The sequence below is a fragment of the Musa acuminata genome, chromosome BXJ3-2 (assembly GCF_036884655.1).
Source record: "Musa acuminata AAA Group cultivar baxijiao chromosome BXJ3-2, Cavendish_Baxijiao_AAA, whole genome shotgun sequence".
In the NCBI taxonomy this organism is placed as follows: domain Eukaryota; kingdom Viridiplantae; phylum Streptophyta; class Magnoliopsida; order Zingiberales; family Musaceae; genus Musa; species Musa acuminata.
This window is the reverse complement of record NC_088350.1, coordinates 26,970,893-27,092,788: the sequence shown is the minus strand read 5'-3', so window position 1 is coordinate 27,092,788 and position 121,896 is coordinate 26,970,893. Positions and strand designations below refer to the sequence as shown.

Genomic DNA, 121,896 nt, shown 5'->3' with positions numbered 1-121,896 from the left:
TTCCAGCTAAGAAGAGCCTCTTTTATGATCAATCTGAATCATACAAGCACAAATTAAGCTGTGCAATTAAGAAGAATCAAGTTTGATCACATGAAAAAACACTTGATGAGCTTTAGTTGGGTCTTGTCAAACATTGTCAAGAGAGGATATCAAACAATCAACCTATGTTCTTTAAGGTCTTGTCAGAGTCAGAATAATTAGAGGCTCTTAGTTGGGTCTTCAGACTGTAGGGATTTGTGGTTCTCCAGGGTCAGAGAGAGAGGCATTCAGGTACAGGGTAGTGATTACATCAGCCTATGGTAGCTCTGGACTTGAGATCCGGATCACAGACAACCCCTCACAAGCTCCATTGACCACTCCAAAGAGCTCGAGAGCATCTGCAGCATGATGAACGTCAGCAGAGAAAGGAGCTCAAGATGAGCTACCTTGCTTACCATGAACACCATGCTGCGTTCATGGACTACAGAGTGGTGACTCAACGCCCTACACGAAGAGCGCCGCGCAAGACGCGACATGTGATCGCCTCTTTGGCTTTGCTTGCCACAACGATGCACCATGACCTGTTCTGCTGTCTCAATCTAGCTAAACATTGGGCTCGTGTGTCACTGCCAAGGTCGTCTCTCAAATCTGCAACCAGGAAATCAAGCACGGAGCACTGATATCAAAGACCAAACACCTCTCTCTCTCTCTCTCTCTTTCTGAAGGCGTGCTGCAGAAGCCTTGTTTTCGAAGTTCTATGAGCTCAAAATCCCAAGGCACACGGAACACCTTGATCAGCATCTAATACTTGGCATCAAATCGATCATATTCCTGCTGCGGTGCAAGTAAAAGCTCTGAGGTCTCTCGGCCTCCTCCTCAGACAATAATCACAATGATCCTTTCCAACCACTCTTCACAGCTTTTTCCTCAGAGAAGGGACGATGTTTATTTATAGGGAGGACCGGGCAAGTGGAACGGTGGAGTAGGTTTCGAATTCCGAGGTCAGGAGACGAAGCGAGAGAGAGAGAGGGACGTCTTCTCTCCCTAGTTCAACACTGTTACGTATAGCAGTACTATGTTGCACAGCTGCAGACTGCAGGGTGGCGGAATCGACGTTTACTTTTTCCTGGGTTTTGATGGCCGTCGATGGATAGACGGAAATGTATGGGTTGTGGCAATGTTCTCAAGGAGCTGCAGACCAGTTTTAATCCAAGAGGAGAGAGAGAGAGAACCTGTGGGTCAGCTCTGAAATCCAACTGTAGAGGTTTGGGTCACCTGCAGCTTGATTTATGGGCTTCACTCCTCGTCTCTCTACCACCCCTTCCCTTACTGCTATTTATCTTCCATTTCCAGACTCCACCCCCAAGTACTCTCTCTCTCTCTCTCTCTAAGGTAATCATTTCACCTATCATCACCACCCTCTCTCTCTTTCTTTCGGGTCTCTTCTCTGTTCCCATCCGCAGACTGAAATCCGAGACTTGAGGGGGGGAGAAAGAAGGAAGAACGAGGAAGCTTTTCCTTTGAGGGGAATGTCGTCTGGCTCGAGGCGTCCATAACATGAGATCAATAGATCTTGTATCTTCTTTCCTCTTCTTTTACATCTGGGAGATCTCGGACCAGGCTTCATTCCCCCCAATCACAGCTTCCATCTTCATGGGTAATCTTGACATCCATGCACAGGTCTGCCTTCTTCACCTTCTTGTTCTTGATTGCGGTTTCCTTTGTGCTGTTCTTATTGCTATCTTGGTTTTCTTGATTTCTGATCGTCAAGGAAAGAGAAAAAGGATTGGTGTAATGATGGTGGATCTTGACCAGCTCTTTCATTCTGTCTTCTAGGAAGAAGAAAAAAGAGTTTCATCATTACCTTATCATTGCATTCAGAAAGAATGGATCTTTCTTTCTTTCTTCCTTCCTTTTTCCCTCTTCCTGATGTCAGATCTTATCGATCTTGTTAAATATAACCCTTGTTTGTTCTTCTCATCCGGTTTCTACTTCACCAACCGATGGTTTTATCTTCCAAGTTAGCAGATGGTTATCAACTAGACAACAATCCATATATATGTTGAAATGTACATCTTCCATCCAATTCTTCTCCGTCTCTTTTTGGTGCTTCTTGTGCTTCAAGTAAAACCATACGAACACTTATCAGGTCGTAGTCGATCAAAATCTTTCCCATCTTGATAAGTGTTCTCGAGTCCTTTTGCTTTACAAAGGTTTCATCGCAATATACAATAAGAACACTGTTGACTCTTCTGATGGGTTGTCAAGGTGGAAAACCAGGAGGTATTACCCATCAGTTTGTCGTGAATTTTTTGGGTGCCATCTCACACTGTATAGTTCGTTTTCCGAGATCCACATAAACTTATCAGATCTCTGTGATGTAAAGCACTTGTCATCTCATATGATCTGATAGCTGTAAGCCTGCACTCGAGGATTCTGGAAGCCTGCGTGAGAGCTGGCTTGCAGCATGATCAAGAACGAAGGAACACCTCTCTTATCATTCACTTGTGCAAGTTTCCTCGCAGCGATATTGTGGAGATCCAATCACACACTGGTGTTTAGTTCCAAACAACACAAAGATGCAGAGAAGAGAGACACATACGAAAGCTGGGGGAATAGAATACGTGTGGCATTGACACATACGATATTGTGGAGATCCAATCACACACTTGAACGGCTGTTCAGCTTGATGGAGGCTTAGGGTTCATGAGGTATGTATGGGTCGATGGGTCTCTTAGGGTTTTGCTTGGGAGGAAAACGAGGAACACAACAACAGTGGAAATTATGACTGCGTCAACCTCACGCCTCGAAACCATAAAGACCAACGTCATGCATTGGTTCACATCTCTGACTCCCATCCATCACCTGACAGCCTTTCTCTTAGGGAGAGTCTTTCAAAGTGTAATATTATGTTAAGAGTGTGTCTCCCAAATTTAACAGCCGATGCGCTGTAAACCTCAATCATATACAATTTAACCCTCTAAACCTTTAACACTGACCCCTAAAGAACACCTTATAAACTAATCCTTAGACTCTAATCCTAAAACCTTACCACATTTACACCCTACACGTTAAAAGAACAGTGTCTCAAGCCTGTACATGTACAGTCTATTTGTATAGTAATAGATCAACCTCAATAGTAGCTTGAAGAGTTTCCAATAGTTAATATGATAAAGTATATTTTAAGGAATGATATGAACAATCTGCACATTAGTATTGGTTTATATTAGGGTTGATAAGTATTTTTGGATTATTGAACATGACAAGAAATCCTAAGAATGGAAAGGTTTCCTTTTGTGCAAAAAATACATATTAAAATTAAAATTTGTATATTTTATGAATACATATATATGAAGAAAAAGCTTTGAGTATTCCTTTAATTTCTCTCTAATGAATTTAGATATATTAAGAATAAAAGATGAAAGAAATTGTTCGGGATCTATATGTGTGGATATACAAAAGGGCTTATACTTGAATTGTGGTTAGTTGAATAGAAGAATTTAATTTTTATATAAATAATATAATTAATTTAAATTAACTATTAGGTTTATTATATGGTTTGTTGATTTTTAAGTATCTATACTTTGACTTCCAAGTCTTCTCTCCTCCAACAACAGAAGACTTCTCTTGTGCTGCTTAAGACAACTGTTGCTCAAATTTTGACTTCATTATGCACAGGAGTATAGCAGAATCAATCAGTTTGTATCTGTATCAAGATTAGCTGCACAACATGTAGTACCAGCACGGACTCATTCATCTTCCTCCGAGGAAGCAGAATCAATCTTCTTTCTGTCACCAAATCCCGGTGGAAGCTTTGCTCCCTCACCTGAGGGCACATACTTATGGATGTAGTCCCCGCGGGTGACATAGTAATCTCCACCTTTTCTTATGAGCTTGAAGTCCCTGAGGTGCAACATCCCATGGTTTCGTTCTGAGCATGGAAATGAAGACAGGCTGTAGAGAGACCTCACTCAACAACGGATGAGAAGAGAAAACTTACAGGTCAAGCAGATCACATCGGTCGTGCGCTTCATAAACATCCTTCCAGGATTTGGAACCCCTCGGGGCATAAAATACAGCATTGCCGCTTCCCCATCTTTTCTTAAAGAGTCTGTACCACGATGCATCATCCTCAGATGCCAGTCTCACTGCATAAACGTCCTTCCAGGATTTGGAACCCGTCGGGGCATAAGATGCAGCACAGTCGCTTCCCCATCTTTTCTTAAATAGATCGGACCACAGTTCATCATCGGATGCCAATCTCCTCCACTCTCTGCACACTACAGTTTCCATCGCCATGAAGAGTGTTAAAGAAAATTAACCAGATGGATGAGATTAGCAATTAGAAATTAGGTAGAAAAAGTGCATGAAAGAGAACAAAGATGCGGCTTGTGCACTGAGTGCGCTCCAGAAATCATTATTATGAGAAGGATAACTTCCTATCAATTCCGAGGACATGAATATGATCGCAACAAGATACGTAGATCTATTGAGGAATTCATTCCGTATGGAGAAAGTTTCGATGAAGAAGAAGAAGAAGAACGAAAAGAAAGAATCAAGCAAGAACCACGAACAGGAAGGGAGCCGAGGACGGACCGTGGGCAGCTGCGGCGAGGGAGGTGCAGTCCAACAAGCGAAAGATCTCGAGGCACAGATTCTTCGACAACCTCTCCATCCCTAAAGATCTCTCGGTGCCACCACCACCAAGTTCTGTGAGGATTCCAGAGAGACGAGGAGAAGACGACGATGATGGCTCCAGCAAAAGTCAATGGGACGTTTACCCACTTCATCTTATGGGGCATTCCCACGCGTCATCCACCTCTTGGATGGAGCGCTATGGGGTCCAAATGGCCACGAGACACGTAAAAAGATACCTAAATTGGAAATGCTATAAAAGATACCTAAAAAGATACCTAAATTGGAGATACCTCGGGACAAGAGTTTTGCACTGTTGAATGCTATAAAAAATACCTTACTTCAAAATATTTTTTGCGTGAATTTTCTAAATTATAAAAAAATTAATATTTTTATTAATTTTTTTAAATCGTAAATTTTGAGTGTAATTGGCACTCTTAAAATGTTGAGAATGAAATATTTAAATAAAACATTACTTGATTTTTTAGAGGATATGTTGGTCTTTATGAATCTTATTTAAATATATGTGCCTCAATTTTTGAGTTATGTTGTGAAAAACCTTAATAGTTTACTTTTATGGTTGATGACATGATGTCGTCGTCGAAGAAGATACCCTCATTTGTAATCCAAGAGGAGATAATGTTGCCAAAGCGATAATAAGGTTATCGTCCCCTGAGAGGAAATGGGTTGTCGACACTCAATGATACTGTCAACAAAGATGAAAAGATATCGTCGTCTTTTGCTCCTAAAGAGGATTAGAGGATTTCATCGTCGTTGGAGTAGAGCATAAGAGTTCATCACCATTATTTGTCATATGAGAGAAGCACATAATCATTGACAAATGCTGGTTGTCATCGTCTATATTAGGTTATACTCATTCAGTATAACTATCGTATCTCGAGCTCATTTTTTTTTTTCCTTTACAAATACATGCTGATATGCTTGCAAAGAATCACAACTATTTATGTTTTACAAATAGTAATCACTTTAATTAAAATAAATTTTAAAGATTCATAAATATTTATGTTTTACAAAAAAGTTTCAAGTCTTAATGGCTAAACTGAAAATGTATAAAACTCAAGATCCTCGATGAACTCTACTAAGTAATAGGCAATGCTCCTCCCTACGTCGAAATCTGTAATGTGTTCATATGACTACTCATGAAAAACATGAATAATAAATAATTAAGAAAGTGATTATTAGTACGTCGACACCTGTTCTAAAGTTTTTGGCATATTATCCACTCTTCTATCATGTGAAAACTTCGTTCGAATTTTTGATATATCATTTTATTCTCTAACATATCATTCAATCATTTAGCATATCGACTTTGTTATGACATCCAATCTTCTGACGTCATATTTGATCATTTAAACACAATATTTGAACCTCTAGCACAAAGTCAGTTCCTTAGCATATCGATTATTCCTCCGGTTCGATATCCATGATAATATTTCGATGTGATGTTCGACTCTCTAGTTACTATTTGATTTTCTAAATCTATTATTAAAATATTTTTTATGTCTATTGTCTAAAAAATATATTAGTTTATCAAACTTATTAATTGATTTTATAATCAAAATGTAAAATTAAAAAAGATGAATCCATAAGGTGACTTTGATCGGTACAACATATTGACAATAAACAAGTTGACACTGTTAGGAACGAGTCGATGCTAAGAGGGGGGAGGTTAATTAGTGTAGTGGATAAAATCATCGGTTTTAAAAAATTTTCATTCAATTAAAGTCTATTTCGGAAATATAACTTGAAATTGAAAGCATACGGAAGCATACTTAAGAAGTAAGTAAAGTAGTTTGCAATATATAAATGACAACAATAAAAATGCAAACAAGAGAAATACACGCCAATTTTATAGTTGTTCGATCGTCCAACCAACATCCACTCCCAATACTTCCTCCAATAAGATCATCGGCTTTAACTATTTATCTTTCTTGAAGGGCAAAGATCAATTACCCCGTTACAGAACTTTTACAAGTGGTTCACGCTCCTTTTACAAACTTTCACACTTAGAAACGATGGAGGTGAACTCTCAACTTTTGCAAGCTATTTCACTATAGTTTCGAATCAGTTCTTATCACTTCTCTTACTTTATCGACTGAGAAGTAAGGGGTATTTATAGCCCTCAATTAGATTCAAAATTAGAGCAAAAAAAACTCTCATCCTGGGTTTTTTGGGTCCTAGCGGTACCATCGCCTGTGCTGGGCGGTACCATCGCCTGACAGTCTCGGAGGCTGAGTCTGGGCAGTACCACCGCCTGACATAGTCTCAGAGACTGTGCCATGACGATGCCACCTATTGGATCACTGTTCGGACCTTTCACTTGGCCCAACATAGCCCGGCCCAACTGACCCCTAATTAGGTTGGCCCAATTCTTTCCGAATTATGTGCTAACTACGAAATTTAAGGCATACAATAAGCTAAATAAGTTCAATAAGCCTATGTTTCTTTCGGCAAGCTTCCGACGATTTCTCGGCAATGTTCCAACAGACTCCTAGTAAACTTTTGGACTTCACGACGATCTTCTTGATGAGTTCCGATGAGCTTCTTTAGTAAGCTCCTGAACTTCTCGGTCAATTCCAGTAGAACTTCCAACAAACGTCCGAACTTCCGACGAACTCTCGAACTCCCAACGAAATCTCGTTCTTGACTCCGGAACTTCATTTTGCTTTATGCCTTGATTGCTATCATAGTTAATCCTGCACAATTAAAATCTACTTCAATCTTAGACAATTATTACAAAGCTTGAATCATGTTGTCAGGCATGTCATTGGTTCATCGACGCTTCGTCCGATTCTTAGACGCATCGTCTTCTCTTATGGTCTATTGCCCAATCGGCTAGTTGACCTCCGCAACTCTGATTTTCTTAGTGTAATTTTCGTTCTTCTTGGCCCAATGCCCGAACCCATGGCGTGAAGCCTTCTACCGATACGTCGATCGATCCTTTGGCTCGACATCTAATCTTCTGACATGTTTCTCTTTGGCCCAACATGATTCTTCCTACTTTAATTGTCTCTCCCTGATCGAAGCTTCCTACGTTACTCAAAAATACAGATCAAATCATAAATATTATCAATTAGTTTTATCATTAAAATCTGAGATTCAACCGATACTGTTCGGTGGGGCAAATTTGGTACATCACCTTTTAGAGATCATTGTTTTTAAAATTTGAGAAGGAAGGTTCATGTTTAGAAAATACTAAAATTAGGGTATTTTTTAAGAGATTCGCCCATTTGCTTTGTTACTTCTGCAATTTGCTTAGATATGTTTATATTGCCATTAGTATATGGCTTCTAATGCCATCCTACCCCTTCTTATTAGCAGCTGCAACAGAGTTAATGCCGTACGTATCTCCTGAAGAGCATCATGTCTGAGATTGTCGTCCTTCACGTGACCGACAAGAGACCAGAAGGAGGGCTAATTACATATATTACTCATGTATTTTGAGTAATACATGAGTACGGCATGTATTATCGATTTGCAGTGAAACATCTTATTTTATTTATCATAATATTATCAATTTTATTAATAAAAATATAAAGATGAAAGATAGAAAGATAATTTTAATATTCTGATTGACGGTGACATGAGAGACAACATTGATGATGGTGGACTATGTCATCATTGGGAGCCATAAGTGATTGTTATGGATGGGGAGAGTGACACTGAGAGGTAAGAGCTGTTCTATATTTATGTTGACGTCAACATACTTGTCGAGCGATCCTTTCATACACTTCACATCTATGTCAGCACTAGTGTAGATGTCGAATGACCCTTTCGTCACTCTACATCTACATCGACATCGATGTAGTTGTCGAGTAGCAAAAGGACCGCTTGACATTTGAATTGATGATCGTTTTATCGCTTAGTAATTACGTCGACATAGATGCAACGTGATGAAAGGGCTGTTCAGCAAGTGCATCGATGCTAACGCAAATGCGAAGCAACAAAAGAACAGCTCTAGTAGCTTTTGTGGATAAGGAAAGCAATGGTGAGAGGTAAGGGTAACTTTGTTTCTGCGTTGGCATCGATGTAAATGAAATGCAACCCTAAACTCTTGTTGTCACTCTCTTTGTCTACAATAGCCACCCGAGCGACTCTTTCGTAGCTCTACATCTGCATCAACATCGACATTGTTGACGAGCTGTGAAAGGCCCGTCGACGCAAATGCAAAGCGATGAAAGGATTACTCGACAACTTCATCGACGTCGACATATATGTAAAGCAATCCTTAACTCTCATTGTAGCTCTCCCTATAGGCAACAACCACCTATGGCTCCTCGTGATACAACTATCAATGTCGTCCGATACTATCAATCGAAATATTAAAATTATTTTTTTTATTTTTATTTTTATATTTTCATCGATAAAATCGATTATATTAAGATAAATAAAACTATATATTTCAGTTTCATCATTATTGAGATTTTAATATAAATGCTTGTACTAGTTACTAAGATTTTGAGCTGTGTGACTTAGGAAAGAGATGAGATGAACACTATTATAATCCATTTATTCCGAGAAGGCGTGTCCGCTGGAGAAAAATAGAACAAAGAACACACAGTTTTCATCACCAGTAGAAAAATCCCGTCTGCTGTTCCGATTCATCCGTTTCGTATCCATAATCATCGAGCAGTTTGGAACCCTCGTGTTCGAATCTGGTGATCCTTGATGCCAATCTTAGGACCTCGTCGTCTGCCTGAAACCCGAGGCAATCCCTCACGATCAGTCTCTCTAGCTTTCTGCAGCCGCTTATGATCACCACCAGCTCATCCTTGGTCAAGTAGGATTTGCTGAGCTCCAAGTACTTCAGGTGCGGCAGACGATCCACGATGGCCTTGGCGTCTTCCTTGTCGATCAGACCGCGCACCTTGAGCCGGGAGAATTTGGTACAGTAGCGGCCGATCTCGGCGATCACTCGCAGGAACGAGGAGGGTTTGGTCTCCATCTCGAGCTGCTCCAGATCTCTCCAACTTCCGACGAGATCCGGGATGCGGAGGTCATCCTCTACCATCAAGTTATCAGGCAAAGCAAGAGACTTTAACCGTGGGCATCTGAGAATTTGGAGGAAGGGGAAGAGGATGTTCATTGAACACGGCGGACATGGGTGACGACGAGGGCAGAAGGAGAAAGAGGGACCATACTTGCACTCACTTGATGGAGACGTAGACCAGGTCTTGGATGGATGCGCCGAAGGACAAGGGAAAGATGAGCTTCTCCGCGGATCCGCGACTGCGGTCGACCACGAGCCGCATGAAGTGGGAGAAGGAGAGGGTCTTGAGGCGGTAGAGGGACGTGAAGCTCCGGCTGAAGGGGCTCCAGGGCATGAAGTCGAGGGAGCGGAAGTCGAGGAGCCTCCAGCAGGAGGGATCCAGGGAGGCGCGCCACCAGCACTTGCAGACGAAGGGCACCGAGAGGGTGAGGTCGTCGAGGGCGAGCCGGCGGAAGATATTGACCAGGCAGTCCACCTGCATCTCCTCCCACCTTCTGCCGGCTTCCATGTTGAGCCCTGAGCTCTGGGTTTGGCCACTCGCAGCGGCGTGGGATGGTGGCCAGGGATTGACATTGCCGACGAGACGTCCTCTTCCAAATGGTCCCCACCATCTGTCGAATTTCGATCCAAGTGAAATAATGTTATCAAACTGGAAACTGTGAGGACCACGCGGAGACAGCGTAGCGACCAACCCCGAGTTCCTGTCTTGGGACAAGAAACTTGAAATAAAATCGAATGCATTTGGAAGTACGTGTGAAACATGAGATTCTTTTCCATCCACCGGTCGGTGTGCAAATAAAATAATCGAACTGCCCCATCACTGAATTATACGGATAAGAGAGAGATTATTTGCCCCTAACCTTTCTCTATTCGACCGTCTGAATTCTATTTGAATATTTTTCCCATTTTTCGAACTAATTATATTTTAATTTTCAAATAAATAAAAACATTTCGTTCATATATTTATTGCGAGTGTTGTTCCAAAACAATGAGTCAAACACGGTCAAACACCATTTCCAAACACCCACTTACTGCCTTCTGATGTGATAATATCATCATCGTGACATCTTCACACGAATTATCAATAAAAGAATATAACATCAACTATTCTTGCCTTTGTAAACTTGTGAATGCTTGATTGATGCCTCACGGCATTTCATCAAGCACCGGTAGGTGTACTCTTAAGAAACTCGAGCCTCTGCTAACTATATACAATTGCGCCCAAAGAAACCAAGAAAACAAAATAAAAGCCTTGATCTAACGCCCCCAGTTAAATCTCGGAGATACCACAGTGCATGTTCGCTAGTTCGCATCCCCGTCAATAATAGACCCACATCGGAAGATCTCACCTGCTCCTTCGGCGGTCCAATTACCATTGGCATAGTCATGTTGATGACACAGGATCCCACTCAAAAGAACTACTGGCCACCGACACCGACCACCTAAACCATGCCAACGTCAAAAGGTCGCAAAGAGTATGCATGCTTGCGAAGAACGTGCTACCACTGAAATCTAAAAGGGACATCAGATGCCTTTTAGAATGTATGAATAACTTAACATGATACAATTCTTTCCTTCGAATCCCTTTCATGCAAAGCTTTTCTTAAAATATCATCACTACGACATCTTCCATGTGGTTCTAATAAAAAGACATCCAACCAGACTCAAGTAGGTGACAACCGATCCAATTGTCTCCAACCCCACAACTCATCTGGTTCAGAATATAACGCAAGTTTCCTACAGCAAAGATAGACCACAAATGTCTGTAATTCTACCTAAGTGAAAACACAACGCGTGGCACAGTAATATACATGGAAAGGAAAAAGGACTGTACAAGAACAATGAACTAAGCTTGCTCACCAATCATAATATATAGCTAGTCTATTGCTTATGTAGAACCTCTTTATTCTAAAGAACAACCAGACAGACCAATAATGAAAAGATATCAACTGCTATATTGTTGCTTATGTTGATGGAGATAATGTATGTCGACAACAGGGTAGAATCAGTAAAAGACTAGAAGATTTAAAGATCAAACCAACTAAATTGCTTAGCAACCATATAGCAAGATTATCAAATCTCCCTTCGGTAAATACTCGAAAAAAACCTGAATTATAATAAAACTAAGTTTAAATACTATGGCCATAAAGGATGAATATTAAATATAAAATAATAGAACCACAATCATGCTGTCAATGTGCAAAAGAAGAAGCTTAGCTCATCACTATTTAGACAGTTCAATTACAAAAGATGAAAGTAACACAGACTTAAAATGCATCAGTGAAAATCAAGGTGTAAGTCAATAGAAAATGATCATCAGATTTGAAGTTTAGTATTTTCGTGTTGAACCCTATCATGCATGTTTTAACTCGTTTCCTTCTAATCAAACCATCTAAAACAATTTCTCCCTTTGAGCAGTCAAAAGTAATTGTAATATGCCATGTTTCAATCGCACAGTTTGCTGTCCATACTACTGTTGTACCAATTGATAAGGTTATTGTAAACATGACAAGTCATAATCTTCACTCTATGGCGATATCAGTAACTACAAATAAGAGTAATCAGAGATCTTTTTACTACCAATGATGTTCAGTTATGCCTCCCTCTACCTCTTCTCATACTGTTAACCTTAATCAACTCATCTCGTTTAAAAGAGATTCTATGATCTTTTTCTGGGCCTGTTCATCCCATCTCAAACAATTTTCCTCATCTTATTTCTTTGCTCATGAATATAAACATTTTTTTCCCTATCTTTCAAATAGCTGTTACGCCACTCACAATTCACATAATTGTCGAAAATAAAACTGAAGAAATGCAAGCAGTTATCCCTACAGTAATGTTTCTCTACTTTCACAGGTACACGAGTACCTCCTGACCTTTGACCCTAAACGTAACTGTTACCACAAGAAAAAAAATTAAAAACAGAAGCAATCTCCATCCAAGTTCAACATTTGAACATAACAAAGAACACAAAATCTCTCCAAACCGCACCCCCCCCCCCTCTTTATCCCACATTAATTCCAGCCAAAAATTAGTGCCAGTCTGTCAATCACATAGGATTCTGAAATTCCATCCTCATCATCATTTGAGATCTCCATCATCTCTATCTCTTAAAGTGTGTTAGAAGCTTTCTTAATTCTTTCAACAGTAATTGAGGGTTACATGTCTCTGACGGTGTAAAGAAAACCAAAGGTTCTTCTTGTTTTACTTCATAACATGTTTTGCGTCTCCTAATGAGATAGACCATATAGGAGTTTGTTGTGTACCCACACAAGGAATTTTGATCATCATATGAGATGAGTTCCCAATATTAATCAAGAAAAGTAATTGTTAGGTCATCATCCATTCAGAAACATTACAGATCACCATAAAGTATAAGCGCCAAAGAAAAAACTCTCGGATGGAAAGTTAGAAGAGAACATGCAGCATTATGAAACCACACTCTGTACACAAGATTTATCAATATTAAGAAAACATTATATATGGTTGTTTAATCCTAACTAGTCATCAGAAAAGAGAAAAAATAACAATATATAACATGTGCCTAGATTAAAGGGTTTTGCTTGACAGCTGATGGGGTAAATCTATAGGTTTTTGCTCAGTCTCCAACACACCATATGACAAGAGAGCATATAGCACGTCTAAATATGATACTATGTATGTTTATACAACATAGCCCTTATCATTATATTATTTTAGAACATAGTATTAGCAAAACAAGTTATTTAAAATGAGATTGGAAAACTAGAAATAAGTAATCTCATCATTAGCTAATAACTAATAACTGACTTTGCTCAAAGTTACGTTACTTACTATGTGCACTGCTTTCTTTAGTTTTCATTTCTTATTAAGTAGTTTCAACATATTATAGTGTTAACTAAAACTAGTAGTACAATGCATTTTCTGATTGTGTAATTGTATCAGAGTTGCTAAGAGGGAAGGGATGTGGGAAAGAATGCATGAGCAAGAGGTAAAATATATTAAAGAAAAAGAACGGCCAACGTGGGAAGAGGAAACTTAAATATCAGAGAAATGTGGTAATTAGCTAAAAATGTTAAAAATCCTTATATAAAATGGTGAAGTTGCTGATGTGCCTCCTAACAGGTAGATTTTGCAGCCAAAGAATCTAGAGAAGAAACTATGTTCTGTTGCTAACAATTCCATGATAATAATTGTCAATACAGTAGTAAGATAAAATTGAAAAAACAATGCCATAATGTAAGATGATTCTTCGTCTCTCATGGAACCTAACAAAATGATGATGTAAAAAACCCACAAAAGCTCCAGGTTAGCAGTCTCAATACCATCTTCCAGAATTCAAGAACAATGTGAATCTGGTTACCTTCCAACTAGATAAGTAGCAACACTGGAAAGGAATAAAATATATGCACTAACTAGGACATCATCCAGATGCGAAAAATGTACCTAGAAATCCTCTAACACAATCGAAAAGCCTCCAACCAATTCTAATAAAAACTAAGAAAAAAAAAGCTTCCAAAAAGTACAAGAATTTTGCCCAGTCTATAGAATTCATTTATTCAAAAGGAAATCCAACTTCATGGTATTGTCATAAACGATGCAAAGCTATTCATGCACCATACATGATAGCCTTGCCATCTGTCTATTCCCTAGTTATGAACAAAAGATTTGGTTTAGAAATTTTTTTTGGACTTCATCAGAAACAAACACCAACAGAACTAACTCAGAGAAGGCAAATTCAGACAAAGAACCCACAACAGCATAATACAAAAGAAAATTATTAGAAGGATCCTAATACACAGATGCAAAGCCCGAACAATTAATTTTCAAATAGTATCCTTACCACAAACAAATGGCACAGGATTATCTTGATGAGCTCCCGACTCACAGACGATGAATCCAAAATATGATAACTTACACATCCTAATACACCAAACAGTAACCTATGAAATCAATTGTTTCTATAAGCTTATTGCAACAAATCGTTCTTGACCCTCCGGTCATTCCACCTTACATGTTAAGGTCAAAAATTGGTATATCAATAACATAGACTCATTAATCATTTATGAATAGAAAACGAAAGGATCAAAGTAAGGGAAGAGCTCGAACCCTAGATTGGCACGTATCTCTTCATAATCTGCTTCCCCGCGACAGCAGCTCCAACCATCAATCCTCCGATAGCGCCGGCAACCGCCGCCGACCGCGGCCCGTTGGCGGCCTTGAACAGGGCCCCGGTACCGAGCCCGGCGACGACGCTGTTGACCCAGTCGTCCTTATCCCTCGCGGCGACCATCCCGCTCTCAAGCCCGGCGTACAAGAGGCCGATGACGCCGAAGCGGTTGCCGATCCGGCGGCCGTCCTGGCCGCAGGAGTTGAGGATGCGGTTGATGCGGATCTTCGTGGTATCCCCGGGCTCCGCAGATCGGAGGGCATGGCGGATGCCGAGGGAGGCGCCGGAAGCAGACCCGGCGAGGTATCCGATGCCGGTGTAGTAGGTGAGGTTCTCGCCCCAGGAGCGGCGCTCGGCGAGGGATTCTTCCTGGAAGAGAAACTCCGGGGACGTGGGGAGGTCGTAGAGGGTGCGGTGGGGGATCTGAAGATCGTGGTAGGGGTTGTAAAGCCGCCGTCCGCTCGAATCCTGTCTGCGATCGGCGTCATCTCCCCCATAGGTCCTCGGATCGGCCATCTGAGCCCGTTCTATTTCTAGGGTTTCGGTGGATTTCTAGGTAGAGTAGGAGCTTCTCGTGACGTCGCCGGGGGACAAAGGCAACGGAACGGCGGCGAGAAGGGAGGGCTTTGGCTCTTCTATTTGGAGTCGGCTTTATTGGAATTTTACGGAAAGCACCCTGTTGAATTTGGACTTTAGTCCTCGGAAATATCTGCCTTTGTTCCGTCAACCCTTCTGGAATCCTCCCACGTGAGTGTTTGTATTATTAGATTAATATTTTAACTATATATCATAAAAAAATTTACTATTTCAAGCTCTTAAACTTTAATGAGTTTAGCATATTATCACCATGTAATGTTTTATGTATATACTAGAGAAACTAAAATAAAAATTTATATTTAAAATATTAATTTTGTGGTGATATGTCAATTTCACCTATTAAAAAATCATCCAATATATTTTTAAATTACATTTAATATATTTTTATAATTAAAATATCATTTACCGAATTTTTTTTTAAAATATTATTTAATATATTTTTTACACCTAAAAATCTATATATGATTTGTTTGATCTACTTATCAAAAATTGATAATTCGAACCTCATTCAATATATTTTATCGAACTCATTTATGATCTAAAATCAAGAAATTGAAATCTAATCCGAGATTATTTGAAGACATTGATTAGTTTAACCAATAAAAAATTCAACCTTCATAGCTTATATCCTTTATAAAAAGAAGAAAAAAACGTGAATGTAAGAATACGGGCATACAAAAACTACGACTCTTCCCCCTTCGTCTTGGCCACACGAATGTCCTACGTCGCATCTGATAAATAAGCTTGTTTGCTCGTGTCATCGCAATCCAAAGTGTCCAACTTCTTCGACGAGGAGATTTATATGGAGAACACAACAGGTTCAAAGACTTCCCTACGACGGCATCTCTCTCCCTGTCGCTGGTAATTGCTTTTGCTTCTCAAAATCCTGAGGGTTCCATCTTCTAAATCAAAAAAGTTGCTTCTCAAGTTCCAAAATTATGCTGGGAAGAATATTCGTACATATGCGCTGCTTGATGCGTCGGAAACTTCTCTATCTTTCTTGCATATTACTTGCTTGCGGAAATGCCGATGTTAATGTTTGAACAAACGGATTCTTCCAGTGTATGCAATGTCATGTCGACAATAGTTCTATATTTGTTTGTTACTATTGCCTGGTAAGATGTAGATCAAAGCAGATCATTTATCTTCTTAAAAGGACCATCCTGGAACTGATTCTGGTTGTAGCTCACGGAGGGCATCTGTAGGAAACTACACCGAGGCTGGCTGATGTAACTATGGGTTTCGGTAAGTCCTAGGAATCTTCACATCTGATGCCAATATGTGATTATTATTGTTGGAAAAAGATTAGCATATTAAATTGAGTTGGTGAAAAAACTGGATGATGGAAAAACATAAGACTTGACCAACGTTGACCGAAGTCAACCAGTCAACTTCCTCCTCTTCTTCTCTGCCGTTGCTGCCACAAGCCAATTGGCAGGTGACTTGGTCAACTACCCTAAATGATTCACCCAAATCCGACTCAATTTGAGTCAGTTCTCACAATTATAGGATTTGACACTGTTTCTGTTTCAATCTTAGAGGCAGGTAAGCACTCTTGTGCACCCATAGGAAGATTTATTTGGTTAGAATTTAGCTGCGAAATAAGTTGATAGTTGACCTTGCAATAGCTTGAAATACTCTACTAAGTTGTCAGCTTCATTTATGTTAGCATCCTCAGAGAGAGGAGGATAGCGAGCTTACATGACTAACATTACAAAGTGAAAACTTAATTCTGTGTTATCATGGACACTATCACTTTGAACACTGTTTTCACATTCCAACTAATTCAGAGGTTAAAACGTTTAAACCTTTTCACGAGGCACTTTGTATTAGTTTTTCATCAATATCACTAATGTAATTATGCTGTTGATCTGTATTCTTCGGTGTCCTATATGATTTATGCCATTCAGAAGGAAGCAAAATACAGTAACATTCTTCATGGCCATCATAGATATTTCAGTTCAAACTCAATGTTTCAATATTCTAAGAGAATTACAACCACAAGAACGTATCATGTGTGCCAACTATTTGGACTGAGCTTTTCCCACCATTGAGTTCGGTTGCTGGCAAAATAACTAGTCAAATTAAGAACCATCTATGTTTTTTCTTATTATTTCTAATATAGTCTTCCTTTACCATTCTACAATTTTTGATCCAGAATTATAGATAGAATCTACACAAGTTTATTGTGTTTTTGTCTTCTTTACAACTTGAAAGCATTACATGATAATGTTGGTACTCTCACTGGTCTCTTATTGCCTCTGGTACAGCAACCTTTCCGATATGTCATAATGGAGAGGGATTCGTCAGGCAAATACAAATCTGATCTCCTGATGAACCAATAACAACATTTCACGAGTGCTGTAATGAGAATCATCAGCATGAATGGTGAGATGGCTGAGATATCAGATTTCATTCTTTCTACTTGGTAAGTACTTACGGTGGAGGAAGTTCCATATGTTTTGTTAATTTTCTGTAGTGTGCCTTGCAGCTTGAATTTGAGAAAAAGGACACCATGATAAGATTTCATAATCCCATATATCAACCTTAGGAATTTATCAAAAATCAAACTTTTATGTGATATGGGCTCGTAGAATGTGTTATGCTTAGTATATGTTTTCAAAAGAACAATTTGCCAAGAACCAAGTCAACCCCTTTAATGTTTGACTTATAGATTGTGGGTATTTGGTTGATTTCATATCAGATCAGAGACTGCCAGATTGATAGATGGATTGCCAGATTCGAAACACAATATCATAGTTAGACTTGTTAGTCATCATCAAATTGCCTGCCACATCGAGTGAATAGGTAGAGATAAATATCTTAAATTAAATGGCTGATTTATTTGCATGTTTTATTGCTACAGTGAAGCTGCCAACTTGTTCCTTTACTTTACCAAGTGCTTTGCACGTTATACTGCAATAACCTTTCCAGCATGCAACTAAAAAAAAATCTGCACCTCAAGTGCTGAGTATATTATTCCATCAGAAAAAGAAAAAAAAATAAGGTCATTGTGCAGCCTGACCAACTTGACCTTTATTTTCTCTGAACTATGGGCAATATAATTAATTCTATGAACTTTATTGATCCATCTCCATGCCATGTAATTAAGCATTAAGCATTTTCTCCTCTTGTTGTCCTTTAGATTGCTGCTGCTAGACCTCTTGAGACGGCTTCACGGATTCTTCATCTCGAGGAACTACAGATGAAGAAGGCTTCTTGTGGTCGATGGGCTCAAAGCACGCAAGTGTGGCTAACGTGCCCACGGCATCGACGACTCCTCCGACCCTCTCCGACACCTCTATCAGTAACGATGCTGCTGTGAAGAGAGGCATGACTTCCATTAACGAAATCGTCGTTGCTGGAACACAATGCCTCTTCTCTATAGTTGCTGCTTCTGCTGCTGCTGCTGCTGGTGACTGTGTTAATTGTTTGGGAAGTGATCGCAAGGCAACTTGGAGCTCCTCCACTGCATCATTCATCTCTCCTACTAAAACTTGAATGCTTCGCGACTCCTTCATCGACTTGACGGAGCTCGATATCTCCTTCAAAACCTTCGATGAACCCAAACTCAACCTCATGCAGACATCACGTAGATGACGCTTCATGTGCTCTGGTGCCTGTAATAAGTCGGAGTTTAGAGTCTTGGATGACATATGAAGCTTTCCTATTTGAAGTGGCAATGCGAACCTGGATCTCTGAGTTGATGCAACCATTGAGGGCTTCCATGCAGTAGGCACAGTACCGCATGGCGGCTCCAACTTTGAGGTATTGGCTCCATGGATGCTTGAAGCCAAATTTGCCATGCCCAGGTTCCCATCTTGCAAGATTGGCCTGTGAATCTTCAGATGCTTTGGAATTCAGGACGTTCTTATATCCCTGTGACCTTTGAGAGTACGACACCTCTCCTTCAACCTTCTTATCCTTCATGAAGTAGTCTTCCACTAAACCTGTGCGATTGGAAAAGAAGCAATTAATTCTCCACGTCTTACTAAGCTGTCATGATCTTTTTGAGAGAGGACGTACCCTCTAATGAATCAGCGAGCTTATCCATGTTACGGGAAACCAGGAGGTGAAGCTCTTGGCCAGCCCACACGGGACGAACAAGAACGCAAACAACGAGACATATGGCGATACCGATGGCGATGGTGCAGATACGCACCTGTGCCAATCGGAGCAGTTCATCCACACGATATCCAGATACAGCCACCAAGCTGAAGGTGAGGATAAATATGGTGATTCCGTAGTCGAACCGTGCTTTTATGTTGGGTATGAATCGAGAGAACGTAGCAGCCGAAGCTGAATGCAACAAAGAATCAATCCATGAGCAAAAAGATTACGAAAAATGATTCAAAATAAGAAGAATTCCATGTATAATCCTCAAAATGTCATACCTAGGAGAAAGACGGAAGAACTCAGAATAATAGGCTCCATTTTTTCTCCGGATTTACTTGCAATCCAATGGATGCCCACCGCAAGAGTGCCGGCTGTCGATGTTGCTACAGCTCTGTTAATTCCTTTGTACAAGCAGCCACCTGCACATGAATGATGGATAGGGTTCATAAAATTGTTGTATATGCGTATAGTTTCAAGGTCATCATAGGTTTATAGTTTACTCACCAACGGTGAATTCAAAGACCACCACCACTGTCATCACTGCCCACAGAGCGCATCCTCCAACGCCGTCGTACAATGGCCTGGTGTAGTAGAAGAGTGAGACCAACGTTAGTGCGATCCCGACTTTGACACCATGGATGACCTTGCGAGGATCATCAGCTCCGATCTTCCCAGCTTTCTTCCCGAAGCTCGTCACCTTCGATACCACCGTCATCACAAGCTGGATCAACCAAGTTCGTGCCCTGTGAATCCATTTGGATTCCAACTCCATTTCCGCCGCGGATCCTTCAGGGACACTTACCCGCCATTCCAAACCACCCTGTGCTTCTTTCTCGGTAGCCATCGTTGCTTCCCTATCCCCGAGGACCGGAGAGAAGGATGGAGCCCGGAGAGTGAGAGACTGAACCCTATTGTATTCGAATGAAGGCGCAAAGCTGGGGTGATCGAGGTTGATGAGGATGAGTTTGGAAGCAAAGAGCAAGAAATGTGTGCTTCGTTGTCTTGTCGTGGCAGGAGATTGATTGGAAGCTTATATAAGAAGCAATGGCGCCTATAAAATGATGGTAATGGGGCTACGTAAGGGAGCAAAGGATGTTGTTGGAGAGAGTGGAAGAACCAACCTCACACACACACAATTGCTTTATAACATCACTTGGGTTATCTCTTTGTAGTATACAAATCTGAGAGTGCGATGTGCAATTTTCCGTAGATTTTGTTCTACCACATAGAATCTTTGGCTTTGGCCACTATGGTATGGAGTGCCACCTTAATTTGAGACTGTGGCATGTACGAAATGAAATACTCACAGGATTCAAGAGGTTATGTAGAAATCTACATGCAGCATGTTCATGAAATTGTGTTTCCTCACTACTCATCAGAATAATTAATGTAATGCATTATCAGGATAAACCAGGCTATAAACATATATATGCAGCAGCTTATAGAAGTTTATGTGGATTAATGTTTCATATATAAAGCAGCTGCAAAAAGGATTCAAAATGCCAATCCTAGCTGTCATCCATATGGATCATCCATCCTCTGACCAAACAAAATATTCATGGTGCAGTCTAAAAGAATATGATAAGCATTTGGATCACCCCGAGGTTGGTTCAGGGAAAAGACAAACCCAAGTTGGAGTGCTGGTGGGATTTGGTTGTACGCCTCTTTGCAGCTTGCCAAATCCTGTCCTTCAAATCCAGTGTTTGACATCCCAGGTTGGTCCAGTATCCAGGAGTCGTGTCTCAAAAGAATTTTCTTCCCCAGGAGATTACAATTCAGCGCAAGACACAAAAATTACAGATTGATTGATGGTCAACAAGATCCTCTCAAGCTTTTTATGCCTTGCCAAGTGTGCTTTTGACACTTTAAAGCTTCAGAAGTTTGTATAGGATCATCAAAACCTCTTCCCGATTCATCAGGCCTCATACCAATTCATTCGTCGCAGGCATATCGTATGCCAGACTAGGTAGAATTATTCTGCACAAAAAGGTTACAGGAGAAGTGATTAAGATTACAAGACGATGATCGAACTTATGTTTGACAGCTCGAGCGATAAGCATAAATGCATCATCATGGATCTCAAAGGAAGCACTACAGTTCTGCACGCACGCATGCAGTACCTAACAAGAACCTAATCGACTGACCAACTTTGCTAGATGACAACATACCCATAGGCCAATCGGATCATTCTCGCTTACCATTCACTTGACAGACCTTTATCACGAACAGAAACTTTATCCCTAGTGATAGGATTCGACGGTCGCCGTACGAGATCATTCCATGATGACGAACAATGATATTTTTTTGTCCCCTGAAAACGACGCCCACAGGAGACATGACCGGAGGCGCAGCGCACCAACCAGGTTTTCAGGTTTCATCTTCCCCACCTTGTATCCACACTTTCTTCTCAGGGTAGAATTAGGTCAGTTCTAAGACGATAAGGTGTTACCTTAATGGTTGGTGCATGGAAAAGGGGCAAAGCTCATCTTTAGGTTTGGTAAATGTTCTCGCTTTATCTGAGAACCTAACTCGGCTATCAGCTAAGAAGGAAGACTGAGTTAATATTGGTTTCCCAAACGCTTTCTGAGAACGTGAAAGCGTCACTCGTTTCATGCTCGTAGTTGTCGACCATTACATGCATACAGCACTGCAACTTTTAAGATCGATGGGCTGCTGCATGAGCTCAGAAAGCTCTCTTTACTGATGATTAACTTAAGGGGTAGATACTATTAGGTGGCCTCTTACTAGCCACTAATGAGGTACGTCAACAGGGACGTGCCAGATGATGTGTCAAATGATTGATGAAGCAGATACTGCAGGAGGTCGGGTGTCGATTAGATTTTCTACTGTGTATAAGTCATCATGCATTTTCCAGATGAGAATTTTGCCAAGATTGAAGAATGATTCGTGGATAATAATTGGAAGTGTAGCCGAAGGGTTAGAAAAGTTGTCCAAAAATATTCTCACTGTCGAAGAAATTTATGAAGAATAATTATTAATTTTTCTTTCTTTGCTTAGATACGATGAGGTCAAACGCATATATCCGGTCAACACAAACCCAAAATTGTCGGTTCCTATTTGTTTCTTCCTCTTCCTGGATGCTCCCCCTCTCATACATCGCTGGTCAACTTCTGTCTTCTTCTCGTCCTTCTTGTGGCCAACAAGTGCTGATGGGACGCCCATGCGTTGCTTCCCCAATGAAAACATCGCATTTAGTGCACTCTACCTCGTGAAGAGTCCCTCCGATGGACGAAGAACATGCCCAACACACGGAGACCTTGCACCTGCTCGATGTGCTTCAGTGCGTGATGACAGATTGGATATGCAACGCTGAGAGGAGACGATGAAGTATTCTTTTGTGTATGCATGACATGATTCTTTCCATATAGAAGTAGGCAATTCGGATCAGTACTGAAGTGCTGCAGGTGAAGGATGAGATTAGAAAATGGATTTCTAGCGGCCATTGTAACAACATCTCAATAACTCCTTTAGCTGTCCAATGATAACGAAAGAAGCCGATCTGATAAATTTTTAGCTGTCCAACATTAGTTAGAAGCAAAACCACAACATAGAATTTCCACATCCACAGTGAAAGATGATGAATATATTACTCAAAGGTTAAGGATGATGATGTGCGTTGATGAAGCCTATGAGAAAGAAAAACAAATACTTCTGCCCTCCAGATTTCTTCAAACATGTAGCATCTACAGGTTTTGCAATCTCCAAGCTCCTAATTAAAAGTAAACGTACGTCGGCATCTTAAATCATACTCAAAAGCATCAAGTTTCTTGTTTACGTACCATTAGGACAATGCATGGCATGTGATATGATATAAGAGTACAGTGGCTGGGCTGTACACGCACCAGTTCAACCCCAAACACTGGTTTTCACATTCTTAAGTTGATCTCAAGCTCGTTAATTATCTATATTATACGTGTAGCAGGGAAAAGAAGGCACAGTATCATAGTCGAAGGATGTAATTCCTCAGCTCCCAACCCTAGGGGAATGTTCATGGGGACCCAACCTCGAGAAGCGAGATGAATGCCTGGGGAAAAGGTGCGTTCTCCCTTTGTTCGAGTAGGAAGCACGTTGAGGGTGTAATCATACATGGGACAGCGGGAATGTGTTGGTGGGTTTAGGAATCATTAGGTGAGAATGGCAGATGAACTGGTTCCCAGCTTTTGTTCCAACGTAGGCATCCTTTCACCATGATCTCATGCTCGATCTCAGGAGGAAAAGCACCTCTTCTGATATTAATAGGAATCCAACGAAGAGCCTAATGCAATATATAATACTACGATGCGAATCAAAGGCAAAAAGAGTATGCTGGTTGTCTGTGCTTTCAAGGCTGGGAGAATCTTGAGTTGGGGTGGTGAGACATGACCGCTGAGGCCTGATAGACGAGAAAGCAAAATAGAAATGGCAGATGGAAGAGCAAACAAAGAAGTGAAACTCATCGAACATTACATAGATATTGCATCTAGTACGACTCTCTTGTTCTCAAAACTTCTCTTTTGATCCATACGATCTTTGCACTAGTCCACAGATTACTATGAGTCGGGCAATGGCTCCATGCTTATGCACATATGAGTGATCTTTTCCGTTTGCCACTTCTCTTTTGGTCCATAGGATCTTTGCAGTAGTCCACAGTTCATATAAAATTGACTTACCATTCTTCTTTCCTTGCCCTTCTTTATGGCCATGCTTGTCCTGCAAAAAGAAAAAGGGGGAAGGAAAAAGGGCCTTCCTATGACCACACAACAGAAATCTACTTTAAGTTGAAGCCAACATGAAATGAAGCTTCAGATGTACTCCACAATGATGAGGATAAGAGAAGCTAAGAGTTGGAAGACAAGTGAACATAAATATGTATCATCCGTTTTCTACTTAGGCCTTAACTACTGCAAACAGCGTGATCGGATCCACCATCATGAATCAAAACACAGTCTCTTGTTAGACACTAAGAAAGCTTTTCTCTCTCTATCTTTTTGTTCTACCATGAGCCTCCTCCTCTTCCTCCTCCTCCAATGATACCATTCCAAAACGCAGGAGGGTCGCTAGCTTGCCCCTTATTCTTCTCAAACTGCTCTGCGAACATGTTTGAAGGGACAGCCGGCTTCACGTCCCCAAAGGGAAACAGCAGCTTACCGCTGGTACTTACCTGCATTCCGGGCAAGCTCCTGCTCTCTCCGGCAGTTCCATCCAAATCGAAATTAAGAGTAGGTGGCCTGAATTCCTGCAATCCGAATCCAGTAGGGTATTCCGGCATCGGCATGAAAGACCCGAGGCCTCTTGTAGTCATCCCACCCCTCAGTAGATCCATGGCAGACAGAGCACCGCTGCTGCTGTTGGCACTGCTGGTTTCCAGGTTGGGGTAGTCATTGTACTCAGGAAGGCCATGCTGTCGGAAGGCCAGACTGAGATCCTGTCTCTCGTAATACTTGGGAGCTTCAGAGCTGGCGGAGAGTGAGATCGATGGAGGGATGAGGTCAGCGGGGAACTTCTTGGAAGTTGAGGCGGTTGTTAATGCTGATGCGATGGAGGAGGTGGACTTTGTGGTGGTGGTGGTCGAGGCGGTGGCGGAGGAGTGGGAGGACCGCTTGTTCTTTCTCGAGCCACCACCCACAGGGACATTCCTTAGGGATCCACCCTCAGTCCAATACCTCCTACAGGTCTTGCAGAAGTACCTGGGCTGGGTGAGGCTGTAGTTGTTGTAGTAGCAGAACTTGGTGTTGGTGGAGTTGCACCGGGGGCAGTTGAGGGCCTGCTCCTTGTGCGACCTTGGCCTCGTACTCTCCGTCAGCTGTGCTCTGGTTCCCGTGCATGTGTTGCTTGCAGCAGTGGCGGTTGTGGCGGAGGGAGCAAAATCCACCATGGGCATCATCATCATCATCCCTACGCCCTGTAGAGCACCAACACCACCAAATCCCCATTTGTACAAACTAAATCAGAGAGGGAGTAGGAGAAAACGGACTTAAACACTCACATATATCAGATCGGAAGGGAAATGGTTGGAGGGAGGAAAAGAAGGAAGAGAAATCACACATTCTGGACAAGAACATATCACTGCTTTACTGCATACGATAAAAGAAAAGCAAGAAACCAGAGATAAAAGAAGAAGAAAAAAGGCAGAAAAGCAAAGTGGTTTGCTGCTTTCAAGAGTAAAAGGGGCGAGGTGACAGAATTAAAAGCTTAAGGACCAAGGAAAGGATGTGAGAGAATGAAAGAAGAGATCTCTTCAAGGGAATCAACGTAAGAAAAAGAAGCTGTGCATCAATCTCGAGCCTCGACCCTAAAAAAGCACAGCAGATCCACACCGATCCACCGGAGAAATTTACGATCGGTAGGTACATGGATCCAAAATAAGTTTCATCAAAGTTTGGGCAATCTTTACCTGAGGCCACTGGGTAGTATCCATGCAAAGCTCCACAGATGATCCAAGACACCAAAGAACAACAGGGAGGAGAGGAGGAAGAAGACCTAACACGAGGACTGGGACGTGGCTGCTGGTGCTCAAAAGAGAGAAATGGTGGTGGGTGATTCTTCTGTGACACATTAAACTAGCCATTTTGTCCATTGCTGCCTGGACGCGCATACAGTGCGAGTCAACCATCGCGCAAGGGAATGTGTACACGTGAAGCAAAGGAAGGACGAATCAGGAGCGTCACACGTGTGGCGTAGGGCGACCGGATCGTGGATTCGAGGGAGAGTGGACGCGTGCGACGCCATAATGGAAGACAAGCTGGTCGAGCCCCACTTTGTGCGCGCATGAAGAGAAGAGATCCAAGGTGGCGGATGAAGGCCTCGCCTTCGATCGCCATTGTGGAGGGGAGCATAGATGGATAGCGATGGGGAATAGCTTTAGGTGTTTCATCAAATTCCTTTTACATCTGAGGAGCAAAAAGACCCGTTTGTTTGACTGTACATTAATTCCTGGTACTGCATTGGAATCTTCCAAAGGTATTTGCTGGCGACTTTGAACGCAGATTGAAGGGTGTGGAGGAAAGTGGGGAAGACATTAACGTGTGCAGAGGAAGCTTTGTTTACTACCTTCGAATTTGAATGGCGTTGGAGATCGATCGACGCTGTCATGGCCTCGAGTGAAGCAGATTTAGACGTCTTTCCAAGCTCCATGACCGGCATATCATTGGTAAGGATGATACGAGCATGCACCTCTCTCTCTCTCTCTCTCTCTCTCGAGCTGCTCTAATGGCTTCCTCAATGGTCCCTGTCACAGGATTAGGAATCAGCACATGCATGCATCAGCAAAGGAGACTGCTTTCCAAGCGCTACTGAAACCTTTTTGCATGGTGCATGCATGTGTGAGACAGTGAAGAATGGAAATGTCGCCTACGATTCAAAAGGTTAATTAACATTACATATATAGCATATATAACATTCTTGAAGAGTGCAAAGCTTATCAAGCAAATATTTATTCCAAGTAGGGAGAGCTTGTTTCAACAGAAGTTGACCTCACTCTCCATCTTGTGTCACCTTCTTCTTCCCCACTACCACTTCAGCCTGCCTGAAACCCAATCCATTTCTCACCTAACATGCCTTGCACTGTTAAAGGAAAATATTGGCCTGATAAGTTCGCATATATTACACAAAGCTAAGTAGACATGGTTGGTGGAGCCAAGACATTCCTTTACTGATCTCTGTTCTCAACTCAGACATTAACCAACACATATAATATATGTCAATTAAAACCTAACTTGCTGCTTACTTTGGTCTCTACTCTTCACCTAAAAGCACATTTAAGTATGAAGAGGTGTTTGGTACTGTGGGGAAGGACTGACTTATATGTCAAATTAATTGCTATTGATCTAAAAGATAAATTTATAAATAAAAATTTATAGTTATTAATAACATTATCAAAATCTAAACATGGATTCATTTTAAGGGAAAAGGAATGTCATCCTATTAAAGGCATTTCGACAAGAAAAATAAATTACAACATCTGTGCATGCCAAGTTCAACCTCAAGTTTTAGGCGAATCAAGGATCTAAGCAGAAATCGTACACCGACGGCACCTTTCTAGGACAAAAAAGGAGCTTAATCCCCAATATGTTCTTATTGAAAAGCTTAACACATTGAAAGGAATAGATAAGAGCATCACAAGGCATTTATCATCCTCTTCATTTCTGCAGACCTCCTTGGATCAGGTTCTGCAATGGCTCTCTCGGTTAACACATGCTTTATTCGACACATCGACTTCCTTGCCTACAATTAACATTCATGCTTATCATCAGAAAGAGAGCTAAATACTGCAGTCAGGTAGCTCTAGAATCTTGTCCTTTAATTGTAAAAGCATCGAAGAAAGTCTCTATCGAACAGTAGCAGCAATATATTTATATTATTTAAAAACGGAAAAAAAAATAAAAAAAAAGCCATAGTGTATAGATAAGCTGCATGTTCTTATGGCCAGTATAGTTATTCCACATTCCACAAGATGCTGTAGTTTTGATGGTAGAGGCCATGAGTGTAATCAACATGAGAACAAAGAGACTTGCTGGCAATTTTATTGTCACCATTTTTTATCAGGAAACAAGAACATGGCAGACGAAACAAAATAAAGTCAATCTATGGATGACAACACCATCATAGTTGCAACCATTTCTGAGCCAACTCAAAAGAAACATCAGCTCGTTGAGTTGTAAAACCAAAATATGTCATGCTGTAGCTAATCTAGATAAAAGCAGGTTCAGGATTCAATGGATTATCCACCTAAATGCACTACATAGTGTCTTGTCTGTTTTGATATTTACAAAAGTCAGATCACTAGTAGTTCAACAATTGAAGATAAACAAAAAATAATAATAAAGATACAAATCCTGAAATGATAGTTAGGTAAAGGTAACATATACCTTTGGAATACGTTCTTGGTTAGGAAACCGAAGGTTTTGAGCATGAAGCATTTGGCGTTGAGTCATCAACATGTTCTTTTCCTTTAAAAGGACATACCACAGCTTCTGAAGATCATCCCAAGATTTAAGACGCAATTCAGAAGCCTTCCAACTGCGACCTGTATAAAGGTCAAAAAAATTAAGATGATAACATGTATTATATGTTATGCTACATAATTGTTACCAATAATATGCTATATAATTCTTGTAAACCGGCAATCACACAGTGTATGGTTATTCTTTAATAATACTAGATCCAACATCTCCAACACGAAAGAACCATATACCCGCAATACATGGATCAGTCAGATAGAAAATTGTGCCTGGCACCTGGTAACCTCTAAGATGAAAGTAGCGCAACCAAAACCATAAAAGAACTGAAAGGGGAAGAAGAAGAAGAAACATGTAGAGTGATTTTTAGAAGCTAAGAAAAAAAATTGTCAATGTAATGACTAAAAAGCTAATGTTCTGAACATAATAAGGTAAAGAAATATTTTTAGGATTATGAGGAGTATAACAGGTTCTTTGTCCGAAACTAGAGACTAGAAAAAAAGATAGAAGTACTTTAAAAACAAAAAAGAAGCAAAAGATGACATTGAAACTGTGTTGAAGACTGGAGACTATGGAAGGTGTTACAAAAGCAATTCCATTAGTTTCTTAGGGTTATTCGAGAGGCTGATGAAACTAAAATTCAGGCTATAACAACAGATTCTGGAGAACAAAGATAGTTATGACAAAATTAGAAAACTAGGGAATCGACATTTTGGCCCACAAACTAATGACATAGTAATTCCAGGTGTTCAGTGCAAAGTCTAGCAATGCCTGAACATTGAAACTAACGCATCAATGTCAGTTCGATGCAGAACAGTGAAAACAAAGTCCAATTGGAGAGTCATTTGTTGCCAACTAAATTACTGTGCCATGAGAGTTATTTGCTGTCTTCGTGATGTTGTGGATGTGACACTGCAAGACAATCAAGAAGGTTAAATCTGTCGAATGATTGTAGCAAAAATTCTGAGAATATTTGGGATTCAATAAACCGAATCAGATCACAAATATCTGTGCTACGCGAACAGTTAAAGCAACCATTTACAGAAACAAAAGCAAGATGAAGACTTTGGTACGACCAAATGTATCATTACTACGAGAAATAGAAGGGAGATCTTAAAGCAAAATAAGACAAGGCAATAGCAGAGAGTGATTCTAAAGATAAAAGAAGGAATCAGGATGGCACCATAAATGACGGGTTTTTCTTCATCCGTGCTTCTGTCCACCTCAAAGAACTCCTCAAGCGGATTCTGTGCCTTCCTAACCGAAGTTGAAGCAGCGGAAGAGGCGGCAGCAGCAGAAGAAGCTGCAGAAGACTCCGACCTGGCAGCGGCGCAAAGCACTCTGCCCGAAACCCTGGACCCGAACATGATGAATGCACCGGAAGCCTGCAACCCAGATATCTCAACATACGCGAAGAAGCCGAGAGAGGGATCAAGAGAGAGAGAGGCTACGAGCCTGAGCGGCGGACGGGCGGCGCCAAATCGGAAGGGTTGGGACTCATGGCGATTAGAGGGAGCCGACCGTACTTCCTGCAACTCATGGGCTTAAATTTGGGCCGGGCTTAAGGCCTATCAATTAGCTTTGGGCGTTCAAATTTCTTCTTCAATTGGTACGATCTTTTACATTAAATACTTCAATTGATATTACATTTTTCTCTCTATTTTTTTCATTATTAAAAAAATATAAAAATAATTCAAAATCTGTATTTTATTTGTTTTCATACATTTATTCTACAGTAATTATGTGCATAAAAATTAGCATCTTTATTAATGAAGTGAAGCATCACTGTGTTTTATCTGTATCAATCAGCCAATTAACAGCTTCCATAGTATCCATAAAAGCAAGCAGTCTTTTTTATTGATGCCTACTTCTACTACTATCCTCACACTGCTGAAAGATCAAAGGAGAACACAGAAAACCAGCCAAGATTCCACTCGACAAAGGCAGCATTCAGGGATCTGTACGCATCCAGAAATCAAGGATACAAGCCGGAGGAACAAACAGATGAGAAGGATCAGCATATATGAGCTGAAAGCATACTGCAGGTGATCCGAGGGAGGTTGCAGCGAGCAGACAGGCGAGCGATGATACTGAGGGTGTCGCAGAGGCAGCCATGGTCGACGCGTCCGAGAGAGGCGCAGCATTGTTCGCCGGGAGGCCCTGTGACTTGGCCAGGAACAACGAAGCGAGCGCATGCGGCGAGCTGGCCAAGATTCGCAGAGCAGGTCTGCTGAGACGGAGACGACCAAGCTACTTGAGACTTCGCAGCCACCGCCACGAGCAACAGCACCAACCAAGCTCCTGCCGGTGGCGGCTTTAAAGGAAGCGACAGGAAGGACTTGGCCCTCGCCATGGACATCAATCAAGCTCACCGTTTTCCCCATCCTCCTCCCAATGCCACCATGTATGTACAGGGAAGCTGATGAAGGAGTGTGGCTTTGCATGAACTGTAACTTCTACTGAGAAAGCATCACAGAAAGTGTGATGTATGTCATCAGTTGGAACAGAGATTAATACATCATATCAATTCCATTCTTGCACCCAATGGTCACACCATGTTGTCATCCAAACTATAATCACCAACATCTTTCATGTTTCAATCACACATCAGATCAACACAAGTTGGAGTCGATTGACCCCTTCTCCCAAACGCAAAGTAGCTCGACAAGCAATGGATGTTCTTGTGATCGAAGACGACCTGCAACTGCGAACAGCAACTGCAACTTTTCGAGCCGTTTGGCTTTCTCCTCTCAATGATTTTTCTTGCCAATTTACATATAAATATTGAAAATGCTCATCAACAATAGGATGAACAAAACACTACTACAGAAGTTGACGAAGATACACGGGATAATTATCCTCAAAATAACCAAAATACTTCATATTTAGAAGACAATAGCGTTGACTCACCACCTATATTGGTGCAACGAGTACCATCAGCCAATGTGTCTCGATCGATAAGCACCAAACGGACTCCTAGTCACTTGGATGACTATGTAGTTAGTCATAAACCTTCTCCGAGTGAAGCACTCACGGTTATTCAAGATTATACTACACAAGAGCCAAAGACTTTAAGAATGTTGGTGAACCTTTACGCTCAGCCGAGGTATTAGCACGGCTCAATCTAGTTTTAGATGTACAAGGTTGTCGCCCACGTGGATACTCAGATGGTAAGGGTGAGCGTCGAGTCAGGTCGAGTTCGAGCCTCATCCCCCGAGCACGATCTTCTCTCTTGGTGAGTGACCTGCTTCTTCGTCGTTAGACTCCTACACATAGGTCAAGGTCAGGAGGAGGATTTCCTGACTCGATCCCTCCAAAGCTTAAGTTAGCTTTTGGTAAAATGAGAGAGAGAGTTGAGTGTTCGAAGTCCTCCCCCTCCTGATTAAGGAGAGTTAGCTTTTATATATGCGAGGATGAGTTAGTCGTACAAGGTCAATTAATTGTAGCGGGCTCCTCGGACGATCAACTTTAGCTTCTATACAAGCGCCGACCAACCTGCACGGATCGGCACAACCTTGAGCTTTTCGGGACGATTGTACCGTGATGATGCCATTCGTACGGAGGGGGCGACAAGCGACTGCCCGTCACGTATGTGTTACACGCTACATCGAGGTTTCACGTCTGCATCATTGTGTCTGCTTGTCTGGATCCATGTGGACGATACCAAAATATGTCCTATAAAAGAACGATTCTAAAATTTTCACATTAGAAAACAGCAATAGAAGAAGAATTAATTACTTTTCACGACAATAAGACATGGAACCTTATGCCTCCTCCTCAACAAACCAATCCAATGGTGTTGGTTCAAAATGGGTTTTCCGAATCAAATATAAAAGAAGATGGTTGAATCTAGCGATATAAGACACGCTTACTCACACAAGTTCTCCATCCTTACGAAGAAACATTCAGTAAAGTGATTAAAGCAGCGATCATTCGGATTATTTTTTCTTTAGTCATAGTATCAAATTGGATTATTTGATGTCATAAAGATCTCAATTTATATTTACTCTTGGATTTTATTCTAGTAAAGCAAACACATCCTTATTTATTTGCAAAGAAAATATTATTATTATTTTATTCTTGTTTAGGTAGATGAAGTAATTTTGATGAGTAGTTCCATATCTCTCATTCAAAGTCTCATCCATAAATTGAATAAGAAATTTATACTTAAATACTTTGGTCCACGACACTATTTACTTAGATAATTATGTGTCGTATGGAAGGAAACTTTTTCTCTGGCAAAGTGAATACACTAAGGGCCTTTTAACCCAAACTCAAATGCTACTTTCTACTTCTCTATCCACCCCCATGGCCATCGAACCTCTCATCTTCCTTAATGATCATATTAGCGACCAATGAAATTGAATTTAATATTATCTAATCTTCAGTCGACCATATATCACTTATGTTGTTAATAAAGTATGCTAATAGTTATGCCATTAAAAGGCATAACTAAATTTTATATTTATCTTGGACCTCAAAGAATCAATTTAATGTTACTCCATTGCTATGAAACTCATATAGTTATCTCATTTATGATATTAGCATTCACTTAAAGAAGCCTCCACAACTCTTTAGTGACAATATGAGTGCCTACCATACGACACATAATCCAGACTTCTATTTACCGACCAACCATATTAAAATTGATTATCATTTTATCTTAAAAAAAGTTACTATTCAAGCTCTTATATAACAAAAAGAAAAATCCCTCTTCACTGTAAATCAGCAATGTTTTTACTAAACCATTATCCAAATAAGTTTTTTTTTGTATTTTTGGATTAAGTTTGGCGTTCATGCACTTCCACTCACCAGCTTGAGAGGGCTTGAAGAAGTCAACGCAATCTCATGAAATTAGCTTAACCATGGCAATGAGCTAAAGGAGGAAGGCAACCAAATCTATTGATGAGTTTTGGATTCAAGGTAGGGGTTCATGCACTTCTACTCACCAGCTTGAGGGGGCTTGAAGAAGTCAACGCAATCTCATGAAATTAGCTTAACCATGGCAATGAGCTCAAGGAGAAACGCAACCAAATCCATTGGTGAGTTTTGAATTATATTGCAGGACAAAAACATGAGGAAATCATCAACAATTGAAATTCTTTTCATGCAGCATAAAACAGACGTTGTCATGTCTTATCTTCGTTGTTCCCCCATCAAATGTCAACGCCATGGACTCCGGAAGTCACAGATTAGAGAGGGATCCCACCAGCTGTCAGAATTGTCTGTTTTCCTCGGTAATTTTCGAGTGCTTAGCCTTGAATCCAGCTGAGTATCTTGTTATTTGTTCATTATTTGCGAGAAAGATCGTTTCTTGAGCCGTTTTGTTGGCCGTCAAGTCTTATCTTTAAGCTTTGTCAACTTTGATTCTTTTCTACTTTTGGATGGATATTTTGCTCTTGCGACCAGTATTTCAGAATCCGTTCGGAGGAAAGGAAGGATCTTTGGGTGTTCCAGATACTGTAGATGTTGGCCTTTTGTGTGTTTTTTGGTGCTGAACTATTTGTCGTGAAAGTTAGAGTGAAATTTGCTCCTCCCCATCCCACCTCCAGATGTCGGAGAAGATGTTGTAGATGGCGTACCATTAGAGTCATGTTATGGTTTTTTTATGATTATTTTTGCTTCAATTTTATATTCATGTCCGTGCTGTGAAACGCTGCTTTGCTGAATTTCTTCTGTTAACCTATATTTACCTGATAACCATAGTTGTATCTCCTTAAAATCCGTAGATCAGGATGAGAAAAATGCTATCTTCCGTCCATTGCGCATGTGAATACATTTTAACATATAGTGAAAATATTTTTATTTTTGGTTGGTCTTCTGAGGCTTATTATGGAACGTAAATGAGATTTACATTTGTATTATTCTTAGATTTACCAGTTTTATATCTCAACTACCTACTTAAATTCCGAGTGCTCTTCAAAGCTTAAAGCCAAAACCTAATATTTTGACATGGTATTGGCACCATGTTTCTCGTCAAACAACACTGTGATGCCTTTTGCCGTGTGCAATTGAACATTTGCTACTTTATTGAATATTTCTGTTCTTTGTTAGGTTTGCTGAGAAGTATCAAACTGTTAAGTTTTTTTCTTTTCAAAGTTGTTTTGTTTACTGAAATTATTAAACTCCATTGTGTATAGATGGTTATCAGTACTTAAACATTAAAAGTTGCTTACATGATGCTTAAAACTCTGTTCTTCTTCTTCTTTATATAATTTTAAGTTACTGTTGCACAATAGTGCTACCTATGATATTGTGTGATGAGCCTTCAGAATTTTTAAATCAAGGTATATGTATTTGGCACAACCTTGTAGATATAGGCAGACCAAGTTTTAATGACACTCTGCACTAAAATTTGGAAAATTTTCCCCTAGTACATCGCCATCATGGTACAGAATGTCCCAGCACCTTATGTGGTGGAAGAAAATTTTGGAGGTTATTTCCATGATCACGATGACCTTGCATTAGTTGAGGAGCTTCAGGATCAGGTAGGTGTTCTTCATTTTTCATTTGTTTCTCTCAAAAGAATAATCGGGCGATATAGTTGTAGTTGGAATGTTCTGCAAAAGCGGATGCATTTGGGAGAACATGGAATTTACAAGATTCTTTTTAGCCATAAATTAGCAGAATTGGACTATCTGCTGAACCGATAATTGGCTTATAAACATTACGAACTAACTCTTCCTTCTTCGATATGCCATGGCTACTGGCTACGGTATGCCTTTCTGTCAGCTAAAATGTTCAGGACTGTCTTTATTCTTTACCATACTGTGTGAAAGAAAGTATCATCCAGACTAATTCTTGTTTGAAGAAAACAGAAGGGGAGTTCTGAATCAGGTATATTTATCCATATTCAATAATTCAGAAAACACTTTCCAAAGATTCTAATGGCAATTTTATAGAGAAATTGAGCAATTAAATATTATCATAATTGAACTCACCGCCCCAAAAATGTGGCATTTGGGAGGATCAATTTAGGCGGCCATGCCATCACAAGTGGAGAGAATATCTCCATGCAGTTCCATGAAGATTGACATGATAATGATCATGTGCTCGCCTACAATCATGAAGAAAAGTTTGGCATGTGATTGCAAACTAATGGCACATACAACCTGCATTACATAATTTGCCTCGCTGGTGGTCAGTGCTCAGAAATCCTTGTTTCTAACATTGTGTAATGGAAATAAATCTTCCTACTTAGTGTCTTCCATAACTCTTTCATATTGCAAAAAAATTTGACCTTCTAGAGACAATTGTTCGCATCGTCTGTGACCATAAATCTAGCAACTATCGTGTAACTGTCTGATGTTACCACTTCTTGTGTGAACAAGGATTGATTTTTCATAAGCTAAAGAGCAAGTCAAAATCGTTTCACAACTATTGACTCCACAAGAAGATAACTCTATCAGAATAATTATTCCTCAAATCTCTACATATTTGTTTTCTTTCTTTTATAATAGGGTGCGATGGCTTATCTTGTGAACAATTTTGTGTATATACGCACACACAATCAAGTTTTACATTTATATGTGTGATTGTGTTGAAGAACTGAAACAGCCACTTTGGCGATGAAATATTTACATAATTTGTGCTACGAAACAGGAATTTATTCATTGTTAAGGAAACAAATTTTAGCTTTAATTTCTTGTAGTTTGGGCAAACTTTTCTTTCAGGAAAGCCTATATCTATCGTTCCAAGGAAATGTTCATGGTGGCAGTTCTAGGCTGAACAATGGTCATGATAGAAACATGGGAGAAGGAAATTCTTCAAGAATGGCTAGAGTTGAGCAACAGCTAGCTCTTGATGAGGCATTAGATAGAGAACTGCAGGCGTCAGAGAATCAGCTTGCTGATACTTCATTTGGTGAAGTTACCAGAATTGAAGCTAGTAGTAAATATCTTTTCCAAGCAACATCATACCCTTTTCAAATTATTTTTTCAACTGGAATTAATTTCATAACCTCTTTGCCTGTATTCTTACGACATTAGTTTTTCAATTTTCTCACCTTTCATTTGTGGGATTGACCTTAGATGATTATGGATGATAATATTCAAATATGATGTGTTATTTTAATAATTACAGCAAGTTTATGTCAAATAGTTAATCCATCAGTCTCACTTCTTCGTGTGAATCTATCTGTACTATTCAGCCAAATAATCAGCCTCTCATCAGTTTAGCAAGAACTAAAGCTACACCAAGAGCCGATGCCTTAGGTTAAATTATTTTTCTACTTCTATGATGTAAATTAAGTTATAGTTATTCGCCGTTAAGCATCTCAAGAACGAACTATTCAATGGTCCAATCCAATGAGAAAACTAATCCATTGATTTAATATATCTGAGACCATGTTGCCGTTGGGGTATCATTATATTCCTTGGTTAAGGGCTTTGCACGCTCACCAAAACCCAAAGCCAATGCATAGCTCATAGTCATGCCTGGTTACACTTAAGGTCTGGTGCAGTGGTGATGATTTCACGTTATGATATGCCACAGGCATCATCCAAGTTTCTTTCTCTAATCATGTCTCCCCATAATATCTAGTACTAGATCTGTTCCAATATCAATTATCACAAGAGAAAGCCCATTATAAATCGATAGGCTCGAAACCATATTAATCCCATGTTAATGATGTGAAACTATTTGGGGTGTTACAACTATTAAAATCTTGAAGGGCTATTTCTTAGGGTAAAAAGAGGTGCTCTGATAGCTGCTTCGGCCAATATCTTAAAAAAAAAGTATTGGCATCATTAGCAATTACTAATCCAATTTTTAGTTTTATGGATATTGAGTTTTATAACAGAGTTCAGTGACAGGAAGAGGTCCATTAGCTGACTCCTTATAACTGAGACCTTGTGGATTATTTTTAGTGTCATTAATGTATTGATGTATTTTGTTGAAGATTTGGTAATTCCACTGCTAACATTTGTTATTTAATAATTTTTGTTCAAGATATCACTCCTGCACAATCTTTCACCGCAAGTGCTGAGTGCAATTCTGCAAGCACATCTTCTCAGGTACTTCGGATCATACCTAGTGTTCCTTATCAGAATGTTGATTGTGTATTTGAAATTAAATTCTTGCTACTGATGATGCACAAGTGGGAAGAGAAGAAGATATTGAACTAGACAATATGAGTTATGAGGTCTGTTTGCCCTTACTATCGCTTCTTTTTTTAATCCATTAGTCAGTTCAATATCAACTGCACTGAGAAGAAACTTGATCTTTGTTATGGTTGTTTCTGGCATATAGTTTGGATAAATCAGTTGGTATATTGAATATAACTTATTATATTATACCTGGTATCTTGTATAATTTTTTATACTATACTGGTATAAATAATACTGCTGCTACTTTGAGACTAGCCTAGCTCCAACAAGAGAAAGCAGCAAGATATAGATCATGCTTCTGATCTGATTGATCAGCACATAATGGCTCTCTTTTGCAGTCGATCAGCTTTTATCAAATGTCACTCTTTAGCTATTCATAGTGATCATTGGCAGCTATTGTACTCATAAAATAGTCCTAAAGATATTTTGATGTCAACATGCTGCTTTCTGATAACATTTATATCACAAGTTGTCTTTGGGAGTTTAAATGGGTATCTGATCAACTTTTTTGGAAATGTCATTTTTTCAATCAGCCTTTTTTTTTAAAGTCTGACAAACTGTTATTTTGTATATTTCAATATAGTATTTAAGATTTCTTATACAGTTATATAAGCATATATGCATTATGCTTGAGACTAAATTATGTACATCTCTTTAATCTTGCATAAATTGTATTTAATTTCTGTTGCTGACTCGTTATATAATCAAAACTGAAAAAGTCCTTTCTGCAATTTTAGGAGTTGCAACAATGGGGTGAAACCATAGGTACTGAAAGCAGAGGATTACCAGATGAGTCGATTTCCTTATTGCAATCTTCAACATACAAAGCAGGGTTATTTTCCAAAAAAGACAAACATAACAGTATGTGTTAATCTAATTTGTTTATTTATCGTGTACAACATTATACTTTTCCTTAGGACTTACAGCACAGTATATCATAAGATGTAAAGCTTTTGCTGAACATTTGACATTTCAAGTTTGTTTTAAGATGTTGGTCAAACTAGTACTTTGGTTTCTTCTATCTTGTATGTGAGAGACATATCCTTCCTAAACAAAAGAGCAACCAAGACACAAGTCATCGACCGTAATGAACTTGTTCATGATGGAAATGTAGACATTTATTCTTTTCAACATTTTTATAATCGATCAGTAGCAGTTTGTGAGTCTGGATCTATTCTGTTTGTGAGTCTCTGGGTAACATATCCTGATATGTTTTGCTCTAGTTTTTGTTCTTGAATACATTATAATGAAAACAGTGACCTTTATAAATGAAACTCCAACAAAAGTACAAATCAAACAAAAATTGTGAACTTTCATATCGACGAAAGTCAGTAGAAGTGAAAAGCAGGAAACTGCTACTGTAATTCGGAATGATCAAATTTTAGATTTGAACTCCCTTCTCAAGTGACACTGATGATGTTGCTGCATGCAGATGTGTGATATGTTGCATGGCTTACAAGAAAAGAGATAAGTTTATTAAGTTACATTGCCAGCATCAGTACCATAAAGATTGTATAACTAGATGGTTAAGATTTAATAAGGTATGTGTCTGTACTTACCATTTCGATGATCATTATTTTGCGCTCGTCGATATAGGTTCTGTTCTTATTAGCATTGCTTTATCTGGAGTATGAAGGACATCATGTTTTTTTTCCTGTAACTTCCTGCCAAGCAGGACTTTAGATTGGATTTAAAGTGGTGATACTGTTTTATTCTTCGGAAAATAAACCCTGCACAACTTATTGTGGATATATGATCTTGTAAAAAGGGAACGCGCTGCGCCATTGTTGAAGCTTCTTTTGGTGTACAGAAATGAGATCGTATGGGACACCATAGTTCTCATAAAAGAACTCAAAGTAGGTGTAAGGAGCTTGATTACTCTAAACCCCATTCTGACCTATAAACATGCAATTCGGTTTCTCATTCTACAAATTTCTATATGTTGTAGATGCACATTTCTTTAGTCATTCAAAGTTTCTCATGCAACCTCTATAGCTAGAATTTTGATTTAACATAAAAGGTCAGTATTATTCTTCGTCATCTTACCTTTGTTTCAGGCATGCCCAGTATGCGATGACGAGGTTCTTGGTTCTTGAGTGGATGCACACGAGAGCTGCAGATGAGTAATGGCTGCAGTATCTGCAGACGAGTGACATCCCTTGTGCCATTTGTGCTGCAGTATCACAAACGGCTGCACTCCTCATGTTCGATTGCTCTTGGACTCCTCTGCTCCGTTTACCGCACAGTTTTTGCCTCATTTGAACAACTCGGATGTTCCTCGTGAATCAGATTTCCTGCTGTTCTTGTCACGGCAATCAAAGGCCAAGAAACTGTAGCTCTTCGCATAATCGATGCTGGTTCTTTCCACTGATTGATAGATATTTGATGCTACTATGGGCCCTCAAAACTTGAGGAACATGGACTTGGATCTCGGGCTACTAAAGTTTTGTAATTAGACAGATTTCTCGAAAGATTTTGTCATATCTATTTCTCCTACTTGTACAATAAAAGCAGGAGCAGTGAGAAAGATTTGAACCATAGATTGACACGTAAGATTCAGATACTACGAGAAAAATACCACTAGATCCGATGTCTCTCCCTGTCAAAAGTAACAGTTTGGTGCGCAGGACTATCAGCATTATTTTCAGGACCCACGAGGAATGAGTTCATACGATTTCGTCCTTTTGGATCGATCCAAGATATTTATTTACTTCTCAATCGATATAGGGTTAAATATATTCTCACGATTCAATTTCATATGGCGAGTCACGTTTCATTTGGAAGTATTTCCGGCACACGGTAGAGAGACTCATAAAGTCTGAGCCGACGACTCCCACCTCCATCACAAAGGTGAAGAGCGTGCATCACGAGCTCCACATTCAGGCAGCAGACAAAGACGTCGCGAGCGGTGCATCAGCCAAGCAATATCGTCAACAGCGTTGCATCAGCCAAGCAACAGGATGGAGTCGGACTACCGTCGTGAATACCACCATGGCAAGACTGCGATTGCCAAAGACGTCTACTTGTGGCAACAACGTAAACGTCTTCTCTGACCAAGCAGACAAGTCAAAGTTACCCGGAGAGGATCTTCTGACCTTCTTCGGCACTCATCCTCCTAAAGCAGCTGCTCAAGCTCGCACAACTACCTGCGATAAAAAATTATCGATCACTAATAGCAAGTCAACCTCCCACAACCACTAACCTTAATGATGACACGGGAACAGCTATGACCTGTCTAAGATACTTCAAGCGTTCCGCTCGATTTCATGGACACGCATAAATCATTTACCCTGTCGTTTTCCAATCAGTGCAGCAGCGTCAGCTCGAAGAAAGCTTCCGCAGTACTGTGGATGCTGCCGTCAGTTCCTTGACAGGCCCCAAGCTCGCTTCTGAGCAAGGCTTGTCGATCTATGATCGAGAAACGAATGCTAATGACGATCTTCACGGAAAAGATACTTATATGGAATGAACGAGTTCTGGATCGCTGACATGAATATCGATGGATACTTGGGACTGACATATGGGACGATTGTTCTGTCCTTCTCCCCTGTTTGCGCCCTGACCTCTCCTTGCGGTATCTGTGCAGCGCCAGAGAGACTGCTGCTATCTCTCACTCGATTCACAAACGACAGGGAGGTAAAGGACTTCTGGAGCCCTTATTATGGCAACTCAATGCTGGTCCCTGCAGCTTGTGACCACCTTATAATTCAGATGCAAACAAGCAGCTCATCGTATGTTCCAGCTCGAACAAGAGGAGATTTATGACGGCCACTCTGAGAGACGATACTAAGACCAGTAGCCATCCCTATCCGTCCCGTCGACAAGCTCCGAGCAACCATCGTTTCGCCTTGCTGGTTTCAAGGTTGCAACAAGCTGTAACCATCTCCCACCACACGATGCCAAGCAAGGTTTGGCCGGCCACGTTACACGGCGTCGAGGCACGGGACAACCCATTGCGTGGTCCTTCCATTGGAAAGCGATATTCCATGTGTACGTATCCAAGCATGTGTGTTCGGGTACTCCCAGTCCGGTGCGCGAGCGTGTCGAAGAGCATATGAGTTCCGGATATGAGCTGCCACCTGCTCATGGTTGTCGACCAATCCTTGTGTTCACGGTGGTTCCGTGGACAGTGACGCATGGCGTTGTCAGCGTTGGTGAGAGTGGCCTTTACTCGGCTGGGTAGGGTTCAGGCGGTGGTGGTGGAACAGAATCTATTTATCCTCCGCTGAAGCTGAAACATTCTGTGTGCTGCATCCACCCTGGTCTCCGCGACAAATCCGACGTTGCCGTCACATATTATTGCACGAGATACACATTTAGTGGAATTCACATGGCACCAATCAACCCTTAGCCACAAGATGCACGAGAGGAGAAGCAAGCAAAAACAGGGGAGGAGAGAAAACAGGGACTTAGAGTTTCCTGCTTCTTCTCCGTTTACTACAAGGAAATCTTCGACGCATATATAAAGAGAGAGAGAGAGAGAGGGGCACTCTCCATGCACGAGGAAGCTTCGGAACACCAGCCAAAATCTCCGCGCTTCCTTCTCCTCCACCTGCATGTGAGCTCTGATTAATCGAGACAGCTTGATTTGGTTTTGACTTTGCCGATGCATGCGATATGTTCCTCCTCCATGTTACCACCACATCATAGCACAGTCAGTATATTCCCATCATCACTGAGGAAGCTTCACGTGTGATCGCCAACTGGAAAGCAAGAAATCAAAATGTGCTGGCAATGGGCTCGATATGTTTCCTTCACCTACCTGCAACTGAAACCTGTACCTCAATTCTGGTGTTATGCTTGGTCTGTGCCACACTTGACGATCGCAAGTGGTATCACACCAAGAGTGGAGGAGAAGGAGGAGGAGGTAGAATTTGACGGTGTCAAAATGTTGAAAGGCTGAAGGACGGGATTACGCAACGTATGGGCCGTGAGTGGGAAGTCTACATTGACAGCGGCTGCCATCTCTCGTCCGCGTGGTGTGCAGAGTGTGAAGAAAGGTCAAAACGGCGAACTTAACGCACGCTTCAAAACTCGATCGAATACCCACCAAAGAAAAGTCAAAACATATTCTCCGGAATTCTTCTCCCCTGGAATCGCATCCCGTTTTGAGCCCCGTACGCGTGTGCGCCGACGCAACCAAGAAAGCGGCAGAAGAACCGTCCAGTTTTTGGGCGTTGCTTGTTGCTCCCGTAGTGGCCATCGATTGACGTGAAACAAGTCGTCTCCCGCTATATATACCCCCTCACACCATGTCTCACTTCCCCATTGGCTCTTCTGCACCAAAATTAGAGGCATTCCGAGCCAAAATCCCTCTCCCACAGCTTATTCGCTGTGCCTGCTGCTGTATGCAGGCCCGGCAACGTCTCCCTTGTCGCTCTACTCCAGAGACGAGACGACAAACATCGTCTATTAGCCTCTTCCCTTCTTCTCCTTTTCTCAGCCTGCACGCAACAGTGTCCGTTTTGTTCCTCTCCTTGTAACTTGGTTGCATCAAACTAGTTAAAGAGCCGACCATGTTCGTGCCTGACAACCCCAGCTCTGCTTCGCCGTACCGATGCGACCACCACCATAATCCTCATGGCTTCCTCACATTCCCCTTTGTCGTCGACGTCCAAAAGCCGCTGACCACCGTGCCGCCGGTCCTACAGCCGAAGCCCCCGAATTCCGTAACGTTGGCTCTTATAGAAGCCAAGTCCATTCTGAGCTTGGCCTTGCCGATGGTCCTCACCGGCCTGCTCCTCTATTCCCGGTCCATGATCTCCATGCTGTTTCTTGGTCGCCTCGGGGACCTGCCGCTCGCCGGAGGCGCCCTCGCCATCGGGTTCGCCAACATCACCGGCTATTCCGTCCTCTCGGGGCTCGCCATGGGCATGGAGCCCATATGCGGGCAGGCCTTCGGCGCGCAGCGCCACCGCCTCCTCGGCCTGGCGCTCCACCGCACCGTCCTCCTCCTCCTCTTCGCTTCCCTCCCCATCGCACTCCTCTGGTTCTACATCCGCCCCATCCTCCTCCTCCTCGGCCAAGACCCGGCGCTGGCCGCCGCCGCCAGCGCTTACCTCCACGCCTCCCTCCCCGACCTCCTCCTCCAGTCCTTCCTCCATCCCCTTCGCATCTACCTCCGCACCCAGTCCATCACTCTCCCTCTCACCGCATGCGCCGCGATCTCCGTCGCCCTCCACCTGCCCATCAGTTACCTCTTGGTCTCCGTCCTTCGCCTCGGCATCGGCGGCGTGGCGCTAGCCTCTGTTTGGACCAACGTCAATCTCGTACTCTTCCTCGTAGCTTATATCTACCTCTCGGACCTCCATCGCAGCACCGGCGGGCTTTCCTTCTCCACCGAGTGCTTCAGAGACTGGAGACCCCTCCTCAACCTGGCCGTGCCCAGCTGCGTCTCTGTGTGCTTGGAGTGGTGGTGGTACGAGATCATGATCATCCTGTGCGGCCTTCTCTTGAACCCGCAGGCCACCGTTGCCTCCATGGGCATTCTCATCCAGACTACCTCTCTCATTTACATTTTCCCTTCCTCGCTCAGCTTCGGCGTCTCGACTCGTGTCGGCAACGAGCTCGGTGCAAACCGACCCGACCGAGCAAGAAGAGCCGCCACCGTCGGCCTGTCATGCAGCTTCGCTCTCGGCCTCTTCGCCTTCTGCTTCTCCGTCTCGGTGCGCCACGCGTGGGCCACAATGTTCACCGCCGACTCAGCGATCCTCGGGCTCACCTCCTCCGTGCTGCCGATCCTCGGCCTGTGCGAGTTCGGGAACTGCCCGCAGACCACCGGGTGCGGGGTGCTGCGAGGCAGCGCCCGGCCAAGTGTCGGCGCCAACGTGAACCTGGGTTCCTTCTACGCCGTCGGGATGCCGGTCGCCGTCGGGCTCGCATTTTTCACCGGGCTCGACTTCAAAGGGCTCTGGCTCGGGCTGCTGGCGGCGCAGACCACATGCGTCCTGCTAATGCTCCTAGTCATCAAGAGGACCGATTGGATCACGCAGGCGGAGCGGGCGCAGCAGCTCACCGGCGTGGTCAGCGGTGCAGTCAACGACGCGTTGCCGTCGCCGCCGCAGAAGGGCATGCCCGTGGATCACGTCGATGAGACTGGCAGCCTGATTATAAAGATTGAGCAGCCAAGTTCGTAGCATGAAGCGCTCATTATTTTTGCACTTAGTTTCAATCCTTTGGGTTCACAGTTTTAGGACACATACAAGCACAACATTTTTTATTCTATTTTTCTGATTCATCTATTTCTTTTCTTTTCCGTCTTACTAATAGTGGGCGGTTGGCCTGTAAAATAATCGTATCAGGAAGGAAAGAACAATTTGGGTTGTGCTACGGCTTTCCCTCCTCCACTCTTGTCCACAGTGGGTAGATTGCGTATTGCGCCTTTGTGGATTCCGCCATCTTCTTCTTCTTCTTCTTCTTCTCTTTTGTTACGGCTGCGTAAAGCCTAGCCACAAGAATCCTGTCACTGGTCCTCCAACACGGCGGCCGGGTCCCAATTCCAACTCATTGTCGTTTCAGATCAACTCAGCTCATCCCACTCTTGACTTTTTACTCCTAATATACATATATTGCAAGCGTCAAATTGGGTTAGAGTCCTAGGATTGTACTTGTGATGGGAGCACCTCATCCGGAGAGCATGTCGGCCATGCCGGCATTAGAATTTAAGGCTTCGGGACTCGGGTCAGCTCCGACCCCAACTCCTCGTTCATACATAAGCTTTGATACAGTAGTACCTCACAGCCTTGCCCATCCGCTTGACAGCAAAGTCAACCATAATTTTGGTTGGCTTCGACAGACAGTGAAGTCAGCCCCTTAAAAATCCCTCGAGATGATACATCTGTTCTTGTTACTTTAAACACGTTCAACGCCACGCATCCAGATGCGTCAGCTGCTGGTTGTCTAATGCATAAAGTAGTGGTTTCTTGCGCAAGCCAGCTCCGCCCTCGACGTGTAGAGCCATCACCGAGACGCAGCGTAATGGTGATCTCTTCCGGCATGCAACGCATGGGGTAGATCGATGGCGTAACGCATGACATCCAATCCGATTGGTCTCGTGAAGAGATTAATGGCGATGAAGATGTATTCAACGCAGCCTAACCAATCATGGCCACGGTCAGGTCTCTATCCTACCTCATAGCACGTGGTCTTCTCTTCCATGGCGGCCATGCTTCAAGCTTCGCCGGGATTCTTCGTTACCGTGATCTACTTAAATTATCCGAGGCTGAGTGAGTCACAGCTTGTGTGTAGCACAGTACTGATCTAACATGTATTCTGACCTCAAGAAACAAAATCTGGCAGTGATCCATTGATTGTTTCCTGGATTCACTGCTGGGATCAATTCTGACAGCGATGCGGCTCTTCGATTCTTCTTGATTAGGAACAAACAAGTCATCAGCATTCAGGGTGGCGAGATCCTTACTGTGGAGATGCGCGTTGCTACAGAACGGAGACCGCTGACTTATAATCGAGAGCTGACTTTTCCTTCATGTATCGAAGCAGATTCGGATCATAGTCTTTCTTTCGTAAGCGCCACAATGTCAACGCTGGCTTGCATGTGAACAACGATATGCGATCATGTCGCTCGAAAACGAGTCATGTTTCTCGATTGGCTGCGGAGTCCGTGACAGAGATGTCTATCACCAACAAATTGATCTTAAATCCGATCGACAACCTGTACATGAACAGGAAATAATCGTGATATCTCATAGTTTTACAGGTTACTGCAGTATATTAGATTGGCCATTGTCGTTGCAGCTACCAGAAGTCATTGCATGAGCAAAGGCCTCCTCTGAAATGGTGAAATCGACTCCGATCCCTTGCAATGATCTCTCTACCAAAAACCTCGGAAACAGCCTTTAGGAAAGAATGGCAATCGCCGCACACACGAAGATTCTTCGTGATTCGAATCGGCGAGCCAGGAGCACTGCTCATCAAACCAAATGCGACAGCCATCTTCTCACTGTGGAAGAACAGAGAGTGCTCTTTCTCTTCCTCTTCTATGTTAAAGAGTACATCCGTAGTGCTTGTGACATGGCCTGCTGCCTTAACCCTGTGCCACATCTCTTCCACCATCATGTAGATTTGCTCTGTTTGATGGTGAGATCTATCGCCGACGACGAATTCTTGAACTGTCCCATTCAACTCGATCCAACTTATTCCCGGAGCTTTCTCGATTCCTTTGGCTCTCATCAGCTGCCTGACCTCCAAGGCCTCGTCCCACCTTCGAGCACCCGCATAAAGATTGGATAGCATCACGTATCGATCACAGATGTCAGGCTCCAACTCGATGACGCGTTGACCGAGCCTCTCTGCAAGCTCGATATCCCCGGCAGCCCTACAAGCACCAATGAGACCTGCCCACATAACCACATTTGGTCTGATGGGCATGCTCTCTATGAATGCCAAAGCGTCTTGCAGCAGTCTCGCCCTACAGAGCGTATCCACCACACACCCATAGTGCTCCATCCGTGGCCTGATCTGGTATACCTCCTCCATCATCCTGAAATATTTAAGGCCCTCGTCCACCAATCCTGCATGGCTGCATGCGGATAGTAGTCCTATGAAGGTGACGTCGTCGGGCACGATCCTCTCCTTGTTCATCCTCCCGAAAAGCTCCAGTGCACGTCGACCATGTCCATGCATCGCTAGTCCGCCGATGACTGCATTCCAAGTGAAGACATTCCTGTCCCTCATCTCCTCGAAGACCTGCAGAGCAAATTCTAGACCCCCACATTTTGCATACATGTCCACCAGAGCAGTTTCGATCACAACATCACGGTTGACTCCCTGCCGGTCCATCAAGAGGTGAATGTATTTGCCTTGGTCCAGAGCTCCCATATGAGCACAGACAGACAGCATCGTCACAAGTATCACCTCGTCCGGCCTTACCTCGTTGCGCTGCATGCTTCGAAACAACGCCAATGCCTCCTGAAACGAGCCCCATTTTGCCAGACCGGATACCATGGTTGTCCATGTCAACAGATCTCTCTCCTCCATCTCATCGAAGAAACTCTGTGCCGACTCCAAGTCTCCGCACTTGCAATACATGTCCAGGATGGCGTTCCCCAAATTGAGGCTCTTCGTCACCAGACCGAGCTCACTGGCATACGAATGGAGCGATCGCCCTCGATCCAAATCACCAGATCCAGAGCAAGCCGACACCAGACTTATCAACGTGACATCATCTGGTTTGATGCCCATGTCTTTCATCCCCTCTAACAGATGCAGTGCCCGCTCGGAAAAGCCTTCGAGGACGTAACCTCTCATAATGATGTTCCATGACACGACATCTCTATGAGGGTTTCCGTCGAACAACTGGTGAGCGGCTCCGAAGCAGCCGCAATAGGTGTACAACTGAAGCAATGCGTTGAGCACGTAGACGTCAGTGTCGAGCCCAGCCTTGATGGTCTCCCCGTGGAACCTCATCCCGTGCTCGAGCGCGCGCGAGCGGGCGCAGGCCGTGAGCACGAAGGGGTACGTATGGTGATCTGGCGCGACGCCGGCGCGGAGCATAAGGCGGAAGAAGGAGAGGCCGGCGGGCGGATCGGGGCCACGGGCATGGCCGCGGATCATTGCGTTCCATAGGAAGAGGTCGGGAGGGCGCCGCAGCTGGGCGAAAACCCTGCGGGCGTAGCCGAGATCGCCGGAGGGGGAGACGGCAAGGAAGGAGATGAGCTTGCTGGCGCATCGTGGGTCGTCGAGGAGGGCGGTGCGGAGGAGGAAGGCGTGGGCTTGCTTACATTTGGCGACGGAGGTGCAGTACTTGGAGAGGTGTTCGATGCATTGCGAGTATGGGATCATGACACCATGAGCGGCGACTCGGTAGCCAACACGTCTTCTATCGAGAGAACGGGTAAGGTAGCTTAAGCACGCGGACTCCACCCGACCCGATATCCGATTGCACCATCTCTAGTGGATTTCGGATTCGGATTTCAATTGCAGCTCCAGTAAGGAACCAGCCGCCCGCTAAGTCTCATCACGCGGATCCGGTAAGAGAAGAGAAATAGTTGAGCTTGGGCTTGGCTCCCGATTCGATCTTATTGCAAGGACGGGCCCCAGCTAAAATGCTTGATCATAGAACTTGGAAGGTGAACTGTTTAATTCTATATTCCATAATCTTTAACTGAGCAATTTGTGATGAATTGTTCTAATAAAAAATAAAAGTTAAAACCTTTACGCTTTGAGACTCACCCAGTTTTTATAAATCTATAAATTTAAGTCATGTGATATCTATAAAAAAAATTAATTTATAGGGTAATTTAAAAAAAAACTTTTTTTATTTTTATTTTTTCCTTATTAACATCATTTTTCATTTATTTCTATAGTGTCTTCTGATTCCTAAAAGATGATATTACCCATGACCATCTTCGTTTTATCGTAAGGTCTTATCGTGTTCGTCTTCCCTCCCATCTTTTTCAATCTTTGCTTTACATCCCCTCTTTTTGCACCATATTTATCAATTATCTCTTTCATCTTTTCAGGAGGTATCATTGCCCTCGTCTTCCATATTCTCTTTCTTTGTATTTACATCTTCTCTCCTCTTCATACGTCTCTCTAGTTGATTATTTTCTATGCCTTACCTTGCTAACGTACCTTTGCTAGTAAAACATTATCATCATCCCCGCTAATGCAACCTCGCTCTCATCGCTCAGACATCCAAGATGAGAGATGATGATAGATTTTTGGCTTCCAATAAAAGTGTTGAGCAGAAAGCGAGATGCCTCGATGGCAGCTCTTATGAGGAGGTTAAAGTCTGATAAATGTAAAACAAAGCGAGAGGTGATCGAAACATTAAGGAGTGGATAATGAAGGTAGAAACGTAAACTATATAAGCCAAGTGAAAATAACCACAATGGTGAGGGGCACAAAAGCCACAATCGATGAATAACAAGATCGAGAGGTGACGATGGACGAGACACGAGTAGGGAATAATTTCGTCGTATAGGAAATAAGAGACGTTCGGTAAGAATAAATAAAAAAACTATTAATTAAAAAATAATTTTAAAGTTTACCAAAAATTTATTATGAAATAAAGAAATTAAATAAAAGGGGCATGAAAGAAGGCTCCCATGACACAAGTCAGAGGGGGAGAGAGCGAGAGACAGGTCCTCCACAGAAAGGGAATCATTGCCTTGCAAGAGGTTAACTCAACCCCGCCCACATTACTCCTCTTCTCTCCGTTCCCCAACAAAATACCCGTTAGCCCTCGCTCTCTCCCGCACTCTCCTCTCACCAGCCACCGCCGGCCCCGCCCTCCTCCCGCTGGCGATACCCGTCGCCGCCGACGCAGCAGCAACGTCAGCAAAGCTCCTCAGGTGAGGCGCTTTCCTCCCCTCCTCTCCTCCCGCGCCTGCCCTTCCTCGAAACGGTACGATCTTTTCTCTTTCGTCCTCCAAGAAACGGACATTGGTGCGCTCTTCTCGATCACGGACCTCCCTTCCCTTCCTCCCCCGATGATCCCTCCCCTGCTGAAGGGCGCGTGAGCCCTCGACGGTTTCGGATTATCGATACCGATGAAACAGCGGAAAAAGAGCGGTCTTGATGATGCACGGGCTGGCCCTGGGCGGGCGCTGAGGGAACGGGAGAAGGGGTCTAATGTTTCCGTCGCTGGTAGTGGTCCTGTAGAATCCGGATCCCCGCAACCTACGTCGGTGATTTCGAAGATGGAGAAGAAGGAGCGCAAGAGGAAATCATTACCCTCGGCTGAGGCAGGTGTCGGAGTATTGGATGAGGACGAGCAGCCGATTGGTTGTCTTTTCAAGGTCAAGAAGGCAAGGGTTGCGAACAAGGGTAAGCCCGCTTCCCCTGGTGCCAGGGCTGAAAACCCTAGGCATGACGAGAAGGCGGAGTACGGCGAGATGGACGATACATTAGCCAGTTTCAAGAAGAAGCTGAAGGGTCCAAAGAGGGGTAAAGCTGTTGGTGACGCCGCATCCATAGGTGAAAAGAAATCCCTCCCGTTGGATGGTTTAGGCTTGTTGGAGAAGGTGGACAACATGGGAGGTGACAATGTGCAGTTAGGGCATCTAGGGAATCCTGGAAGCAGAAGATCCAGGCATGATTTAACCATGAAAGATGGGGCTAAAGGTGTTTCAGGTCTTCGCAGCAGCTCAGACGATTCTTCAGACGTGAGTTTGGGAGATTCACTATCAACTTTTGTCAAAAGGGTTCATCCGACTAAAAAAACAAAGGCAAAAGATAGAACTCCGAGTACTGACGATGAATTGATGTGCGGAACTGGCATGGTTTCCAAAGATTTGGTTCCAAACCTTGAGAGATCTCCTCTGTTAAACAGTGGTCTGCCTTCAATTCCTGATGGAGCACAATTGGAACTTGTCACCAAAAGTAGGGGTCCAAAGCCTCATGGTATAGTTACAGAGATGAAGATCAATAGTACACCAGATGGACATTTGGGTGGGAAATCTGATGATGAAATGTTGGTGAAAAAACAGACTTCTGCCTCCGGAAAAACTCTCTCTCGCTCATCTATGCCTCAAGAAGGTAGGGTACCTACTTCAAAATCTTCCAAGTTGTCAAGTCATAGTTCAGGTGGAACTTCCAAACAATTACCTCGAAATTCAACTCATGAGGCTTCTTCTATTTCTGGCCTTGAAGTTATGGAAAGTGCAAAATTTGATGCTTGTGGTGGTTCTGTTCTGCATCATGAGGGAAATTTTGGTAGTTCTGCACCATCTTCATTTCACGCCTTGAGTTCTGATTCTGTTGAAGCAACGAACGAGATAACTGTTTTACCAAAACAACAGTCAGAAAAATGTGTGGGAAATGACCATAAGATGAATCAAAGTCCTTATGAAACGTCTGACGAGAAGCTACCTCACCAGTTTACTGATAAGATAGCAAGGCAGGGGAATAGTCTCAAACATTTCACCAATGGGAGCGTGACTGTGGGTCTATCAACTTCTGACCATCTTTTTTCAATGATATGTAATGGGACTAGGATTAGACAGTGTTCTCATAGATCAAATGAATCAGCAGCTAAGGATGGAAATAAACTTTCTGATGGTACTCATGGGTTATCAGTTCAAGGTTCATGTTCTGAACATGTGCTTAGGATGTCAGAAAAATGCAAGGAACATTGTAATGCTTTAAACGAAGTTATCACTGGGGTTTCTGAAGAAATTTATTCTCTCAAAAGGCAGAGGAAGGAAGTTGTAGGGGCTTTACATAATGATGTGTCCATTGATTCATGCGATAAAAATTTAAATGAGGATAAAATACTCAACTTAACTTCTGAGGAAGCTTTTGAAAGACCTTATTATAATTGTGAGAAGATATCATCTGCGAAAGAAAGACTGCATGCAATAGAACCTGAAGGTCATGATGAATTATCAAGGCCTTCCTCTGAGATTTTACCAAACATCAATTGCCAAAAGTGTCAGCTACATAATGACTGTAGGTTCCATCACGGAGTCAGTGGCAGCGGAGAATATGGTGGAACTTTGCCTTGTTTATGTTTCTCAAATTTTGGTGAGAAGGTAGAAAAAATTGACGCTGTTGTTGTCCATCCAGATCAATCGACAGATATTATGAGATCTTGTAATTCACAACTCTTACCTGCCAACATCTCATCTGATGAGAATCCTCAACCTGATGATGTCATACACCAATCGTTGAGTGCAAACATTCAGGGAGTTTCACTGGTAAATCACATACTATATGATGCCTCCAAAGAGCCATCTTCCACCAAGAGTCGAGTTCCTTTTACCATTGAGGATCCTGATGTGGTGAATTCTGAGACTAGATTCAATCAGACAGAAACTCATCAAACTGAACCATCTTCAGTATCCGAGTGTGATGTATATAACCAATCAACAATTTCCCGTGTGGTCCGTAATACAAAAATACATAGGCATGGTGACATGGCATACGAGGGAGATGCTGACTGGGAAGTTCTAATGCATGAGCAAGGACCTTTTGCAAACTTGTCTGCCACTAATGAAGACCAGTCTCTTAGACAAAGAGATAAGTCATGTGCACATTCCTTAGATGAGGTTTCTTATGATGGTTCAGTAGCAGTAGCAACTGGGCTAAAAGCTCATGCTGTTAGTCCAATTGAGAAGATCAAATTTAGGGACATCTTAAAGCGTAGAGGTGGTCTTCAAGAATATTTGGATTGCAGGTAAATTACATTTTCGTGAAAATGTGCAGTTAATTTTCGTGATTTTTTAAATAGGTAATTTTTAACTCAAAAGTTGATACTAAAGACATGATCAAAAACCTTTTTTGCTTTTAGCTTATGTGTTTTCTTATTTGTGCACTTTGAAACTTGTTACATGTTTTAGTTTTATCTTTTTCTAAATCATGGTTATTTTTAATGGTGGTTGAAACTTTTCATTCAACTTACGGAATTTCTGGTTTTTGATTGCTATTTTTTAAGCTTAAATTAGACATCCTTGTTGCTTTGCATGTCAGGAACTTTATTCTAGGTTGTTGGAGTAAAGATGTGAAGCACATACTTCCTCTTATGAACTGTGGTGCAACTGATGCTTCTTCGAAAGATGAATCAGCACGTCAATCCCTCATTCGTGAGATCTATATGTTTCTTGACCAAAATGTAAGTTTCCTTATAGGAAAGGATATATATATTTCTTCATTTCCAAGTTAATATCATATTATCTATTAATGTTGATTGTTATCCTTCTTCAAGTATCGCTGAAGTTGAATACCTGCAATTAAGTCTTAGTTATTTGGTTCCATGTAACAAACGAGAGTTTTTGATACTGATTTTGTAGGATATGTGTGGTCGGACTTCCTTTTTTATTTTGTAGGATATGTGTGGTCGGACTTCCTTTTTTTTCCTGAAGGGATTTTGTTTTTCAATAACTAAGGTTTCTTATAAATGATCTTGTATTTTGGGCCAAGCACTTCTGTGCTCAGGATACTCTGAAGTTTAAATTTTAAAGATTTGGTATGCTGCTCTTTTTTTTCATGACGTTAAGAATAGACATCCAGATTCTAACTAGTTTTCTGCAGGGTTACATTAATGCTGGAATTGCTTCAGAGCAATGTGTGCCAAAGCCTTCTGTAAATGTGCAAGTTAAGGAAAATGCTAATACAGAACTAGATTTGTCGCCAGTGGTTCTAATATGTGAAAGAGAACCACCCAAAACTTTCATAGCTGGGGATCCTGTGTGCTCAGATTTGGTCTGTAACTTAAGGAGTGGGTATGACAAATTTTCTCCATATGATGAAGGGGTGAGGTGCAATGATGCTCAGAAAGAAGACATTGCGGAAACATTTATTCCTTCAATGATTGATCCACCATTTGATTGTGGATCAAAGACTGATGGTTCCTCACAGCACATAGAGGCTTTTTCTGATATGCACAATGTGACAAACATGGTGAAAGAAAATGCTAAGATTCATTCCTCTTTTGCACAATCTTTAGAGGTGAATAAGAGTACTGAATCTGGTCTAAACATTCACAAGAGGATAATCATTGTTGGAGCTGGTCCTGCTGGCTTAACTGCAGCACGTCATTTGCATCGCCAAGGCTTTTCCGTAACTGTTCTCGAGGCTCGAGATAGAGTTGGTGGTCGTGTATACACAGACCGCTCATCACTTTCAGTTCCTGTTGATCTTGGTGCCAGCATTATCACTGGTGTAGAGGCTGATGTTGCAACTGAAAGAAGACCAGATCCATCATCCTTAATCTGTAACCAGTTGGGTCTTGAGTTAACTGTTTTGAACAGTGATTGTCCTCTTTATGATATAGTCACAGGTCTTAAAGTTCCAGCTGACTTAGATGAAGCTCTGGAAGCTGAATATAATAGTCTTCTTGATGACATGGTACTTCTTGTTGCACAAAATGGTGAGGGTGCAATGGAAATGTGTCTCGAGGATGGATTGGAATATGCCATTAGGAAGCGGCGGATGTCTAAGGCAACATCAGATTCTGTAGAATTCAATAAACTAAGTGTGGTTTATGATTCAGCAACAGTGGATGCTTCTGTAAATTCCTCAGCTTCTAGATTGACAGATGGTGCTGACCATGATATTGAAACTAATATTTTGAGCCCCCTTGAGCGAAGAGTGATGGATTGGCACTTTGCGCATTTGGAGTATGGTTGTGCTGCATCACTTAAGGAAGTATCACTTCCTCACTGGAATCAAGATGATGTTTATGGAGGATTTGGTGGGCCCCACTGTATGATTAAAGGGGGTTACAGCACAGTTATAGAAAGTTTAGGCCTGGGACTTGATATTCAATTAAACAAAAATGTTACTGAGATCATCTATAACACCAATGAAATAAGTGGTGCCGGCCAAGATGAAAACAAAGTCAAAGTTATTACATCGAGTGGTATGGAATATGTAGGGGATGCAGCCTTGATCACTGTTCCACTTGGTTGTCTGAAGGCAGAGACAATTAAGTTTTCTCCTGCCTTACCTGATTGGAAGCAGACTTCTATCAAGAGGCTTGGCTTTGGTGTGCTAAATAAAGTTGTATTGGAGTTCTCTAAAGCTTTTTGGGATGAAAACGTAGACTACTTTGGGGCTACTGCAGAAGAAACAGATAAAAGGGGCCAATGTTTTATGTTTTGGAATGTGAAGAAGACAGTTGGGACACCTGTTCTTATAGCACTTGTAGTTGGAAAGGCAGCTAGACAAACCTTCAGCAAATCTGATCATGTGAACCATGCTTTGATGGTTCTTCGCAAACTTTTTGGTGAAGCTTCTGTACCAGATCCTATTGCATCTGTTGTGACAAATTGGGGTATGGACCCATTCAGTAGGGGTGCTTACTCTTATGTTGCTGTTGGAGCATCTGGTGAAGACTATGATATTTTGGGAAGAACAGTTGCAAATTGTTTATTTTTTGCTGGTGAAGCAACCTGCAAGGAGCACCCTGATACTGTTGGTGGTGCCATGATGAGTGGTCTTCGAGAAGCAGTACGCATTATAGACATCTTAACTACTGGTAAGGATTACCTAGCAGAAGTAGAGGCAATGGAATCTACACTGAGACAGTCAGATAGTGAACGAAATGAAGTAAGAGACATGTCAAAGCGACTTGATGCATGCAAGCTTTCTAGTGGTCTTTGCAAAAGCTCTTCAGATGGCAAACATATATTGTCCACCAAGGAATCTTTATTGCAAGACTTGTTCTTTAGTGCAAAAACTACATCTGGACGACTACATCTTGCTAAAGAATTATTGCGCCTTCCTGTTGAATCTCTAAAATCTTTCACTGGGACCAAAGAAGGACTCAGCACACTCAACACTTGGATCCTTGTAAGATAATTCTGAGGTTATTTTTTAATGTAATTTTACCTGTTTTAGAAGGTTATTTTTTTAATGATATGCTATGAGATGCTATCATTTCTGAAAAATAGTTTTCACCTCTCCTTTTCAATACAGGATTCGTTGGGAAAAAATTCTACTCAGCTCTTGCGACATTGTGTTCGCCTGCTTGTTCTTGTATCAACTGATTTAGTTGCTGTTCGTTTATCTGGTATTCAATTTTCTAGTTCATGCTTTATTCGTTTTAAACCTCTTCACATTATTAATTTTTTTCTCATTATTTTAACATCAAAGTACCGCTGCCTATATTCTGCCTGTCAGCTTTTGAAGTTTGTTAGTTTGCTGTACCTATGCATCTTAGCTGATCATTTTTCCTTTGCTGATTGCAAATTTTATATGTGGCACGATTTCTTGTATGCCTAATCTCTTGTCAAGTTGGATGTATGATAAATAGTAAATGGTCTTTAGTTTTGTTTCTCTTTCTACTGAGCTGTAATTTGCATTCTTGAAACAGATTCAAATGGTCTAGCTCCTTTGCCATGGTGAATATTTTCTTTTCAAGAGGTTTGACTGGTTATGACACATTGGAGTTTGCATAAAGTTGATATGTTGTGTAGTACCATGTTCTGTGTTGCAGTTTGGAATTTAGCATTTGTAGTCAGGGTGTTCTTTCTATTTAGTGGTGCATGATCTTGATATTGCATTGTCTGGAGTAGCCACCAGCTTGATCAAGTCCTTAATTATTTAAAATTTTATTTCATAGCTTAGGATCTCAGCCAACTAGGATACTTTGAAGAACTAATATATTATTAAGTGCAATGTTTCACTAATTATGTAGGAAGTGATTTTCTAGGTATATGCAAGAAATAATGACAAGATCTTCATGCATAGACATTAGGTTTCATGCTGGATACAAGAATACTCTTCTCAACATATTCAAGTATGAACCTCACCTGGATTTGAGTCCAGCTCTAATCTCCTAGATAGATGCACCAGTACCTATGAGACACATGGAGTATGCACTGAATGTGGGAGGAGTTACTTTGTATGCAGCAGAGGAAAGTGGGATTTGCCAGACAGTTTTGAAGTAGAGGCTGACTTTAATAGCAAGCAACATAGTGGTTGCAAGGAAGAAAAAAAAGGAGACAATCTGAGAATGGGATTAAAAATGAGTGCAGTTCAGCAAGGACTGGAATTTGTTTGGCATCAATACCGACCCTTGCATGGACTGGTATGGTATTGGCAGTTTCCTGTACTGTATTTTTTTTCAAAATATATAACAAAAATGTTTCCAAAGTATCCTAGTAGCAAAGTTTCAAACACTAACTAGACAGGTATGTATCAATCAATAATTATTGGTCCAACCAAGGACCTGTCCTGGGCCATATAGGTTGGTATTAAATTTCTTTTCTTTTCAGTTATACCTGCTTGTTCTAGACTTGTGTACCACCCTATATACCAACACCATAATGATTTGATTGGTTGCTGAAACTGGTACCATCGAAATTTAAATTCTTGCCCAGAAGAATTCATTCTTTAGATCATTTTTAAAGAGAATTAATTTGTGGAAGTATTCACAAATTATGAAGTATCACATCAAACATGTGTCCAGTATGAATAAAACCAGAAATATGAAGTATTTGTGCTTTATAATGAAATTCAAAGTATTTGTGATTTGCAATCTATAACCCACGGAAAATCTTCTGATCTGGTCAACCATTGTTTGACTCTTTTTTTTTTTGTCGTTTTCATTCTATAATACTTTAGAAGTCCTAAGAGTAGTGTTGATTCTGAGATTGGAAGTTCTGTTTGTTGGTTTAGCAAGTCTAATGCATGCATTTAGTTCACAAGCATCACATTCTCTTGCCTTTTATATTTTTGTGAATCTGTTTAGTAACTTGTGCTACTATAGTGTGAGATATTTTACTATTATTTTTACGTGAATTGCATTGAGTCATTTTGGACTATATGTGATGCTCAGTCAGCAATATTGATCTTAAATACCAGGCATTTCCTCCTGTTGCAGGAATCGGAAGAACCATTAAAGATAAGGTATGTGTGCATACTAGTCGAGATATCCGTTCTGTTGCAAGTCAGCTGGTTGGCATGTGGATAGAAGTTTTCCGCAAGGAAAAGGCTGTAAATGGATTGAAGCTGCTGAGGCAAGCAACATGCTCAGAATCATCAAAAGTCAGATCTAAGGAACTCATATTAGGAAAGCCACATCTACGGATGACTACTGAAACATCGGAAAATAAATGTACTATTCAAGTTCCTTCATCTTCTGGAAGCCATTCACCATCTAAAGTAAACATTAAGAAACCTGAGATCCTGCCCACCAAGTTAGAATCCTCAGTATGCATAAAATCTGATGTCAGATCATTGCGTTCACAGAGTATTGTACACACAAAGTCAAAGACAAAGGATAATTTAGTTGTATCTGAAGAAGCTGCAACCTTTGCTGCCGTAGAATCTGCACGTGCCGCTGCTCTTAAAGCTGTAGAGGTTTCTAACGGAACCTTATTTAAGTTAACCTTTTTTCCTTTTGTTATTTCTCTGAGTGTTAATACTCCTATTTGATGATCAGTTGCACTTGAATATAATTTCTGGTGGTTTGCTGTGCAGGCATATGCAACTTCAGAAGCAGAGGTGCCATTGCGTGAGCTTCCCAAGATACCATCTTTTCATAAATTTGCGAGACGTGAACACTGTGTGCAGTTGGATGAATTTGATGTAAGAAGGAAGTGGTCTGATGGCAATTTTGGACGGCAAGATTGTGTATCAGAAATAGATTCAAGAAACTGCAGGGTTAGAAATTGGTCTATTGATGTCAGTGCTGCTTGTCTTGACAATTCAAAAATGTCCGGTGATAACTATACTCAGTGCAGCTATTCAAATGAAGTACCATATACTTCAAGTCTAAGGGAACATTCTGGAGAAAGTGGAGCAGTGGATAGTAGATTGACCAAAGCTTGGATTGATACAGATGCTGTTGGTAGTGGAGGTGTTAAGGATTCTCTTGCCATTGAGAGGTGGCAGTTACAAGCAATGGATGCAGATGCTGATTTTTATAGCAGCATTCATATAAGAGATGAAGAAGACTCCAATAACTTAGTCTTACCAGCTTTAAGGAACCAATGTCAGACTGGGGCAGATGCTGCCTTACAAGTAGCAGAAAACAAATCATCTCTAGAGCATCAGCAAAGAGGAGTGAACTATATTAAACAAGGTGTTGTGGATTATGTAGCTTCCCTACTGATGCCTCTGTACAGAACTAGGAAGATTGACAGAGAAGGTTATAAATCAATAATGAAGAGAACTGCAACCAAGGTGAACCCTTATTCTTTTAGCCCATGAGCACTTGGGTCAGTACCTCATTTTTCTTAGCATTTTGCTTATATTAGATGGGCATATATTGAAATTTTTATATCGTCTATTGTTAATGCAACATCGCAAGGAGAAGAGCTCTATCATGCCATTTTCTGGTGTCATGATTTTTGTATCATGATAACCATATCTTGATTTCTCTTTTGTTTGACATACAACAGAAGAAGTTATTTCTGTTTAGCCTCGTGTTTATATTTGCAACCAAGGGACCTGAATGTTTCAGTTATGAAATTCAATATTCAGAAATGTATTCTTATGTTTTTTGTATTTTGATATTGTCAGGTTGTGGAACAATGTACAGAAGAAGAAAAAAGATTGGCTATTTATGACTTTCTTGATTTTAGACGGAAGAACAAGGTTTGCTCAACTTCTCATATAGTGACTATCTCAATTGATTCTTGCAATCAGGCAAAAAGTTTTGACCTCTATCTAGCAACAATTTGTTTTTGGTTTTTTGACCAATGTAGCTACCCTTATTTTTATGCTGTTCTTCTATAATTCCATGTATACATTTGGGTTTCACATATTGAATTTTCTTCCTGACTTGTTATAGATTTTCCTCTCTGGAGGAAGTTTATTAATCCTATTTAACCACATTGCACTTCTTGACTATTTAGTGGTTTGTGTTGTTGCAGATTAGATCTTTTGTGGACAAGTTGATTGAGAGGCACATGGCTATGAATCAAAGTGTGAAGTCGTGATGTTTCCAAGTGATGTAACAAAAGCTGGTCATATTCAAGAGAAAATCAATACTATAATTTGTTGACAGTAGTTCTTGACATTTGATAGTCTTTGACTAAAATTACATGTTTACTTGTTAAGAAAGCTCATGTCCTGTTTCTTATGGGTGTTGCATTAAATGCTTTTTGGTTACATGTGACAAGTCAATATCTTATGTTTCTTTTGTGCTGTCAAATTGAAGCAGATAATGATAGATCTCTGTAAATTTGGAACTGAATGGAATGTCTCGTTATTCATTTGCCTTAGCTATTAATGCTGAACATGGCACAGACTTCGTTATTAATTTGCCTTAGCTATTAATGATGAACACGGAACAGACTTGCTGTCATCCTTTGTAATTTGTGTGGCATCTGGTTCATTGTGATCAAAGGTAGAAGGTTACATTCTGGCTGATTGTGGTTAGAAACTGGTCCTTTTTTGTCAGGTTTGACATGACTTCTAATTGAGTTTCTATGTCTGCAATTGAATATTTGATGGGGGAGTTTGGATAAAATTTCTATTTAACCAGTATATTTTTAACGACAAATTAAAGTTTGCACAGCTGTGGTTTGTGGCCCGATTTCAATTTGCCCACCTGTGGTAAAGTGTATGGCTTTGACCCACCTGTGCCATACTCTGTAAAACACTTAAACACTTCCAACTATTGGGCTTGTATCTGGTGCTGATGTGGGTTTGTTGTAATGCATATATGTGCATGACATCCATGTGGGGACCATTAAAACCTTAATATGATTATATTTACATGGTGCTGATGTAGCACTAACGTGACTCCTATATAGTGTTGACATGGCACACCTATAGCTCATGTGAATCCCAAATTTATGTCGTGCAGACATGATACATATATGGTGCCTAGTTGGACAATATGGTAGTTATATGTCTTATATCAACCATTCTATATCCATGTCAGCACCACAACATTTTGGGGTACTATGAAGGTGTCAACATTTTAGTGAATTTAATTCAATTATTCATATGTCAAAATTTTTAAAAGAAGGAATCTATATCATATTCTTATTTTTTGGGTAATCATTTTTAAATTTATTTTTAGCTATGGATTTGGCCTCATTAAATTTTGGTTTTGGAAATAATGCCAGTTCTTAAATTTATCTTGTTATGGTTATAAAGCTTGTCTTCTTTTAAAGAAGCTTGCTGAGAGTAAAGCATTTTCTTTAGGATCATAGTGGTTTTGGAACAACTTATGCAGTTTGTAAAGTTTTTCATGTTCATTTTTTGAATGTCCTGAATTTTAATCACGTTGTGTTGACATGATTTATTATAATTCTGTTTGTTAACATGAGTTGCTGTGCTGTTTGGTTATCATGATATTGCCCTTGGTTTTCACTTATTTTTTCTTTCCTTGCTTAATTCAAATACTCTCTGTTGCTTGACTAGGCATTTTCTTCTCCTATGGAAGATGGACATCCTTCAAGACCTTATAACCTATCACCAGGTCTGTTGCTTCAAAACTGTTGTGTAAGTGCATGATATAGCAGTTGCTACTGTTTTTTACTTCAGCTGCTGGGGGTGAAACTGTTTGAACCTCTTTTAGTTTCGAAGTAAAAGTTATTATTTCAGTTGGCTAAATTTCAGTGCATTGTGGTTTCTTTTATGCTTGACTTTGGTTTTTATTTTATATCATAAATTTTAGTATCTTACCAAGACATCTGTATGGCTGGAACAGTGATTCTGCATTAAACATTTAAACTAACTTCCAGTATTTGGCACTGGAAGTTCAGTTTCTGCTCTAACATGTCTTTTTTATAGGCAAGGTATTTCTAACTTGCATTGCACAATTTAACCAGGACTTTTGCTAGCATTTATAGTTCTTTGTCAGTTTATCATTGTATACTGGTGTGGAAAGGTAGATGAAAGTAGAATCATGGCACTGTCAATGGCTAACATGAAGTTTAGACATTGTTAACATCTATGATTGATTTTGTTGTTGCAGGAAGCTGGGTAAATGATGAGTTGATGGGCTGGTGAATTTGGATCACACTCTCGGGTGAGGCGCAACAACAAGTTCCAGGTTATTTTACTCTTATTTTCATTTGCATTGCATGGTGACATGATTGCTCATTTATCATTGCATACTATTGTGAAAGGGAGGATGAAAGAAGAAAAAATGGGGCAGTGGCCATGGCTAACATGAAGTTTAGACATTGTTAACATTTACAATGGGTTTTGTTGTTGCAGAAATCCAGGTAAATTATGAGTTAATGAGCTGGTTTAATCGGACCACACTCTCTCGTGAGACGCTACAATGAGTTCCAGGTTAGTCAACTCTAATTTTCATTTACACGTTGCACGGTGACATGATATTACTTCTTCGTAGTTGTTTGATGTGTAATTGTGAGGTGTATCCATAGACAAATAATTCCAAGATCCGCCTCTTTATGGCATGCTTTGTGTTAGAAGGATTCATGTTTCAAACATTCCTCCTGGCACCTCACCATGCACATTAAATGCTTATTCTTATGGCTGTTACTGTCCTTTGGTGAGTGGTACTGATGATTGTTCCTTGTGGCTTGCATCTCAGCCAATGATAGTGATAGTGAATGGTGTGAATAAGGTTTGAAATTTCGTACCATACTGATGTACCGAGTTTTGTTCGGAATGGTATGGTACGGCGTACCAAGCGATATGAATAAATATATATATATAATTAATATATAAAAATATAAATATATATATTTTACATAAAAATATAAAAATCAATATATAAAAATAAAAAATATTAAGAAAAAGGCATACGCAGCCTCGGCGACGTCGCTTCCTCCACTTCTCCTTGTCACCTCGTCTGCAGTATTCGGTGAAGAAGGCGGCGAAGACGTCAAAGGCTGCAGATGTCTTCGGCCTTCGACCATAAATACTTTAATGGAGAAGAGGTAGATGGAGACTTAGGAATACTTTAATGGAAACTATAAAGAAAATTTTAGATGTTATTAATTTGATAAAAAGATATTTTTTTGTATAGAGCTCAATGACAATAGAAGTTCTGCAACTGTCCCCAAATAGTTGGAACATTATAGAATACTCTTATCGTTGTTGTTATTGATTAATACCAGTTTTAAGAACCCATTGGACCAGTAAGGTACTGAGGAACTGATTGGTAAATCAAGCTGTGTACCTTTCGCTGTCATCGAGTATAACAATAAAAAATTGTAAAAAGGAACATATGCATAGTGGTATCATATGTTCGAGCATCAATGCTTGGTCAGACCAGCAAATACCGGTGGATATTTTTCCAGTCTAACCTGTACTTTAAATCATGATTGCGTGATTATTGCAGTTCTCCAGTGGTGACATTGTTAGGATAATTATTAGACCAGTGGATATTTTTCCAGTCTAATCTGTACTTTAAATCATGATTGCATGATTATTGCAGTTCTCCAGTGGTGACATTGTTAGGATTAATGTATGCAATACCGTACCGTACCGGTGTTTCGAAGTTGGTTCGGTATTGTACGGTACCGTGTATCGAGCGGTACACCTAATTTTAAATATTTCTTTTCTATTGTAGCACTGTAGCACGTTAGCTGTTCACGTACCGGTATACCATCGGACCGGTACGTACCGCTCATACCGGGTGGTACCATTCGAAATTGCATACCATGGTTAGGATAATTATTAGACTAAGCTGGAAAGGAATTAGGTCTCTAAAAGGAATCAAGTGAAAATATATACCAAGAAAAATTGTAATTTTTTTGCTTGGTAATTCGTGCAGGGATTGGTTTGTAATCTTTGAGATCCATGCAAGGATGAGGATGGCGGGGTTTTCTTCTCTCTTTGCTATATGGGATAGAAGCAGATGAATCGTCTCTTAGGCTCTGAGGCAATTTACTTAATAGGTTAAAGCATATATCTTTAGGGTAGATTCCAGGAGAATGTTGGGGTATCTTCTTATTACTGAAGATATAAAAGGGCAACCAATAGGAAATAAAAAGCTTAAAAGTCGATGAAGTGCACTTGTCCCTTTAAGTGCGTAAATTGTATGGAAGACCTTGGTAGGGAAGGAATGGTCTAGGTGATGTGTATTAGATTTAAATGGCCTTGTGCTTATACAGGAAGTTTTGACAATCTCTTTTTTTACTTTTGTCTTTGCATTGCCTCTTCTTCTGCTAGTAGCGAAACTGGCCACATGAAGCATCTTAAATGTCATACAGTGGAAAGATCTGATTTTTTTTAGATCCCTGAATAAATAGAATCACTGAATAAATAGAATCATCTTGTTTTGGTCTTTCAATGACAGTATTTGAAAGCAGAAAATCTACTTGTTGCATCTAACAAATATTTGTGCTTGAATGCAGCATGCTAGTAGAAATAGTAACCAGTTTGGTCCAATCCAATTAAACTTTTGCAGTAAGGTTGTTGCTTTAGGTCTCATCAATATGCAACATGTTGAGTGCTTCGGAAACTTCATCAAATAATTCTCTTGTTTGGCCTTATATCTGTAATTAACCATGTCTCTTATTTTAAGCTCTGCAAAGTTATTTAAATATCCTAACATTGTCACTGTTTTCTGTGTGTTTGTTCACTTCTTGATTACTAATCAATATAATAGATTACTCGTTAGGTATCTTATATCTTTTGAAATGTGAAGATCAATCTGTAGAAACACTACCTCATATACAATTTAGCACCAAATGATCAAAGTTCAAATCATTTAATCTTTTGAGGTATACTAAGATACCGGAAGGCACATAATATCTTTATCTCAGTTTGGTAACAGTTTTTGTTTCAATGCGGTGATTGATTTATTTCAAACTTTTAGGGCATGCCCTCTGAACTGTACAACAAGAAAAACTGTAAAGTCCCACCTATTTGAGGTTAGTACACGAGCTCCGTAAAAAATCATATCCTTGTTTAAGAGTATTTAAATTTTTATCTATAGATTCTAATAAAGTCCATTTAGGTCTCTCTATCTTTTCTCGCAAAATTAATAGTTTCACATCTTATAACTACAATATCTATAGGTCTCCTTAGCACATGCTCATACCATCTTAAATGGTGCTTCCTCATCATAATAAATTGTTCATGAATATTCACGAATAAAAAATAATTCTTTCTCATATTTTATAGTAATTTCGTACAATCACCTCAACATTCTTATATCAACAACACAAACTTCTTAGTATTCCATACATGCACCTCAACATTCTTATCTCAATGACAAACTTTTTATATATGTTGTCTTATAGTTACTCAGCATTTAAATCTATGAAGCATCACATGATTAACAACTGTCCGTTGCTGTTATAAACATAAAATCACATGACTACAGATAGTCTTTTTCTACTCGAGCCTGGTCTGTTAGCATCGTTGAGCCCAAATAATTGACAAAAATACTTAAGCTGAAGATAACAATTGTATCTCCATCAGACTCTTATATGTCATTCTAAATCTTAGCGCCCCCACTTCCAATGTGGAACTAAACCTAGGTGTTACACTAGTATTAATGATTGTAAAACATCTTTATTTATGGTAGACTATTATTAGTAATCAATGGCCAAATTGAGATACAAGTCATTAGTTAGTCCCCGCAAAGAACAAGGTGCAATTCTTTAGTAGCAAGTTGGTAATTAAAATGATGATCTAAGTTTGAGAGCAATAAATTAAACATAATCATAGTAGATCATGACTATTCTTGATTCAAATTCAATTGACATTAAATCTTTTGTAACAATTTGTGCATGAGCAACAGTGCAATCTTCATTAACTAAATTGTCATAATTTCTTATCTAAGTTACGGAGTTCTTTTTGTTCATAGTCTACGTTTGATTGGATTAAATGTATGAGTTTTACCATTATGATGGATAATAACAGAATTCATTTTGCCAGGCCTAATAATATGCCCAGACCTGTGGCCACTCCATTTGATCCCTTTTCACAAAACTGCAGTTTGACTATCATGTTGCATTTTAACAATTTATGTTGTAGTTTTTAACATTTGATGTAATAATGCCAAAAAAGTATCATTTGATCTTGTTATGACAGGTAATTTATACGTATATGGTCATATTTGAACTCTTTTATATCGGTAAAGTTGTACTTGTAAACCCTTACACCATATATAACTGCAACATTTCGGTTGAATATGTGTGGCCTTAAATTGGAAACTAATCTATTTGTATGTCTGTAATTTACTGATAAATTAATCAATTTAGTCATGTTTGGTACATTCAAGTGCGGTTCGTGCATTGACTTACCATGTTATTGCCCACTTCTCAATTTCGATGGGTATAGGAGAATATAGGTAGGAAAATTAGCATAATTATCTTTCTTAATTTGATCATAAGTGCTGTGGAGCCCTACCAATGGGTGAAAACCATGTTTGCATTTTGAGATGGGAGTAATAGAAATATATGAAGAAAGATTCGTGATATGCAATCCCAATGCTGATACACGAATAACAGACAGGATTTCTTGGAATAAAATCAATTGTTGGTGTGTCCAAGGAGTTGTATTGACAATATTAATAGTTTGGGATTTAGAGGGGTGACATGCCACTTCCATCTTCTTTAGATGTTTTATCCTAGGAATCTAGGATGGAAAGCACTAAATTGTATGGTTTCTTTGTAAGTGGAACTCTTTTGATTCTCAAGTTCATTTCGTCATGTTTGGTATTAGATCAAAAGCAAAGACAATCATTTTTGTTGCCTTAGCTTAGTTCTGTTCACGTGATCTACTTTTTTGTGCTTATAATAATGCATCAATTTGTCAGCTTTTTTCTTCTGGCTACAAAGTGTCTTTACCATCTTGGAAATTTTATTCAAGATTGTAGATATCTATACAGATACACATGTCTATCTTCTTAAAAAATCTTGGTGGGCTACCATCGGATTTTTACTGTTGATCTAAATAAAAAATTTGTTTTCTGACGATGGAATACCTCTAAGATTCAGCATTAGTTCATGAAATAACAAAGTGGGAAGAATCAAAAGGATTTGAGAACTAACAGGCAGGTAAAAAGACAGGACTTGCTCCCTGTATCTAAGGACTGAAGTCCTTTTCGTATCTTTCGTTTTGCAAAGATCAGATAGACATAGTGGACTTGTTGCAGGCTGATATATATTCTAATGCAAGTTTTGTATCTTCCCGACAGTGCCTTTGCCCATTGGGTAAGACTCTTTACTTGTTTTATCACATGTAGTCCGTCATGGACATTGAGCACATAGAGATCCTTGCAGCTGTCAATGAAGAAGAAGGCTTAGTCTGGCTCAAATCAAGTTTTCTGGAGGGAAGATGCTTGGAACGAGTTATTGTATTAATCCTATTTGCTTACTCTGTATGCATCAAATTGTGAACGCTGTTGTTCCATTCACTTTGTCAGGTATCAGTTCTGGACTTCTTTTCAGCTTCTATTTTAATGAAGGTGGTGTTGTATTTGTTCCATCTCTTTCCTGTCTAAAGCTGACATTTCTTATTTGTCGTTGATTGCAGTTACAATTAGACTTCGATCTTGAACACCAACCATCCTGAGATTGAGGAATCAAAGGCTATAATGCACCAAAGAGAACATGACAGCGCCGATCCACAAGGGTTAAACATCATTTACAGACAAAACATGACAACTTTGGAAGCCTATCGGTGGATGAAGAAGACGTGGCTTAGCTGCTTCAGAAAAGATGAACGACACAAGATACCCAAGTGTCCCCTTCATTTCCCCCTCCCCCTCTGCCACAGGCCCGACCAGCACCCTAAAGTCTTCATCTCTCTGTCCTGCAAAGCAAAAAAGAAAGGGAGAAACATGAAGAATGTGATCTAGCTTTTCAAAAGAACAATTGCTCAGTGTCATTATCAAGCTGCGTTGGGCATCGAATCTGTGAATTTTAGCTGACTTTTTTCTTCAATGGTTTGTTCTCTCTTGGCTGGATGCCCCCCCTGGAGAACGAGAGATAACGCAACTGGTCGCCCTCCAAATGCTCTTTGGATGATTAGAACTGTATCTTTTCTGAGATTATTTTGGCGACCAATTCTCCATTGCAGTCAAGAAAACAAGGCTTCGTTTCGTTTCATTCTGTGGGCTGACGGATGCTAAATTATAAACCCATCCATCTAGCTATGCTGCTTCTCTCTCTAAACCCTTATGCTTTGTTTATCATTCTTCTTTTATATTGTTTTTACCGTCATCTTCCATCTCTTCATCTTTTGCCATCTTCCCTATTTCTCCACATACATATTACATATACATCTGCTCTGCTCTATTAGATATGAGAATGGAGACCTCTCAATTGTTTTACGTGCTTGGATTTAGCAGTAAGGGTGGGAGATTCTCTAACTCCTTTCCTAGTCGATCGGTGTTTTCCAGAGACCTCACGAAGAAACTGATGAAGAAAGCAGTTCACAAGCAAAGTTCGACGAACCAGCGGGTGCATGGCGAAGGGAAGAACTCATCGCTCGCTCACCTCTTGTCGTCGCCAGTCCGTCGTTGCTGCGGCGGCGGCAGGCCGGCGGCTCGACCTCGGCGTGGTTAGGCTTCGCGACAAGGAGGCCGGCACGTAGAAGTTGAGCAGCACGCCGTCGCTGCTGCTTCCGAAGCTACTCCTGCTGCTGCTTCGCTTCTGTTTCTTCCTCCTCCTCCTCTCTTTACTGACGACATTGGCCCGATTCAGCTGCCCTTCAAGCAAAGACGCGGCCTTGTTCGCCACGGGATCACCGGCAACCCCGGTTCCTTTCTCCACAAGATCGGTGAGGGAGAGCTCGAATTCGGATTCCGGGAGATCGTGCAGGAGGCGCAGAAGCTCTTCTCGACTCTTGGCTATCTCCAGCCCTCGTTCGGACAGAGGAGCTTCCACAAAGCCTTCCATCTTCTTAGCAGGGAACCCGACAGCTGCGGCGCCGATCGGATCGGAGGCCTCGGGCATGGGCATGGTTTTCAACCAAGCGTCGGTCGGTAGTGTGTGTTGCGTTTCTCTTTATGTATAGGTTATGTAGCCGCCGTTGGACGGAGACCAATTGATGGTTCGCGCAATATACGGACACTGGTGGATTTGACTACGAATCCATGGGACCTGATCTAGCAGCTACAATTCCATGTGGGACGGATCAATCGAGAGAGAGGAAAATCTAGTATGTCTGCAGCATGATCAACACAATGATTCATTTGGTGGGAGATGGTACAGTGTTCAGTGCTGCTGTTGTGACGGTCGACCGCTCTTTCTTGTGGTGGAGGGCGGGGGTTTTGTTCACCTGGGAAGACCGGTCCAAGCGTCCGTGCAACCTTAAAGACAAAGCTACTCTGTCATCATCTCATTCTGTGGAAGGGCCCAGAAGACGGGACATAGGAGCCCCTCATCTCTTCGGTCCTGTCTTCCACCAGCACAAAGCTAAGGGACGAGTGCTCCATGTGAGATTCTTTACATGGTTTACTCCAGAAACACAAAGGAAAACCAAATAAAGAAAAAGTGACCTCTGAAGTGAAGACTGAAGCCATTGATTTCCGAGTAAAAGGTTGCAGAATGTCTCGAGTTACTGAACGAAACACCACTCACTCCAAGGCTGTGCCTGCCTTGATGTTCGAGTATACGATGGGATTTTTCTTGCTTATACAAAGCAAAGCTGACAGACACGATCTCGAGGACAACTCACTTGTTTACTTCGAGATAGATAGCCTGCGTGCTTCTACGCCTGGAATAAGAATTTGATGCAGCAGCTAGCGCCTTGGATTCGCAACATATTATTAAACCTCCATAGGGTGCTGCAGCATTTGGATCTTTCCAAGATTAGATCTCTCTCTCTCTCTCTCTCTCTCTCTCCCTCTCCGTGGTAAAGCGGGTTAGGTGGGTTGCTTGGTTACCAAGGCTGCCTCCAAATCTTGGCTTCCCTACTCCATCCATGACGGAGAAGATCCGGAAAAGGGACTCCAAAATCTTGAGTAAAGCTTAATCTTTGAGCTTCAGCTCCACATCCTCTGCCTATAATCCCTATTACCTACCGACATAAATGACAGCAGATCCTCGGGTCATACCAGTTTACCCCTCACAACCAATCCAACATCCGGAAGTCGCTCCACCGAAGACAGACTTAGCACAAGACATCATCATCAGTTATGTATTTTGCGAGGTATGCGGAAAACAATATCAAATGCCTGTTTACTAGGCATCAATAGTACTTGTGGACATTCCAAACATATCAAATCTTTCTTTTCATTTTTGTTACTCAAAACAAACTAGCCATAACATTATATATATATATATATATTGAAATGGAGATGCTAGTAGTTCGAAATACCATAGGAGGACTAGTTTTACACTACACATAAGAAATTCCCTTTAAGAGAAAAAAAAATATATGAGAGTTTATCCAAATAATATACAGGACAACGTTCCATGTACAAGGAATCATATGGTCACATCAATGAGCAGCAGCTACAATTTGGGTTACTAGATGGAGATTTCAGAATGGAACAGTTAAGCTGATTACCTACCGCTTGCCTCCATAAGCAATCAAAATTCAAACATTACTCCCTCCATTTTTCTCAAGCTTCTCATATGATTTTCTTGATACCTGCTAAGACGTTGTGTGTCATGCATTGTCAAAAATGAAAAATTCCAAATAGCTAAACTTGAAGATGTCTATCCTAATCAACCAAAGGTGAGATATGATCCTGAATATTAACACACTCATCAACAAGGTTGGTGAAGATAAGCCGACTTCCTAACCACCGCCCATATATAATCATAAAATGCAGGTTGAAAGACTTAATATGATCACAAAGATTTCACCCACAAACAAAAATAACATCACTCAATCAACTACAGTAAGTATTAACTTTAATCAACTATACGGAATGTTATATATAGAGAGAGATGGTCGGTGTGTGTGAGAGAGAGAGAGAGACAGAAAGAAAGAGAGAGAGAGACATCCTAAAAACATTAATGTCCAATACAGTTTTTTACTTAGTTGATGAAAGAAATATCATTGAAATTCAGATAAATTTATCAATAGATCTCAGATGAGATTTCATCCATGGCAAGGAGATACTCAAGATGCTAAAAACACATAATCAGACTATTCCACAAGGCTAAAGGTAACAGACCATAGCAAAACAAAAAGAGAAAAAGACTGGTGGACCAGATCCATAAAGATCCACATCCAATCATTTAAATGAATTCTATGGGAATTCCAAATGAACACTGAAATGATGAAGATTGTAAAGAATGCAAGGAGATCCTAGTTTAAAAGCATAAATAGTGCACACTTCATACTTCAAAAAGCAAACCAAACAATATAATATTTCACTTACTCGATATGAAGGTGAGTTCTGCCCAAGAACTATGTGATGAGCAGGGGAACTTGGTAATGACTTCCCAGGAGAATTTAAAATGGTTGGTGTTGAACCAGGAACTTGAGCATACTGAGAAACAGGTGATCGTAATACAGAAGCATCATGATAGGGAGACAGTGGAGAAGCAGATGGAGTTCGTCGTGGAAACTGAGAGATAGTTACAGTTCCAGAGGATCGTGGTGATGACCTTCGTGTAGGTAACATGTTTATCTTAATCCTGCAGATCATTTGACCCATTAATTTCTCTAACACAACCTGAAAAGTAGAAGAATAGAGAACTAGCAAACTTTCACATACTTATTGTGGACATCAACATACTCATCCGTCTCATCCAATATTTCTTCCTACAAAAACAATTCAGAGGCAATTAATTAGCTGTGGCATGCGTAATTGAGACATGCATTAAAACCAAAAAAAAAATTAGCACAAGCTGAAACTTATATGCTAATTCAGAAAAGTTTATTGGATACAGTGACCACAGCCAACTCTCTATGATTTACAACATGAAGTTGTACAATCATGCAGGAAACTCTACCTGGCTGTAGTGAAATGTAGATGCACTAAAAAAAATTCATGTCTAAGTTGGTAGAAAAAAATAATACAAATAAAGTATATATACTAGAAATTAACTTTTGTCTTCATAAAATGGTCATAAACCTCTTTCTGCTTTCAATTTGTTAAGAGTTTAATCTTAATATGCAATATGGAGGTCATTCTCATTTTACAAATTCTAACCAATTATATAGGTTGTTCATGTCCAAGAAATTTCCATGTTTCTTAACACAATGCAAAATAAAACCACAAAAAAAAAGGTTCCTGTTAAATATTAGTAATACCCAAAATCTGCCATTACTTGACTGAAAAATGATGAAATGACTTTAACGAAGTCCCTCCAAAGTTCCTACTGAAATTATGAATTATTAATAACAAGGTCCAAGGAAAACATAAATGGCCTTTACGGCAGTCTATTACTTCATTTTTGCAGCATTGATTGACTTCGACAATCCATTAGCTAATTGTAATTGCACAAGGATATACCAAATTTATTTATAACACTGTGATGTTAAAATTGAACTTCTACCGTGTAGTTGAAAAAATAATGTGCTAATAAACCAGATAGAACAGCATTAATATCAAAACAAAAGTTATTTACTGTACAATCTTTAATTGGTACAATATATGAAAAATTTGCTGTCATATACGATTACAATTTCTATAGAACATAGAGATGAAGAAGGATCTAATCTAGATTTACATGCATCATACTTATTTGCCTCAAGATGCATTATGGTCAGAATGGAAACAGATCAGATCTGAAAGCTTGAAAAGGACATTCTGCCTTCTCTAGTGTCTAATGGTGCAGATAGGACACTACTTATGTTTGAAACCATCAACTTCTGTTTTGTCACTTGTCTCTCCTGGCTGTGGAACTTGAATTAGGTATGACCTCAATGTGAACCAGACCTTGACCCTATCCACTCACGGATTTGCACCAACTAAGCCAGATATATAATGAATCTTTGATTTGGTAAATCTGACTTGAGATATGGCCCAGATTACAACGTGTTAGAAACTATAACTTCATAATTTAGGTTGACATATAATAAAAAGAGGAAGTGACACATCCCTTAGTCCTCAACTGTGTACCAAGACTTTTCTTTGTTTTGTTAAGGCTTACGCTATAAGTTCAAGCACTAACAAGCACATAAAAAGTATATAAAATTATTTGCCGCAAATAATGCCGTAATCATGAGAAAAGATGGATCTCTATCCATTACAAAAGCTATTGACATACTAATACGAAGTTCAGCAAACAAAGCATAATTTGATTATGAACAGAATAGCAATTTATGCACTCAGCTATTCAGGTAGTCAAGAAGAAAGATTGCATCCGAGGCCTACGCACATTAATATATGTCCAATCAAGTAAAGAACATACTAATGAGGGATAGTTAACTGTTAGAAAATATATCCACTAAAAGATTGTCCACCTGTAGCAGTTCCTCCATAACATCTTCCATTGTTATAATTCCAACTACTTCTTCATCTAACGAATAGCTCGGGAGCGTATCTGAATTGACATCAAGGATATTATCGTGCCGCACTCGTTCTGACTTCTTGATCTGTGAGCGTGAGTCTCCGTGTTTCTCCATGTTGCTTCTCTTCACAGGACTGTGAAATCCCTGAATACTACTACTCACAGGGGATCCATTTGCAATGCTATTCAAATGCTCAGCCATAAAAGACTGAGATCCATCTCCTGGAAAATCATGAATCACTACCTTGGATTATACAAATTGCACTTTTTTCAATATATGCAAGTTCTTTAACGTATTGATCTAATGTTTAATGCTTCAGAAAAAGATTAATCATCAAACAAAAGATCAGAATAAGATGATGCCATAGTGTATACGAGGAATACCATGGACTTCATTGTGGTTCCTACTCTGGTTCATTCTGTTCTCTGACATGCTGGTCTTGCTCTTTTCAATTAGTGTGTCATTGTCTTTTATGCGTTTAACAACCACAGACATGTGACTGTGGCCTTTCTGGAATTCATTTAGCATGTCATAGAGAGGAAGGTCATCATAGACCCTGGTAAAACCAAAGTAGCATCACAAATATATAGAAGTATGACTTAGAATTCAAAAACAGAAAAAGAACTAAGTGCAGCAATACACACAAAAATAGATTTATTTCCATACGAAAATTATATACCAAATGTGACTGTATCAGGAAAGAAAATTATTTTGTAATGCATTTAAAAAATAAACGATATACAATAAGAATGGTATCATATTTCATCAAAACATCTAGGTACTAGTGTGAACCATGTAAAAACAATCTGTTGATGTATCCTTATATTCATATTCGTATTAATAAAATCTACTTTGCATCTTCTATCCCATGTGATTGTCTCCATTTATATCACCGTAACTTCAAAATGGTTTGCAATTTTGCAGTATTACGGAATGCAAGAATTGTACCATACCAGTCTAACTGGTTTGAAATTTTTAGTCTGGAGGTAGGATGTGAATGTAGATATTATCTGTAAAATGTAGAGCACCAAAATGGTAGAAAATGTAAAAATAGCACCTCTAGATCTAACTCCATTAACTTAATATGAAGACTAAATGCTCAGTAATAAATAGTGTTCTGTAATTAAGTTATAACTGTTCCATAATTAAGCCCTCAGTTTCCTCATTTAATACATAGTGTTCTGTAATTACCTCCTAACTGTTCCATAATTAAGTCAGTTTCCTCATTTACAGAGAGGAGATTTTTGATCCAATACATTATAGCAGTGCCAGAGGACATCAAGATAACTTGTGCCACAGGACATCACAAACTACTTAGGTAGACCCTCGACTGAAATCTGTTAATTCCAAAATAAACTACATCATGGACCATTTCGCACAATGAGTTTGTAGAAGTGGTCCAGATCTTACCACCCTGCAATATGCAACCAACAATTACTTTCGGTTGTCATATGTAATCACTTGACATCTTGATTGTACAACTTCGATAGCAAATCCTCAAAAAAATAAAAATGATGTATATAATCATGACAAATGTTTTTTTTTTTTTGTTTAGTGCATTGTATGAGCAAAATACACATAAATGTTGTTAACGTGCACAAAAAAAACCCTGAGTATTTTACAGAAACAAAGGAAGGATGTTATTCCCTGCTTTTTCTACCCATAAAAAATGGCTTATTGCAGCACCTCCTAAAAAGAAAGGAACGATGTAATTTCTCATGATAAATATTTGCCATTTTCTTAACTTACTGTTACTTGGCTATGATTCTCTAGATGACACAGTTCATAAACACTTTTTCTATTTTATCTACACATGCTTAAGTGAAGAAACATCTAACATGCTTGTATGCTTATTTTTATATTTACTTTTTACATGTTAACCATGGCTAACATGTAAATTTCTCAAGATAAATATTTGCCATTTTCTTAACTTATGGTTGCTTGGCTATGATTCTCCAGATGCCATGGTTCATAAATACCTTTTCTATTTTATCTACACATGCTTAAGTGAAGAAACACTTACCGTGCTTGCATGCTTATTTTTATAATTACCTTTTACATGTTATCAATGACTATGATTGTTGTTTGACTTGTATAGATGTAAAACATGAGCAGATGGAATGAAGCCAATTAATGTGTCCAAGCTTCATCATTTTGTAAAGTTCAGAAAACTTGAGCCACATGCCACATCTAGATACACTAATATCTCCATGATATACATCTTTGAAACATAGATCAAGGCATACCTAGGAATTTTTCTTATAGTAACATTTCTAATAGGAACTTCATCTTCAGGGCGGCAAGTTATCAAATTCTTAACCTGAGAAGAATCAAGTTGTTGTAAACAAAATAATCTTGAGCAGGTTAATGTAGGAACAAAAGAACACATTACTGATTCTGACAATAGCTATTGAAATTGCAGTACTACCCAGAAGAAAATATCAGATCATTTCCATTACTTTCATAGACATCATCTCATTTTTCTCCTTGCTGAATGCAAAAGTCAACCGTCCACTGTGACTCCAACATATATGTATATGAAAATTGAATTTTTACATTCTGTATAAAATATAAGCATGATCAATATCCGAGGAACCAACTAGTTATTTATGGTAAGCAACTGGCCATTGTTAAGTCAGGATTAGCAAAGAGACAATAGTCTTCAAATTTTAGTTTCCTATAGAGGAATGTCTTTTAACAGCAATTGTTTTCATTTGGAAGTTGTGCTCCCAAGGAGATCCGTTTTATTCAAAAGCACCAAGACGATAAAATGTTTTCTGTTGGACTACAATTAATAATCTTCTTATTTACATTTATGCTTTTTTGGGTACATAAGCACATGAGAAGTACTGGTTAGTACAATTTCTTTTCATGAATGACTGCTGTCGAATGATCAGTCATTTTACATTAAATTTCAAGAGTGATCATGAATATTTTTAAACCCCAAGCATTGAAAGAATATCAAGATTGTTTGACTAACCAAAATAAGGCCAATAATGTTTGTTGGGCTGCCAGAGTAGATTGGTACACGACTATGTCCTTTGGACATGATCAAACCCAGAGTGTGCCTGACAAGAGATAAAGATTAACAATATTACGGAGCATCAATAGCTTGTTAATCAGTAGAACTACATACATGTCAAGTTTAGAGTTTATATCAAGCGAAAAGGTCTCTAATATTGTTGTCATTGCATCTTTTGCAGTCTTCTGTGTCAGGTCCAAAGCTCCAGTGATAATAGTAGTTTCATCATGAGTCAATTCCCCGCCCTTGCCTGCCTGAAAACCAAGAAAAGACTATCATTTCTTTGCACAAGTTGCTTTATGGAATCGTTAGTTCAGCATCTACAACAATTAATTTTGATACATCCATCTGGTAGTATTTACAAACTCTAGTTTACAGGAAGCTAAAAGCTTCATAGTCAGAAAATTCAGATCTTATTATTTTACTCAAAGCCCTTTCATAAGCGATGATAATGCACAACAAATTATCAACCTCATTTCCATGCATATCCACCAGTGTCTTCAATTCAGCTCTTCTCATAAGTGCAAAATGCCCCTTGCCCAGTACCCAGTCCAGCAACTACACAAATTATATTAATCTTTTGATATGGTAAGAAAAAAAGGGAAGACAGCCGCTCCTTTTTTTTTTTTCCCTTTAACAGGGGTTAAAAAAAAGAATTAATCAGCATAAACAAGCGAAAAAGCAAGAAATGATTGCCTTGCTAATGGGGTAAGCCACCGGAAAGAAAATCAAAAGGAGCACGCGAACCAGTCCCGCGGTTTTAGCTCCCACGCTCAGCCCATATCGCGAACATACCGCTTGTGGTATTATCTAAGAGAAAACCAACATGCAAAAAACCAAACCCAACTTGCATCTCACCAGTAATCTATTATTAAATTTATTTCTTGCTACAGGAATCCGATTTACTGGGGATCGCTAAGCAATTACCTCGCCGAAGGTCAGAATAAGGGTTACGGATATCAGGATGGCCCCCCACGCCGGAACGAGCGCATCAAGAAATATCGGCAGCGCCTAAATAGAGATGGCATGAGAAGAAATCAGCGACACCAAGAAACCAACTTTCAATACACATGCGCGGGGGACACAGAGAGAGGAGAGGAGCGGCAGAGACCTCCATGGCGAGGGAGTTGCCGATGAGCAGGGTGCAAAGCAGGAGGTGCTGATTCTTTACAACAGGAAGAATCTTGGCTGCGGAAGAAAAAAGAAGAAGCACATGGCGTAACAGAGATCAAGAAAGGGGGAGAAGGGAAAAGACAGAGAGAGAGGGAACGGGGGGACGGGAACAGACCGGCGTTGAGCTGGTCCTTGGGTTTGCCAGCCTTGACGAGGACTTCGAGGTCGACGAGGCTGAGAGACATCAGGCCGAGCGTGAGACCGGACATGATGCCGGCGAACATGACGAGACCGACACAGATCATAAGGTACACCCAGAACATCGCAGAGCAGCACGGCTGGTCGCTCCCTGCCGACGCCATCCTGGCCTCTGCCTCCTCCTCCCACTCTACCCCGCCCCTGCACTACACTCACTATTAGTACTCACGTCGCGCTTTCCTCCCTCGCTCTCCACCTCGCGGTCAGTCAATTAATCCGCGCCCGGGTTTCCCTTTCTTGAAAGGACGAGAGAGCGACCGGCGAAACCGTTTCTCGAATCAATTACATACATACACACACACGTATCTCGCAACAATACAGTTTATGACGGCGTGCGTCATCCTCGAATTTTGACCTGCGAGCGAGTCAAACTCAAATCGACCAACCATTTCCTTGATCCAATCGAATCGAACTCGAGTCAATTAAACCAAAAGGTTAAGCCCCAATCAAATTGCCTCCTCCACATCCACGGTCGCTGTCATCGAACCATGACGTCGTATCATGGTTGGTATGGGTCGAGATGTGATGAAACAACAGCGTGTGTGGGGTTTCCCTTTTCCAATGTGTCACAATTAGGTAGAAGACGAGTGGTCGCCCCCTCCCTCCACTTGCATTTGCTGTCCGCATTGGGTGTGCGTAAGTGGGCATGCATGCATATATTCCCATACATCGACAACGCAAAACCACGGCATACATGCTCGATATCGTATGCGTCTTATTCTATACGCATTGCCATCGGGAGTGGTTGAATCACGAAGTGGGCGCCGACCAAATCAGCACGATATGGTTAACTTTACGTAAGTGATGAAAGTGAGAAGTCAGTTTCTTGGCAATATATCCTTCCTCGGGGAGCGAAAGCGGACGATGGAGTCGTCGTCAGGAAATGAATCGCACTTGCTCTACTTGCATTGCACCACGTCGGCCATATGCCTCGACTTGGCAAGTGCGCGCGGGCGGGAGAGAGAGAGAGAGACGGAGAATTCCAACTATTGGCCATAAAAGTCGCACCGTCCACCCGAGTTAGTGGTGTGATGAGAATTAAATAAGGGCATAAATGTGCAAAGCAGAGCATTATTCTTGTGGCACTGAGCCAGCTGGTGAGTAGCAGACGGCAGCGGGGCTTACGCAGCGAAGAGGACTGTTTCTGCCACTTCTGCTCCCCATTGATTAATGGCTTTAAGATCGAACGAAACGACATGGTTGTTGCTTCGAATCGGAGGTATTGTTTTGTAGTGCAGGTGAGCAGGACGAGGGTGTCTGCAGTGGAGATTGCATCTGTGACGGACAGCCTTGATGTTGGTGTCCATTTCGGAGGGGAGCGATTCCTGGACATGAAGCGAGCACGGCGATGGCAGGAATCGGACCTTTTTTGGCTGGTATTCATGGCGACTAGTTTCGTTTGAATTGGATTCGAAGAACAGGTTAATTGGACTTGGAATGAGAATCTGGGAAAATCCAGTATTCTAATGAGATCGAAAGAGTTTGGATAAGAATTGGGTACAGTGTTTGTGTTTATTCAATACGTTTAAAGGAAAGAAACAGAGGACTCGAGTCGAACAGAGAGAATGCGTCGTGGGAGGTTTCGAAAAGGCAGGCTCGCTTAAGGCCCATTACGTCCTCGCGGAGTTCTGCTACCCACTCGCCGACGAACACACATTTGTTTCTCTAAATTCTATACCTCAATATTTCAGGGAATTTTTTTTTAAGAAAAAACGCCTTTTTTCTTTTTTTTTTTCTTGATTAGCGCTTTATTTTTATTTATTATTATATAGTATTTTTATTTTTTAAAGATAAAATTATCCTTAGCCTCAGGCATGAAATATCGTCATTGTCGCCTTCACCCCTCTTTCTCCATCGTCCTCGTCTCTCCTCTCCTCTTCCTTTGACGTCTCATCTTCATCGTTACGATCGACTATTGCAAGGCCTTGTGCCTATGGCCTCCCCTCTTTTCTTTATTTGCTCTTGTTTTCTCTCCCCTTCTTTTTATAACTCGAGTATTGTATCTCCATATTCTATTACAATATCTTCATAATATTATGCACTACACTATCAAAAAGCTCATCATCGTTGTTCATTGCAAGAGGCCACAAAGGCAAATCTGATCTCCAAGTGTGATATATTCGTAACATTTTACCCATTAGATTAATATACGTAATCGTGGCACTTGAAGTATCGGAATACTTTTGGCATTGACCCATTTATCAACGATGGTGCACAATCATGCAGCCCCTTAATCTAAATGCTGAAATTCTAGAATGTCTTTTGCTGCTATATGGATGATAAATTTTTGAAGTTTAAGGAATCAACACTTGGACATTATATCACTCACTCATCTTGTTGTCAAAGATGACCGGAGGATGAGGGGGAGGGGAGAGTGACACGGGACAGGTGATCAGAGTACCACGACAAAAGATATTTTTTTTAGAAAATAAAAAATATTTTACGAGAATAAATGAAAAAAAGCATGTTAATTGAAAAAAATAAAAAGGAGTTTACTATGTAGAGACCCTCCTGACTCTTTATTATTCATAATCCCTTTAAATTTAATACATAATATTTTATTATTTATAACCCCTTTAATTCTATTTTTATCATCCTCTTTTTCTCTTTTTCTTCCCCCACAGCCCATGCTTTTGCACTCACCAATTCTCCCCACAGACCACCCTATCACGTAGTTTACAAAGGCTATGTCTTCTAAGCTATTATATAATGGATATAATCTTAAAAATATTAAATCATTATAATAAATTAAAAAAAATTCTCATCTCCTCTTCGATCTTTAATTCATCTATTTTTAGCATATGTCATTTTACATCACCTCTAATGATCAAGAGAAAACAGATGACGAGAAGAAAAAGAGATAAAAGAGGACAAAAAAAGGACATAGATAAATAGTAAAAAAATATATTGAAATTAAGTTATAAATTAAAGAAATATTCAAATTTAGGGTTGTAAATAACAAAAAAAATGTAAATAGTAATCTCCAAATAAAAACAAGGAATTCTTTGAGAAATTTATCTAATAAAAAATCAAATCAACAAAACCTCAAAAAGAAATATTATGTGGCAATCTATTTGTTTAACCTAAGCTCAAGAGGTTGTTAATTATCCATCAAAGTCACAAACTAAGCTTCCTTGCATAGATTTAAATGAAGTGCCGAGAAAATTGTATGTAGCTTATATATTTTATTATTATTATTTAAAAATTATTATTAGTGATATAGTATATTTTGGCAGCCTGGACACGTCACTGCTGTCACCACACGCCAAATCGGTGCCCTACGCCACCCGTCCCATCCCGGGAGCTCGTACCAAGAAGATATGCCAACACGTCTTATCCCGGGAGCTCGGGGCGATGCTGTCTAACGTCGCTCTGCGGGTCCCGAAACGACGGCCAGTCAGAAGGATCGTCCCATCTCTCGGGGGTCAATAGCAGCGATGCCGAATCGATGCACCATCAGCCCTCGCGCCACAGTATAAAACCCCTGGTTGACCTCCGGCCCAGGGTAGGGCAAGAAAAAAGAAGGAAAAAAGTAATCCCTCTCGTTACTAACTTGCTCGTCGGAGGGGCCACAACCGAGTACCACCCAGCGGAGGTCATTTTTACAGAAGGGCGACCACTCATCGACGGTGAGGGACTCAGCATGGAAGTGCGATCTGCCCGACACCAAGAAGTCATCAATCAGCCTTGATCCCGACCAACGCCAACCAGCATCCCTTCCTGAGGGCGCGACCACTTCACGAAGATGAGCTGCCACCTACCCCGGAGAAGGAGAGACGTAGCTCAGCATACACGGCGTCCGGATCAGCATACACGACGCCCGGATCGGCACACCAAGGAACGCTGATCAGCACCTCGTCGCGAGGGCTCGGTCGACCTCGACATCTAGCTCAGCCGACAGAAGACTTCCAACATCAATCCGTGGACCCGACCGTGCTAACTCACCGGCTATTTGTTCACTAACAATCAGTACATAAGCCGAACACGTCAATTCGAATTCTATTGGATTTTCCAATTCCATGTCGATCACGATTCTACTACCCAACTAATTTTTGCCGTGTTAATATTTATGGGAATTAAATATGTTCTTTAAGAATATATGGAGAAAGTGGGGGGTTTTGTTGGGTTTCTATAAATATGTACGAGAAAGAGAGAGAGAGAGAGGTTTTGTGGGTGTGGCGGTGAGAAAGAGGACAGAAACAGAGGAGAGGAGAGGAGAGAAGAGAAGAGATGGGCTCTCTACTCGACGACTGGCCCTCTTACGACCCCCACAACTTCAGCCAACTACGCCCGGCCGATTCATCTGCCCAATCTTCTGTATGCTTCTCCGATCCATCTTCCTTTGCCATCTCGTTGATATTCAATCAATGATTTCATAATCGCTGTAGGTTGGCGATTGTAAGCATCTTATAATCTGTCTTGTTTGAGTCGCAAATCGTCGGAATCAATCATGCTCTGAGCACACATTTCTTGTTTGCCACTGCTTGTGTTCCCCCTTCGTGTTCTTTCCTTGTTTTGGGTGCGGACTGTACCGGCTGGTTACTGTTGGAGTGATTTAATGAGGAGAACTTATTAATTGATTTCTTTTTCTGCTCAACTAAAGGGGCTTTTAGAATGTGATCTTTGCACATCCATTACATGATCTTAAGTTTTCATATATTTGATACATAGATTTACCATTCTTCTGATTTTTTCCTTTGATGTTTAATTTCAGAAACTTACGCCTGTCACATATCGTCCCACTCATAACAAGTCTCTCCCACCACCAGATCAAGGTAACAATGCTGCACTTGGTCTCCAAGAACAAATTATATATGGCCGCTTTCTGGAACTATAAATATCTTTTTTTTGGTTGCTCAGAGCTAATTTCTATGAGGCTGTTGTTACCTGTGTTGATACTTCGTATACTTTCTGTTGTAATTTTCTATCTGGATGCTGGGTCGAAGATATTTGGCAGAACTCTCAATCACTTAGTGTTTTATGTCCACAAGTAACTAAAACATGAAGAATGCCATGACTATTATTTTTTAAGAGAGTAAAAGAATATGGTTATTCATCATGATACATGGCTAAGAATGTCATCTTTCTTTATTTGAGTGCTTAATCACTACAAATTGAGAGTTGAAGAGTTTTGCTTTTTGAAATATCATTACAGTTCCTTTGCTTGCCATTTTCAATTAAATTATCAAAATAATCCATTGGAAGAGTTTCATATTAATGTCGAAGTGTACATGCTTATAAGCCTTTTTAAACATAGTAGGTCAGTCTGTGCACCCAAAACAAATCTTCGTAAAGAAAAAATTCTTTCTTGGACATTTCATTATGAAATGTTTAACTAGTAACAGATCACACATGACACTAATATGTGCTGAGGATACTCTTCATCCTTATGACTGTTCTCTCACTTCTCTACCACAGTTCTACTATTTTTTTAATATTCTGCTTCTTTCACCTTAGAATATGAAACAAGATTATATTGAGTTTCTTTGCTTTTAGGGTATCTAATCTGCATGTTTCATGTAATAAGTTATAGTGACCCCTTAACATGTCTATATCTAGAACTCTTACTAAGATGAATTTGTGAATTTAAGGTTGCATTTACACCAATTCTCATTGGATGTCATATTATAATTTCACCATTTTAATTTGTAATTCAAGTATCAAGATGTTACTATATTAGCTCTAAAAAATTTTCCATGAGAGGTCCTATGTTAGTTCTGTATGCTAAATAAATGGAGTATCAACCTTGGACCTAATAACCAACAAACACATAACGAAGGCGATCTTGTATTGAAAAAGAAAGAACCAATCAACATTCATTATGCTCCAAAATGTTAAAGAGAAGAATCATGTACTAGACAAACCTAAAGAAACCTTCTCTGAGTTATTAAATAGAAAATGGGTAGGGAGTCAAAGAAGAGCAAGTGGCTATTCAATCTACGAGGAAATTTAGGTTTTTTTTTTCCTTTAAGGTGTGATCCTTATGGCAAGCTCTCAATGATACCTCTAACGGAATGCCAGCTGGAAAAACAAAAGGCTACATCTTCAGGGAAAGCTGTGGTCAAGAGATGGGACACAGATGGGAAAAGAGAGCCAAAGTGATATGGTTGTGGGTTTGAAATTATTCTGTCTCTTTATCTTTTGGGGGTTAGGGCATATGAGGGTGAACTAATGTTACACTAAGCAAGCTACTGAAAGAAATGATTAGTAGAAACTGGCGTTTCAGATTCAAATAATTTATTAGTTTTATAGAATATGTATTGGTCATATACATTTCTGATACAAGTTGTATTGAATTCATGATGCTCGGATCTTATAGATTATCTTCTTGACATCCAGTTGTCTTTCGTGGTGACTAGACTTGTGAAGTTCTTGTATCACTTAGTTAGCCTTTCATGAAGTAATATTTGACATGTATACCCAAATGGTTTTTTTTTAAATTACTGTGGCTGCTAATTGAGGCATAATATTAACCTGTGATAATATTGTTTTTCTGATATGGTACTCACTTGTTGTCCTAGTAATATCAACCGAAGCCAGAAATATCCTTCTGAGGCATTTCTATCAGAAGTCAGAAGAGAAGGTATGCAAGCTCTTTCTCTTCTAGTATTTCTTGCTGCTGTCCTCTGTTCTTCCTTCTCATGCCGCGCACATGCAGTTCCGACCTAAGAGAGCTGCTTCGGATCAGCTAACACCGGAACACAGTTGCAAGCAGCCCAGATGTGCCTACACTGATGGGGCCGATTGACGTATTATAGTATGATTCTTCCCAACATCCTGCATAGTAAAACCAGCATATATGTATCGTATGTGCATATAGCTTTTTGAACATTGGAGCATGATGTTTTCGAGCACTACAAGTTTGATAAGTGATTACAATTGAGTGGCTTCTTTGCTCTACTTCATGTTTTTGGTTATGCCTATCTATTGATTAAACTAGCTGAAGAAATATTTTGTGATCGAATATGTTGCACAGATTGTTTTTAATTGGTTGATTTACTTAAAAGTAAATGTTGCTTTTGATTCTGTGGAATACGTGTCATCTCTTCTATGTTTGTAATCAATCAGTTCTGTCGTTTCTTTTGGGACAAACCACGAAAGAAATAAGCGCACGGGCCGGCCCAACTGCTTATACTTCCACCAATCTATTGGAGGACTTAATACAAGCACCTTGTTGCTGGCTTTCATCCCCAGAAAGCAGACATCGGCTTCCCCACAAAAATCCAATGTACTCGTCACTTTCTATCTCTCCATTCCTATCGCCTTCTCCTCTCTCACACTCGAAGAACCTCTTCTTCGACTCGGCTGCCTCCGTCCGCTACCTCAGCTTCTCCGCCGCCCAACAGAACCTCGGCTTCACCGCCTCTCTACACTCTGGCCTCCTCAAATCCGGCTTCCACTCCAACCTCTTCGTCGCCAACTCCCTTCTCGACGCATACTCCAAATGTGGCCGCATGGACAGCGCGTTAAAGCTTTTCGACCGAATGCCTCTGAGAGACGTCGTATCCTGGACAGCCGTGATCTCCGGACACTGCCATACCGGAGCGGCTGCCGCTGCCATCCTTGTCTTCTTGAACATGTTAACGGAGGGAACAGCACCTCCTCCCAATGAGTTCACTGTTTCTGCTGTCTTACGGGCATGTGGGATGCTGAGGGATGAGAAGATGGGGAGGATGGTGCATGGGCACCTGGTCGCCGCTGGGTTTTCCCATGATGCGTTCGTCTCTAATTCCTTGATCGATATGTATGGGAAGGTAGGATCAATCGTGGATGCTGAGAAGCTTGTCAGTAGGTTGAGCTGTAGGGATGTGGTTTCTTGGAGTGCCATCATATCAGGCTCTGTCCTCCATGGGATGTTCGACAAGGCACTGATTCTGTTCACCCGAATGCTGGAAGATGGGATTCTGCCGAACACGGCGACGATGTTGAGCATCACCCAGGCCTGCTCGCTAATGGGGGAACCGAGCCTGTTTGCTTGTGTTCATGCTTGGCTTGTAAAGTTGGAGCTGCATGACTGTGTTCCCGTCGTGAAGTCTCTCGTGATGATGTACGCAAAAAATGGATTTTTGGACGAGGCAATCGAGGCTTTCCTCCAATTTGATTTTCCGGAGTGCCATGATCCCGATCTCATCGCGGCCCTCATCCATGGTTGCGCCCTGTCGGGATCTTTGGAGCATGGCAAGGTGATTCATGGGTGCTCGATCAAGATGGGCTTCTTTCCGTGCACCATAGTCGAGAACTCCCTCCTTGATCTGTATGCAAAGCATCGGTACGTCGACTCAGCACATTTGATCTTCAAAAGAATGGGGAACAGAGACATAGTCTCTTGGAACTCCATGATCTCATGTTTTGCGAAGAACGACCGCGTGGAGGAAGCCCTGCAGCACCTCGGTCAAGTTCATGACGCAAGTGGAGGTGAGCTAAAGCTGGACTTCGTCACGGTACTCAGCTCCGTACAAGCCTGCTCCACCATATCCTCGCTGGAGCGAGGACAGATACTGCATGGTTTTGTGATCAAAGCAGGCTTTGATTCCGATTCCTTTGTCTGCAATGCTCTGATCGACATGTATGGGAAGTCGGGAAGGGTTGGTTTGGCGGAACAGTTATTCCAGGAGATGGAGGACACAAGAGACGTGGGTTCTTGGAACTCGTTGATCGCAGCCTACGGGATCCATGGTGATGGTGATTCGGCCTTACGAGTTTTCGAGGAGCTGAGGTCCGGAGGAAGGCGTAATCCGAATGCTGTATCCTTTGTCAATGTCATTTCAGCGTGTGGTCACTCTGGGCTGACAATGGAAGGCTACGAGTGCTTCAAGAGAATGCAAAGAGACTACGGCTTCGAGCCGGCCATGGAGCACTACGCAGCAATGGTGGATCTTTTGGGGAGATCCGGAAAGCTTGGTGAAGCAGAGGAATTTATCAGAGCGATGCCCATCAAACCTGGTCCATCCATTTGGGGGTCTTTACTGGGTGCTTGCAGGCTTCATGGGAGCGTGGAGATTGCAGAAAGAGCAGCGGCGGAGCTATCTGTGATGGAACCGGATTGTGGTGTCTGGAGAGTGACACTGTCGAACGTATATGCATCTGCTGGACTATGGGAAGAAGCTGCAGAGGTGAGAGCTGAGATGAGAAGGAAGGGATCAAGAAAAGAGGCAGGCTGGAGCTACGTTGAATCGAGGGGCATGGATAAGTTCAAGTTCGTGGTGGGAGACACAAGGCATCCTGAAACTGATACGATCTATGAAGTATGGAGAAGTATCAATGAGCATCTTGCTGATGCTTTTGTCGAGTCATTTTGATGGGGGATGCCAAGCAGTACCTTACGAGATTGGTATGTCTACTCGATGGTTAAAGATAAAGAGTACTCATCACTGCCCGCAAGTTTTCTCTGAACAGCGACGCCGGATGAGGACGCAGCGACTGCAGTAGGTAGCCCTCCGCAGCACCGAGGCAATAGCATGGATCGCACAGGTGGCTATTCGGGACTTGATCCGGCCTCGCTTGGGTACCAGCCTTCTTGTCGCCGCCGAGAGCAGCAACCATGGCGCTTGCCGCCTTGCTGCTCATCTGTGTTCGCTGTGGAAGAAGCTGTCGTGGCTGCGCACTTCCCGAGTCTTCCTCTACTGCGGGCTACTTGTCGGAATCTGGTCGCCTTCTGGGAGACCCACCAAGGTTCGGATTCAGTTCAAGACGAGCAGAGGTGATTACTGGAGCACGGCGTCCATCAATCCGTAGTTGGAGAAAGAGATGTGAGAGAGTGATTTGTGTGTCAGTAAATACAATGATAAAGTCTGCGCAGTAATGTTGTGATGATGAAATGATTTGGGCATACCGAAAGAAAGTGGTGTGTCAGAGTACAGCGGCACCCAACAGCCATGCACGCCGCCATTGATGGATCTGGTCGTGGAAGCGATCTTATCCACTGTTTGCCGCGGTGAAAAATTACCAATGGCTCACAAACAGCCATGGACTTTGGCAGGCTGCTGTGCAGTTCATGGCGGATTTGATCTCGGAGAGCAGGGGGGTTTAGGCTGTGTTCCTTCTGCCCACCTCGAAGGAAGAAGGGCAAGACAGGCATCCTTCCAGCAAAAGCATAAATGATTCTTGTAAGTGTGGCCTTTTCTCCAAAAACAAATGCCACGCTTGATCCTTTGTATGGACACATACATGAACACACACATTGCATCTCAGACATAGCACCATCGAAATTGAAGAAAATAAGGTGTCTTTAGTTACCAACAGAAATTGAACTGATAGATGAAGACAAAGAAAATACTACAGAACGGCAGCAGTGTCCTCAGAACATACGCCTAGATATATGCTTCTGGAATGCCATTTATGTGAAGCCCTCTAGTTGTAAGCTTTGACAGTAATTAGTGGCTACTGAATCAGTGATTTGACTGCTGGTACTACCGTCTTACTACAAACAACTAGACATGAAGCGATGCTTGCGACATAATCTTGTTAGAGAGGCATTACTTTCATGTCGGAGTTATGCCTGTTCTCGTTTACAGAGTGTGACCAACTGATGAAAGATGGATACGCAGATTGAACATGCTGAGTAGAGTTGTCGCAGGTGCCACCGTTTTGATTTGTTGGGCTACCACGGTCGTCAGAAGATTCACTTGACGTGCGTTCAGTGGGTGGGCTGACTGTTAGAGTTGCTCCAAAGCTGGCCATCTGCGGTGGAGCTGATGAAGGTTCCCACCTCAATGGCTCAGGGTGTGGCTTTTTCTTTTCGGTGATAAAGCTTGCCACCACAACCTGCAATTTGAACGGAACTCCACTATGTCAGAAAATTGATCTAAAAAGGACAGTGATTGGATGCATCAAAGAGGTTTGATTTAGACCTGCACAGGTGTTGCTGCCACAAGCATTCCGGCAACCCCACCACCAAGAATTCGGCCATCAGATCCTGCAATTGCGACACTCAATCCACCGCTTCTACTACGAGTGCTACCCTCTTCTGTGAGCAGGAAGGAACCTGAAAGAGAGATGATATCAAAGCGTCCCTGCATGAAAAATTCTCGTAACTGTTATATGCTATGGCAACAAATGGAGAGCAAGGTATGTGGACAAGATACAGAGAGTTTGATCTTTAATCCTTTTAATATGATACTCACAAGTAGGGTGGATCTTTATGTAGTAATTGAAAATATTACATAACTAAAGCATCACTTTCATGACCCAAATGATGATAAGGATGCTATATATATGTGTGTGTACATATATATTATGCCTAGCAGAATACAGCATGTTGGCATTAAGTAGAGATGTAAATTGGCAAAAGGGCAAATGGCCTTTTAGGGTAAAATTATTGTTAGTCAATCTTATGTGAGGTGGCCATAACTAAAGCCTAATCCCTATCTTTCATCTTCCTTGTACAAAATTGCAACTTCTCCTATTGTTTTTCATCTCTCTCTTGTAGAAAGCTGTTAAAAAATAAGAAACGTCACAACACAAGATGTTTGTAGGATATGTAAAATCCTTGGACTTTGAGAACTTGGTTTTGGGGATCGATCAATTCCTCATCCAGTTACTATCAACTTGGTCTGATCTGAAACCCTTGATCTCAAGGGGAATTATTTGGACTGGCCAAAACAGATTGATCACAAGCCATTCTGGCCAATCCCAATACTTTGACCAGTCATAAACCAACCAAGTCAACTGAAGTTGATTATGATAAATTGTATTTATGTCAACTTACCCTAGTCTATTTCTGGTTGTTTCTATAGAAACCTGATTGATTCCAGACTGATCTGGGTTATAGATTCCACAACCGATTCCAAACCTGACAAATCCAGTGACCTTGTCAAAAACATCAAATAGAAGTTTCCGAATCTAGCCATATTATTTTGTCTTTGACTATTGCACTTCCATCATGGTGTTCATTTGGGTTATGCATAACACACAGACATATATCTACAATATAGAACAATTTTGTCCATCAGCAACCTACATAGATGATGAACAGTGCACATAATTTCAAATTTTATTCAAGATACAGATTAGGATAGTCTAGTTTCTACTCAAACCTCATAAGTTACTGTTCCACCAGAGATTGCCGGCTGCCGCAGTGTTACATCAGAGATGGCACCGTTTGCTGACAGCACACAGACGGTCCTAGACCCTTGCTGTGAGAAGGCCATAATTTTTGAAGCTATGTCCTGCCAATGCAAACAATTGCCTAAACTCATTATACTCTATTGACTTATCACTCTAATAACACCAACTCTTTTATATGAACTCCCAAGTATATTGAAATGGTAAGAAAGAATATGAAGCATGAAAGCGTGTAACAAGTTTATAATCTTTGTTGCTGGGTGACAACAGTCAGATCGTGAAAATGCAAGAAACAATTTAACAAGAAAGAAGAATTACCAAGACTATTGTCAAAGTTATCTAGACTTTAGAAGTAGAAAAAAGAGAGGGTAAATTTAAATCTCAAGTACTTGCCTCTCCAACTTTGACAGTGATAATATGAGGAGTAAAACCAATCCCTGGGGCACCTGGTTAACCATGAGTACTGATTTTAGAAACTTATACGAAGCATTGAAATACTAAATACTGTAAAGAAAATGATATCTAAATCTTTGGAAATTGAATATGTAGACAAAAAGATGTATGAAACACAATTAGATGTTCAAGAGTTGCAGTTTGTGTACAGTTATACTAAAAAATTAGACCCAAAAACTTAACATCTAGGCATTAACTTCATAAAGGAATAACTTATGCAAATTATATGAATAGACAGCCAATAACTAAATTTATCATCTAAGTCTATTTGAAAGCAAAAAATAGGACAATGCTGTATAATGGCTAAAAACGAAAAACGTTAACCATAATTCAAAGTTTAAAAGTTCTCGATGCACATATAACTTCAACTGAGAAGCATAGAAGCAGATTAGATGGGACTAATACTAGATGAATATATTTGAACATTTGGACAAACTGGATGTTAAATGTACTTTAACAGCTCAGAATTTATATGGTAATGCAGTTATGTAATGAACAAGGAAATTAAGGAAGCCTACCTTTTCATCGCCGGTTTAGAAGTTAAGACATCTACACATAGCAATTATATGTCACATGTAGAGTAATCTTCACAACTAGAAGAAAGTGATGCGACAATTACCCAATGCATCAAGTTGTTGCTTTTTCCCCGACCCTGGAGGACGGCCTCGGTGCTTAGCTGCTGGATCAGACAATGGATTGCTTGAGAATCCCAAAGCAGAAGATGGAGGTGTTAGCGCCAAAGACATGCTACCATCAGGTCCATATTTTCTTGGTCTTCCTCTCTTCTTCTTCGTTAGCTCACCCATGTTAAATACACTGGTTTGCCGCATTCCCGAGACATCATCTCCTTGGTACAAAGAACCAGTCGTATCCACTGGCTTAGGTGCCGAAGAAGCCATGGGAGTGAAGGAAAGGCGCATGCCCTGCATCATTCCAGCTGTATTCGGTGCCACCACGGGATCAATCGTCGATCCTCCAGCTCCATAAGAGCCAGGACCCACCACCACAGTTGGAGGCTGCAACGAGCTCACTCTTGGAAGCTCCCTAGCTTCCATGTTCCAAAACCCTAAACCCCAATTCCTTTTGTTGATGTACTTTTAGCTGAATCTTAGATGACTAAATCAACCACAAAAAGAAAAACCCCTATCGTGGAAGATGAACCGCTTCCTTCAGTTCCTCACCGAAATTAAAGCTACATAAGAACCTTCAACCGGAAAATGTGCATGAATGTACAGAAATTTCACGATCCCACCGAAGAGCAAACAGGAAATTCTCGTCACTGAGCTCACATTTGAAAAGGTGAAAGAAACTGACGCTTTCTCATGGAAAGACAAAAAAAGGACTCATGTTGCACCAAATCCGTCAAAAAACAGAACGCGAAAGGGAAATGGGTATGAATATACATAACTTTTACGAATTTTCACCCAAAAAATCTCAGCTTTTCGAGAAACAAAGACCGATCCACCGAAGAACGAACTCGTACGAAAATTCACCCAAAAAATCTCAGCCTTTAGAGAAACAAAGACCGATCCCACTGAAGAACAAACTTTTACGAATTTTCACCTGAAAAATATCATCTTTTCGAGAAACAAAGACCGATCCCACTGAACAGCAAACAAGAGATCCTCGTCACTGAGCTCACATTTTGAAAGGTGAAAGAAGCTGACGCTTTTACATAGAAAGACAAAAAAATGACTCATTTTTTCACCAAATCCGTCAAGAAACAAAACGCGAAACACAACCGCGCGAGGCGAGACATACCTGGAATCAGATCAAAAGAGTGTCACCCAACCAAAACGAGACGACGAGAGAGACGTTCAAGGATATGGGTCGCGCAACGGCCTGCAAACCCAGAAATGTTTGCCTTCTTTTCTCGGGGACATCGCTACCACCGAACCCTCGCCGCACCAACCCAGCACAGCAAGGGGAAGCAGCCACCTAGTGAGGGAAGACGGGAATAATTATTCTTTATTGGTGTGGGAAAGACAATTACATCCATAGAAAATTGCAGCTGAAGCTCCGCAATCGCACAGAGTATTCATTTCATGGTCGGTGCTTCCCCTCCTCTTAGCTTTTGGTACCAGAATCCAAACACCTTCTTCCAACAACATTGAATGTTGATCCGATCCCAGCCCGGTCTTAGCGGTCTGCCGGCCCATCTATTCTTCAACATCTTTATTGAGCCCGGCCCAATTCAACGTAGTAATATGGGCCCATTTTGACATGATCGTCTTTTCATGAATTGTGGAGATTTAAGAATTTGCTGTTTTAATTCTTGATCACGTAAATTATATATGGACGAACAATTGGTTACACATATAGCTTTTATGTATCCATGACAATTGCATCAGACCTCTAATTTGATATCCATTTGTACAAATGTTGAATGGAGTTTCCGATAAAATTATTTTTTATGTTTAGATCAATAATGGAACGAAGAAAAAGTTATCGATAAACAAAGATCGACTTTTATTAGTATGTTCTGATGAATCTTTTATTATTGATATAGTCGAAAAAAATATTTCAGGAGAATCTCGATCTCCTAATGTTAATTGGGAATTTTAAATGGGGAAAGAAATATTTTCTTTTCACAAAACTCAAGAGAACTATATAACTCTGTGATTTCTCTCTCTTCAGCTGATGACCAGTGGAATGTGTTGAAAAGAAAGGCCTGTTAGGTGCCAAAAAGCACGTCGGACGCTCAATCTCCAGTGAGCACAAAGTCTCGCTTGCCACGTGAAGGGAGAGAAAGTGCTGCGGCTGAAGCGAAAACAGGCAAAGAGTCTTCGATCACAAAGTATGAAGCGACGAAAGCGAAACGCATGAGCAGATAGCGCCGCATCACTCGCAAGAAAAGCCTTCCCAAACAACACTGTTCAACCAGAATTTTATGCCACATAAAATGGAAGCAAAAGTCTCTGACATGTTGCAGTTTGATTGCTGGCAAACGAGTGACAATCTACCCCTTGCATAAAGACAACACACAGCAGTGGCTATGTCCTGTCTGCATGCTCACGATTCAAGCATTTCGGGAGACTTACACACGCTGTCTCACAGTGAGTGCCATAGCAGCGAAGCCATGCATCTCCTTTATTTACTGCTTCCTCCTCCTCTCCTTCGCCAAAACATGTCGTTGTCGCCGCGACTAGCAAGCCAAGCGAAGGAAGCAAATAGTCTGAAGCTTATAGCGACGTTCAAGAAACATACAAGCAAAAGTGACGATCGGCCATTCAAATAAGTCGCTAAATGCGTCCGTGATGGAAAGATTTTGTCGCTGTTTCTTTGAGACAATGGTTTCTTTTTTTTGTTGTTGCGTTGTCTCGATAGTGCATTTGGTTTGAGATTAAAGTAGCCAGAAGTTGGGATTAACAAAATCTTAGTGCTTGTTCTTTAGGTCACTAATTAAGCTAATCAACTTATCAAAATATTCTAGTAATCTGACCGTGAATGAAACAAGAAGAAGTTGGCCATATCAGTGCCAGGCAGAATTTGACGATCAACTTCGATTCATTCGAAGAAAAAGTTGACACGGAAATAATAACGAGACAAGTCGAAGAATAACTTGAACGCATCAACCATTTGCATGCTTTTTATCGACCTTGTTGAGCATCGAACAGGAACAATAAACTGCAGACACCGCATCCTGCTGCACACACGATGTTCACGAGTGCGTGCCGTCTCTTTAGCTTCTCTCCCTCTTTATCTTCACATGTTCCTCGCATCCGGTATCCGATGCAGACGCATGAATGACGCCCAACTTTGGGTGGTGGTTGTGCATCGTTGTCCATCGCATGCCGGTTGGAGAAACAATGTTAGAACGATGGGGAATCATGTGTGGGCTGCCTTGCTCTATGTTTTCTCACGTCAACTTTGTGGTCAACGGTGATGTTTTCGTTCAAACTTGTATCCGGGTTTGGAATGATATTACCATTCCGACATCGTATTTGACTTGGCTGCTCGAAGACAAGACAACAGCGGAACTCATAACTGGTTTACTTGGCTATGCTGCGTCACCCCCCACCCAACGGTGAGATGGATCGATCACGTAACGCATGTCTCTCCCCACACGCACACGACACCGCGGTGATTGGGCGGCCCTGATCCTCCGGTGCGGTCCGTACACGGCCCAGCGTTCTGCTCCGACACCGTGTCCACCGTCCGCCACGTATCGCCCTGGCGGAAGCTTCGAGAGCGCACGTCGTGCGCTCAGCCTGAAAAAGAGAATAATTTTCATACCCATTCGTGTCACTCTTTCCTCTACCCGTTCCATTCCCGGAGTCGGACCCACAACTCCCGCAAGACCGATCTGTACCGTCTGTCTCGTCAAAGGCTCCCCCACACCCGGACGGCTCGGACATGCAAATGGGCCCCATCGCCACGGCCCCACGCGGTTCACTTTCATCCGCGCCTTCCACGTGTAATCATCGGGTCGGTTGACGGCGTGCGCACACGTGTGAGGCACCGCGCGCTCGCTCGTACGTGCGAAAGTATCTTGGGGATTTTAAATACGAAAAACACTTTTGGTTTTGTATTCTAAATTTAGATGACAGACGGGCCCTCACTCCTGTGCCTGTTTCGCTCTCTTTCGCCTTCCCTTCTCCCCCTCTCTTCTTCTCCTGTTCGTTTCCTGTTGGTCCATCCGCCATCGATTCCACGAGAAGAAACCCTCGGCTTAGATCGAATGGAGTTCGAAGCGCGTTGAGGCACACCGGGACGGCCCAAGAGAGCCCCAGCGGCGATCCGATTGCGGTCCCTTGCTTCCTTGTTCCTCGTCCGGATCTCTATATCTCTTGGACTTGTTCGGCTTGACACCCTCGTCCCGGTGGTGGAGCGCAAACGGCGTCCTTGATGGTAGCCCGATCAGAGGTACTAGGATGAGGAAATGGTCGGAGCGGAGCCTGATGGAGCTGTACGGTCTCGATGGGACCATCGCTGAGCCGTAGGCATGTAAGGACGTCTCCTTTATTAGATGAAATTGATATTTTTGTGTTGGTGAGTGCGCCTTGCAGATTAGACATTTTATTGTTGTGCGTAGACTCAAAAGATCGTCTTTGGTGTGCGCTTCTGATGTTCTTTTTTCCTCTTCTTCATTTTGGTTATGATGACTACTTAGTTCTCGCGACTACGACTGGATTTTATTGATGAAAAGATTCAAAATTTATTACGTTGTCTTAGAGAAAGACGTTTTATAAAATGCTGCTTTTGTTTAATATGATCTGGCAAATTCTGATTTTTTTTATTTTTAAATTCAGGGCTTTGCTCTTCATTTCATCACGGCGTGCACTGTTTTCTTTTTCGTTTTGCTCGTGCATCTTCGCATTTATGCTAAATTAGTTTGCTATATGAAGTTATTGTATTGTAATTTTGGATTCATGATCGGCTGGTGTATATTTTTTATATTTCTTGCTATGTTTCGCATGTTCTCTTTGCTCTTGCTACTGTATCTTTGACGTGGAAGGCTGATGCGCACTCTGATTTCGTTTTTACATGGCATCAGTGTTCCAAAGCCGTTCACGGGGCCAGGGATCTTTGGACGAGTCAGATAGTGAACGTCAGGTGATGGTTTTGGTAAGAACCTTCCCCAGATAAAAGAAATTTCCCTGTTTGCACTGAAAATATGCCCCTCTTTGGTTTTACTTCCAAGTAGTACTTTCTTTTTTTTTTCTTGGCAATGAATTATTTGTCATATTCTTCTCCTCATCATGATGCTCATTGATGCTGGCTAACGCTTGGAGTTACAGTTAGTTGAATTACTCTGTTGGGAACTTTTTGGTAAGAACATATTTCCCAGAAATCAAGATTGAAAAAAAGGAATATAATAGATTTGAGTACCTAAAGTAATTATGAGGTAGGAAAACTTAGAAGCAAGATAAAACTTCACGTTTGAAGGGTATCCTAACTTATCTGACACTAAAATAGGGTAACATAGTGGCTGAAAATTATGTCTCAAGTTAGTTTTGGTCTTTTGTTCTATAGTAATTATAGATATCAAATAATGTTAAAGTATATCAAGTACAGCATTCATTATATTTTGGAGTGGAAGTCGAGGGATTTGAAAAAGGTGATGCAAGATTTTGAAGTTAGGGAAAGGCATAAAGGTAGGTAGGTATTTCCATGAAGATTATTTCTTTCACTTTAATTTAATGCATTTTTTGAGTGTTTAATTGTCATGCAGTTGTGCCGAGTCACATTTTTTCTGTAATGTGCTTAATGATGAAACTCTGTGTTGAGCAATTAGGATCAAGCCATATTTAGCAGCCCTTATACCTCAAACTCTACTTTTTCTGCCCATTTTGTTTATGTTATTTAATATGGATTAAACAGTCATGCTTAAGTTGCATTTTCCGAAAGTGTTTGAGATATTATTGTCCATAGATCTTTGGCGCACGTGTCATGTTGCTTAAGGCATTTAGACTACATTTATATGCACTGCATCTGTCCTTTTAGCTCATATGATGTCAAGTAAGATGACCCAAATGAGCAGGTTGTATTAATTATTAAGAAGTAACAGGGTGGCAGAAATTGCAAAAATAGATGAACTAGAACAGTGGCATAAATGAAATTAAAATCTTTCTGGTTACGAACACTGTTTATATTTGACTTCTCAAACTGAAACAGTATCCAAAAATGAGATGATAAATTTAAACATGATAAATCGAGATAGTTGCATCGAAGAAACAATCTAAACAAAGTCTCAAGTGCTTGACTTTTGGTTCTCTCAAAGCATGCTTGAAATAGAATTGCTTATCTTATTTATCAGATGAATCATGGAAATAGCTAGGACTCCATCTGCCTGAACCAGAATTATATTTGGATAGTTTCTGTTCAATGAAATTTGTGCCTAATTAAACTGCAAACTTTGAGTTGCTCCCATATCTTAATTTATCCATGCACTTGTTCTTTTGTTGTCTGCGGAAATTCTCAATGCTAATTCCTGTAACGTGTCAATTATCTTTTAATTTTTAACCTTATAAGGTTCATTTGCCTTTATCCATCTACTTTTTTGGTATAATATTTGTGACCGATGGCTTTCATGTTGTGTGTGATAGGGCAAATTTACAGACCAAAACAAAATTATATTTGTAGGTGATATGAATGTGAAATCTGGTACATGTAATGTTTGCTCTGCTACTTGCTCCTCTTGTATGCATCGGATTGCCGCAGCAATGGAGTCAGATGGTGATTGTGGATCCTCTGATAATATCTTTGAAAGGAAAGAAGCAGATAGTTGTTCTTTTGTTGGTGCCAAATGTGGATCTTGTAATGATCTGCAAATTGCAGCTAGTGAAACAAGCAATTTGTTGAGTGGAAGTTCAAGTCATGATTCATATTCTGAAAATGCAGATAGCAAAACAGTAAGAAAGTCTACTGCATATGATACTTATGAAGACATTGATATACCCCTAAAGGTTTCAACTGTTGAAGCAGTCAAGGAAGATAAGGTTCTTCGAAATGGCACTGCTAGTCTTGGTAATGGAACATCATGCAGCTTTTGCAGACCTGATTTTGAAAATGGTGCATCAGCTAGAGAGCAGTATGTGCCAGGAAGTCATGGGAATAACGATTCATGCATTACTGGAGGCCGAGATTCCAATCCGTTACTTATAAATGATAATTTGAAACTGGACATGAGAGATACACCATGTAGTTCAGTATCAACATGTAAATTAGATGCCAAAGAAACTGAAGTGCTGATTCAAGTTGAAGCTACTTGCGAATATGATGGTGGTTTTATGGATGCAGGCTGTGGTAACTCAGGGAAGCTTAGTACATTCCCTGGAGAATCATTTTGTAAGAAGAGTGACAGTCTAGGCCTTCATAACAAGTCTGACCTTACAGAGGCTTCCACAAGAAAGAATATTTCTCCACAACCAAATATAGATTTCCATTCTCAAAGTGAGCATATTTCTAGTCATAATGCTGACTCCAAAGATATGGAAGCATATCCACCATGCCAAGTTCTGGAAGAACCTTGTAAGCACTTGATAGTTGACGATAAATCCTCATATCAAGGACTGCCAGCTGCTGGTAGTGATCATGCGCCAAAGACTATTATGCTCCCAAACAATGAAGCTAGCAAAGCAATTCGGATCAGACGTGACATATCTTCTGGAAAATTCATGAATGAAGATGGATGCTTTGAATCTGCTTCTGGCTTTGGCAGTTCTGAATGCAATTTGCATGAGTCTGGAAAACCACAGCAGTCACTTCTTCATGGTCAAGTTTCTGAATCAGATTGCATGTTGTATGACGTAAGTGCTTCTGTGATTTTTCTTCAAGTTAAACACCAAGTTATTCAGGAGGATGCAACATTTGCTTCTATGCAACTTGCAGTCATAAGGACTTTTGCTAAAACTTTGAAGTTGATGCCAATTTCTTGTCTTCATTGTTGTTTAGCAAAGATCTAGTTAGCTTTTGTGCTGACAATCCATTTCATTTATGGCTTTGTTATTTGGTTTCAATAATTACGTTCCTGTTGTGTCTTCTATCCATATGCAAAATTGATATTTGATTCCGTTGGTCTAGCATCATATCTGTATCTCTTGTGGTCTCTAGTCATTTTCTCATTTATGCTGGCTATACATTTGTGTGCTATGATATAGGTAAAAGTATGTGATATATGTGGAGACACTGGCCGGGAGGAGCTTCTTGCTACTTGCAGTAGATGCATCGATGGTGCAGAACATACGTAAGTATATTTTGTTCTCAATGCTATATTCGTAATTGTATGTTACGTAATTTGGATTTCTCACACATACTAAGCAATTGTTTTCTTAGTTACTGCATGAGGATTATGTTGGACAAAATTCCTGAAGGAGATTGGCTATGTGAAGAATGTCGGATGAAGGAGGAACTTGAGATGAAAAGGCTGGATAAAACTGAGACATTTTCTGGAAAATCAAATGTACAATGCTTGAATAAGAAAGGCGAGAATATTGGGATGTCCATGAACCCTGAGAATTTAGCAAACTTGAACACCAAGCCAACTGACCCTGAAGCATGTGGATCCAGTAAAGAAATGCAAAATCCAATGGGAACTGGTAAAAGGCACATATACCAAATGGATCTAGCTTCACCAATGGTCAAGAAGGTTTCTGAAACAGCTGATGAAGCTTTGAAAGCAGCAAGTCCTAGAATATGTAGTGCCTTCGCTCATGAAAATTCATCTAAAAACTTTCATACAGCTGAAGTAAAGCGAACCAATATGGCTTCATCACTTGGAAGTCAGTATGCAAAGAGTTCCTGGACCTCTTCTCAATCGCCTTCCCTTGGCTATAGCTCTTCAATTGTTAAAGAAAAACTTTTTCCTTCCAAGGGTAAGATTTCATGTTTCATATTATTTAGATTATCACAGATGTCTCTTGCTTATTTTTGGAAAACTAATATTTACATGTGTTGGTTATTTCTTTGAGGTGGGTCTGCCTCAAAACAAGTTTCTTTCAAGAAGAATGTGGAACCAAAAGTTGAGCATTTGGCTGAAGGTGTTCCCCAAAATCTAGCTAAAGAGTCTACACCAAGAAACACACAATATCAATCCTTGGTGGAAACTATCAACAAATCTGCTTCATTCAACAATATTAGCTCAGGCCATCACAACTTCCAATCATCTGACAATTATCAATCAATCAAGTCACCACAGGATGAGGACCCTGGAAGTCTTAAACCAAAGAAAGAAAGAAATGTAACGGAAAGAAAGAGCTCCTTTGTTCTTGATCACCCATTTGCTAGTCCACACGTAGGGAGGAAGTCTCTGCCAGATCTGGGTATGAAGGTTGCACTACTTAACAGAAACTCAAGTAAGAACCTTGAGCCTAGCATCCTTGGAACTAGCAAAGGATTGAATAGAGAAAATGATGCAGGTAAACAGTCCTTCTGTTAGAGGCCTTTAATATTTGACAATATTTAATTGGCTAATGATTATATTTTTTTACATTTTTGGTACTGAATTTTTTTTTTATCGCCTTGTTAGAGTATAAAGAAGTGAAGCAGCGGCAGCCATCATTGAAATGTAAAAGTTATGGGATCTTTGATTCCGAGAATCGAAAGAGGGGTAAATTTGTCAATGAGGAACCTGTTCACGCAAATTCTGGTGCTAACAATAGATCATATAATGATGCTGGTGGAGTTACAAGCAGTGTGTCTTCTTTTGCAGAGTCTTGGCATCAAGCTCATTCGAAAGATAAAACGAAGAGTATCCCCAACACATCAAGGCTCACAATTTCAGGAGGCAAGAGTGCATTATGTTCTGGTAAATTAACAAAAGCAAGCTATGCTACTCAGTGCCACCAAATTGACAAGCTTACTTTATATTCTGCAAAGCCTTCTGCTGATGTGAGTTTAATCGATGGAACTAGCAAGAGAAATAGGTGGAAAGATGTGGCCAAAGCTGCAATGTCAAGGAACAACAAAAGTAGAATAGTTGATCAGTCTGAGTGTAGATTGTTAAGCAACCATGTAAATTCTGAAGGTTCTTCCAGAAGTTCTTTGAAGAGTTCAATTTGTCAGAAGAACTTTCCTTTAGAAGGAGCACCTGATGGAAAAGTGATCCTGAGAAGCTCTGACACCGACTATAGCAAAACAGATAGTGCAGCTAACACGGGGCAAACAGAACATTCAACCAAATCTTTATGTAATTCTGGAGTAGGGGACTTGAATGTCAATCCTACAAATTTTGACGAGTTGAATGAGAAACCGTCGACTCAGTCTTTGCCTCATCACCCTTCTCTACTTGCGACTATCTCTAGATCAGTTATAATCCCAGAGCAGGAATGCATATGGCAGTATGATAGTTTACTCAAAAACTTCTTAATTTAAATTGTGTATTTAAGAGTAAATTCTTTTTTCTCTGTTTCTTTTTAGCTGTTGAAATATAACATATATCTATTTGATTTGCAGGGGTGCTTTTGAGATTTTAAAAATTGGAACAATTACCGAAATTGTTGATGGAATTCAAGCCCACTTGTCAATGTTTGCATCACCGAAAGTGCATGAAGTAGTGTGCCAGTTTCCATGCAAAATCCAATTAGAGGAAGTTCCTCGGGTTAGCTTGTGGCCGTTGCAGTTTCAGGAAATCAATCCTAAAGAATTTAATATTGCACTATATTTTTTTGCTAAAGATTCTGAGAGGTTTGGGGTCGCGGTGAAATTCATATTACTTTTGAGATGAATTATGTATCATAAACTGACTTGTTCTTGTTTATCTTACAGTTACGAAAGATCTTACCGGAAGGTGTTGGAAGCTGCAATAGAAAATGATTTAGCCCTCAAAGGGAACATCAGCGAGGTGGAGCTTCTTATATTTCCTTCAAGTATGCTACCCGAGAGTTCGCAACGTAAGAAATAATATTCTTATAAGCATAAATTTTCTGCTTATGTGCAAGTGAAAGGCTTTTGGTTTTCTTTTTCACAAAATTTCCAAACAGTATTGATCTATGCATTCTAAGCATATCTTAGAGATATTATCTCATTTACAATATGTTCTGTATTCTTTTTAGGTTGGAACATGTTATTTTTTCTTTGGGGTATCTTCAGAGGAAGGAAATCAGACTCCTTAAAGCCTCACACTGATTTGCAGGAGCTCTGTGAATCAACGATAATCACAGATCCCACTGTTCAAGAATTATCGCCTTCTCATACTGGTGAATTATCTTCCTTTCAGAAACATGATTCCCAGAAGTATCCACCAAAAGAATTTTCTAGGGGAAATGAATCATCTGGGCCCAGCACCTCTGGCCGTGATGATATCTGCAAGACACAGAGTTTTTTATACAAGGCAGCAGGTGAAAAAGAGAGTGGTGAACTTTCAAATCATAATTCAGATTTGTGTCCCAGGATCTACTCTTTTGATCTTAATGAGATATGTCCAGCGGTAAAAAGCAATGAAACCAACCTGGTACTGTTTTCCTTTACAAGAATACGATCTATGGCCATTTTGCACATTATTTTTTCATTGCTGTTTATGGGACATATTTACATATAAGAACTGTATGTTTATTTTGTGTGATATCTTCTTGAGATGTATGCCACTTAGTTCAATTTAGATGATATTAAATTGCTGTGTATATCTTTTGTGAATGTCAGATTCTGTGCTGCATGCATACATATCATCACCTCTTTTTGTAAGAAAAGGTAGAGAGGTAGAAACACCATGTGATTAGTTATGATGTATTGATTATGCAGTAACTATTAATTTAATTGTATCTTTTGTTATCATACGGTATCCCTTCATGCTTGACTTTATCGAACTTTTTTTCCTTGAGAATAAAGGTGGAAGCACCATGTTCTTTCTTCTAAAATAACATAAACTATTAATCCATGTAAAATAATGGGATATATTCGTGTAAATTTACACTTAACACTTGAAGGTGGTGTTGTCTCGACTCTCGACTCATGTGCTCACGGTGAATTCATTTCTAATGCCTATCAGCATTTCAGTTACTGTGACCCTATCAACCTGTAGGTGTGAAGAATGGTGGAAGTGGAAATCATTTTGTCCCAACAAACTAGTGATCTTACATTTGAGGGCTGTGTTGCCTGGATTCATGTTTCCACCTGGTCAATTCATTTCTGATGCATGTCAGATACTCCGATCTTATCAAACTATGGATATAGAAAATGGTGGAAGTGTCGCTTTTTCTTTCTAACAACATGACCTTTGTCATTTTCTACTCTGCGTAAATTAGTTAACGAATATATTTTTCTTTTTCTGGCTACTTTTTTCTTCCAAATTAGACCATGGTTTGAAGTCTAAATTTGACTATCATATCCTTGTCCATACAAGACTTTGTTGGTTAGTTTCTTATTGATAAGTTTTTCGTCCTAAAGGTTTGCACGTAGTGCATGAGGCTCTCAGGTATAGGGAGGATCAATGTACGCAACCTTAAAGTTGTTTTCATGACTCTAACCCTGGTCTTGAAGATCGTAAGAATAGTAAAGAAGCAACTTTACCATTGTACTTGATTGTGAAATATATATATATATATATATATATATATATATATATATATATATATATAATCAATTTCAGGTTATTCAAAGTTCTTGGCAAGAAATCAATTTGCACATTCGCTAACAGTCTGAAGAGTAGGCAACCCAAAAGTTTGAAAAGATCGAAGCACACTTTCTAGTGATTATGCAAATCATGTGCTGGTACACTGCTTTGGCATCATGCTTTGCATGTTTAATGCGGCCCACTGTTGTTGTATCATCACAGCCATGAGTAACATGCGATCACTTTTTCTTTGCATTTTACAAATATTATATTAGAATTATGTATTAGTAATATTGTTACTGCATTACATTTCTTGCATCCTAAACATGTCAAATACCTGATTCATGATGAATATATTTTTCTATAAAATGATTTAGTACAAGTTATTTATCCCACTAATGATTTTGAAATCTGTTTTCACCCGATGATGTCTGTTCTTTTTTATATTTTTGCTCAAAATGACATCACAAGTTAAGAGCATTCAGTATGCTTGCAGGGGAACTTGGATGATGTTGCTGTTGCTGGAAAGATTCCCCGTATTCATGCAAATAGTGTACGACATAGCCTTAGTGGATCATTGCTTGGATATTCAGCTTCTTCTTTTGGACAAGGTTATTTTTCTTTACTAAATATTTTAGGTAGTTCTTGTCTTATCCATCATATAAAATATATATTTATATATACTTATTGATGTTTTATCTTGTTCAAAAAGCAGATAATGGAGGGACAAGAAAGATTAAAGAGAAAGAATGCTCAGTGATAGAATTTGGGACTAAGGACAATATAATGAAAATTGATTGCCTGAGCTGGGGATCAAAGCCTAATATGAAACGTGCACACACTTGCTCAGCCACATATGGTGAAGCATCACAGAGCACCGATGGAGCAAATACTTGGCAGGAGAAAGCAGGTTATTTCTGTTCAGAAGATGACCTAGAACACAAAAGGATGAAACATTACAGCGAAGGACATGGTACCGGTAGTTATAGAGATCAAAGTATCGATGGTAGATCACCATTTAAGGTACAACCATTTGTGACTAGCTACTTACATGAACAACAGCAAAGATATGGTGTCAACTATGGCATTGTGATGACTGAGAGCTTAAGATGCACTGAAAGGAGCTTCTTTCCGGTGGATGCATGCCCTCTTAGGAACAATGTGGTGGAGAACTTCGGGTACTTTATTTCTCGGGACGATGAGGCCTCACAAGAGCCTGATACCCCAGATCTTGAACTATCTCTGGGTGGTAAGAAGCAGTCATTGAAGAAGGAAATATTTGCGTCATTTCACCCTTCGGTTGATAAGGGAGGACTATATAAGCTGTCTGGTTCCACCTTTAGCGAAGATGATACGTCGGCATGTCTCTCTCTATCTCTTACCTCTCCTGACATGGAGAAAAAAAATACAGAAAATCCTGTTCCTAAAGAATTGCATGGTGGCAACACTATTCTGAATCTGTTTGGTGGCTCCACTGACACTTGAATCCACCGTCAAGTCCGCATACCTTCGACATTAGTGGCTAACCATACTGTGAATCGAACATAGAGTAGCATCAGAAGCCTTGAGCATGTGTTTATAGCCTACAAGTTCTCTTTTTTCTTTTACCTTTCCTTTTTGTTCTCTCTTTTTCTTAGTTCTTGATTTGAGGAGTGAAGTGTCACGGTTTGGTTGTACATAAGAGAAAGATGGCAGCACACTTGGAATGTCATGCGGTACTCCTTATATAAGACAACTGTGAGGCTTCGTAGTTGTGTACTTTGTTCGGATATGATCTTATATACAAGTTCTTTCAGGCGATGATGCTAATTATTATCTGTGCATTTACATTGGTAGAGTTATTGTGATAACGAGTGAAGAAGATGAAAACAAACTGAAGCTCGAAGCCTCTGTGCTTGCCATCTGCAATAAGAATGAATATGTGGCACGCACGTCAGAACTCATCAATTTTTTCCCTATAGTAGTAGTAGTGGCAACAGCAGTGGTGGGAGGACAAAGGGGAAAGATTGCTGCTTCCTTCATCACCACAAGGGCACGAAACCTACTGTTTCTGCTGAGCAGGCAACTCCCGACTCTTCTCATCTTCTTCTTCTTCTTCTGACGCATGAATGCAGCCATGTCCACGTGATCTTCTCTGATGGGCTGCTCAGCTGCTGTTGCTGCACAAACAAAAGGCTCTTCCACGGTGAATCATCTTTACTGTGTCACATTAGCGTCAACTACGTCAACGCCTGTCATATCAAATCTCTGCTTTCTAGATCTCCCATCTCCATTCGTTGCATTCGATCGAAGGAAGCACAGAGCAAAAGCATTCCACAGCGTGGTTCGTCCAAGAGAGGACAGTGATCCTTCAGCATATATGTACCACAAAGTTACCGCTGTTGGGACCATCTACTGATTCATCCAAAGCTGCTCCTGACGTTACATCTCTTTCTCTTCATCTAAAGAGTTCTTGATGGCAAAGAAGAATGTTTCCTTTCGGTGGCCCGCCAGTGATGTTGTGGCCTCCAATGAAAGAAAAGATGGCCATTCCTGTAACACGAGACCATTCATGTCATTCTTCATTGCTTCACCATTACAGATACAGTGACCGAACAAGGAAGCAAACAAAAATGCCACTATTTAGGATGAGAAAGAACCGATACAGAATCCCGTAGAGAACCCATGGTAAGTCAAACGATATGATATGTCTTAAGATTGGGAACAAACATCATGGGAGGGACTCAAAATGTACTTGGTATCTTTATCCAAGTGCTTAGATAAAATACACACACTGGAGTTCAATCGAAGCGCACAAAGTAAGTCGAGGGATGCTTCGGACATGTTCTTCCAGCTCAAGTAGGTTCCGTTCGAACCATCGGGCTTTCACGGGCGGGTGGGTGGGTCAATCCATGACCCCGTCGCCACTGCTGGTGCCACCCAGCGGGCACGAAACGTACGCCGACGGTACGTCGTATCACATTCACTCACTCAAAGCCATTCGTGTTTTGAGGGGGCCCCACGCGTGCATGGCTCACCCGAAGCCGTACCTTGCACTGGGACCCACCATCCGAGCGTGGCCGACGTCATCGCGGCAGCACGGAACGAGATCTCTGACGTCCGATCCGGCTTTATCGATCGATGGATGGTTCCGATGCGGCCGACCAAAAACTGACGGTCAGATATTGGTAGTGGCAGTTTCGTAACAAAAGCAAAGGCAAATGGCGTTTAGAGAAGAGGAAGAGCCTCACCTCCGCCGGCACCCGTGCTAATAAACCTGATCTCGATCCCGTCAACCGCGGTCCACCCGCAACTTGCTCACCGCCCCGCCTCTATAAATAGGACCACGGGCAGTGGGTGTTCGAGTCCTCACCCAAAAGCCTCCTAAAAACCTCTTAACGTCACTGCCATCAGACAAGTGCTTGAGCGAGCGAGAGAGAGAGAGAGATAGGGACACAGGGCGGCGTGGGATGAGAGGCTATCGGAAATCGACGGCGGCGGAAGTGGTTCTGTGGTGGGGGGAGAATGAGGAGGTGGCGGTGGGGGCGGACGAGACCGGCTGGAAATGCTGGAAACATCCCTCCCAGCCCCGTTACGGCGTATGCCCCGCCTGTCTACGTGACCGTCTCCTCCGCCTCTGCCCGGATTGCGCCAACGTCCGCCCCTGCCGCTGCTTCCCCTCCTCCAACTCCTCCTCCTCCTCGTCCTTCTCCTCCCTCTCCTCCACCGAGCTTGCCAGATCCAGCGGACAAGGAGGCGACGGCGCGGGGATCGGGACGGTGGGACCCGTGTCGCGACTCATCGAGAGCGAACCGGCCTTCCAGCGGTCCCGATCGGTCGGCTTCCAGTTTCTCAGTTCCAGATCCACGACCTCTTCCGTCAGCAACGTGGCGCCGCTGCCAAGGCCGGGAGGAGGCAAGCGGTCGGCGCTATTACGGGCATTATGGAGGGTTCCGGCGAGGGAAGAACCGGCGGACGGGAAGCTGTGCAGATCGAGGTCCGTGGCGGCGGGACGTTCGCAAGACGCAGGCGGTGGGGAGGATGGGGAGAGGGGGAAAGGGCGGAGGTGGCACTTCCCGAGCCCGATCAAGGCATTCCGGCACCGGAAATCGACGACGAAGGTGGTGCAGGAGCGGTCGCCGCTGTGGCGCGGGTGAGAAGAAGGAATGGATGATTTTTCGCCCCCTGTTTATATCGGGTTGTTAGTATTCGCTGCTACTGTTGTAAATATTAAGCAACTAACAATCACTCCATAAATCTGAAATCTCCGAATTCCAACACACGTTGGGGAGATAAAATGAGTTTAATGAGTTTGGATTGCTTCGGAAGACGCTTTTATCAGTCATTGTATATTGTGTTTGCTCGTTATTGTGCATCGAACGATCGGACGGTCAGCTTGTGAAGATAGAGATGGACTCACGGAGAAAGAGTGGACGATTGGAGCGTCGCACGTGCAGGGGTGGGTTCTATTGGTGCACGTGATGATGTCGTCTCTTCGTCTCTCGCACGCGTGCTTTGTTTAATGATGGGGACGGGGTTGCGGCTGCGGTTGGGAGGTGTCCGATGACGATCGAAGGCCCGCCCCGCTGGCCTTGTACAATTACGAGATTGGGCGTAACTTTCAGAGGAGTTGCTGATTTGCTACCCTCCTCGGCGCGAGGTACACCGAATGGATCGGGCATATCCATGGGTGTAATGTCACATACCGTGATGACTCACGGTGCTGGTGCGGCTGCAACATCTTAGTCAACAGAACCGATCCCTTTTTTTTATTCTTTTAATGATTTTTCTTTTTTAGGGTCTTTTTACCATTATTTTTTTATTTTTTATCTAATATTTTTATATTTTTTAATATTTTAAATATCTCTTATCGTCACCCATCGTGTGTGTCTGTCTCAACATATAGCTTACTCCACCTGATACGACTACACGAAGATGATGAAGTTTTGTGACAACGATAGGCATTTAGCATAAGATTGAATGGATTTTTGGAATAGTTTTGATTATCAGTTTGAAATACATGAGTTTATAATACTAATTATATGTACACTTGTTAAGTGATTCGACACTTGGTTGGACAATCGTTATCAAAATTACGATTATCTTTTAAATTATCCAAAGTCTTTTATTTCTTAATTATCTTTTAAATATTATATTTTAATCGACTCGTCAAGACTTATCAAATTACATACTCTCGAAACTAATTATTTTTTTTTTTTTATAAGTCCTTCTGGATAGCGTGAGAGTTACACTTGAGTTACTTGAGATTTAGAAAATTTTAACTAATTTCATGATAGTAAATCTATGGAATTTCGAAAATTTCTGTGGCATGAATGAATTCCAAAGACTGGTATCACTTGATATATTCTCAAAACCCATTTAGTCCACCACCGACATGTCCGTCTCTTTTTGTGGGTCATCTTTCCACGCATGCATTTTGTGTACGAATCAGCATCGCCCTCATTTTCGGTCACTTTGTGTGCGGTAATAAGAAAAAATGATTCCCATAATGTTTATTATGCCTTGCAATGGAAATGAAATATTTCGGCTATACGAACTGATGAACCAATCTATTCAAAAAAATTGTTGGGTGATAGGTGCATACTTATCGAAGCTAATCCAACCATATCCAATCCAATCAATATTTGTGCGAATCACACACATCACACGGGTCAAAATCACTAGAATGCCCCATGCACGATCATCACCGGTTGTCCTGTGAGGAGTTTTCAGGATGTTGCAACAGAGTTGGTATTGACTCGGAAAGATATATCCTCACAACGCCTCTGCTCAGGTCGATTCGATGATGGATAGGATTTGAAGTTTGCTGGTAAAGGGTTTGTGCTTCTAATAGGTAAGATGATAGTGAAATCTTGTGGAATAGTATTTATGACAGGTCATATCAAGAATGCTATAAGATTGTAGTGCAACTCTTTGGGCTACCGGTTAAGCCTTCTGATCGACGAACTTTGTTGATGAGCTTGCTGGTGGCTTTGGAGCTGTCCTGGTTGAGAGCGTAGGCATTTACTGATGAAGTCGACATGACTGATGGGGCTGTATCACGATCTGCATGACGAAGATGACTTGGAACCTACCGGTCCCTGTCATTCATCCCCCACCTTGTCATTCCCATCCCCTTATTATGGGCAAAAACTTCACGGCCAATCAAGATAACTTCGTTAATGGACAGCAGCAGTCTCTCTATCAACCAAAAAAAAAAAAGTCTCAAATTTTGAGAGAAGACAAGACAGATGTTTACTGTCGATCAAATGGAAGATAGGAAAAGGATTGGGGCATGCGTTTCGAATGAGACCTGAGAGACTTGTGGGGCAGCAATGCAGTTCTTCTGAGATGATGATGATGATGTCAAGAGTGGTGGGTGCAGAATAGGAAGATGACACTCGTGTCCTTTGACTTGAACGTCTACTTCGTTCCCATTCCACCTCCTCCTCTTCTTTCTTGGCCTTTTATCTCCCCCTCGCGAGAACCTTGCAGACAAGTAGACAAAGATTATATGGTAGCATATTTGATATACCAAAGAACCCATGCATACATGATTGTTTCTCCGATAACCTAAATATGAACCGAAACATTTGGTTCATTATGTTAATGTTCCAGCAGTTCACTGATATAGCAGGAGTGAGGTCACAAAATGTTGATAAGCAAAATGCGATGAAATTGTTATGATAAATCAAAATTAAGAAATTCATATGATGATCATTTGCATGATAAGTAGATGAGGAAATCAGACATGCAGAATTATTCCAATCGACATCTGCAGATCCCATGCAAGACGAGTGAAGGCAGTCCCCATTCCCAAAAATATGCTCTTAAAGAACAGGAAGGTAGGCACCATTGCTTTATGTTGCCAATGATTTCATGACAGCGGATCTAGCAAGGGGCTTCCTTCTTTGGCCAGGACAAACAAGCCACCGTCACCTCTAGAGATTCTGAAATCTTTATCGAGGTATGTTGTCAGAAGCCGGGCTGCCGCTCTATTTCCAGGCAGTGGGACTTTGAGAGGTGGCTGGCCAGAGATGGAACAGGCGATGTTTGCAGCGGCCTCTTGTAAGGGGTTCCATGTCTGCTGTACAGGTTTCAAGCAATCTTATGCCCGAAGACGTCAACTTTTTCTGGCAGATCCAGGGAGGGGGATATCTCTGGAGGCTGAGGCTGAAAAATTCCTTCCTTGAACTGGACCTGCACAGCTACGAACAAGTTTGAGCTAAGGTGAATTTGAAACAGGAAAAATGGTCAAGTTACAGAAACGAACAAAAGGCAACAAGCAGAGAATTCAGTTGACAATGGCAACATCTAAGCATAACAATATGGAATAAAAAAATAAATAGAAGTACATTCATTACACAAGTATTTTCACTTCACAAAAGACACAGAGACAACCCAAGTACAGAAAGAACTACAAAGTTATCAACTTAAACAAACACTCAGATAGATGATAACACACATTCTATATGAAGACCATCAGAGAAAATACGTAGGTAAAAGAAAACATATAGAGAAGTGATGACATTCAGGGTCTGGGGGCCAAAATAAGTGGGTTTGTTAACGCTAACCAGAGGAGAAAGAAGTATCCATTTCTTTTTTCATTATAGCCCAATTTCTTTTCTCTGATCGCTTCAGTTGCAGTTTTTCCAGTTTTAAATTTCAGCTCATTATTATAACAATTCTCTTATTATCCTTCCAGGGAGCATTAGGATACCAAAGGATTCGTTTTCTAAAATTGATATATGGAGCACGATTTCAATGTAAAACTAATTTTGTACGTTCTCACAAACCACAAAGTGCCAGGAATCCAAACATAACATAAAAGGGTGCACCTTAATCCTATCCTTACAAGAATCCAACATTGAAAGCAATTCCTACCTAACACAAACACATATGCAAACTCCATATAAGTGTAGTCAGCCCAGTGAGTGTTACTCCAACACGATGTCTGTGTTTTGCTTGACAATAACAACAAGTCTCAGTAGCTGGACTTAAAAAGACCAAATAGGACATTTATAGTGCACAAAGACACTATAATCAAAGGAAGTAGCAACTCATTTTATAAATCCACCTACTCAGCCTTGACAATCATCACTTCCCAGCCTTACTAATTATTTGAAAGAAAAGGTACAATGACAAGCCACTTGTGATCTATATGAGGATACCTGTATTCTGGATGAACTTTGAACTTTGAACTTCAAAAGAAGCAGAAGCACCAAAAGAGGAAGTAGCAAAAGGGCTGGAGAGTGTTGTGGCATTAACAATTTCCATTGTCTTGCTGTCAATAACTTGAGATATCCTCTTAATTTTCAATAATGGTGTTACCCCCACTGCTAAAAGAGGTAAAAGCATAGAGAAAGATGTGTACCTAAAGCAAATCAAAAGTAACTCACAATTAGCCAAAGCAGAATGCACAACCTCAAGCCTTAATTATAAAAGTCTACTTCTTTTGAATATTGAGACAAATAACATTCTAATGGATCACGATTCAATACGTTGTCAATTAATTTTCTGGGAAAAAAAACCAAACATGTAATGGAACATATAGTTTATAAAATATGAGATGGATATCGTGTTATGCATGCATAGGAATTTCATCACTTTAGAGCAAATTATTCACTGTGTTGGCTTCAGCACCTGCAGTACCCATCCACCATGGTTGGGTTCAGGAAATTGATCTCTAAAGATTTTCCAGCCTGAAGTAGCATGGTTTCCTTCATATCCCCTCCTTTCTGACATCATAGCATTATTACTGTTTGGTATGGATTTTGAAACTTTGGTAATCCAGTGGTGACAATCAACCAAGCTCAGTTTAGTAGCTTAGTTTTGATCTTTCATGGTTCATATATGTATTCACTTGCATTAATCTGGTTAGCCATAATGTTCATGGAGTTGCATATAAACTTCTTAGGAATTTCAGGTTCACCTTTTAGATTATCCTACATCAAATACTAAAAACTCAACAAGTCAGACAAGCAGATCTTCTGATAGACACAAATAAATTGCCAATATCAGAAAGCTACATTTACTCAACTCTATTGTTATTTTACCTACACACTGTAAATGTATCATATTGACATATAAAATTGAGTTCAATCTTGAACAGTTTGTTTCAAGCAGGTACCTGATATCCATTATCCAAATAATCTTTATATTATGCAAATGCAACTGATGTGAATTCAAGCAACCACTATGACGATTTCCTAAGACTAACAACATATTGATGAATCTGAATCTCTAAGGGAACAGGAGAACAAAGGTCAGAAATCCAAACAACTCACAGTAGGATCCAATTTCCATCGAGAAGCTCCGGCGCCTCGGTCGGTGCCGGAGTAGGATTGGACGCCTCCAGTTGGTTGATCAGCTCCAGGATCTCGGCCCTATCTTCAACCGACGCTCTCAGCCCCAACTCCGTCCCATATAACGAGTCCACCTGGCACCGCTTCAAGTCCTCAAGCTTATCATCGGACGGCACCGGGGTTCCGTTCCCTGACAAATATTCCGCTCCCCCTGGCTCTCGCCCCCATTCGTCTTCATCCTTGGGAGCATCCGCCTGCGCCGATGCCTCGACTTCCGGCTCCGCTTTCTCTCCCCTTCGGTGATGCTCGCCGCGGCCCCCGGTTCGATGCCCCATTCATCCTCGTCTATAGGGGGATCCGGTGCCGACGGCCGATCGGCCTCCGGTTCGGGCTTCTCCCCCCACTCATCGGAGACTCTCGGGTCACGGCCTGGGACGGAGGTGGCCGAGGAGGAGGATATACGGATTCTTGAGGCAGCGGCGGAGAGTGAGGGAAGGGCGAGGGTATTGGGCCGGAGGGAGAGAAGGCGGTCGGGTCTGTTAGGGTTCGGAGAAGCAGAGGCCGAAGACAAGGATGGGAGGGAGGAAGGGAGGAGGGTAACCATCTGTGTTGTTGTGGGTCATGGTGGGGCGGGCTGGGCGTGAGGTGACAACACCCGTGCAAGTACGGCAGGGCACAGAAAAAGATGTTCCCGTTTATTATTATTTATTATAAAACAAGATGAAAATAAAAAAGAAGACAACCCTTACCTGTCCCAGCCTGAACAAGGTTCAGAGGACAAAGAGCGCCCCATTTGGCTAGAGGAGGATGTGTTATAGGAAAAACACCTGTGGGGCCCAGCCAAAGTTTGGGTAATCTCGGCTCGTGTTGTTCCTCTGATCTGTTGCCTGCCGGAGTCGGGGACGCGATTACTTGAAATCCATATCTGTAGCCTATATTGCCATCACAAAATTGGATAAAAAATCAGATTTGGAATCCATCGTGCCACCGTCACAGAAAGACAACCAAAATGCAATGGCAGCACTGCCCTTAGTCGTCTTCCTCCTGGAAGCGCAGGTGCTTCCCCTGCGGCCGAAGGAGCAGGCCCTTCAACACCAACGCACTCGGTGACACCGCCGCTCCACCCATCGCTTCCTCTTCTCTTACCATCTCATCGTCGCTGTTGTAGATGAATCTTGTGTGCTTCCCTGTGAACTCGGGCAACCTTGTGTGCTTCCTCTTCAAGCAACTCGTGGTGGTCGCAGTCGGAGTTGGCACTCGCATGGACCTGAACGGACCACATGGAGTTGTCATCATCGTCGGGAGACGCCTCCCGGCTACTGCTTTGGCTGCTGCCTTGGTATGTCAGCGATGAAGAGATCGTCCTGATGTCTGACATGTCTGATTTCTCAGGCGAGTCGAACATCAGTGCCCGGTTGATCAGGCATTCTTGAGGATGGAGGGTTTCCTCTGGATTTGAGTGCTGCCACAACCTGAACGAATTGGAGGCCAAACAACGTAAGTAAATTTACCTCAAAGCGTCGTTTCTCATGAAGAAATCGATGACGACAAGTGAAGACACAAACATGGACAGATCAGAAATCGTTAGTTCTATCGGCAAACATGGAATTCTGTAAATGATTAACTGGGCATCGTTAGAAAAGATAGCACAAGGAACTATAATCAAAGTGGAATCCGTAATCTTACAGGATTTCTTATAATACCTTCGGATGGTCGTCTTCTTCAGGCACAACACGGTGACGCAAACCCCGTCGAAGCATAGCCTTCTTTCGAGCAGTTCATGTTGGGGATTTGTGGCGTATCAACTGGCGTCGGGGCGAGAAGAAGAATCGGAGATCTTGATTGAGAGTCGGGGGGGGGAAAGGAAGCGCTAAGCTTTTATTGATGGGTAGTCAAATATTTAATTTAGGCATTATTTTTTAATAAAATTTAAAAAAATAAAATTTTCTTATATGGAGGGCTCACCTCCTTTTATCCTACTTAAAATTTTTTTGATTAGGAGACATAAGTTATTTGTCTCTCTTAAACAAAAATATTTTTTTTTTATTTTTTTAAATATTTAAATATTTATTTTTAAATTAAAATATATTATATATAATTCTAAAATATTGTTTATTTCTTTAATTATTAACAAAATTATTGTTATATTAAAACATGCTATATGAAGTTTCTAAAATCTTCTCTTATCCTTTTAAAAGTTTAAATTTTATTTATTTTATTAAAACATGTTAAAATTATTCATGTCATATGTATTTTTAAAATTTTATTTTAAATACAGGATATTTGATTTATATTATACTTATATAATATTTTATTAATAATATTATTTTTATATAATTTATATTTTTAATATGTTATTATTCATTATGTTTTAATGACTTATTATTAATAAATAGATACTTAATTATAATTCCATGATATCATAATTTAAAATTAAGGGATTCGAATTGAATCAACTAATATACCAAGCCCGACCCGTATATCATATCATAGCTCACATGCTATGTCCAATTAATAGGTTAGGCCCAACCAACATACCAGGCACAACCCGAGGTAAAACCTCAACTCATAGGCTAGCCACTCTTGTAATATCCTTTATTTTTAAATTATTTATGATATTCATAATTTTTTAATTATTTTAATATAAAAATTATTTAAAAATATCTTATATTAAATAATTTTATATTGAAAGCTTATTGTTAGGAACCTAATTATGAATCATTATAATTGAATATGATTTATAAAAAAATTCATATTAAGTTAAAAAAAAAAAAAGTAAAGTGCTTGCATCACTAGTTAACCTATGTCACTTATGCTTCCATGAATAACACATAAGCTCCCTTAAAATATGCTTATCATTTATCATTTTATGTTAACTAAATCTAAGTAATTAGAAGAGAAAAGGATAAAAAAAAACTTATCATGAGAACCTTGTTGCAACCCAACGTAAACTAGAGAAGAGAAGAGAAAATAATTGAAGGAGAAAAAGAAGAAGTTATGTTTGAGCTTGAGGATCAAATTTTTTTTATGACATGTGTTCTAACCCCTCCTATAACTTTTATCTTTATTTCATCTTGATTATGAGTACTTTATAAAGTTTTGATCATGCTAGTGGTATCAATCTCATTTGAGCTGCAAATTTGCTAATATAGAATTTTAGAGAATTCTGATTTAGGTAAAACTGATTTTTTAGAAAATGCACTCATTTATCTTTGTTTCAATATCTTATTTGAAATTTTTGGAATATAAATGTCTGCCCAAATATTTATTTTATTTTATCACTTAGATTATGCAAAATAAGGATAATTTTTTTGATATTTTTATACTAAATTGCTTGTAACTCTGTATTGAGAATTTTAATTTATACAAAACTTACTTCATTTGAAAGTAAACTTATATATCTTTCAAATATTTTTTTTTGAATAAACTTATATTTCTTTCAAATAAAATTCTTTTTGAGTAAATTGAAGCATGATTGATTATTCATAAAACTCATGCAATATGCTTTAGAGATTCCGCTAATATATATTTATTACCAAATTTATCTATGGTTGTTTCTACCTTTTTGAATTTGAATTCAACTAAAATTCTCTCCTCAATTGAGTCTTATGTGATTGCTTTAAACTCTTATATCTCTTGTTATTAGTTCTTATCATATCTAAATGAGTTATATAAAAGTTTATATTTACCTCTTATTGTTTCATATGCGCACATGCTTTTATTGTTTCACATATGCTTCGTATATATGCTAATTTTTTTGCATCACAATATCCATTTGTACTTCAATAATTATGGGATAATACGAAACTTTATCAGAAATAAAAAAGAAAGTTATGTGTAGGGTTTGTGATGCTCTTGTTAACCTCCAACGACTTCATTCAAACTTGAAAGATCTATGTTAATGGTCATTAAAAAATAAATGGATCATATTATGTTATTATTTTGCTTCATCCTCTGTATTATTTTGATAAGTTATCCAAAGTAATTGTTTATATGTTCTTATGTGCTCTTTGAATACGAATAAAATGAATGAAACATTAAATATAACACTTAAGTTTATGAGTCTTATTTGTTCTCTTGATATGCTCCTAAATGCTTTTTAACTCGTTGATATGCTCTTAAGTATTCTTACTTCATTTATATGTTCTTAATGATCTTTACTCTATTATGAATGAATCAAAGAAAATATCAAATGACCCTTCTCTTGAGCTAATGACTTACATCTTGATATAGAGTAGCTTAGATGTCACTCTTTGCTTTCTTGTTAATTATGTAATGAAATGATATTTATGATTCTTATATCTAATGAAATGATATCTATGATTCTTGTATCCATGACTTCCATGTTGATATTAAAGTTATATGAGCTATCATATCTTTGTCATGAACATATTAGTCATTTGTTGAGCTTTTAGCACCCCTTGTTGTTATATAAATTATTTAGGTTAGTTATCACTTACTGAAATGTTAATTTTAGACTAAAACAATAGATGTCAAAAGATTTTGGATAAGTTTTTAGTGGTTTAACATGATGTTATTGTAAGTGCACTTGCTTGTAATGAAATATTATCGATAAATTTGAATTGATGTCTTGTCAAAGTTAAAGATCTCTAATGTTTTTAGATTTTAGAATTGTTAAGTTCAAATTTTATGATAATATGAACTTATGGTAAATGGTTATTTTTATGCTTATATTAATTCTTACTCTCGTAGATTTATATGTTGTTGTTATTCATTTTGAGTTAATTTTTTATTTCATGAAAGTATCGAGTGATATGGGGAATGATTATAAGTTGCATATGATATTTTAATACTTTTTTAGTGTCCTCAAATATTATATTAGATCCTATGTATGGATTATAGATGAATTATAATTTTTTTATTTAAGATAGGTTTACACCTCTTAAATGTGTTTTCTTTACCAGTTTGGCATGGTGCATGTACAATCGATGTGTAATGTACATAACCAGTATATAGACTAGCCCAATATAGCCTAGTATTATGTAGTATAGCCTATTGCCCTTATTTTGTTTGATTTGGGCTTAAACTTTAATTAAACCAAATTAAATTTGATTAGTTTAGATGATAATTCTGAATTCATTTGACTTATTCAAATCTATTTAATTGATTATTGAACCTAATCTGTTCTAAATTCTATTAGTTTAGGATAGTTCTAGACTAGTTAAATGAGGATTAAAAATTGATTTAGCTAGGTTTTAATTAAACCAAGTTTAATTTATTGATTGAACTAGGGTTCAAGTCAATTGAAGGCTAATTGATATTATTTGACATCAATGATATTTGAAGAAAATATTTTAATATATTATTTCATCTCGATATAGATATGTTCCCAGTATGAAATAATATTATTTTCCTACCAAGGGTAGGTAAGTCAATTGATTCCCTTCAAGGATTAACGGGTCATCATATATGGTGGTTGAATAGTTCTCTATCTGTTGTTGTGAGGAACGTGTTTCCATTTTAGTACGTGAATGATGCCACTTCATTCACCGTCAGGAGTATAATACAAGTTTATGTCCATTTGTTTTTTTTGGAGAATACAAACTCATCCCATAAAATAAAGTTTTTCTATTCGTTATTGGAGGAGCACTCCTTCACGTATTTGATATATGCTAGTGGGATGATTGATTTTTAATTATATATTCATTTTATAGTTGACTTATAGAAGTTCCTACTTAGTAATGTTGAAATTTCTTTATTTTTTTATTTTAGAATAAACTCGTAATATAACTAGATTGGATTTTAGTGGAGGGCAGATTTTCCTCTATTGCTAGGTAAATCTAATTAAGTTTATTTTTGAGTCATCATCATTATATTTCTCAACAATGTTGAAGGTTACTTTTGACTTATGATTTGATGAATAAATAAATTATAATAAATATTTATAAATTATGTATACTAATTAAGTGATGTTCATTTATTTAGCTTTGGATCTGCTTGTGGAAATATATTATGATATCATAGAAAAAACTATGAGGTGATATATTTTTATATTATTAAAGCATGGTCTAAAAAGCCTGCATGTGTTTGTGTCCTTTAATTGATTTTGATCAATGATTATCTTTGACCTATTATAGGAGTAATATAGTCAATTCAAAAAAACAATAGTTTTATTGCTCGGGGTGCTTGTGATTATAATGCTACTAGCCTATGTACTCGGAGAGGTATTCGAGCAAATCATAACTTGGAAGATCCATATACTATAAAACAGACTAAGTCCTTACATGCACCTTTCATTGATTATGTGCCAGCTTTCCCGCATCACAAAATGCACCTCGTGTTTTACCACTTGCCAATGCTCCAAATGGTGTACATTGAGTTCTCAATACTATTATAGGCTACTTTGAGTATCAAAATGAGATGGAGTTTCTAATACTTTAGATCATTTTAAAAGATTGGGACCATCTATTTTTTTAGGGTAAACTAGATCCAATCTTTATTTATCGTTAGATTTGTCAATTTAAGAAAATAGTTAAAGCTATCAAATGTAGGAAAAATTAGAAGGTGTCATTCACTTCTTTCATTTTAGAAGGGAAGGTAGATACTTAGTGAGTCTTAAAAATGAGGATGTTGGAGGTAGGAAATAATGTGATGACTTGGAATTAATCTAAGAATGCTAACTATGCGTAATTCTTCCTTGATTCAGCTCATTTTGAAAAGTAAAAGGACTTAGCATCTACTAGGGAAATATGATTGTGATAAAATATGATCATTATTTTATTAAGTTGTCCTAATACTTTTCACATATTACCTTTAATGAATATCAAAGGTCTTATCATATTTTTTAGGAGACTTTGTTCATCAATTAGAAAGTTCGCTATTATATTAATTTTATCAACACATGCTGAAGTACTAAATCGAGCTCTAATGATGAAAAAATTGGATAATGAATTACAACATATGAATGATCAAAAGTAACTTTTTAGTGCTACATCATTTGCGTAAGGGGAAATAAGTTCTACACCATCAACAAGCATGAGCTCTCAATAATCAAGTTGTCATAAAATGCTATTTCAATAGGAAAACTAATCATGTTTTCTCCTCACATTCCATGGGACATGTATACTTTTTTTTATCAATAATTGATGCACATGTCGAAGGACTACCTAAAGAAGTAACATCAATGTCGAGCTCCACACTAAACATTTAGACAACAATAATCGGGACCTAGAGGGGGAGGTCAGGCGAGGGTCTACGCACTCACCCATCATGATGCTAAAGCTTTATGATCTATCGTTAAAGATATAATCACACTCTGTGATATACCTACCTTTGTGCTTATATATTCTGGTTTTACGTATTCTTTTATATCACTTAATTTTACTATGAGATTGTATAAGAATCATGAGACAATAAGTAATATGTTAATGGTAGCATCATCGGTTGGAAATTCTCTGATAGCTAATCAGATATTTAGAAATTATATTATTACTATTAAAAGTCACAATTTGCTAGTATATATTATTCTACTAGAGTTTTGAGATTTTAATCTAATCTTAAGTATAGACTGACTTTTAGTATACCATACAAGTGTCAATTGTTTCTAGAAGATAATTGCTTTCTCACTCCTATATCAATCACTCTTTCAGTCCACTGGGATTTAAGAAAAACTCTCTTATATCATTTTAGTATTAAGTGCTACCTAACTATTACTGAAAGAATATCATGGGTAGAAGAAGAATCTAAGCTAATATTAAAGGATATCCCTATGAGATTTTTTAGATTTTTTCTTGAAAATCTAGTTAGATTGTCAACTAACAAGCAAATTGAATTTATGATTCATCTTCTGCTTGACACTATAACTATTTTTAAATCCTATTATAAAATGGTACTAATTGAGTTGAAGAAGTTAAAGAAATAGATATAGAAGCTTTTATACGAGAGTTTTATTCAATCTTGGGGTACTCTTGTCCTATTTGTGAAGAAGAAATATGAATCTATGTGGCTATACCTCGATTATAGATAGTTCAATAAGTGGTTATAAAAAATAAGTATCATTTTCCTAGAATAGATGATCTATTTGACTAAGTTTAAGGTACTTAGGTATATTTAAAGATTGATTTAAGGTTTACGTGTCATTAACTAAAGATATGGGAAGGAGATTGTAAAAACTACTATCATTATAAAATATGATAATTACAAATTCTTAGTAATACCTTTCAAACTTATGAATGCATTAGCTACTTTTATAGATCCCATGAATAAAGTGTTCCACCCTTATCTTAATAAATTTGTAATTATGTTTATTAATGATATTTTGATCTACTCTAAAAGTATGACAGAATATAAATACCATCTCAAGATAGTTTTAGATCTCCTAAAATAAGAAAAACTATATGTTAAATTAATTATGTTCAATTTTTGGCTCAATAAAATTATTTTTCTCAATCATATAACATTGAGTACTAGTATATCTGTTAACCCCGAAAAGATTAAAGTTGTGATGAATTGGAAGTAGCCTTCATTATTTCAAAGATCAGAAGGTTCTTGGGTTTGGTTGAATATTATAAAATATTTGTAGAAAACTTTTCAAAAATAACAATACCCTTGATTACGTTCACATAGAAGAATATAAAATTCATTTGGAACAATAAGTGTCAACTAAGTTTTCTAAGAGTTGAAAGAGAAATTAACTAGTACTTCTATCCTAGTGATTCCTTCTACAACAGGAGAAGGTTTTGTAGTATACAGTCATGCCTCACTTCAAAGGTTTGGTTATGTTCTAATGCAAAATAACAGAGTAGTTATTTATACATCCATAATGGGAAGAACTATCCTACTTATGACTTAAAACTATCAGCTATCATTTTTGTATTAAAAAATTGAAGACATTATATATATGAACAAATTTTTGAAATCTTCACAAATAATAAGAGTTTGGTGTACATCTTCACTCGGAAGGATTTAAATATGAGATAAAAAGATTTGTAAACTTTCAAAAATATTATGATTTTAACATCAACTACCATATTAGGAAGACTAATATAGTAGATTATATCTTAAGTAGAAATGCTAAATCTTATAGCCTATATGAATTTTCAAAAGAATTCTATGATGATAACATTATTAGATATATATATATCTACTATGAATTTTTATTTGGGACAAATAAATATTTTCTAGTATGCTTGATGATATAATTATTTTTTTATAGAAAGGATTAAAGAAACTCAAAAGGAATATGTATATCTTCATACGATAGTTTAGGGATCTAGACTTAAATTCCTCTAGGTCAAAGATGATTTTATTAGATTTCACACTAACTTTATATTCTCGAAAGTTATTTTGTAAAGATGTAATTATTGGACAAGACTAATAGATTAAAATTTAATATCTATCTTGGGACTATCAAAATGTATAAGGATTTGCTCCAAAACTATTGATGACATGGTACAAAGAAAGATTAGTAGAGTTTGTCC

General features: G+C 40.2%; 15 protein-coding genes, 1 long non-coding RNA gene and 1 pseudogene across 73 annotated transcripts; 8 read left to right on the top strand and 9 right to left on the bottom strand.

Annotated features, from left to right (window-relative positions):
* Positions 1-9,119: 9,119 nt before the first annotated feature.
* Positions 9,120-15,407, bottom strand: LOC103975901 (mitochondrial import inner membrane translocase subunit TIM23-1). Of its 4 annotated transcripts, XM_065140160.1 has the most exons (3): positions 14,714-14,848; positions 9,787-10,236; positions 9,120-9,686 (listed from the first exon to the last, which is right to left on the bottom strand). In XM_065140160.1, the coding sequence occupies exons 2-3, from the start codon at positions 10,131-10,133 to the stop codon at positions 9,203-9,205; spliced, it is 831 nt and encodes a 276-aa protein (XP_064996232.1). In that variant the 5' UTR covers positions 10,134-10,236; positions 14,714-14,848; the 3' UTR covers positions 9,120-9,202. The 4 variants fall into 4 exon arrangements, with proteins under 4 accessions (XP_064996232.1, XP_064996234.1, XP_064996233.1 ...); XM_065140162.1 differs by lacking the exon at positions 9,120-9,686 and having other exon boundaries at positions 10,098-10,236; positions 14,714-15,407; XM_065140161.1 differs by lacking the exons at positions 9,120-9,686; positions 9,787-10,236 and adding an exon at positions 11,111-11,362 and having other exon boundaries at positions 14,714-15,407.
* Positions 15,408-16,046: 639 nt separating this feature from the next.
* LOC135631420 (uncharacterized) lies at positions 16,047-19,068 on the top strand. The gene is made up of 3 exons (XR_010494385.1): positions 16,047-16,232; positions 17,642-17,799; positions 18,517-19,068. It is a non-coding gene; the product is annotated as an uncharacterized LOC135631420 (long non-coding RNA).
* LOC135631419 (aluminum-activated malate transporter 10-like) lies at positions 18,527-20,506 on the bottom strand. Its single transcript, XM_065139079.1, has 5 exons — positions 19,992-20,506; positions 19,766-19,906; positions 19,398-19,670; positions 19,062-19,321; positions 18,527-18,991 (listed from the first exon to the last, which is right to left on the bottom strand). Exons 1-5 carry the CDS (start codon positions 20,329-20,331, stop codon positions 18,527-18,529), a joined length of 1,479 nt encoding a protein of 492 aa, XP_064995151.1. The 5' UTR covers positions 20,332-20,506.
* A 3,771-nt stretch (positions 20,507-24,277) lies between these two features.
* LOC135631229 (dof zinc finger protein 1-like) lies at positions 24,278-26,116 on the bottom strand. The gene is made up of 2 exons (XM_065138716.1): positions 25,882-26,116; positions 24,278-25,389 (listed from the first exon to the last, which is right to left on the bottom strand). Exons 1-2 carry the CDS (start codon positions 26,098-26,100, stop codon positions 24,481-24,483), a joined length of 1,128 nt encoding a protein of 375 aa, XP_064994788.1. The 5' UTR covers positions 26,101-26,116; the 3' UTR covers positions 24,278-24,480.
* Positions 26,117-27,383: 1,267 nt separating this feature from the next.
* On the bottom strand, positions 27,384-29,925 carry LOC103975906 (uncharacterized). Of its 2 annotated transcripts, none has more exons than XM_018822138.2 (4): positions 29,900-29,925; positions 29,628-29,829; positions 28,355-28,512; positions 27,384-27,710 (listed from the first exon to the last, which is right to left on the bottom strand). In XM_018822138.2, exons 2-4 carry the CDS (start codon positions 29,809-29,811, stop codon positions 27,603-27,605), a joined length of 450 nt encoding a protein of 149 aa, XP_018677683.1. In that variant the 5' UTR covers positions 29,812-29,829; positions 29,900-29,925; the 3' UTR covers positions 27,384-27,602. The 2 variants fall into 2 exon arrangements, with proteins under 2 accessions (XP_018677683.1, XP_018677682.1); XM_018822137.2 differs by having other exon boundaries at positions 29,896-29,908.
* Positions 29,926-33,239: 3,314 nt separating this feature from the next.
* On the top strand, positions 33,240-40,089 carry LOC103975907 (uncharacterized). Of its 10 annotated transcripts, XR_010494350.1 has the most exons (8): positions 33,240-33,486; positions 33,558-33,681; positions 34,819-34,932; positions 36,118-36,334; positions 37,394-37,458; positions 38,289-38,412; positions 38,984-39,092; positions 39,609-40,089. XR_010494350.1 is itself a non-coding variant. In XM_065138885.1 (7 exons), the coding sequence occupies exons 2-7, from the start codon at positions 33,616-33,618 to the stop codon at positions 39,626-39,628; spliced, it is 603 nt and encodes a 200-aa protein (XP_064994957.1). In that variant the 5' UTR covers positions 33,240-33,486; positions 33,558-33,615; the 3' UTR covers positions 39,629-40,089. The 10 variants fall into 10 exon arrangements, 7 of the variants coding, with proteins under 7 accessions (XP_064994957.1, XP_064994956.1, XP_064994958.1 ...); XR_010494349.1 differs by having other exon boundaries at positions 38,289-39,092; XR_010494348.1 differs by having other exon boundaries at positions 38,289-39,407.
* A 2,703-nt stretch (positions 40,090-42,792) lies between these two features.
* Positions 42,793-44,880, top strand: LOC135631050 (protein DETOXIFICATION 49-like). The gene has a single exon (XM_065138431.1). The coding sequence runs from the start codon at positions 43,068-43,070 to the stop codon at positions 44,685-44,687; it is 1,620 nt and encodes a 539-aa protein (XP_064994503.1). The 5' UTR covers positions 42,793-43,067; the 3' UTR covers positions 44,688-44,880.
* Positions 44,881-46,183: 1,303 nt separating this feature from the next.
* Positions 46,184-48,390, bottom strand: LOC103976351 (pentatricopeptide repeat-containing protein At1g08070, chloroplastic-like). The gene has a single exon (XM_009391547.3). The coding sequence runs from the start codon at positions 48,349-48,351 to the stop codon at positions 46,306-46,308; it is 2,046 nt and encodes a 681-aa protein (XP_009389822.2). The 5' UTR covers positions 48,352-48,390; the 3' UTR covers positions 46,184-46,305.
* Positions 48,391-49,640: 1,250 nt separating this feature from the next.
* On the top strand, positions 49,641-67,796 carry LOC135631737 (lysine-specific histone demethylase 1 homolog 3-like). Of its 30 annotated transcripts, XR_010494468.1 has the most exons (16): positions 49,641-52,690; positions 52,984-53,125; positions 53,545-55,806; positions 55,933-56,026; positions 57,842-58,320; positions 58,441-59,145; positions 59,485-59,559; positions 59,838-59,930; positions 61,339-61,396; positions 61,895-61,972; positions 62,140-62,217; positions 64,718-64,772; positions 66,843-66,908; positions 67,007-67,064; positions 67,134-67,276; positions 67,387-67,796. XR_010494468.1 is itself a non-coding variant. In XM_065139562.1 (8 exons), the coding sequence occupies exons 1-8, from the start codon at positions 50,064-50,066 to the stop codon at positions 59,901-59,903; spliced, it is 6,450 nt and encodes a 2,149-aa protein (XP_064995634.1). In that variant the 5' UTR covers positions 49,641-50,063; the 3' UTR covers positions 59,904-60,179. The 30 variants fall into 30 exon arrangements, 1 of the variants encoding a protein (XP_064995634.1); XR_010494472.1 differs by lacking the exon at positions 66,843-66,908 and having other exon boundaries at positions 67,049-67,064; XR_010494465.1 differs by having other exon boundaries at positions 66,849-66,908; positions 67,007-67,276.
* On the bottom strand, positions 67,406-69,093 carry LOC135631740 (uncharacterized). The gene is made up of 2 exons (XM_065139569.1): positions 68,352-69,093; positions 67,406-67,665 (listed from the first exon to the last, which is right to left on the bottom strand). Exons 1-2 carry the CDS (start codon positions 68,814-68,816, stop codon positions 67,603-67,605), a joined length of 528 nt encoding a protein of 175 aa, XP_064995641.1. The 5' UTR covers positions 68,817-69,093; the 3' UTR covers positions 67,406-67,602.
* A 1,111-nt stretch (positions 69,094-70,204) lies between these two features.
* LOC135631738 (DUF21 domain-containing protein At2g14520-like) lies at positions 70,205-77,869 on the bottom strand. 6 transcript variants are annotated; one of them, XM_065139566.1, is made up of 13 exons: positions 77,583-77,869; positions 77,406-77,482; positions 77,222-77,305; positions 76,991-77,104; positions 76,766-76,852; positions 76,409-76,548; positions 76,253-76,340; positions 75,519-75,592; positions 73,656-73,828; positions 73,225-73,511; positions 71,531-71,577; positions 71,222-71,450; positions 70,205-70,452 (listed from the first exon to the last, which is right to left on the bottom strand). In XM_065139566.1, the coding sequence occupies exons 1-13, from the start codon at positions 77,767-77,769 to the stop codon at positions 70,399-70,401; spliced, it is 1,641 nt and encodes a 546-aa protein (XP_064995638.1). In that variant the 5' UTR covers positions 77,770-77,869; the 3' UTR covers positions 70,205-70,398. The 6 variants fall into 6 exon arrangements, with proteins under 6 accessions (XP_064995638.1, XP_064995637.1, XP_064995635.1 ...); XM_065139565.1 differs by having other exon boundaries at positions 71,192-71,450; positions 73,680-73,828; XM_065139563.1 differs by having other exon boundaries at positions 71,192-71,450; positions 77,583-77,868.
* A 3,954-nt stretch (positions 77,870-81,823) lies between these two features.
* Positions 81,824-84,565, top strand: LOC135631921 (DET1- and DDB1-associated protein 1-like). Its single transcript, XM_065140045.1, has 4 exons — positions 81,824-81,982; positions 82,380-82,440; positions 84,187-84,248; positions 84,324-84,565. Exons 1-4 carry the CDS (start codon positions 81,896-81,898, stop codon positions 84,411-84,413), a joined length of 300 nt encoding a protein of 99 aa, XP_064996117.1. The 5' UTR covers positions 81,824-81,895; the 3' UTR covers positions 84,414-84,565.
* A 110-nt stretch (positions 84,566-84,675) lies between these two features.
* Positions 84,676-88,878, top strand: LOC135631919 (pentatricopeptide repeat-containing protein At1g06140, mitochondrial-like). The gene has a single exon (XM_065140037.1). The coding sequence runs from the start codon at positions 84,676-84,678 to the stop codon at positions 86,962-86,964; it is 2,289 nt and encodes a 762-aa protein (XP_064996109.1). The 3' UTR covers positions 86,965-88,878.
* Positions 87,874-92,278, bottom strand: LOC135582651 (AT-hook motif nuclear-localized protein 10-like). 6 transcript variants are annotated; one of them, XM_065140039.1, is made up of 7 exons: positions 92,213-92,278; positions 91,943-92,119; positions 90,801-91,385; positions 90,122-90,174; positions 89,701-89,832; positions 88,516-88,677; positions 87,874-88,429 (listed from the first exon to the last, which is right to left on the bottom strand). In XM_065140039.1, the coding sequence occupies exons 3-7, from the start codon at positions 91,234-91,236 to the stop codon at positions 88,130-88,132; spliced, it is 1,083 nt and encodes a 360-aa protein (XP_064996111.1). In that variant the 5' UTR covers positions 91,237-91,385; positions 91,943-92,119; positions 92,213-92,278; the 3' UTR covers positions 87,874-88,129. The 6 variants fall into 6 exon arrangements, with proteins under 6 accessions (XP_064996111.1, XP_064996110.1, XP_064996112.1 ...); XM_065140038.1 differs by having other exon boundaries at positions 91,943-92,242; XM_065140040.1 differs by having other exon boundaries at positions 90,801-91,348; positions 91,943-92,242.
* A 2,460-nt stretch (positions 92,279-94,738) lies between these two features.
* Positions 94,739-104,981, top strand: LOC135631846 (ASI1-immunoprecipitated protein 2-like). 6 transcript variants are annotated; one of them, XM_065139833.1, is made up of 13 exons: positions 94,739-95,128; positions 95,679-95,749; positions 97,231-98,433; positions 98,785-98,870; positions 98,960-99,498; positions 99,595-100,041; positions 100,152-100,232; positions 100,335-100,962; positions 101,078-101,308; positions 101,390-101,514; positions 101,677-102,074; positions 103,669-103,783; positions 103,888-104,981. In XM_065139833.1, exons 2-13 carry the CDS (start codon positions 95,741-95,743, stop codon positions 104,655-104,657), a joined length of 4,632 nt encoding a protein of 1,543 aa, XP_064995905.1. In that variant the 5' UTR covers positions 94,739-95,128; positions 95,679-95,740; the 3' UTR covers positions 104,658-104,981. The 6 variants fall into 6 exon arrangements, with proteins under 6 accessions (XP_064995905.1, XP_064995906.1, XP_064995902.1 ...); XM_065139834.1 differs by having other exon boundaries at positions 100,161-100,232; positions 103,888-104,797; XM_065139830.1 differs by having other exon boundaries at positions 100,152-100,962.
* Positions 104,982-106,263: 1,282 nt separating this feature from the next.
* Positions 106,264-107,464, top strand: LOC135631057 (uncharacterized). The gene has a single exon (XM_065138444.1). The coding sequence runs from the start codon at positions 106,622-106,624 to the stop codon at positions 107,306-107,308; it is 687 nt and encodes a 228-aa protein (XP_064994516.1). The 5' UTR covers positions 106,264-106,621; the 3' UTR covers positions 107,309-107,464.
* Positions 107,465-109,806: 2,342 nt separating this feature from the next.
* LOC103975919 (probable plastid-lipid-associated protein 3, chloroplastic) lies at positions 109,807-113,110 on the bottom strand (annotated as a pseudogene).
* Positions 113,111-121,896: the final 8,786 nt, after the last annotated feature.

Bases quoted from the DNA above. Each gene is read 5' to 3' on its own strand.
- LOC103975901 (XM_065140160.1), bottom strand. From the start codon at position 10,133: ATGGAAGCCGGCAGAAGGTGGGAGGAGATGCAGGTGGACTGCCTGGTC. The intron at 9,687-9,786 runs GTGAGTGCAAGT...CCAAATTCTCAG, and splicing joins CTGGTCTACGTCTCCATCAA to ATGCCCACGGTTAAAGTCTC.
- LOC135631419 (XM_065139079.1), bottom strand. From the start codon at position 20,331: ATGGCTACCGAGAAAGAAGCACAGGGTGGTTTGGAATGGCGGGTAAGT. The intron at 19,907-19,991 runs GTGAGTAAACTA...ATTCATGTGCAG, and splicing joins GGTCTTTGAATTCACCGTTG to GTGGCTGCTTGTACAAAGGA. The intron at 19,671-19,765 runs GTATGACATTTT...TGTTGCATTCAG, and splicing joins TTCTTCCGTCTTTCTCCTAG to CTTCGGCTGCTACGTTCTCT.
- LOC135631229 (XM_065138716.1), bottom strand. From the start codon at position 26,100: ATGGTTGACTCGCACTGTATGCGCGTCCAGGCAGCAATGGACAAAATG. The intron at 25,390-25,881 runs GTAAAGATTGCC...GGTGCTCTACAG, and splicing joins ATACTACCCAGTGGCCTCAG to GGCGTAGGGATGATGATGAT.
- LOC103975906 (XM_018822138.2), bottom strand. From the start codon at position 29,811: ATGTTCGGGTCCAGGGTTTCGGGCAGAGTGCTTTGCGCCGCTGCCAGG. The intron at 28,513-29,627 runs GTGCCATCCTGA...ACCTTTATACAG, and splicing joins AGAAAAACCCGTCATTTATG to GTCGCAGTTGGAAGGCTTCT. The intron at 27,711-28,354 runs GTATATGTTACC...TGTTAATTGTAG, and splicing joins ACCAAGAACGTATTCCAAAG to GCAAGGAAGTCGATGTGTCG.
- LOC103975907 (XM_065138884.1), top strand. From the start codon at position 33,616: ATGGACTCCGGAAGTCACAGATTAGAGAGGGATCCCACCAGCTGTCAG. The intron at 36,335-37,393 runs GTAAATATCTTT...TTTTTGTTCAAG, and splicing joins TACCAGAATTGAAGCTAGTA to ATATCACTCCTGCACAATCT. The intron at 38,413-39,608 runs GTATGTGTTAAT...CCTTTGTTTCAG, and splicing joins CAAAAAAGACAAACATAACA to GCATGCCCAGTATGCGATGA.
- LOC135631050 (XM_065138431.1), top strand. From the start codon at position 43,068: ATGTTCGTGCCTGACAACCCCAGCTCTGCTTCGCCGTACCGATGCGAC.
- LOC103976351 (XM_009391547.3), bottom strand. From the start codon at position 48,351: ATGATCCCATACTCGCAATGCATCGAACACCTCTCCAAGTACTGCACC.
- LOC135631737 (XM_065139562.1), top strand. From the start codon at position 50,064: ATGAAACAGCGGAAAAAGAGCGGTCTTGATGATGCACGGGCTGGCCCT. The intron at 56,027-57,841 runs GTATTCAATTTT...CTCCTGTTGCAG, and splicing joins AGTTGCTGTTCGTTTATCTG to GAATCGGAAGAACCATTAAA. The intron at 59,146-59,484 runs GTGAACCCTTAT...TGATATTGTCAG, and splicing joins TGAAGAGAACTGCAACCAAG to GTTGTGGAACAATGTACAGA.
- LOC135631740 (XM_065139569.1), bottom strand. From the start codon at position 68,816: ATGCCCATGCCCGAGGCCTCCGATCCGATCGGCGCCGCAGCTGTCGGG. The intron at 67,666-68,351 runs GTGAGCGAGCGA...TTTGCTTTGCAG, and splicing joins CGGACTGGCGACGACAAGAG to GACAGAGAGATGAAGACTTT.
- LOC135631738 (XM_065139563.1), bottom strand. From the start codon at position 77,769: ATGGCGTCGGCAGGGAGCGACCAGCCGTGCTGCTCTGCGATGTTCTGG. The intron at 76,549-76,765 runs GTTGATAATTTG...CTTGGTTTTCAG, and splicing joins TGGATATGCATGGAAATGAG to GCAGGCAAGGGCGGGGAATT. The intron at 76,341-76,408 runs GTATGTAGTTCT...ATCTCTTGTCAG, and splicing joins ATAAACTCTAAACTTGACAT to GCACACTCTGGGTTTGATCA.
- LOC135631921 (XM_065140045.1), top strand. From the start codon at position 81,896: ATGGGCTCTCTACTCGACGACTGGCCCTCTTACGACCCCCACAACTTC. The intron at 81,983-82,379 runs GTATGCTTCTCC...GTTTAATTTCAG, and splicing joins ATTCATCTGCCCAATCTTCT to AAACTTACGCCTGTCACATA. The intron at 84,249-84,323 runs GTATGCAAGCTC...GCGCACATGCAG, and splicing joins ATCAGAAGTCAGAAGAGAAG to TTCCGACCTAAGAGAGCTGC.
- LOC135631919 (XM_065140037.1), top strand. From the start codon at position 84,676: ATGTTGCTTTTGATTCTGTGGAATACGTGTCATCTCTTCTATGTTTGT.
- LOC135582651 (XM_065140039.1), bottom strand. From the start codon at position 91,236: ATGGAAGCTAGGGAGCTTCCAAGAGTGAGCTCGTTGCAGCCTCCAACT. The intron at 89,833-90,121 runs GCAAGTACTTGA...TTGCATTGGCAG, and splicing joins TCACTGTCAAAGTTGGAGAG to GACATAGCTTCAAAAATTAT. The intron at 88,678-89,700 runs GTTTGAGTAGAA...TTTTTCATGCAG, and splicing joins GTGGAACAGTAACTTATGAG to GGACGCTTTGATATCATCTC.
- LOC135631846 (XM_065139830.1), top strand. The intron at 102,075-103,668 runs GTACTGTTTTCC...GTATGCTTGCAG, and splicing joins AAAGCAATGAAACCAACCTG to GGGAACTTGGATGATGTTGC. The intron at 103,784-103,887 runs GTTATTTTTCTT...TTCAAAAAGCAG, and splicing joins AGCTTCTTCTTTTGGACAAG to ATAATGGAGGGACAAGAAAG.
- LOC135631057 (XM_065138444.1), top strand. From the start codon at position 106,622: ATGAGAGGCTATCGGAAATCGACGGCGGCGGAAGTGGTTCTGTGGTGG.